The 134,163-nt window shown below is 39.7% G+C and overlaps 2 protein-coding genes across 2 annotated transcripts; one reads left to right on the forward strand and one right to left on the reverse strand.

Moving 5' to 3' along the window:
- Window positions 1–13,344: 13,344 nt before the first annotated feature.
- On the reverse strand, window positions 13,345–93,018 carry poln.L (polymerase (DNA directed) nu L homeolog). Its single transcript, XM_041583744.1, has 26 exons — window positions 92,886–93,018; window positions 91,568–91,628; window positions 87,977–88,131; window positions 87,147–87,208; window positions 85,937–86,323; window positions 85,153–85,319; window positions 83,644–83,756; window positions 83,195–83,337; window positions 80,157–80,225; window positions 73,754–73,814; window positions 72,014–72,078; window positions 70,465–70,548; window positions 67,800–67,895; window positions 67,100–67,156; window positions 66,199–66,252; window positions 63,913–63,987; window positions 61,391–61,448; window positions 58,659–58,736; window positions 54,879–54,993; window positions 41,644–41,726; window positions 36,825–36,953; window positions 31,653–31,763; window positions 28,765–28,843; window positions 22,141–22,208; window positions 14,369–14,427; window positions 13,345–13,549 (listed from the first exon to the last, which is right to left on the reverse strand). Exons 1-26 carry the CDS (start codon window positions 93,004–93,006, stop codon window positions 13,469–13,471), a joined length of 2,631 nt encoding a protein of 876 aa, XP_041439678.1. The 5' UTR covers window positions 93,007–93,018; the 3' UTR covers window positions 13,345–13,468.
- A 5,558-nt stretch (window positions 93,019–98,576) lies between these two features.
- On the forward strand, window positions 98,577–107,561 carry haus3.L (HAUS augmin like complex subunit 3 L homeolog). Its single transcript, NM_001093504.1, is given in 5 exon segments — window positions 98,577–98,625; window positions 100,399–101,315; window positions 102,635–103,077; window positions 104,366–104,591; window positions 106,787–107,561. Coding segments are annotated over 4 exon segments (1,794 nt in total). The 5' UTR covers window positions 98,577–98,625; window positions 100,399–100,415; the 3' UTR covers window positions 107,012–107,561.
- Window positions 107,562–134,163: the final 26,602 nt, after the last annotated feature.

The raw sequence follows: 134,163 nt of genomic DNA on the forward strand, positions 1-134,163 counted from the left end.
AGTGTTTGTACATGGTACTGTATCCTTCTTTTCATGGCACCCAAGGTGTTTTGATCACCATAATCTGCTCAGGGAAAATCACTGTGATCAAAAAGCCTTGAATTACTGGCAACCCCCATCCCAACATGCTTTAAAGGGATCCCAATGCCAGTAGTAGGCATGGAGCTAGTATGGCCAGAGTAGATGCTGATGCCATTGCATACTCTCAACTGGAGTCGGTGTGAAATAACTGCAAGTTTTTGGATTGCCACAGTCTTCCCAGAGACGATTGTTGTGATCAGATTATTTTGAGAGCCATTTCTCTTGATATCGTTCTCCTTGTTCTAATTTGAGTTGCTATAGACTCTTATCTAACCACTTCCTTCTGTATTGAGTTTAGTGACACACTCTAAGGATGCACCCAATCCATTATTTTCGACTAAAAACTCAGCTGGATACCAGAATCCAAACCATTTAGATATTTAAATACAAGCAAAATCCTGGATTCCGTGCATCCCTATGGCACACCAATGTAGCACGTATTGTATGACAGAAGGTTAAATTAGTGCATATATTTCCCCAGGGTGATCATAGTCAGTATTGCAAGCAGCCATCTTTGATCATACTAGATTGCAGTACCCCACCCTTGCCCCATGTTCCCATTGGTCAGCAATTTTCTGGAGTGAGAGTCTAAAGCTAGTGCCACAAGACACTATTATTCATGGGATACAATAATTTTATACTTGTATACAACATACGATTTTGTTTACAATAGGACATGGTTCTCTGTTACACAAATTGTTGTTTGGCGCAATGATGTAATCATGATGCAATACAGAGTGAAGACAATTTATGCAATACATTCTAGTTTACCTGCCCTGTCTCTGGAGCATATTGTGCGTGCGCTCCACCGTAAGAACAACTTCACTCTAGCCAGTGCTATGAATATGTTTCATGTTATTAATATGCCAAGACACGCCGCCTAAGACGGCGCCCTTTCACATTACAGCCACCAGGGGGCCTCCAATTGTATGAAGCCTTCTCCAACTGTATTTTTATTCTTCAGCTTTATAAATATATATTTATATGTAACACATAAAAACATAATTCTCTTTGCCACATAAACCTCCCAACTATGGCATCAAGGTTTTTTTTTTGTTTTTTTTTAAATTAAGTTGACTTTAACTGTTTGCTGCAAATTGCACGCTATGGGGGTTATTTATTACAATCCGAATGCCAAAAACTCGAAAAATTCAAGTTTTTTTTACTATAAAAGCTGAATTTTTAGTTGGAAAAACTCTGAAGTTTTTCAAGATTTATTATAACCCAAGGATGGAAAAAGTCAGAATCCGAAAATCCGGCATCTCAGACTTACCGAGGTTGTATATAAGTCAATAGGAGAGGTCTCTATCATATTTGGAGGTTTCTGTGGTCTGCGCTGGAAGTAGCCTGAAAATCTGACTATTTCGAACCAAAATCTGAAAAATTCTGGCTTTTCAGGAAAAAGCCTGAAAAAAATCAAGAGGTTCTGGAAAAAAATAATTATAAGATTCGGATTTTCGCTCGATTTTTTTAGTGGTTTGTCCCCGAGCTTTTTTAATAAAAAATAAGGTCCAATCGTGCATTCTAGTTTGGTCGGACGTTTTAAATTTAACCACTCAGAAAAATTCGGGTTTTGATAAATATGCCACTAAATGTAAGATTCATTTTTCATCTCTGTGCCTTTTCTTCTAACTCACGAAACCAAAATCAGTGTAAATCTGGGTGCCCACTATGTATCATTGCACCAGGGATCAATGCAGTGGAAAGGAAATATTGACAAGCTTTGCCGGAAAAATGATGGAATTCTCCTGGAGTGATCGTTCCTGTTGATGCGCGTTGCCTATGTGCACTACATTTGCTCTATTTATTGCTGAATTGTCATCCGCTGGATGTTAAAAATATTAGCCGTTATGTCTGTACCTTATTTCAAAGCAGTAATAATTATTACTATGCATATGGACTATGCAGTTTCTTCTATGTGTTTTTCTATAAAAGTAGTGCCATATGCCTAATAATATTTATCAGCACTTTGCATAAACAAGTCATCGCCTCCAAACACTGTTCTACACGGGCCTCTGTTGGCAGACCGTTGGGGCTTTGTATTCTGTTTCCTGTATGGGTGCTCGGGTGCTATTTTGCTGTTAGATATACTCAAAATATAAAAGCTCGGAGGGAAAGAGAAAGAAAGTGCACTACCAGGAATGTGACAAAATAAAATGTGATCTCAGTGAAAGTGTTGGTAATTGTTTTTATTGTTCAGTTTGGTTCTTAAAACAGAACATAGGCTTAGGTGCTTAGGCAAACCAGCACTTATTGGTTATTATAAATGTTCTTGCATTTGTTCTCAAAATAAGGCTCAGGCCTTTACATTTCACTGTTTTTAATGTATCTCAACAGGGCCTAAATGGACAGCCTCTCTGTATAGTCTAAACCAGGGGTCTCCAACCTTTTTTACCCGTGAGCCACATTATCCGGGAGCAACACCAGCATGAAAAAGTCCCTTGGGGTGCCAAATAAGGGCTGTGATTGGCTACTTGGCAGCCCCTATGTGGACTGCCAGTTTATAAGAGGCTCTACTTGGCACTATGCTTAGTTTTTATGCAATTAAAACTTGCTTTTAAGCAAGGAATTCAAAAATAAGCACCTGCTTTGAGGACCCTGAGAGCAACATCCAAGGGGTTGGAGAGCACCATGTTGCTCACGAGCTACTGGTTGGGAATCACTGGTCTAAACTATTGGCTCAAACCACAACAGATCACTTGAAAAATGTATTATAGTATAGCCAGCTTAGCAAGGCAAAAGTACACCCAGATGCCACCATGCTGGGCTTTGGGTTGGAGAAAAGTGCTGAGAGACTGGAGTCTCGTGTACACAGATTGGTGGGGGGTTCCAGCACCTACAAGGCTGGCATGATGGCTGCAGAAGCTGAAAAAGAAAAGGGTGATGGGTCCACTATTAAAGGGCATGATAAGCACACAATGATGATTGTGTTTGCAACACATTTCTAAATAAAATAGATGTGACACAGTATCACTTTTAGGCTATACTTTTGCCTTAGGGAAAAAAAATTGGAATGTGGTTGCATGGTTGGCAAACATAGCCAGGCCAAAGAAGACACGGATTGGAGCAATGTCCCAATACATGTAACCGCCACAAGTTCTCTACTAGAGGAGTAAAGTGAGAGAAATAAGGTTGCCGGAGAGTTTGCAGCCATGCTGACGTAGTCGGCATTTCATCCTGTGTTTAAGATACCCATAAGGTTAAAATAATTCTTTCAACTTTGTATAATTGTATCACAAGAAACAAGCAGCGGTTCATCTACTACGTACAAAAAATATATATTTTTACAAAGCAGAATTATCAGGAAAAAAAAAATACTATTTCTGGACAAGACCTAAGAATGTTTGTTATGAATGCTTCCCTTTTTTTGCTGCCCGAGCCTTGCATTAGCGATAATTATGCTGCGATGTATATTGTGAGATTTTATGTTCAATGTAATGCATGTTTTACTGTGAGTGTTGAGTATGAAAAGGTTTTCTATTTTTTAATGCAGGTCATTTGTTTGCATAGATCAGTTAATAAACTGTACAGTCATTTGCTCAACTAACTATACATGGCTGCTTTGTGCACTCTGTTAGCCTTGAACTTTATGGGGCAGATTTATTAAGGTTTCAATTTTTTTTTTATGTCCAAACTCACAAATTCGGATTTAAGAGCATCAACTGGAATGTAAATTCGTATGTAAGATTCATCACATCTCGAAACCCAACTGAAGAAAACTCGAACATCATGAAGGCTATTAACATCTTCAAATGGTTAAAGGAACCGCTGGCGTTGACTTCTACATCACCTTGATAGGTTTTAGCTCAAGTATTTTAGGATTCAAGCTATTTCCAAACTTCGGGGTTTAACAAACCTCGAAAAAATGTTAGTTTTTTTTTTACAAAAAGCCGAAAAATTTCGCTTTTTTTTTTAAAAACTGCCAAAAATCCGAGTTTTTTGTGAAAACACAACTTGACGTTTAATAGATAACCCCCAAAATGTTATAGTGTAACATGCATAGTGAGTATAGACCTGTTATTATGTTGTCCACACTCTTCTTATAGATATGTCAATATTTCACAGGCCTGTGTGCCACAGTTTTGGCATATCTATGGAACGCGGTACTTCTATTTAGTATTACAACTGGTCAGCTGATCCATTCAAATAGTGGTTATGGTTTCCCATGACTGTTGCCAAGTTAAATAAACAATAGATTGGGATGCCTGCTGATCTGTGGAAATATTCAGGAATGCAGCAGTGTGTGGTCAGCATAAAAATTGCCAGAGATCTGAACTAAGAAATCTGCCATAAATATAATTATATTGAAAATGTTCTGAATGGAATTTCTTTGGAGCACAGAAAGAGTTTTTTTATTAGCGACAACACCAGGGTATTTTCGTAAGTCCTAAAGACATGCCCTTTCCAGCTAAATTGGTTCCCTTTCTGTTGCTGGTATCTAGATGATTGAACAAATAACAGTTTGCAGGTATTATTACATAATTTTCAAGTGAACTCAAGTGTTTCCCATGCAATTCAGAAACCTCAAAAAGAAGGTAGGTCACATGAAGGTTGACTCACCGAGTATAGGAAGAGGTCCAGGTGCACTGCCCTGAACCTTCAGCTTAGGGAGCAGGTCCACACCCTACTACAGTTGAGCAGGAACTCAAGGAACAATCTTCCCAACTTACTTTATTGGGTACTTACAACATAGCCTTACACATTTAGTATCTTTACAGACATTTAGGGGGTTATTTATTAAAGTACGAATTCCACAAACTCAAACAATTTGTTTTTTTTTTAACTATAAAATCTGAATTTTTAGTGAAAAAAAACAAACAAATTTTTTCATGATTTATTATACCCCAAGGCTGCTAAAAGTCCAAATCTGAAAATACTCCATCTCCAAGCTGTCGGGGTCCTGTAGAAGTCAATGGCAAAGGACCCATTTCAAATTTGAAGATATCATGGTCTGCACTGAGTTTCAGAGAGGAGGGAGAGTCAGGCCAAGCACAAAGAAAGCCTTTTAACCAAAAGCAATAACACGAAAAATTCTTGCTTTTTGGGCATAAAACCCCCAAAAAAGTGTTGTTTCCAATGGCAGTATTCGCTCATAAGCTATACAATCATGTTTGTTCTAATGAGCTTAAAACAGAAATCAGAAACAATACTGTTAGAAGGAAATATATTTAGCATACGGTCAAGCAGTATTTTGGTTAGAGAAATCAATTTTGATTGATATATCTGACCCAAAGGCCGTTCTTAGAAGATCATGGAATCAATATGAAAGCCAGTGAGAGTTCAGTTTTGAGTGGTTTTCCCATTTGTCAGATATTCCTAAAACAATAGCACGGTGACTGGTTTTACGGGTCTGCAACCTTCTTATGAGCTAAAGTGGGTGCAGGCAAAATTTTGCACTGGAAAGTTAGTTTGTTGAGCCTAAAAACATTGGTTTCTAGTTAAAGACAGCGTAACTGGTAACTTATAAAAGCAGTTTTGAGGTGGTTTACAAGCTGACCAGACTTAATGGCTTGTACCTGCTGACAGCTATAGTCAGGCGATATGGTCCCAAAAGGAGAAAATATAAAAATGTACAATTCAGAGCTTAAATTCAATAAAATGTTTTAATATTTATTACAATTACAAGCTAATATGCAAATTGAATAATATAACTGCCATGGGTGGGAAGCTATAGCTATAGTTTGTTTAATAAAGTTTCTTTTCTTGCAACAATTGGGTTATTTACTAAACTCCGAATGCAAAAATCACGAATTTTTTTTTAAATAAAAACAGACTATTAAAAAAATCACGATTTTTTCGGAATTTATTAAACCCGGAGGTTGGAAAATTCAGAATTCGGGTGAAAAATCAGAACAAATTGTGAAAGTTATGTGAAAAAATCGTGAAAATCAGTTTTTTTTCCCGGCAAAACAAATTTTCGTGAAAATGTAATAATAAAGAAGCATAAAAAACCTGAGCGGATTTGATCCACCCGCCAGGATGGGATTTGGCATAGATTGGGACTATTATTGGGATGGGCGAGTGTGACCCGTTTCGCCAAAAATGAGCAAAATGGCAAAAATTAGCCAAAATGCATCTATGGGTGTCAAAATTATTTTGTTCATTATTTTCTCTGCAAATAATTTCGCTCATGACTAATGCACACCATTACGCCTTTGGCATACATTTCTAATTATCGCTGTGCAGTGGAACATAATCCTACAAAATGTAATAGAAGAAACTAGTTAGAGGCATTCTAAACGTAGGTCCTTCTTCTTTTTATGATAATGCATTCTATGGAATGTGATGTTGGTCTCATTACTATACCTTGTCAGTGTCGCACTGTTACAACAAGATTTCTAAGCTTGTACTATGGACGTAACTGGTTTTGCAGACAGCTAGGGGTGCAGGGTCACTGCATGGTAAGTCTCTCTGGCACTTGAAAAGTTACTGTACCTGTAACCGATTTACTGTGAATATCTGACTTGCTGCAACAATTTCATTTTGCCGCATAACGTTTCATGATTTATTTTCTATGTCAATTGAAAACATTTTTTTTTAAAGGATATGTATCTGGATGATGTAAATAAAGTAAATTCTAAATCAAATTACCTTGTTGTCATTGTGTCATAGCTGTTTTCCCTCGCATCAGCCCTTGTAATATGGGTACCAATGAACTGTACTCAATGGGGTCCCCCAATGGACTTCAGTCTAAATAGAGTTCCAGCAAGTTTGTAATTTCCTTCACACGATTTTAACACTGTTATGAAAAAACAATCACAAATTTGCACAATAATGAACAAGTGCCAACAATGTAGACTGTTTCCATTATTTTGTCCATCTTCTGTATAAACTCAGTGACTATGCTCAGGCTGGCCACTTGTCAAAGACTGGCGGAACTAGGGTACCATGGGCCCTGGTTCAAGTATTGAATTTGGACCCCCACCTATGGGCTCCATCGCTCTCCCTAGGGCCCTCCGTGGCCCTACTTTCTGCAGAAGCAAGCTTACCCTCTCAGATGCATACACATGTGAAACCTTTTTTTACTTCAATTCTCCAAGTCATGCAGTTCCTATGGTGGGCCTCAGTGCAGTCGCACCCCCTGCTCACCCGGTAGTTACTCCACTGGTTGAAGAGCTTGTCAAAATTAGAGGTGGAAAGGGGAAAACATTTTTACTTCCTACAAAAAGTAACGTGATTTCCCTCCCCATCCCATATGCAAATTAGGATTCGGATCAGCCAGCAGAAGGATTTGCCCGAATCAGAATCCTGCTGAAAAAGGCTGAATCCCGAACCGTATAGTGTATTTGGTGCATCCCTGCTAATTACTAACATTCAAATTTCTAGTTTTCTTTTACAAATCAAATTTGTTCTCTAAAGATTCATGTTTTTTTTTTATTTCTCTAAAACTGTAAACTGTCGAGATATCTGAAGTGTAAAAACCACAAAAAGCTCTAATGCAAACTTTGGCAAGCAAAAGCTGTCATGGTTCTATAGAAGTCAGCTGCGCTGATCCTGTTGGACTTTTTAGCCATTCAGATTTTTTTTCCACTAGTAATTGTCTGAAAAACTCATTTTTTTGGATTGTTTAGCTAGTTTTTTCATTAGTGATTTCTATATTTGATCTTTTAACAAATTACAAGGCAATTGAGATTTTAGAGAAATGGAAGCCAGTGTTGACCACTCCCTGTTTTAAAACCACATCCACTTTAAATCACACCCATGTTACCACCAGAACTTTTAAGACCATAGGGCAGGCAGAGTATGGCACACACAGGGAGCATAGGGCAGGCAGAGTATGGCACACACAGGCAGCATAGGGTAGGCAGATTATGACACACAGGGAGCATAGGGCAGACAGGGTATGGCACACACAGGCAGAGTATGGCACACACAGGGAGCATAGGGCAGGCAGAGTATAACACACTCAGGAAGCATAGGGCAGGCAGAGTATGAGACACACAGGGTTCATAGGGAAGGTAGAGTATGGCACACACAGGGAGCATAGGGCGGGTAGAGTATGGCACACACAGGGAGCATAGGGCAGGCAGAGTATGACACACACAGGGAGCATAGGGCAAGCAGAGTATGGCACACAAAGCATAGGGCAAGCAGAGTATGAGACACACAGGGTTCATAGGGAAGGTAGAGTATGGCACACACGGAGCATAGGGTGGGTAGAGTATGGCACACACAGGGAGCATAGGGCAGGCAGAGTATGACACACACAGGGAGCATAGGGCAGGCAGAATATGGCACACACAGGAAGCATAGGGCAAGCAGAGTATGAGACACACAGGGTTCATAGGGAAGGTAGAGTATGGCACACACAGGGAGCATAGGGCTGGCAGAGTTGGGCACACACAAGGAGCATAGGGAAGGCAGAATAAAGCAGGAGACAGGGAAACCTATCAGGACCACTCTAACTGTACTACATACAGTGACACAGTGCTAGTGACCCTCCAGCAGTTTGTATGTAGTGTGAACAGATGAACAATGTGGGCAGTTTCAGTTTCGGTCTGAGTTGTGAACATTACAGGTATGAGCAATACAGGAGTTTATTGTCTGATGCAGACACAGCAGGCAGACTTTTATGTGGGGGAACATTTTAATGACAACGTTACAGATGTTAGGTGGGACAAGAGTTGTTAATAGTTATGAAGGTCAGTTACTAATGATATTTGCTCTGCGTGGCAGTGGCATGCAATGATTGGGCAAGTGAGGTGAAAGCATGATTAAATATTTTTAAAACCCCCAATATATACTGTAATTCTATATTTAGTACTCAGAAACAATATGCCCGGGTCCCAAGAGTTGTGGTTATATTGTGTGTCCTTCTCCAATCACACAAGTGGAGCTCAACAATTTGAACATTGCTATGGCACCCTCACACTTCTATTGCATAGAGAGAAACCACCGGAACAGTTTCCTTTTTTTCTATAGGATTCTCTTTTTGTGGTTCGGCCAAGGATTATGCTTGACAACAAGTGCCCAACAATGAGTTCTTCTAAACTCTCACTGATCGGTGTCATACTCAGTTTTTAGGTTCATTAAGACTACAGTATTTATGGATATATACTATATTCCAGTGCAGTGATGAAATGTGACAGTATGATCATAACACTAGTGTTAAACAGCACAATAGGGAATACAATTTAACAAATGCTGACTCTAAGCATTCCCCGGTAATCGCTTTCCCTGATAATCCTGTAATTGCTTCACTTTGTCAGACCTGATTTCTTTCTGCCTATGTAGATTCTATATATTTCCACATATCATAGAAAGAAATATAATGTATTGCTGTCCTATATTAATAAAACTGGTGTGTTTGCTTCAGAAACACTATTATAGTTTATATAAACAAGCTGCTGTGTAGCAATGGGGCAGCCATTCAAGCACAGGATACACAGTAGATAACAGATAAGTACTACTATAGTTTATATAAACAAGCTGCTGTGTAGCCATGGGGGCAGCCATTCAAGCACAAGATACACAGTAGATAACAGATAAGTACTACTATAGTTTATATAAACAAGCTGCTGTGTAGCCATGGGGGCAGCCATTCAAGCACAGGATACACAGTAGATAACAGATAAGTACTATTATAGTTTATATAAACAAGCTGCAGTGTAGCCATGGGGGCAGCCATTCAAGCACAGGATACACAGTAGATAACAGATAAGTACTACTATAGTTTATATAAACAAGCTGCTGTGTAGCTATGGGGCAGCCATTCAAGCACAGGATACACAGTAGATAACATATAAGTACTACTATAGTTTATATAAACAAGCTGCTGTGTACCCATGGGGGCAGCCATTCAAGCACAGGATACAAAGTAGATAACAGATAATTACTACTATCGTTTATATAAACAAGCTGCCCATGGGGGCAGCCATCCAAGCACAGGATACACAGTAGATAACAGATATGTACTACTATAGTTTATATAAACAAGCTGCTGTGTACCCATGGGGGCAGCCATTCAAGCACAGGATACACAGTAGATAACAGATAAGTACTACTATAGTTTATATAAACAAACTGCTGTGTAGCCATGGGGGCAGCCATTCAAGCACAGGATACACAGTAGATAACAGATAAGTACTACTATAGTTTATATAAACAAACTGCTGTGTAGCCATGGGGGCAGCCATTCAAGCACAGGATACACAGTATCCCAGCCTAAAAAAGGCTGACATGCGGGTAAACCGGCGGGTCACATGAGTTTCGGACTGGACCGCACATCACTACTGCCTGGCCTGCACACAGCTCCGACCTCACAACACAACGCTAGTGGGATGAATTGAAATGCCATCTGCGAGCCAGGCCTGATCCCCAACATCAGTGCCCATCCTGTGGTTGAAAGGAAGCAAATCCTGGCAACAATATTCTACCATCTAATATAAATCCTTCTTAGAAGCAAAGAGAAGACCGGGCATGAGATGTAAATGCTGGTGCCCAGATACTATTGGCCCTAAAGTGTGTATCTCAAGCAGTAGCTTTCTTGTATAATGATCATGATAAATGGATAGATTCCCAAGTTGTCTGCTTACAGTATTTGGTCCCAGAAATGAATCTATAACATGTAACATGGTTTCTGTCATAACATAATATTTTTGCCTTTACCTTTTTGCAACATCATCAAATATTGATCTCATTGATTTGTATTCTAATCTTATAAACAGAAGAGGACTGTGCACGCTTTATATGTAGATTATATGTAGAATGGTTATGGATGCAGGTCAGGACTTCAAGCTCTGTGTGCCACATCCAGTGACTGCACTCCATTATGGAATTCAGGATTGTAGTGTAATTAAACCTACACATTCTTCTATTCCTCAAGAGTCCACAGGCCAGTCCTAGGACAAGTGAACAACAGTTTCAACGATAAACCACCCCTGTTGCTCCTGTAGTAAAGGTACTGTAATTGGTTGTAGGCATGGGGCAGCCAGTTAAATCAACCTTTGCCATCAGGGTACTGAATAATAAACTGCCTGCTACGTTTAGATACGGATGTAGGAGTTTAGAACACACATACATTATAAATGTAACCTCTTTTATGGGGAATTCTCTCCTAATATAAGCCCCAAGGCCCCTACAAGTCGACATAGGCATCCCACTCTTCCAAGGATGGTAACAGTCTGCTTTCATCATACCATTGCCAGGGTATATATAAACATAGCCTGTGGCAAGAACAGGCTACACTTCATTAAGAATCTTTGTTCACTGACAGCCATCGTGTGTTTGCTGTGAAGGTTGAAAAAAAACAAAAAACAAAAAACAACAACACACCACATGAATAACATCAAACCCTTCCTCATAAAACCTGCATATTTATATATATATATATATATATATATATATATATATATACTGTATATATATATATATATATATATATTTTTTTTTTTTTTTTTTTTTACAGGTCATGGAAGAGACTTTATTCCTATTCTAGGCAAGAGGAGTTTCTAAACAAGAGTGCACACATGAAATATTAACATTGACTTAAGCCTAATAACTTCCATGTAACATAAAAGGACCTGTTCAGTTACAGTCATTTCTATTGGCACACTTTAGTAGCCTGTACACTTATATATTATTCCAAGACAGGGCCGGCTCGGTGTGATGGCTGCTTTGAATTTAGTCACAAGGAAGAATTTCATCCAAACTCACCCATCACAACTCTATAAACTATAAACATTAAACTGTAAAACATAGACACAGTTGTGCCCGGCAGGGAATTCAGCTAAATACTGTTCTCCTACTGTTACCTGTAAAACATTAGTCTTACCATTAATGAATGGATTGGTTTAGCCCCATGCTGAAACCAATAATTGTATAATTCAGTTTCTTTTCCTATTTATTACTTACTCACGCACAAATAATTGGGATCCTTGGGCCTCCAGTGTGTGTAATGTTGTTGAGATTGTATTCTTTAGGCTGTACCCCATAGTGAAAGCATTGGGGGCTAAGTAGTCTTTAGCTGCTGCAAAACTGTGTAAATGGTTAATAACAAATTATATCACATCATGGAGTTGCTTTGGTTTCCACTTGGTTGGGGGTCAAAAGCTTATATTTTACTTAGCCCTTAGGGAGTATTTCAACCTTTATATATGAATTTAGGGGGTGTTTTTATATTTGCTCACATGTACTCTTCACTATATAGTGAATAAAGTACCCCCTCTTGTAATATATAAGGATATTATAAGTTACAGAGGAGTTTCATGACGAGTGTTTTTATACAGGTCATGGAACTCCAAGGTAACTTCTAATATCCTCATATTTTACAATTGGGGGTACTTTATTTATTATAATACACAAATTTCAGTTAGTCATGTGACAGAAATGACATCAGAACTCACCGTTTATAACTGATGACATCAGAACTCACCGTTTATAAGGATATTCATGGCTTTTTTGTATTTTATATATATATATATATATATATATATATATCTCACAACATACAAAGGTCTTTTAAGGGCAAGGAAACTTACATTCCTGGGGGGTTGCCAATTTATTGGGCTCTCCCCACTAAATAAAATCATAACCTTTTCCCCTGGGCTGGCTCTCTTCTTTAGTAAGAAATGCCCTGGCTCATGGTTCTTTCTATTTAGGGGTTGGCTTTTTCTTTATAAATAAACAATATTATTGTTATAAAATCTTGTTTCTCAACACTTTTAGATATCTTTTATATAGTACTTTTTGCATCCAGACAGTTAGGCGGGGATTATGGAATACATTACATCTGCTTACCTCTCTTTCTCTCTCTCTGATTCTCTCTCCATATACATATATATGTTTAAGAATAATTTCAAACCTTGACATCTAACACTACTTGCCTCACTGAGCTATACATGGTAAATAAATGACAGGCAAGAATGCAGATTCTCTATTGCTCTAGTGGAACACAGTTATATGTATTTTTTTTGTATTATGAATCAGATAATGTAGTAGGGGTGGACATCATGTACTATTTTATACACAGAATCAATGCCTGTAATTTCAAATAATAATAATATGACTCCTCTGTAAATGAGAGATACAAGAAAAATAAAAGGTGAGTAAAAAAGTGGAAGATAAACCTTTCGTGTGCTGTATGAATAGTGAGGGGAAAGTGTATAACCCACACACACGGCTGTAATTTTCCCCTTATTACAGGTGCTTGAGATTCCCATTAAGAAGAGCTCTGTTCTTGGCACGGTGACTAAAAAAAAAAGTCAAATAAACCGGAATGAACCAGTCTAATCCCCCTGCCGTTGCCAAGGGCTACTGACAGAATGAAGTAAAGGAAATTTATATGCTGAGAATTAGGTGCTGATGAAAGATCCAGCCGGGTGGTTGCTTGGAGATTTGTCAGGGAATCAGCGGAGGCCGGAGTTGGTGGAATGGCTGAATAACCCTTCTAAAGGCTCTTCTTCTTCTCGTCTATTTCTCTCATGCACCCCCAGGATTTGCCGGAGGTCAGAGCCACTTTCAAAGGGACCTAAGTGGCCAATGGGAAAGTGTCACCAAAACAGCTGGAGGATACTGCTGCTGAACTACAAGCCACAGCATGGTTGTAACTACAGAGGAAGCAGACCCTGTGGCTGCAGGGGGGCCAGGAGTTATAGGGGGGCCCATGAGGCACTAATTAAAGTGGACCTGTCACCCAGACATAAAAAGCTGTATAATAAAAGTCCTTTTCACATTAAACATGAAATCCAAATTCTTTTTTTTTTATTAAAGCATTCATAGCTGTTGAAAACTCATTTAAAAATCATCAAATATTGTCTGCCCCGCCTCTTTGTTTTAGGCAAATACTTTCACTTTCCATTCAGCACTTCCTACATGTCACTGCTCTCCCAACATTCCCCCATTCTCTTCACTATTTAATTGTGTAGCCAGGGCATGGGGATGGACATCAGGTCCCCCATTCTGGTGCACAAACAAGATTCTGAGATGATACAAGGCTTGTCTTAATAACAGTGTCCACAAAATGGCTCCTGCCTGCTTGTTATAATTATGAGCTCCCAGACTGATGGAAACAAGATTCAAATAATTTATATAGTGTAATTAAAGTTAATTTTGCTTGACTAACATGATAAAATAGGATTTCGAATTTTTTTTTTGGATGACAGGTCCCCCTTTAATCAGCAATTTCAACATATATTGTTAAAACAGGACGACCTCTGGATATGTTGGGGGCTCTAAAATTAATTTGCTGTGGGGCCCAGTAACATCTAGTTACACCACAGTATCCCAAAGCATCTGTGTGCTGTCACGGTGGCTGCAGTGTGGCAGCATCTTGTCAGATGATCCCTACCTTTAGCCGAAGAAGTCCTTTCATGTGCTGTACAGACTCCATGGTTTCTCTAACGACAGCTACAATATAATATAATAATATAATAATAAAAAAACACACATTTTGGACCAATAATAATATTGATACAGTAATAATACAAACAATAAAAAGCTTCAATTTCAAATTCATGTCAAGTGTGAAATAAAAAACAATTGCAGATTCTTAAACTTATCAGCTATTTTCCTCTATAAGGAGTTGTGCCCAACCCATCAGTTGTTAAACTGTACATGCCAGAATCCCTCTAGTGCTTGCTGTTGCAGGTTGGTCATCCTTGGTGTGTGCAGTTAGGACCATTCCCTGCCATTATTGCAATTGGGTCCCCACTTGTATTATCCCAGTCCTTGCATTAAAATTCAAAGACCTGAATAAAGATGGCCCTATTCTTAGGGCTCTTACACATGGGTGGATTTTCCTGCGCTCCCCCTGTATTACGATTTCTTCCATTCAGCTGCAGGGGAGTGCAGGAGTAAACACACTCAATTATGCATGTATGCACCAAACACAGGTTAAATGAAACATTCTGCGTCCCACCTTCGTTTGGCGCTTATATGTGTCTGTGTGAGTACAGCCCCCTTCGCAATAATTGAGTGCATCTACTCCTGCACTCCCCTGCGGCTGAATGGAAGAAAGCTCAATGCAGGGGAGCGCAGGAAAAACTGACCGTGTGTAAGAGCCCTTAGAGTCTAAAGCTACAGGGCCACCAGCACTGCAATTGATCGTGGAGTCCTGTGTTAGCCTCATGCATCTTCTATGTCTCTCCTGCTCAGCCCTCTTTCTCAAAGTCTAGGGCAATAATACCCTTGCTTCAGCTAATGGTTTGAATGTGAAGCCAGGGGTTGGAGAAGGAGGGCAGTACCAGAAAAATATAGAAGGTAAGTGTTTGTGTTACAAGGAGGTGTCTAACTTAAAGGGAAAATAGACTTTTTGACATGAGCTAATTTGTGGTTTAATAGAAAAGGTCCATAAATAAATACATTTCCAGAATGTAATTCTAAATTTCCAGAATTTTTTATTTTCACATAACTGATTCCACAGATTGTCTCTGTGCTCTATGGGACCAGCCCCCCCCCCCCTTACTCTCACAAGGCCATAAGGTCGCTCCCTTACCTTGTTCCATTATGGGACTTGAACTCCCTTTTCCTTCCATAGTGGGTATATGCCTTTTTTATATATAACCCTAACATCTAAAAAAGGGGGTATATTTTACCTTTGAATTAATATAAATTAAATCTTATAAAACTTCTGGCCATGGTAATTAGCACATCAGCCATATTACCAAACAAAAAATATAGGGGTGGTTTTATTCAGGGTTTAGGTGCCCTTTAAAGGGATTATTCCCTTTTAAATTATGATGTAGAGAGTGATATTCTGAGACAATTTGCAACTAGTTTTAATTTTTTAATTATTTGTGTTTTAGCTTTTTATTTAGCAGCTCTCTAGTATGCAATGTCAGCAATCTCTTATTCAAATCAATGCATGGTTGATACGGTAATTTGGAGCCTAGCAACCATGCATTGATTTGAATAAGAGACTGGAATATGAATAGGAGAGGCCTGAATATAAAGATGCGTAATAAAAAGTAGTAATAACAATAAATGTGTAATCTTACAGTGCATTTGTTGTAGATGGGGTCAGTGACCGTCATTTTTAAAATGAAAAGAGTCAGAAGAAAACTGCAATTAATTCAAAAACTATCAAAAAATAAAAATAAAATAATGAAGAGCAATTGAAAAGTAGGTTGGGATTGGCCATTCTATTACATATTAAAAACGAGCTTAAAGGTGAAGCACCCCATCAAGAAGTGTTGCATTCATTGGTTGGATTTGCATGGAAACCTCTGGAGGTTATTCCGCAACTTGCCTGCTTCCTAACTGTATAATTAGATCAGTAATCTCTTAATGATGCCTGTCACTGTAATTCTATTTCTCATGTGTTTGCAGATTCTGCATGGCTGGAGAGAAATCAAAGAACTGCTTTCACTGTGTTATTGTGGAAATAAATTGACTGTAATACACACACTAGCTTTCATTCAGTAACAATCCAATTCATTATTTCTTACTGGGAGATGGGATTTTAAATCTCAGTATCCAAAGAGGGTTGTGCATTTCAATCCCCGAGCTCATTTATCTCTGGTTTAATATAGAATATTGCCAATTTCATTGGAGTAAAATGAAAGTTGATGGACAGTGCGACTGAAACGAGGCCGATGATACGGAGTACAATGGACTAGTCACTAGGCAAATCTGAGAGGTGTAAGGATTATTCAGACAGACCTCATATTTGGGTGTTATATATTCAGCAGTTTCCATGTAATAGAATTTAAAGGAAGCAGTGTGCTGCATTGGCTTCTGCTGATTGCATGATGGGTCGAGAGCCAAATCAGCTACTTATTATGCAGACAATTTAGTGCTTCAGGAACAGATTATACGCTGTGCACTTCACTGATACATACAACTGTCAGTAATGGGAGGAAGTATGATCTATGGTGGCAGAAAATAGCCTGCAAAAAAATGACTACAAAGCAAAGTTTTAATTAAACCTATATAGGGCCTTAAAGGGTTTCTAACATGATTTTTATGATTTACTTAGGGCCTTAAAGGGATTCTGTCATGATTTTTATGATTTACACTGTTTACACTGCAAATAATCCACTCTACTATTTAAAATTGTATTCTTGAATCAAAACATTTTTTTTTTTGTAGCTGTAATATTGGTGTGGAGTGCATTGTGCCTGATCCTGAGCTTTGAGCCAGCACTTCAGGATGGAACTGCTTTGAGGCAGCTATTGTTTTTCCCCTTCCCATTGTATTAAACCACTACCTTAGGTTGTGAATACATTGCTAGTCCCACCTAGTGGTATACAAGCAGGAAAAAAAGCAGGGGGGGTTCCTGCTGTTGTGCTATTCTCATGTCTACCACTAGGAAACAATTTTAGCAGTGCAAACAAATCCTTCAGCAGAGACCCATTGTTCTGTTGATGGACTGCTGAGGAGGGAAAGGGAGGGTTGAAATCACTACAACTTGCAGTACAGCAGTAAAGAGTGACTGCATTTTTTCAGAGCACAAGTCAGATAACCTGAGGTCACCTGGGAAACTGACAACATTTCTAACCCCATGCCAAAATGAAATATAAAAAAAATCAGTTTGCGCCTGTAGGTGCCGAACGCAGGAAAAATGCAGCATGTTGCGTCTGAACCTGCGTTCAGCGCCTACACGCGCCTGAGTGAGTACAGCCCCATTTCAAATAATGACTTGCATCTATTCCTGCGCTCCCCTGCGGCTGAACGCCAAAAAACGGAACGCAGGGGAGCACAGGTCGGAACGCTCATGTGTAAGAGCCCTTATGCTACACATTATTAATTATTGCTAATTTATAATAAAGCCTGTGATCTTCACATATTTCTGAGGTTCAGACATGAGTATGGTGAGTCTACAGCATTTACACTGTCTAATGATAGAATATGTAGTTACGAATCAATAAGACCATTAATATTAGGGGAACAGCATAGGTCAATGGTATGGGTACATAGAGGTACATGCAGAACTAAGGGCATGTTTATAAAACTGTGTAAAAACTGGAAAGCACTTTTCAGTGCTGCTTTTTATATAGTAAAGAGTAGTGATGGGCGAATCTGTGCCGCAAAATGCATTGAAGTCAATTGACGCGCGTCAATTTTGAGGCAAATGACAATTTTTATATGTGCGACTATTTTGTCCAAATACATTAAATTCAATGGGCGTCAGGATAATTTTGACATGCGACAAATTTATGTGCGCCTATTCTGATGCACGATAATGTTTTTTGTCGCCGCAAATCTTTTGCTGGCGAATCGCCGTCGTTTTGCTAATTTATTTGTGCCTACAAATTTACATAGAAGCTTGCATAAGCTAAATATCAAGTAATGGAATTGCAGAGAAGCTTAACAGGAACAAACTCCTTACTCCACTGACCAACAATGAATTAAATATCAAGGTAAATTCCACTGACCCCAATGAAATTACAGATTTATTAGCACATTAATTAACTATTTTATTAACTTTTTATATCAACTGCTCATTATAGAGTATCAGCTGTTTTATTGGGATCTATTTACTGAACGACGAACTTTCCAGTAGTGGAATGAATAGTTCTTTGGTCCCACAGCAAGATCATTGGGCTCCACAGCAAGATTGTTGGGCTCCCTGGACTTACACAATTTAGATGACTTATGACTTATGTTACTTATGCAAAACTGTACTATGTGCGTATGAAACGTATGTATTAAGCAATGACTGCCCCCAAACTGACTGACTTCTGACTTATTATTTTGACTATTTATATGAACTACTACTGACTAGTTATTGGGCCCCACAGCAAAATCATTGGGCCCAAGACATTTTCTATGAACATGTAGTGCAGCTACTTATCAGGCCCACTGTAGCCCCTATAGATTCTGCCCCCCAGGCTGCTACACTCCTGTAGTTACACTGCTGCTTTTCAGTAAAATGATTGGTGGGTTTTTATCATAGTGACTGAAAATAAAAATACACCAAGTTCAACCTTTAGTCCTAGCAAAACCTACCTGCTTGTTGTTCATTTGATTAGGACACACAAGAGGCATGGCCAAAAATGTTGGTACTGTGTGCTTGTGTTCATGGTGGGCCTCATATAAATAACTTGCATGGGGCCCGAAATTTCTGATAGTGGCTCTGAGCAAATGTGTAAGTATAAAACTGATATTCTTCAGAAATTATTTGTTATTTACTGTGTATCCTGTGCTTGAATGGCTGCCCCCATGGCTACACAGCAGCTTGTTTATATAAACTATAGTAGTACTTATCTGTTATCTACTGTGTATCCTGTGCTTGAATGGCTGCCCCCATGGCTACACAGCAGCTTGTTTATATAAACTATAGTAGTACTTATCTGTTATCTACTGTGTATCCTGTGCTTGAATGGTTGCCCCCATGGCTACACAGCAGCTTGTTTATATAAACTATAGTAGTACTTATCTGTTATCTACTGTGAATCCTGTGCTTGAATGGCTGCCCCCATGGCTACACAGCAGCTTGTTTATATAAACTATAGTAGTACTTATCTGTTATCTACTGTGTATCATGTGCTTAAATGGCTGCCCCCATGGCTACACAGCAGCTTGTTTATATAAACTATAGTAGTACTTATCTGATATCTACTGTGTATCCTGTGCTTGAATGGCTGCCCCCATGTCTACACATCAGCTTGTTTATATAAACTATAGTAGTACTTATCTGTTATCTACTGTGTATCCTGTGCTTGAATGGCTGCCCCCATGGTTACACAGCAGCTTGTTTATATAAGCTATAGTAGTACTCATCTGTTATCTACTGTGTATCCTGTGCTTGAATGGCTACACAGCAGCTTGTTTATATAAACAACATTAGTGTTTCTGAAGCAAACACAACAAGGCACCCCCTTACCCTGCCTAACCCTAGTTTCAGCCCTGGGACCATCCACTGTCATCCCTAAAGTGGAGGCCAAAGAGGCCACTAGGGAATTTCTAACATTAGGGAAATAATTACACCCTAATTCTCTACACTACTCAACTCATACGGTTAAAATATGAAATATGTTGCAATTATGTTTCTTAGGGAGACAAATAGGAAACAGGAAAATTGGTGTGCATGTATATATATACTGTATAGTGTGACTGCTGCACTTAGAATCAATTTGTTATTGTCTGGCTTATAAATGTTTAGCGTTATCCTTTTTTAATGATATGGACACAATCCACCATGTATTTTGCACTTTGCAACCTGCACTTCTCTAAATGACCATTTTGATGCTCAAACTGGTTCACCCAGATGCACAGATTAAAGGGATACTGTCATGGGAAAAAAAATTTTTCAAAATGAATCAGTTAATAGTGCTACTTCAGCAGAATTCTGCACTGAAATCCATTTCTCAAAAGAGCAAACAGATTTTTTTATATTCAATTTTGAAATCTGACATGGGGCTAGACATATTGTCAATTTCCCAGTTGCCACAAGTCATGTGACTTGTGCTCTGATAAACTTCAATCGCTCTTCACTGCTGTACTGCAAGTTGGAGTGATATCACCCCCCTCCCTTTCCCCCAGCAGCCAAACAAAAGAACAATGGGAAGGTAACGAGATAACAGCTCCCTAACACAAGATAACAGCTGCCTGGTAGATCTAAGAACAACACTCAATAGTAAAAACCCATGTCCCACTATCACCACCCTCCCTTTTCCCCACCAGCAGCCAAACAAAAGAACAATGGGACGATAGCAGCTCCCTAACACAAGATAACAACTGCCTGGTAGATCTAAGAACAACACTCGATAGTAAAAACCCATGTCCCACTGAGACACATTCAGATACATTGAGAAGGAAAAACAGCAGCCTGGCAGAAAGCATTTCTCTCCTAAAGTGCAGGCACAAGTCACATGACCAGGGGCAGCTGGGAAATTGACAATATGTCTAGCCCCATGTCAGATTTCAAAATTGAATATAAAAAAATCTGTTTGCTCTTTTGAGAAATGGATTTTAGTGCAGAATTCTGCTGGAGTAGCACTATTAACTGATGCATTTTGAAAAAAACATGTTTTCCGATGACAGGATCCCTTTAAGAAGCACTGGCTAGCACAGATAGCAACTAGCCCTGTACTATTTACCTGTACTACTTATCTTCCCAATGACTGCTTTACAGCTGCCAGAGCTGCATCTTTCCAATTTGATGTTACAGTATGTGCAGGGCGAGGCCAGACCCTGGACTTAAGCACTTTTAGAATAAGGACTGATGGGCACACTTTTATGCCCCTTAATGTTCTAGCATTTGCTACAGGGGTCATAGTAAATGACCCTTATACAGTATATCCCTTTCCTAGTCTGGATTAAGGTTACTACATTATGGGGCAGCATCTAGCAATTAAAGGGCACCAATCATGACCAAAATCATTTACTAAGTAAATACACTGTGAAAGTTCAAGAAATCCGATTTTTAAAACAGTTAGAATTGTTTGTATAATGTAAATGATCAGCTCACTATTCCTTCTGCAAGATCTCCCCTATCTCCCCTGCAGTTCTAGCTGAGGCAGCCATCTTGGATTTCACTGGCTCCTCCTACCTATATCTTCCCAGCCAACTGTAGCTCTGAAATCTCGCACATGCTCAGTTCAAATTCCCTGTTTGCTTATCAACCCTTCTAAGCTATTTTCAAATCAGCCAAACCTGTGTGTTAGCTGCTGTACAGTAGTGCTGCCACCTGCTGGAAGTTAGCAGGTGGCAGCACTTCTAGTGGATACTTCTAGTGGAGGAGTTTACTAAAACAAGGCATTCTGGGTAGAATACTCAAAGCAGTGTTACAATCTGAGCATGCTCCTGAAATTTGCACATTAGAGTCTCTGTTAGAGTCTCAATATGGCCTCCCTCAGTGAAAGAATCCATTTGACAAAGTAAGGGATTTTTTTAAAACCTGCGGTGTTTTCAAAAAACTATATATGTAGTTTGATTAAACGTGTTTAGCTTGTACTGGTCAGATTGTTAATATGTGTTTGATTTTGGCTGTGATAGGTGCCCTTTAAGATAAAAGATTGATTGCCTTTAATTGTTCATTCATTTGCATTAGTTTTCATACGATCTGCAGGTTTCACTGCTTCTCCCCAGCTACATAAAATATGACTGTAGCACAAAGAATCTGAAGGCTATGGCTGCATCTGTATTGTGTAGAGATTTGGAGACATTTTCACCTACCTGCAAACTCATGCATTTGTGCATCCTCCACTTCAAACAGCAGCTCGTCATGGATCTGAGCAATAATCCTGAAGGAAAGATATCACATTTCTCAGCGTGACTTTGCTGTTAATCTTGTTTTCACACTGTTCACAATCTTCTCAGTAAGCAACACTCCAGAAATCATAAACAGCTAAAGCAAGGAACGTTTCATGTTGATGGTACTTAATGAACTTAAAAATATAGGGTTTATAACTGGCATGTGCTGGGAGTTAAATCTGTCTTTCTCAGTCTCTGTTTGGACTAACATTTAGGGGGTTATTTATCAAGGTCCGAATTTATCTGAGTATTTCTAAGTTCGAAATCCGAGCAACTCCGATTACCCGAATGGACCTTATTTATGAAGAAAAAAGCCCGCAAAAAAGGGTTGGGCAAACTTCGGAGCTTTCCCCGTAGTTTTCAGAGTTTTTTACGCAGAAACCACAAACTCATCGGATATCGGTACGGACATCAGCACAGACACTGGGACCTTCCCCATTGACTTATACAGGACCTCGAGAGCTTTTAGATGCCGGGGTTTCGGATTCTGAGTTTTTAGACCATCGGACTTTCATAAATCACGAAAAAATCTTAGTTTTTTTCCTCTGAAACCCACAAATTATTAGAGGTTCGGATATGCAAAAATAATAGTAAACAGGGGTGTAACTATAGTGGGCACAGGTGTTAGGATCTGATAGGCATCAATAAGTAGCACAAAGTTCTATACAAAGTAAGGCATTGGTTGTTATTTTAGGATTTAAAGGGATCCTGTCATCGGAAAACATGTTTTTTTCAAAACACATCAGTTAATAGTGCTACTCCAGCAGAATTCTGCACTGAAATCCACTCAAAAGAGCAAACAGATTTTTTTATATTCAATTTTGAAATCTGACATGGGGCTAGACATTTTGTCAATTTCCCAGCTGCCCCATGTCATGTGACTTGTGCCTGCACTTTCGGAGAGAAATGCTTTCTGGCAGGCTGCTGTTTTTCCTTCTCAATGTATCTGAATGTCTCAGTGGGACATGGGTTTTTACTATCGAGTGTTGTTCTTAGATCTACCAGGCAGTTGTTATCTTGTGTTAGGGAGCTGCTATCGTCCCATTGTTCTTTTGTTTGGCTGCTGGGGGGAAAAAGGGAGGGGGTGATATCACTCCAACTTGCAGTACAGCAGTAAAGAGTGATTGAAGTTTATCAGAGCACAAGTCACATGACTTGGGGCAGCTGGGAAATTGACAAAATGTCTAGCCCCATGTCAGATTTCAAAATTGAATATAAAAAAATCTGTTTGCTCTTTTGAGAAATGGATTCAGTGCAGAATTCTGCTGGAGCAGCACTATTATCTGATTCATTTTGAAAAAAATGTTTTTTCCCATGACAGTATCCCTGGAAACATTATTTTTGTAAACACAAAGTGTTTTTAATGCTGACCATTTTGGAAGATTGACCTGACAACCCTCAGCACATTGTGTTTATGTGTTTATTATCAAATCCTTAGTATTTAATTGTCAACACAGATGGCAGAGTGTCGATCAAATGTAAATATTATCAAAGGTCGAGTTTGTGAGGTTTTATACACCTTGAATAAACTCACAACTCGGATGTTGGCTTATTTATGTAAAAAACGCGAATCAGTGCAATCGGGGGGAAAAACTCGATTACCGTATATACTCGAGTATAAGCCGTCCCGAGTATAAGCCGAGGTACCTAATTTTACCTCCAAAAACTGGGAAAACTTATTGACTCGAGTATAAGCCAAGGGTGAGAAATGCAGCAGCTTCTGGTAAGTTTCAATCTCGTTTTTGGATGACTATTCTTAGGCGCCAGCTACTATTCTAAGGCGCCGGCGAATATTCTTAGGCGCGGGCGACCATTTTTGCGCTTGACCCGGGTATAAGCCGTGGTAGAGTTTTTCAGCATATTTTGGGGGCTGAAAAACTCGGCTTATACTCGAGTATATACGGTACTCTAATTGATCGAGTTATCGGCAGAAAAAAACCTTGAATCGCTCAAATTTATCGAGTATTAGAGATAACCACCAGAGAAAACCCAGAATATCATGAAGGCTACAAATATCTTCTTATGGTTCAAGGGACCTCTTCCATTGACTTCTACATGACCTCGACAGGTTTTGCAGTATTTTCAGATTTGAGCTTTTTGCAGCTTCGGGGCATCATACAGTAAATCTAGAAAAATTTGAATTTCTACTGAAAATACCCTAGAAAACTCGATTTTTTTTGGAAAAAACACAACTTGGCCTTTGATAACTAACCCCCTAAGGTTTGGACTTCATATAACCAACCAAATCGTTTTTATTTGTAATTCGTCCACTGGAAACATTTGGATTCGGTGCATCTCTAGTAAGTAAATGACAGACCCAAACACATTAATTAGCGAATTTATTGTTCCTGTGGTTGTTGATATTTTTCAAAGCCGAAAGTATGAAATGATACACACAAAAGCACACTGCAAACTGTGTGGCAGTTAATACTGTAACTCAAGGCTACTGACCTGTGAAACTGTCAAAGGCGCTCTAGCATGCGATTCCAACTGAGGCTCTGCAGATGCTTAGCGCAGTCATTGGCACTGAACTGATATATAGATTAAGTGTCCTGCTAACTGCACTGCAGTATTTTTCACACCTACATCATTTACTCGACCCATTGTAAAAAAAAAAAGCAAATCAACCCCCGTGATTGCAAGAGCTAACCTGCTACAGTTATCTAGCATATTCTCTCCTATTTACATTTCAGTTTCTATTAGATCAGCAGTCTCCCTCTCACCCAACAGCACAAATTCACGTTTCTTCTCTGAGACATCAATCACAAATCATTATTTATTAATACATTGATTCTGAGCGTGTGCATAAATATATCCTGCCAGATCAACTAAACTCATTTATTTTTATTATCTACCTAATAGCAAGGACAAGCACGAAGCACTAAAATTTACACCCATTAGCAGGAAGCACCTCCTACTCAAAGCAATTACAAGCTAGTGTGCTCATAGGCATACCTCCCAACATTTTGGAAATAAAAAGAGGGACAACATTGTTTTACCATGCCCATTGTGTGGCCACATCCCCTAATTTCCATGTTCATTTTAAAAAATTTGGCAGGTTATGAAAGTTTGACCATATATTTATTTCTGTGTTTTTTTTTTCAAGTTATTACAATTGTGCTAATGAAGGTGAATTGCCCTTTAAGATGTGAGTCTAACATCTCCCAAGGGACCTGTTATCTTATATTGTTACAATTACATATTTGCTTATCTCACAATCGTTACAAAAGTACCCTATCTGAGCCTCCTGGCTGTTTCTGGGCTCTCTGCCAAAAGCCAATTAAGTTAGAACCATTGTTTCTTTTTTTAGCTGTTCAGAGCAGAGAAAATCGGGACTTTCCAGTACAAACACGGGTCTGCGGGTTGAGCTGTCAAAAACAGGATTGTCCTGCTGAAAACGGGACAGTTGGGAGTTATGTCATAGGCACAAGCGAGGCCTGGAACCACCACCAGCCTGGATTTGCTGGTAGTACCAGGGTTCTACTAGTTGGTAGATAGATTTAAGGTGTTGGATGGTGTTTAGCAAGTGAGGGAATACAGGGTTATGGGAGATAGCTCATAGTACAAGTTGATTCAGGGACAAGTCTGATTGCCATTTTGGAGTCGGGAAGGTTTTTTCCTCCTTTGAGGCAAATTGGAGAGGCTTCAAATTGGGTTTTTTGCCTTCCTCTGGATCAACTGGCAGTTAGGCAGGTTTTAATTCGGCTCTCTTTACTAGCGATACCTAAGATGTTGGCCCAACAGCTGCAAGCTGTAGGAATTTTGCAAGAATTTTTGTTTTCGACTGTATGTATTTATAGACCAGGTTCTTTGGGAAGGATTCTCTTTATCAGATCTTTCTGAAGCTTCTAAATTGCGTAAAACACGTGAAGGAGTGAATTTCAGCTGCAGGAAGCAACCCTGGATAAACCAGCAATTCATAAACTTGTGTCTGTCCTGCCCTCTTCACAGATTAGTGGGATGTGCATGTGTATATGATTAATGATGGATTTCAGGGCCTGATTACACGCCTCCAGACATTCAAAAAATTAAAATGGAATGAAAATATATACATTTTACAACATTTGGCAGGTTATGAAAGTTTTAATACATTTCTGGGCGTTTGAGTGCAATGCTTTATGTGGTATGACAGTTTAAAAGTGAATTGCCATTTAAACTGCTAGTCTCAGTTCTCACAAGAGACCTGCTTATCTTAAATAGTTACAATTTACTTATCTTAAATTGTTATAACGTATCCAAGTGCAGCTGCTGAGTGTTCTGAGCTCTCTGCTAAAAGGGCTCTTATTTTAATTAAGTTTCAGAAACGTATCTTTTTCTCAAGTCAGTGCAGCAGATCAAATAGAAAGTTGGGACATTTCAATAAAAATCTGGGTCTGCGGGCTGAGCTGTCAAAATCAGCACTGTCCCACAGAAAACGGGACAGTTGGGAGGTATGGCAGGTTAAGAAAGGGAGGGTTAGTGTAGAGCCCAAGCCGACTTTTGGTCGATTCATGTATAACTAAGCTCTGTGTGATGAAAACTCACCCTGGTGGTCCAGTGGGGTGGCAGGGACGCCCGCCGCCTGGTGCTGCAGTGTCAGCCGGCTGAAGTCCTCTGTCTTAGGGTCGCGCGGCGCACACTTCCGGATTTATTGTGTGCACTGACGCTGGTGTGTTATGTCAGTGCGCAATGGTACAAAATTTTAATATATTTAAAGGGACCTTGCCCTGTATTTTTTGCCCGTTGGTTTGGTTCCTGGGTGAATTCCTGTTACTTAATCTGTTGTTTGAATCCTGTTTTGACCCCTGCCTGCCTGACTCTCCTTGACTTCTGCAATCCTGACCTTGGCCTGTTATCCGACCATTCTAAAATCCGTTATCTGACCCGTGCCTGGCTTGACTCTTCTGATCTGATCTTCTGGTTTTGACCCTTGCTTGTCCGACTTCTTCGCTTGTACTCTGTCCGCCCGACCCGGCCTGATTGACTTGAACTGAGACCTTCTGCCCAAAAAGACTTTGCTAACGATCATGTCCTTCTGCTTGTCCAGAACCCTTAGCTTGGCTTCTCTCTTAATAAGACCTGGCGGCATCCAATTAGCGGAGGGCTCCTCCCGAGATGAAAGGTGGCTGTTAAAGGCTGAAGCAAGAGCCGAGATCAGGGAGCCTAGCATTGGTTCTGGATTTTGGGTACCGATCATGACACTCTGCCCTTGACAGCCCTGTGCAGCAAGCAAAAAAAGCCAACACAGAGCTTTGCCTACAGAGGACAACATGGGCAGTGTTGAATTCTAACCCAACAGCAGAGAGAATAATGAAGAGGCTTACACTTCGCAAAAGGAGACACACTGCTGTATATTCATATACAAATTTATGTTCTCCAATGTGAAGCTTTTAGTTGGTAGCCTCCCTAAACAAAAGTTTCACCCTCCAGGGATTTGGAGAGTTTGTACACGGCTTTTCCTCATTCCCTTAGGATCCAAGTACCTATTAAAACTCAGCAGGGCACCTTTTTTCATTCTCCGATGAAATGTAATAAAAGGTGAACACATCGGACACATAGCCAAAGGGCTTTGATAGCAAAATCCCCCTCCATATAGAAACAACCCTTGTGCAAATGGTGCAGAGAGAAAGATGCTTTTAAAACTTGAAGAAAATTAAAGCAAACTGCACATTTCATTTTACGCGAGGGTATATATCCCACCTAACAAATTTGTAGCACACACTTTGAATTTCTGTCACACCTATTTAACTGGATATTTATACCGCCAGATATATAAATCCTTAAAACGTGTTTGCCTGGGAATCTGTACAGCACAAATACCCCTGGTATGCAGGACATCACACTGTGCTAAAATCCAATTACAGGGTTCCAGTGTCAGGATTGTCGATGGTCACAACTCAGCGCAGAGGATTGCATTTATTGGAGACGAAATCTCATACACAAAAAAGATCAGTTTACTTTAAATCCAGAAAAATGGCCATTGCTTTAAAATCATTCATAATTTTTTTTTTTTATATCGGTCAATATGTAATTTCTGTATCGATTCCGTCTTCAAGCCACCTGTTAAATTAGTTATGACTGCCACCCCACCCTGTGACCTATTGAGTCAGCTGCAACAAAACTATATTTGAAAGATGCTACTAGAGTTCAAAATAAAAAAGTTGGTGCACGGATTGTTTCATACATTCTGGCCATCCAAGGCTTCTGTAGCATTGACATACCATGATGTGATGGAGCTGCAGCTCCTTGTCATACCCATTCCAATACATTTACTGATGTCATTGCCAATACAAAAGGATGGATTTTGTCTGGCCAGATGGATAACTGTTTTGCCCATAGACTGAAGTCTGCCCAGTATGTTTCCCATTATGGAATTAACAAAACCACCTGTAAAAAGTTTAGTGACGCCTTAACTCCATACAAACAAATTTAAAACCAGTTCAAATGTGTAATGAATATACAACGGAAGGTTGCTTACAGTTACATTTTGTTTCATTGGGCAGCTTTATATATTTTGGGTTTACTTCCCCTTTAAAATAATTAGCATGTAATACGACATTCACCAACCTGGAGGCTGAAGCCGAAGCGGATGCTATTGATGCAGCGATTTTAATCATGGCCATTTTGCACAGATCGGCAGCGGACCCTGTAATAAGAATAGTTTGATTTATTATTTATCTGACCAAAGAGTAAAACTGAAACATGCATAAAGAATATTTAAATTAGGGTTGTCCTCAGAGGTTATACTAGGTATTAGTTGTGATCTTATTAAATTCAGAGTTGTGGCTAAGCTTCAAGGGATAGTCATGCTGCTGTTTCCACCTCTCGGGGTGGAAGTCCTCGTTTTATTGTCATGTGTTTGAAACTAATTATGATGAAATCAATTAATTGTATCTATTGTCTAAACAAAGCCCCACCTCCTGCATTGTGGTCATTTGAATCCTAGAGCAGATATATCCTATTTACAGAACTTTAAAAGGTTTCTTTCCAATGAATTTAGAAGGAAAGTGAATCGGATTTCAGTGTTAAAGGATGTTAAAGGAGAACTAAACACTTCAAATAAATATGGCTAAAAATACCATATTTTATATAGTGAACGCATTGCACCAGCCTAAAGTTTCAGCTTGTCAATAGCAGCAATGATCCAGGACTTCAAACTTGTCACAGGGGGTCACCATCTTGGAAAGTGTCTGTGACACTCACATGCTCAGTGGGCTCTGAGCAGCTGTTGAGAAGCTAAGCTTAGGGGTCGTCACTAATTATCCAGTAGAAAATGAGGTTGGTCTGTAATATAAGCTGATGCTACAGGGCTGATTATTAAATTCTGATGCAATTGGTTTCTGTGCTGCCATGTATTAATTATCTGTATTAATTATTAATCAGCCTTATATTGCGACATTTCTATTCTATGTGTACTGTATATTGTGAGTGGGTCCCTAAGCTCAGTAAGTGACAGCAGCACAGAGCATGTGCAGTGAATCAGCAGAAAAGAAGATGGGGAGCTACTGGGGCATCTTTGCAGAGACAGATCTTTACTGGGTTGTGGTTGCCTTGGGCTGGTACAGAAGCACAAAACATAATGCACAACATTTCTAGCTACGGTACTTCTTTAGTTAGGCTTTAGTTCTCCTTAAAAATTAGCATTTCCTTGAAATTTAAAATTTTCAGTATAAAAGTGTTGGAATCAATTGAATGGGTTTGCTATCCCTTTCCAGGAAAACGAATACATTAGTGATTACATTTCACTATGAGTAATAAACAAGGCAGGAATTCAACTGATATTAAATAAAAAAAAAATTCAATGCAGCATAATTTTATGTCCCTGAGGATTTCCTAAACAGTTTAAAGGTCTGTGACATCTTATTTCACTGATCACTTTTTACTGTTTCTAACTCCATCTGCAGGGACAAAGATCATGGAGACAGATTTAAACAGATAAACTGGGATTCTATTTGGAGGATTATTTTGCTGCAGCCACTGGTTCTACAGAGTCGGAGAAAGTTTGAATTAAACAATACAAAAACTATAAAATCCACATTAGATTACATGACAACACAGGACCCAGTGCAGTCTGTATATTCTGAATATTAATCTTCAGATGCTGTATCAGCTTCTGGCAGTTATTATTTGACTTATGCTGTTTTGATAATATATGGTGATCCCTAAGCAGCCCAGATCACACTGAGCATGTGCACAGTCTTGGTCACCCAACCTGCACCTGGCCCAACATGGCTCCTTTATTTAAAGACCCTCGCCCGCGGCAGTCGCAAATCTATAAATGGAGGAGCCGGAAGCCGACAGTGTTAGGTCGCGGGAGGGAAGAGCATAAGGAACTGCTCAACCGCGACCCGAAGATTTGATGCGGGTTTCTGGCTGGGAACCTCTGACCACTGACACAGTGATCCGTGTCATGTTAATTCTAGCCTTTGAGAAAAATGTTGCTACCTAATATGCAAAACATTTTTTACAATGGAAAACATAGACAGCCCAGCAAATTCAGAACACTCACACTTACTCACTAAAGTCATCCATTCAGGCATACAATTGGGATCATTTATTAACACTGGTCAGATCTTTACCTGGGTACTAACCCATGGCAACCAATTCAATTTTGCTTCCATTGTTATACCTGCAGCTGGTTAAGATAATGCTAATAATTCATTGAGTGCTATGGGATATTGAACAGGTGCAAATTTGCCCAGTAGTGGTAAATAGTGATGAGCGATTTTTTTTCTCCAGCCATGATTTTTTTTGCGATTTGCCGAGAAAAACGGACAAAAAAAAAAATAAGCCCACTGACTTTAATGCATTTGGATAAAAAAGTCGCCATAAGAAAAAAGTCCATTGACTTTAATGCATTTGGAGAGAGAGAAGTTATCTGGGACGAAAAAATTGTCATGCGCATAAAAATGGTGACTTCAATGCGTTTCGTAAATTTTTCGTCGTCTCGTGAATTTTTCTAGACAGATTCACTCGCTCATGTATGTATATTTTTATATACAGTATATATATATATATATATATATATATATATATATATATACACATATATATACATACATATATTTTATATACTATATATATATATATATATATATATATATATATATATATATATATATATATATATATATATATATATATATAAATATACTGTATATAAAATATACATACATACCGGTACCATTTTTAGAATGTGGAAAGAAATAACAACTGTTGTCATTAACATGAACACAGATTAATGGAGTATTTCACAGATCTGGAGTAAATGTTACTTTGAAGTTGTAAACCACAGCAGCTAATCAGCACATAGCTTTGTCTAGCAACAACAAAATGTCAAATGTAAAGAAACTGATCGCAGTAATTTTGAATAAACCAGTTTTGTGAATGCCCCCCTAGTTTGCACGACAGAAGAACTATTGTGTGTATTCTTTATTAGTGAATGTAAAATTTACCTTGAATGACAAAATTGACAGCTTGTCTTTCTGCCTGTGTTCTCAAAGTGAAGTCCTGTGCTGTGATGTGTGGAAGGGGCCTTTTGCGACCCATTAGTGATACCACAAATCCTACGGACACAGAGGGAAATTGCTAATCAGCACGCCCAGGAGATAAAGACAAAATACACTTCAACTCATGTTTTATAAGAAAATTTCCAGACACAAAAACATTGGTGTTATAGGCGGTTCACAAGAGTGACAGAAACATGGTCAAACTGCACTGGTTTTTGCAGTCACTGAAGAGGTGTCTGAAAAGATCCTTCATGCCTTTTATAACTCAATACAGATACTTTGTTTTACTTTTGATGCAGAAGAGTAGTGTAGAATTTTATGCAACCTACATCTCAGTTTCATTACAGCAGTGGTCCCCAACCAGTGGCTCATGAGCAACATGTAACTCACCAATCCCTTGGATGTTTGTAGTAGGGTAAAATTGAAAACTGTTTTAGTATAAAGTAGTTAATGCAGATATTTTCAGGTTAACCACCAAGGGGAGCTAGAGGGTAGCTGTTGCTATGTAGAATCCACGATGGGTAGAGGAAAGGAAGTGATAAAAGGGAAGGTTGCAGGTAGAATTATTGAAATGCATCATTGGAAGGAAAGAGAGCAGCAGTAGAGTCATTCCCTGGAAGAGATAGTGACTTTGTTAGTGAGGAAGCTTGTGGTAACTAGTATGCTTTAGTGGGCATAAGTGTCTGAAAGAGTGAGCTCCACTTGACAGTGTGCAGTCCAGTGAATGTTTAAGATAAAGGCCCAGGGGATAGAGCCCTGTCGGTGAACTGCTGTACTGATTTGTGCCCTAATGAATAAAGAAGGAACTGTTTGAAAGTGGTTTTAAAGGAGAAGGAAAGGCTAAAATTAAGTAAGCTTTATCAGAAAGGTCTATATAAATACACCAGTAAACCCTCAAAGTAATGCTGCTCTAAGTCCTCTGTCAAAAGAAACACAGCATTTATTTGCTTTTATTGTGTACTCATGGGCTTCTGTATCAGACTTCCTGTTTTCAGCATAAACCTCCAGGACAGGGCTTGAGCATGCTCAGTTTGCTCCTCTCCCCCTCCCTCCTACCATCCCTGCTGTAATCTGAGCTTTCCTTCTCCTTTAAAGCCAGAAGTGCAGTTGTAGTCCCCACCATTGCCCCGTATTCAGTTGTGCTTAAAGGAGAAGGAAAGCTCCAAGATGGTTTATTGCCAACAGATTAGCCACAATAGTGCAAGTTAGAATGCTATATTTATTCTGCAGTAGTCTTTACCATACCTGAGTAAACAGCTCTAGACACTCTCTCTGTTTGTTTAGGATAGAAGCTGCCATATAAACTTGGTGTGACATCACTTCCTGCCTGAGTCTCTCCCTGCTCACTTACAGCTCTGAGCTCAGATTACAGCAGCGAGGGTAGGAGGGAGGGGGAGAGGAGCAAACTGAGCATGCTCAAGCCCTGCCCTGGAGGTTTATGCTGAAAACAGGAAGTCTGATACAGAAGCCCATGAGTACACAATAGAAGCAAATAAATGCTGTGTTTCTTTTGACAGAGGACTTAGAGCAGAATTACTTTGAGGGTTTACTGGTGTATTTATATAGACCTTTCTGATAAAGCTTACTTAATTTTAGCCTTTCCTTCTCCTTTAAATGAGACATTTTCTCTCTTAATAGTTACCCTTCCACCAACCTCTGTGTCCCTCTCATGCATCTGTTCATAGACTATGTAGGATTAAAGACAGCAATATGGTGAATGAATAAAAGGACCGCAAAAATATTAGTTTGCTGTTTCAATAACAAAACTGTCAACAAAAAACACATGAAAAAAGTTGGTTCGGTGCCTTAATTGAGCTGCAGCTGAATTACATAATGCCATCCCTGTTATCCAATAAAAGTGGTTTTACCTCTAATAGAAAGCTATGGTGGAAGGAAAAATGATATAGCAAATCTCTCAGTCCCTAATAGAATCAAACTCATGTTGAAAGTTTTGTCTAAAATGCATCATCAGCCCAATGCAATGTCTACTGGGATATGGGTACACAAATGCATATATATACAGTATTTTACAAGGGTCATATTTATAGGTAATCTAAGTACCATCTCCTGAACTGGAACATGGCTAGGGGTCACAAACACACATTGAATACTAACACTAATCCCTGAGCTATATGTAGTCTAGGACTATATGCTAGTGTGGTGTGATGTCATTCTTAAATACACTTTTACATTGCCTGCATACAGCAACCATAATAAAGCAGTGAAGTAGAATGTTAGACCCCCCTACCACACTTCAGCTGAAAGAGCTCTACAACAAACCCATAATATCTGTTCTTTGTTCATTTTGATCTATTGGATCATATATATCTAAGGAATCTTTGTTACTATATTTTGTTTGCGGCTTCACATCTACATAACTAAGCACTGATAATTTCTTCATTCCCTTGTTTCACCTGCAGGAGGTTAGTTTTATCACAAATTTCTCTGGGCAGCAGGGGCCTACCGATGAAATTTTTGCCCTCAGCCTACCGGTACCTTAAACTGGCACTGATCACTGTTCTAAATAAAGTGAATATACTGTCTTTAAAAATTCTACTGGTTTCAATTGTTGTTACTGTCATGCCAGATTTAAAAATGCAAAGCCAAGTAACAACATTATCCTTAGAGTAGTCAGTCCTTGTCCTATGCTATGGCGGCACACATAAAGGTTCCCAAATTTAGGGGCATGAATTATTATGGGTCGAATAGTAAATTCGAATTCTCTTTTTGGTCAAAACTCTCAAATTTGAATTGTGAATTATCCAAACTCAATTAGAATTTTAATTAGAATTTCGAGATTCATCAAACCTATTTCCTGGGAATAATTCGAATTCGCCACCTAAAACCTGGCGAGTTCACGTATAAGTCAATGGGAGAGGTCCATTGACCCATATTAAGATGTTAACCGACTTCCTGACATTAGTGTCGGAGAAAAAACTCAATTCGAGATTAGTCGAATTCGATTTCAGTTTTCGGGTCGGTAATATTAGTTCAAGTTTTAGATATTCGATTTTTTTCCCAATCGAATTTCGAGTATATTAGAATTTATTAGAATTCAAAAAAACTGGAATTCCAAAATCGACCTTTGATAAATGGGCCTCTTAATAGGCACATTGACGTTGTTTAGCTTTTAGTAGGGGTATGTGTTCCATGTTCTTTTGTTGGGAACCTCTAGGGATATTTCAGTCATTATACCCCTACACTGTTGGTTTTATACTCTAGTAAATCATGGAAAATCTGTCAATTTAAAACTCAGTAAGCAATACAGGCCTTAAAAAATGTTCACTAAAGCCATAATAACCATTAAATATTCATAATGCCTTGTGATCAATAGGGACTGATTTAATTGGGTTCATGAATTTTGCAGTGTGTCACAAACATCCATTTTACTGCCTTCCCTACACCACAGATGCTTAACAGAACCTTATTTGGCTTGATTTCATTTATTGAGATATACAATCATTATCACCAAATTCAAGTGTGTCAGTAATATTGTAATTTTGCAAAGAGGAATTATTAGTACAGCTATGGGATCAGTTATCTGGAAACCCATTATCCAGAAAGCTCCGAATTATGGAAAGGATGTCTCCCATAGACCCCATTTTATCCAAATTTTTAAAAACAATTTCCTTTTTCTCTGTAATAATAAAACAGTATCTTGTACTTGATCCCAACTAAGATATAATTAATCCTTATTGGAAGCAAAACCAGCCTGTTGGGTATATTTTATGCTCACATGATTTTCTAGTAGACATATGGTATGAAGATCCAAATTACAGAAAGATCCGTTATCCAGAAATCACCAGGACCTGAGCATGTATAACCGGTCCCATACCTGTATTTTGTGACACATTGTGAGTTTGTAAATAACCTGAAACCTAACAAAAATTGAGTGGGTATGTAATGGACAACTAAAGCCAGTAAGAAACATAGGGGCAAATTCACTAAGATTCGTAGTTGCGCCAGGCGCAACTTCGCCACGCTTCGCCGCACTTCGCCAGGCATAGTTTCGACAGCGCTCCGCAAATTAACTAAAATCCGAAGTTGCGCACAGGGGTAGCGTAAGGTTGCGAAGTTGCGCTAGCGTTGATTCGCTAAGTGAAGCGAAGTTACGCTAGCGAAGGTTAATTTGCATACGGCGCCAAATTCAAATTTCAATGGAGGAATACGTATCAGCACTGCAAATGCCTAGAAAACCTTCAAAACATCAAATAAATGTGCCCACTGTATAGGTAAGTTGCCATGAGTCAGGAAATGTAGGGGGGAAGGAGGGGAGCCCTAAAAAATTTTTCGATCTTTTTCAGCCTATCACCCATGATGTAGAAAACACGCCAGCGTTTTTTGGGACTTAGAAAAATTTTTGACTTTTTTTGAAGCAATCCCTATCTACTCTATTGCGCTTCGCCTGGTCTGAGGTGGCGAAGGAAGTCTAGCGTAAAAGGTAGAGTTCAGTACATGGCGCGCATTAGTGAATTTGCGTAGTTACGTCCGTAGCGAAAATTCGCCAGGCGTAAGGGTGCGAAGTAACACTAGCGAATCTACGCCAGCGTTCGTTAGTGAATTTGCGAAGTAACGAAAATGCCCAACGATAGCGAATTGACGCTAGCGTTCGGCGCTTAGTGAATTTGCCCCATAGCTTGATTATTATTATTATGGCTTAGGGATGCTGTACCACTTTTTATTTCCTTCAGCCCCTATGTCATTTAAGACAGGGCTGTCCCAAGCAAATGCCTCTTAATTTCCAGGATCTTGTGGTACATCCCTCCTCTTCCTCGCCCAGGAGCTAGCACACATTTACTGCACTGCTTCAGGTTGCAGAGTGCACACCAGTTCCCTGCCTGCTGGCAGAATTCACCTCTGAAGAACAGAAGTTGGGGAAGCTGGAGTATCCTGAAAGGTAGCAATCTATTTCCTACTTACATTGTAGGGGGCTATAAGCTGTAGAAAGATTCAGGACAGCCCTACTCCACATAAATGTCACTTAGCAAGTTGCCCCACACTTGATAAATGAGCCCTTTTATGTTTCTATTTTCATGGGGGGCAAAGAGTTAAAGGGCTATTATTAGCTACTGGCTTTAGTTTCCCTTGAAGCAAGAAAAATGATAACGTGTCCCTTACCTGTTTTCTGGCACTGCTGTATAATTTGTTGAGCAAACTCCGACACTTTATATTTTTTGAGAAAGCTTTCGATAAATGTGTTGGCTTCACTTGGTGTGATACCCAGGTTTTGTGAAAGGCGTTCCTTACCTTTAATATAGAAACATAACAGTAACAATGTCGTAACTCACGTGAATTAACCCTGTATTATCCCTCCAAGCTGAACGATTACCCAACCGAAGGTATCACTGTGTAATGTACACATACAATTTATATAGATAACAAATAACCTGATAAATGTATTCATCGTGTATAATCATCTCCTGTGTTTCAGACACATGAATGTTGCAACCATACCACCTAGTTCTCAGTAAGCTATATTAGTTATATACAATTCTGATGTATAGTTCTAGGTAGAGTCAAGCAAGGCCTGGCCTGGAGGGAATGTCTCATTATGTGAAACAAAAATAACAAAATCAAGAGGCAGGGTCATAACAATGTATTGCTGCCCCCCAAATCACCTCATCACAGAGGCTGTTGTGTGGCCTTTGGATACAGTATTGCTATGGTAGGGGAGAAATTGAGTTGCAGGACCTCATCAGACCCCTCTTCCCTCAATCTTCTTGGTCTGCTCCTCCTATAATTCCTTCCATGTCCTAGGTGCTGGTAATGTCAGGGTTCTATGGCACTTAATGCAAGCTGCATGTTTGGACATGTGAATAACATCAATAGGTATTTGCCTCCATTTTTGCATACCTCCCAACATTTTGGAAGTAAAAAGAGGGAGAAAATTTTTTTTTCCACATGTAGCGGAGCAAATTTTTTGACCACACCCCTTTCTGTGGCCACACCCCCTAATTACCATGCTCGTTTTACAAAATTTGGCAGGTTATGAAAGTTTGAAAATATTTCTCCTTATCTAAACTGGTTTTTTGTGTCTCAAAATTGTTACAACGTATCTTATTTGCACCTGTTAGCTGTTCTGGGCTCTCTGCTAAAAGCCAATTAAGTGAGAAACTTTGTTTCTTTTTCTGGCTGTTCAGAGCAGAGAAAAGAGGGACTTTCCAGTACAAATGAGGGACTGCGGGTTGAGCTGTCAAAAGAGGGACTGTCCCTCCGAAAAAGGGACAGTTGGGAGGTATGTTTTTACATGCCGCATTTGCGGCCATAATTAAGGCTGGTTGACTGCAAGTTGTCCTGTTCATCCAGCTTAAAAATCATGCTGCCAGTTTGGAAAGAAAGTAAAATTGGTGTTTTACCTTATCGTTAAGTGTACTTGATGGGAACATCTACTTAATAACTGTAACTACTATGTAACCCTTCTATTTTATGGTCTGCAATGTCTCTATCATCTGCTCAATAGGAATCATAACAAAGCCTTTCATAAATCTATTTCAGCTGAATTTACTTGAGAGATCAATAAGTGTAATACTACATCGCATGTATAATTTAGAGCTAAACCATACTGCAGTGTTGGTTTCTAACATTACTATTTCTGGTACTGTAATCAAACTGGCAATTATGATCATAAAGCAAAATTAAAAATGATGATATAAAAACAAAATAATATGGCCCTAAACATGGTTTATTAGTCATGTCACCGTCATAAGCCAATGGACATATTATATCCATGGCTTATCTGAAAAGTCAGCATTGTGCAGCAAACGTAATTAAAATAGCAATAATATGCCATTTCATGTTTTTACTCTCTGTAGTCACCTTGGAGACCATGACTTGATCAGATCTATATGTCACCATGGATTCTATATGTGTTGATCATATGCATAATAAGCATTTAATCATATGTTGAGAATTATATTCAAGGCCAATAAACAATTTGTCTAACCTTGCTTTCCTAGGATAAAGCAAGTGTCAAAAGTAAAGAACATTTTATATATCTCATGGATTTCCGATTCTCCTACTGGCAAAACAATCAGATATGACATTATGCCAAATGCAAACTGCATTGATCCGTTAATCTTGACCAAAAGATCTCAGGGGAAGCTGCTGATGCCCCTTCAAAGTGCCGAGGTTAGGCATCAGCATGTAAGACCTACTTTGGATAGATCTGTGATCCAATAAAATCATAGAGAGGGCTGTCAAAACTAAAACCGAGGAGCCTGAGCAGGTATGGGAACTTTAAATCTCTAGACTCTGATTCAATTCCTGATGCTGACTCTTGTGTCAACTAAATGTAATCTTGTCCAAAAGCAAAGAGAGCTGCTGATGCCCCTTCCACATGCCAGGCATTAACCAGTAAGATACTAAGTTTGCATAGACTGTCTGTGATCCAATGCAGTCATAAAGTGTAAAGCCCTAAGTCTCATTCCTTTGTCAATTACCTGTGTCATTTTATCTTCCTATTGTAAGCTCTGTGAACTTTGGTTAAAGGGCACCTATCACAGCCAAAATCAAACACATATTAACAATCTGACCAGTACAAGCTAAACACGTTTAATCAAACTACATATATAGTTTTTTGAAAACACTGCAGGTTTTAAAAAAATCCCTTACTTTGTCAAATGGTTTCTTTCACTGAGGGAGGCCATATTGAGACTCTAACAGAGACTCTAATGTGCAAATTTCAGGAGCATGCTCAGATTGTAACACTGCTTTGAGTATTCTACCCAGAATGCCTTGTTTTAGTAAACTCCTCCACTAGAAGAATCCACTAGAAGTGCTGCCACCTGCTAACTTCCAGCAGGGGGCAGCACTACTGTACAGCAGCTAACACACAGGTTTGGCTGATTTGAAAATAGCTTAGAAGGGTTGATAAGCAAACAAGGAATTTGAACTGAGCATGTGCGAGATTTCAGAGCTACAGTTGGCTGGGAAGATATAGGTAGGAGGAGCCAGTGAAATCCAAGATGGCTGCCTCAGCTAGAACTGCAGTGGAGATAGGGGAGATCTTGCAGAAGGAATAGTGAGCTGATCATTTACATTATACAAACAATTCTAACTGTTTTAAAAATCGGATTTCTTGAACTTTCACATAGTGTATTTACTTAGTAAATGATTTTGGTCATGATTGGTGCCCTTTAAATCATCCTGAGTACCACCAGTAAGGCTTTATATAAAGACAATACATATTAATACAGACAATAAATAATAATCCTCATACAATTGCCTTTGCTGATTCCTATCTTGGAGTCAGGAAGGAATTTTTCCCCCTCTGAGGCAAATTGGAGAGGCTTCAAATGTTTTTTTTTTTGCCTTCCTCTGGATCAGCTGGCAGTTAGGCGGGTTATATATAGACTTAAAGGGATACTGTCATAGAAAAACATGTTTTTTACAAAACGCATCAGTTAATAGTGCTGCTCCAGCAGAATTCTGCACTGAAATCGATTTCTCAAAAGAGCAAACAGATTTTTTTATATTCAATTTTGAAATCTGACATGGGGCTAGACATTTTGTCAGTTTCCCAGCTGCCCCAGTCATGTGACTTGTGCCTGCACTTTAGGGTGGGATTACTTTCTGGCAGGCTATTTCTCCTACTTAAAGGGATACTGTCATGGGAAAAAAAATGTTCAAAATAAATCAGTTAATAGTGCTGCTCCAGCAGAATTCTGCACTGAAATCGATTTCTCAAAAGAGCAAACTGTTTTTTTTATATTCAATTTTGAAATCTGAAATGGGGCTAGACATATTGTCAATTTCCCAGCTGCCTCAAGTCATGTGACTTGTGCTCTGATAAACTTTAATCACTCTTTACTGCTGTACTTCAAGTTGGAGTGATATCACCCCCCTTCCTTTCCCCCCCCCCCAGCAGCCTAACAAAAGAACAATGGGAAGGTAACCAGATAACAGCTCCTTAACACAAGATATCAGCTGCCTGGTAGATCTAAGAACAACACTTAATAGTAAAAACTACACATCCAGTTACATTGAGAAGGAAAAACAGCAGCCTGCCAGAAAGCATTTCTTTCCTAAAGTGCTGGCACAAGTCACATGACCAGGGTCAGCTGGGAAATTGACAAAATGTCTAGCCCCATGTCAGATTTCAAAATTGAATATAAAAAAATCTGTTTGCTCTTTTAAGAAATCGATTTCAGTGCAGAATTCTACTGGAGCAGCACTATTAACTGATTAATTTTGAAAAAAATGTTTTTTCCCATGACAGTATTCCTTTAATGTAACTGAATGTGTCTCAGTGGGACATGGGTTTTTACTATTAAGTGCTGTTCTTAGATCTTCCAGGGAGCTGTTATCTTGTGTTAGGGAGCTGTTATCTGGTTACCTTCCCATTGTTCTGTTGTTTGGCTGCTGGGGGGGAGGGAGGGGGTGATATCACTCCAACTTTTAGTACAGCAGTAAAGAGTGATTAAAGTTTATCAGAGCACAAGTCACATGACTGGGGCAGCTGGGAATTTAACAATATGTCTAGCCTCATGTCAGATTTCAAAACTGAAAATAACAGAATCTGTTTGGTCTTTTGAAAAATGGATTTCAGTGCACAATTCTACTGGAGCAGCACTATTAACTGATGTGTTTTGAAAAAAACATGTTTTCCCATGACAGTATCCCTTTAAGGTTGAACTTGGACGTGTGTATTTTTTTCAACCTAACTAACTATGTTACTATGTACAACAGGCAGAATAATTTTCTCTTCCCTTAGTTATCTCCCACCTGCCACCTTAGCTACTTTAATGCACTTGTGTTCTGGACAAAAAAAACTGCTGCCTATAACTGTTGCGACAGAGGATTTAGGGGGAACTAGCAAATCATAAAGTGCAAATAGCAGGCTACTGAAAAATACCTTTGAACTGATAAATATACACAACGATCCTTACGATCTGCATAACTTCCGAGAACTCAAGAAAATTCGTAGTGAAATTGATACCTGCTCCATAGAGTACTGAGTAGACTATACGTTTTGCTTGTTCTCTGTCTAATTGCGTTACATTCTCAGGATCTACATCTCTCCTGTTTAAAAAAAAGAAAAGAGCAGGAGCAAATATATCGTAACAGAAATACAAACTAAATAACAGAAGAACAGAATTTTTAGCAATTTAGAAAAGATAAGGAACAGCTCTTTTCAAAGCAAAAAGAAACAATGGAAGAAATACTTAGGGTCAGATTTATCAAGGGTCGAATTTCGAGGGGTTAAAACCCTCGAAATTCGACCATCGAATTGAAATCCTTTGAATATCGAATTTGAAGGATTTAGCGCTAAAATAGCATTTGATTGATCGAATAAAAATCGTCCAATCGTTTCAAACGATTTTAGAGATCGATCGCAGGATTTTTATTCGATGCCAAAAACTTTAAAAAATGCACTGGAAGGTCCCCATAGGCTAATATAGCAATTCGGTAGCTTTAATTTGGCGAAGTATTGAAATCGAAGGATTTTTAAAGAAACAGTACTTCGACTATCGAAGTACTGTCTCTTTTTACTATCGATTTTTACTTTGAATCAAAGTCGAAGTAAGTTCGAAGTCATAGTATCCTATTTGATGGTCGAAGTATCCAAAAAATTACTTCGATATTCAAACTTTTTGGACTTCGAAAATTCACTCGAGCTTAGTAAATCTGCCCCTTAGCGTTTTCACAAGGATCAATGGGAGGCAGTCACAAATATGTTCATATAAAATGATTCATTGTATGAAAACAATACAATTCTGCAAAAGCAGGATTTATGCAATTTGTTATTTCTTGCAAATTTTATGTAAGGAATAAATGGTGCATGCAACTCTAAAACCTTGCATTCACTTAATAATTCATTTAGCACGTGCTCAAGAGCTTCTTGTGAGATATTGTTATTTTTCTGATCTTTCTATATGTATTTGGCCATAAGCATAAATCCCCTGTTCCAAGGCCACTGTTTGCCCATGCCTAATAGTGCTTTATGTACTCATTCCTGACCCCCCTTCATGCTGACTGGTGTTTGATTTGTGGTTTGTCTGTGTAGGTGTATGATTTGTGGCATAGGCCAGGTCACACATGAGTTATTGTAGGTATAAAACTCTTCTCATGCAGCTGCTCCAATTTAGATTTCAGTGTTTATTATGGGTCTATGCAGGCATTGCCCAAGTCTGGTTTTCTGAATAAGCTTGGTCTTTGTTTTGACTAAGTGTTTGTCCTTTAATCCTTCCTGGGGTTGGCATTTTATTGGACTTGCTTGTATGTCTACTTCATAAACCCTGGGCTAGGTCCAATTATTGCTCCAACTGACTTTAAATGAATTAATTCTCCCCAATCTCTGTCCATCTGTTGCCTCAGACCTCTGGGGTAATACTGGGTTAAAACTGCAATTTTAGTTGCTTGTTGGTGTTTTCCATTTTCTGGATCCACATTCTCTGCCTTTACCTCTTCACCCACTGACAGATGGGGAATGCAAAATTTGGAGTCACTTATGTCGATTCTCTCTTCCCGGTAACAAGAATATAAAATACAGTCTTTCTTGAAACAAACTGCTTGCATGTAGCCCTCCATTTCCATTTTACCCCATAAACATATGGTCATGTAAAATAGATTTATTTTACATTAATATATATAAAACATTTATCTCTAATTAAAATGATCTTTTCCTACTATTTTGTATGTTTTTCCTGTTGGCTGTGGATACAATATTTTTCCCCAAGACCTCTCAAAATCAAACTTTGTTTTCTTTTTTACTCTATTTTCTTATATGTTGCATGCTTATTATGCTTTCATGTGTTCATCTGTCTACTGGAGGTACATTTAGCCATTATATTCACTGAGAATATTGTTTTTATACTAAACATTGTTTTGTATTGTAAAAAAAATTTGCTGATATTTCCTGTACCAAGGATTTTTTTTTGTGCTGCAAATGCTTAGCTTCTTATAGACCATTCGTTGTAAGTTGCTTTTGGGAATTAAAACATGTTGAATTCTGTGTATACAGGTGGATATAAGGGATTATCCTGTACCCCAGAATTCTAGCATTCGTTTAAACATTTGAGTACTAGGATCACATAGGGCTATCCCTCAAAAGTCTGCCAGAACCCAAACCAATCACTGCAGGCAACATTATAGGCTAGAATGGAAATCCTCAACCTTTTTTACCCATGAGTCCCATTCAAAAGTAAAAAGAGTTGGGGAGCAACACAAGCATGAAAAAAGTTCCCAGGGAAACCAAATAGGGGCTGTGATTGGCTATTTGGTAGCTCTTATGTGGACTGGCAGCCTACAGGAGGCTTAGCTTGGTTTGTCTGTACACCTGGTTTCAATGGAACCAAAACTTGCCTCCAAGCCAGGAATTTAAAAAGAATCGCCTACTTTGAGGCCACTGGGAGCAACATCCAAGGGGTTGGTGAGCAACATGTTGCTTATGAGCCACTGGTTGGGGTCCACTTAGCTCAAGTGTTTTTGTTCTACAGCCTGATAATGTATCGTGTCATTCCCAAAACCAACTCTCCATGCCCTGTTAAATATAATTAAAGCCTTTTTAAAACCCTAAGTTCCCTACAAAGGCCTCCTGCCCCCTCCAAACTACAAGTTCGGAAATAGCTCACAGGACAATTATGGGAAGGTAGCAAACAACTGTGAGAATATATCATTATTTCAGATACAGATACAATTCTATGTTCTGTAAAGCACTTTTCCATCAGAAGCTCCCCATTAAAAATATCATCATACCTAACAGTCTGACATTTTTTTCTGTTAGCTTTCCGTGATTACTTCCATGCTCAACTATTTCCCGCTTGACATATCAGACAGCCTTCACTTCCAACCTCAAAAACCTCTTTCATCTATATTGAAGTTCAGTTCTTTCTGTCACAAAGTAGATGGTTGCTACATGGACAGCAAACACAAAACAAAACAACAGTAGGACAAATATGGTGTGAGCAGCCAAATAAGGTTCAGGGGTCCGAATGCCATTTCCGTCCAAGCAAAATTACATACTGCTTAATCGTAAATCACAACATGAAAAGGCAATTTCCTTGAAATTTAATGCCATCTGGTCTGTTTATATCACTAATGAAACTGGCAAAAGATAGAATTAATCATTGGAACCGCATAAGTCTTTGAATTGTTCTGACTAAAGTACATCATGTAAAATACGGGGTCAACTCAATGTTGCTGACAATTAAATTTTTTGTTTAGTTTATAGTTAACTTAATATCAATAGTGAAATCCAATTATGTATTCTGCAGTTGTTCATATTTTTTTTTTTTTTCAGTTTCAGTATTTGGCTATGAAAACCCACCTGTCTGTCTAGCCAAGGTCTACATACTGACAGAGTATAATGATGTCAACAGCATTACAACAGTACATCATCAACAGGGCCACCATCAGAAATCATGGGGCCCCATACAACAACATTTTGTGGGCCCCCTGGTCCCTGCCCAGCCCAGTCCCCAGATCCTGCCCACCCCACACCATAGTAAAAAAGGCCACACAGACATCAGTGCTAAAAACTGTAAAACCCCCTCACACACAGGCAGGGTCAGAGTGGAGCATTTGGGGCCCACCAGGTTCCAAACATCCGGGGGCCCAAGCGCATGAGAGAACGTAGGCGCACAGTACACATGAATAACCGCCGGCACACGCCATACACTGTTTTCTTTTGGCCTGGGGAGTGGTCCGATCCCGCACACAAGTTGTAAAAAGCCATTGGTGGTCAGGACCCCATTATACATTTTAAAAAATCATTGGCGGCCAGGGTCCCACATAAAAGTTTTTTTTAAAAATTGATGGTCAGGGCCCCCCTACAAGTTAAAAAAAATCATTGGTGGCCAGGCCCCCCCATAACTTAAAAAAAAAGCATTGACGTTAGTCTTTTTGCAGCTTCAGCTTCTTTCGTGGATTCGGTTCTTTTTGCGGCTTCAGGACTTCAACTTCGGGTATTTTAGTGGCTTGCGGCCTTTGCTCCGTTAGTGGTTTTGGTGCTTTGGGACTTTTCGCAGCTTCGGATCTTCGGCGCTTCAGGTCTTTGGGTCTTCCGATCTTCAACTCTTGGGAATTTGGAGATTCGGCTGCGCGGCACTGTCAAGGGGGGCACCTGGTGGCGGCCCTGATCATCAATATTGTTTTCCGCAACACACAGCTCTTTTGGTAGGCACTGACTTGCAATGTTCCTTGATGTTGTTAGTCTACCAGGTCCATCTCTGTCTCCTTGCTGGGCAAGGCATGACTCCTGCCTACCCTGTTCCTTGACTGTCCCCAAATTAATTGATAGGAGTATTTGTGAACCTAGTGTCCTCATGGTCTTAGCTTCCTCCAAAAAGAAATGGTAGTTATTCCTGCTCTGGAGAATTCACGGCTGGTGCTCCTGGATGTCTCAACTTGAAGGACAGCATGGGTTTTGCTGGCTGAAGAACATGGTTTATACATAATTATTAAACGTATTTCCTTGCAGTGGCATTATGTGATTTGATTTAAAGATTTGGTAATTTTCTTGCTCACTTAACATAACTTCCACGGTATAATTTTCTAACAACCGTCTCCAAAACTACAAATTTGAAAATGCAAAAACTTGTGGTTATTTATTAATAGTTGAGTTGTGTTTTTCCCAAACACTAAAAACTTTCACTAAAAATTTGAATTTTTCGGGATAAAAAACTAACATTTTTCATGATGTATTTTGCCCCGAAGCTGCTAAAAGTCCGAGAGATTTTGTATGGACGAATGGTCAACTATGTAAATATAAATACAGGATGTCCTCCATGGCTGAAAAACAGAGCTGTCTCACCTGAGAAAATTACAATTAAGTATTAGCACATTTTTCCAGAAACAATGTTGTGAAAATTCCCACACCAACATGCTGTTCATTTGAGCATCACCAAGGAATTACAGAAAATGACAGATAATTTGCAGATATGTGCTAACCCAATGTCTTCAGTGAGATTGTGTTCCACTTAGGACAGTTATCAGCTGACTGATTATATGAAGTTAACTAACAAGCAACCGTTACCTAATCTTGTAATGATAGTTTATTGATTTTCTGTTCCCCATATTACAAATATTCTGTACTGTGTGCTACTGATCTGTGCAGTCAACCCGAAGAGACGCAAGTGCAGTGCCATCTCTGATTAATATCAACCAATCCGATACAGAAAATGTACCTGCAAATTGCTATTTCTAGTCATTGCTCGGTTTTCAAAAAAGTCATAGAATTTTGGGGGGACTGATTTTATTGTGGGGCACACTCACGACAAGCCAAATAATACCTCATGGCAGATCCTGATATTCATTATGATCCTAGAAGACTTAAATAACGAATTTGACTTGTATGTCCCTCATATTCCTGTGTCAGGCCCGAGAATGTCCATAGAGATGAAATGCGCAACCAAAAATATTTTCCACTGATTCTTCATGCTGCAGCCATAGTGATCTATGGATCATGTTATGTCTCCTATAAATTATTTAGCATTTGCAGAGAAAGCACTGATAGTTGAATGCATATTGTGCTTCTGCAAGAGCAGTCTTTGCATAGGTTATTTTAAGAATTCATGTTTTAGCACAGATTTAAATACTTTGCAACTAACACTAATTGCACACGTTTTAAGTCACACTCTACAACTCCAATCGCTTATTTATAGAGAATTTTACTGTCTGATAAAAGATGGGCAGCTGTAGACTTGCTCCAGTAAGAAAAATGAGATAGCTTCAAAAAAATTTAGGACATGCTTTCTCCAAATACCTGCCCTCCACGAGCATATCAAACTGTTACCCAAGTGCCATTAGCACAGTTCATCATCTATTTTCTTCCCACCTCATATTCTCCATCATTTTTTCAGTGCTCCTCTCTACTAGTTTATTTCCATGTTAAGCTCTCCATCATCATGTCATCATTTTCCTCCTCCTTTATAGTCTAATGGCCCTCCTACATTGTATGTTGGCTCCAAGCTGGGAAACTGGAGTACCCAGAGGAAACTCACATACAATCTCCGTGCCCAAGCATACATCAAACTCAGAACCCCAGTGCTGCAAGGCAAAAATGCTTCCCACTGAGCCACCATGTAGCCAATTAGGTTCATAGCCTTCATCAGTATGAGAGTGGATGGAGAACATCAGGAGAAGAGAGATCAAACATAATGCATAATATTAAGCAGGGGTGAAACTTTCCCTTGCTTGTTACAATTTATACAGGAGCAGTGGCCAGCTCCATGTTGTTGCTCCCACCCTTTCCAGCTATAGTCAGGTGATCCCACTGGTGGCCAATAAAATGGCAACCTAGATTTGGAGTTTTACTTTGAAAGCAGCAAGTAAGTTCCGGGAAAAACGTAGCCCCTTTATTAAATGTATAATGAAGGCCTAGGGCAGCAGGATTTTAGGGGGTGGCATGCCGCTCAACCACATCCACATTGGTTTGGAACCTCTGGGGCTGCTCAGGAGATACAATAGTTTTTTTTAAATCTCCCATGTGCCAATTCCCAATGCTCCCGACCTGATGATAAAAATTTGTACATGTGCATAAATGAAGGGGGGCAGGGGTGACGAATGGCAGCTGGCCTAGGGGTGCCCACTATGTAAATCCTGCCCTGGCTCTTCTGCTGATCTTTCTGACTACTTTGCTGAGCTGGCTGACTACTGTTACTTTGTATCAACAGCCATCTGTCCTTAGCCTGTATCCTCCAAACCCCACAATTCCCTGCACACGTGATTTCAATAAGGAAAGGAACATCCCAGTGAAATGCATTGTGGGTTATGTAGTTCCTGCATGCTGTCTGTAAACTGTGGAGAAGTTGTTACAATTTGTAACATCAGTGTTTAGTCCCTCCTTCCCTTCCAGAATTTCAAATGATGCAGAAAGAAAAGAACTGTTTAACAGCTGGATTTCAGCATAGAAGATGGCATTTATTTATACTTTTTGAAGTAACAGGTAACTGTGATGGGTATATTAGGGGTTTCTGTGTTATGTGGGCCTATTTATCAAGTTTTGGCTTGGAAGCTGGAGTTCCACTTTAAAGAGTAAGGCATTTTTTAGTATTGTAAGGCACAAAATTTTTCAATGTGCTTAATATATTAATAATGGGTTGAGTGCAGAAGACCTCTTGTATAATGGATAATATGCATACCTATTGGTGCAGCCCACAGTTGAAACGTTGGAATTATCACCACTTTCAAGGTGATGGTAGCTCCAGTTTTCCCCTGTGTGAATAGGTATACTTGTGTTCCTTATAACAGACTGGATAAGTGTGAGTGTGATTGCTGATACTGCCTCATCTACTTTACCTTATTAGAAAGCAAACAGTTAAGGATTCTTCAGGTATTGTGATCCAAATTATGGAGAGATCCTTAATATGAAAACCCCCAGGTCCTGAGCATTCTAGATAATAGATCCTATATCTATACCAGAATGTTCTTCCAGATGCTCTGGGGGAACAGACTGAACAGAGTAAAAAGAGGGGGTGACATTCCTGCAGTGGAAAGAGGTAGGTCTAGGGATGCTTTGTCCAATCACCTTCTTTGGCACCATTTTCTTAAAATTTAATTTTGGGAATCTGAGTTTCCACGGCACATCACTTTGGGGTTAAAAATGGAATTTGAGTTTTAGGGAAATTTAAAATCTCTCTAGGAAAGAGTTGTATAGATTGGTGCTTGATTCCTTTTTTTGTTTCTGCATTAAGTTTAAAAGATTGCCCTACTATAAGTATGGGTGATTGTATTAAATTTTTACCAATGCATGGTTTGCATTTCTAGGGAAACCTTTTGTAACGGGGAATTTGAGTTACTTGAGTACTGTAAGTTTTTGCTACTTTTTTAAATTTCTTTAATAAAAATTCCTATACCTGTACCAGAATTCAAGCAAATACATTTTATTGCAACATATTCATACCATCACAGAACCTCCTTTAGGATTTCATCCTTCTGATGAGAAGATAAGCTTGATGCATGGTGTATATAACTTATATTATTGCCCTTTATTTAAATATGAAGGAAACACGTTACATACACTAGGGATGTAGCGAACGTCGGAAAAAAAGTTCGCGAACATATTCGCGAACTTGCGCAAAAACGCGAGCGGTTCGCGAACGGTTCGCGAACCCCATAGACTTCAATGGGAAGGCGAACTTTAACATCTAGAAAAGACATTTCTGGCCAGAAAAATGATTTTAAAGTTGTTTAAAGGGTGCAACGACCTGGACAGTGGCATGCCAGAGGGGGATCAAGGGCAAAAATGTATCTGAAAAATCTGCCTGTGTGTGCTTGGAAGAGATAGTGTAGGGGGAGAGCTGTTAGTGATTTCAGGGACAGATGATAGTAAGTTTGCTGGCTAGTAATCTGCTTGATACTGCTCTGTATTGGAGGGACAGAAGTCTGCAGGGATTTGAGGGACATTTTAGCTTAGGTAGCTTTGCTGGCTAGTAATCTGCTGTTCTCTTTAAACAACTGCCATACGTTGACCTTGTAGGCATTGTTTGCCCAGTTTTTTTGGACGCAGCCACTGAAGCACAGTTGCCAGAAAAAATATGCCATATAAATGCTGAAAATAGTCATTTTTCGCCATACGTTGACCTTGTAGACATTGTTTGCCCAGTTTTTTTGGACGCAGCCACTGAAGCACAGTTGCCAGAAAAATTATGCCATATAAATGCTGAAAATATAAATTTTTTTGGTTGCAGCCACTGAAGCACAGAGGCCAGAAAAATTATGCCATATAAATGCAGAAAATATGCATTTTTTTGGTCGCAGCCACTGAAGCACAGTTGACAGAAAAATTATGCCATATAAATGCTGAAAATATAAACTTTTTTGGTTGCAGCCACTGAAGCACAGAGGCCAGAAAAATTATGCCATATAAATGCAGAAAACATGCATTTTTTTGGTCGCAGCCACTGAAGCACAGTTGACAGAAAAATTATGCCATATAAATGCTGAAAATATAAATTTTTTTGGTTGCAGCCACTGAAGCACAGAGGCCAGAAAAATTATGCCATATAAATGCAGAAAATATGCATTTTTTTGGTCGCAGCCACTGAAGCACAGTTGCCAGAAAAAATATGCCATATAAATGCTGAAAATAGTCATTTTTTGCCATATACGTTGAGTCAACGTATGGCAAAAAATGACTATTTTCAGCATTTATATGGCATATTTTTTCTGGCCTCTGTGCTTCAGTGGCTGCGGCCAAAAAAACTGGGCAAACAATGCCTACAAGGTCAACGTATACACTACTACAGCGGTGGATACGGATTACGTAAAATATATTATGGCTGCTTGAAAAAAGTCACTCCGGTGTTTTTTCTGGAGACGGTAATATTATGGATATTTAGACAGAATGTGAACAAGGTCACACAGCTAGATGGCGGGTTGAAGAAAACACTGTGCAAATAATGCCTACAAGGTCAACGTATACACTACTACAGCGGTGGATACGGATTACGTAAAATATATTATGGCTGCTTGAAAAAAGTCACTCCGGTGTTTTTTCTGGAGACGGTAATATTATGGATATTTAGACAGAATGTGAACAAGGTCACACAGCTAGGTGGCGGGTTGAAGAAAACACTGTGCAAATAATGCCTACAAGGTCAACGTATACACTACTACAGCGGTGGATACGGATTACGTAAAATATATTATGGCTGCTTGAAAAAAGTCACTCCGGTGTTTTTTCTGGAGACGGTAATATTATGGATATTTAGACAGAATGTGAACAAGGTCACACAGCTAGATGGCGGGTTGAAGAAAACACTGTGCAAATAATGCCTACAGGGCAAATAATGCCTAAAAGGTCAACTTATACACTACTACAGCGGTAGTAAAATAAAAAAAAGTAAAATAAAAAAAAAATGAATATTAAAAAAAAAAAATTAAAGTTGGTGCTGCTGAACTACTAGGAGCAGCAGATTAGCACACCAGTCCCACTCCCCAACACTGCTAGACTAATAGCACTGGGCTCTTATAGTAGTAGTAGTAGTAGTAGTAGTAAAACAACAAAAAAATAAATAAAAGCAGTCCTTACAAGGACTACTGTTATTGCAGCAGTCAGCAGATGAGATCAGAAGCAGGACAGCTGCCCACTGCAGCTACATACAGAGCACTGCAGTAGAAGGTAGATTACTAGCCAGCAAAGCTACCTAAGCTTAAATGTCCCTCAAACCCCTGCAGACTTCTGTCCCTCCAATAACAGAGCAGTATCAAAACGATTACTAGCCAGCAAACTTTCAACTGTCCCTGAAATCACTAACAGGCAGCAGCTCTCTCCCTACACTATCTCTTCAGCACACACAGGCAGAGTGAAAAAACGCTGCAGGGCTTCGGTTTTTATAGGGAAGGGGAGTGGTCCAGGGGAGAGCTTCCTGATTGGCTGCCATGTACCTGCTGGTCTGGGGTGAGAGGGCAAAAAAAAGCGCCAACAATGGCGAACCCAAAATGGCGAACGTCGCGCGACGTTCGCGAACTTCCGGCGAGCGCGAACACCCGATGTTCGCGCGAACAAGTTCGCCGGCGAACAGTTCGCGACATCTCTAACATACACTAGTGTTGGGTGAAAGACTGGAATATTGTAATGAATATCTGTGAGATTTAGCCAGATAATACAGAAAGAAACGAGAAAATCCAATTCTTATTGTTTTTAAAATATACCTTTTAGCTTTTCTGCTAAATAATAATAATAGAGCGCAATAATGTAAAAAAAATGGTACCTAAAATGTAGAACAGGCTGATGAAATAATCTTCTCAAATCCTCAGTTATGCTATAAAGCTATGGACTGAGATCTGCACTGATTGTATGAGGTCTGGCACAAAGCGATAAGGCTGTGTATCAAGAAGCCAAAAGAAGCTAAAGGTTTATCCAAAAGAAAAGCAAGAATGTATTCTGGATCTAGAACCTGATGTACAACAGTTGAGAGAAAAAGGAGTAATAAGGCAAAGATAAGTTAAAGTGGAGAGTCATCTGTCATTCCATAGGCAATATCATAGTACAACAGTACTCTAGTTTTGCTGAATAGTACTCTGGTTTTGCTGAAAAATTCACAAAACTTTGTGAAAATCTGCAAAACAGCTATTTTTTACAGAAACGTGTTGGCGCCATTGGGAAGGTGAAAATACAGTGCAAGGAAGAAACTAGTAGACAAGAAAACAGTGAGCTGTTAAATTTCTCTCTGGTAAACTGCTGTAAAGTCTATTTTCGTCCTTTAATAATGCAGGGGACTGATAAATGTATTCCCAATGTACTTTGATTGGATTGGTCACCAAGGGGGCCCTTGGTTATAAAGGAGCTAAACTCCTCTTCCTGGGTCAAAGCCTGACCCCTAGCGTTTCCCAGTTTGGCCACTAGATGGCATAGTGTTAAAATATATAAAATGAACACACTTGCTCAAGCTCCATTTTGTTAATCCCCTTACCTGAGGAGGCAGGAAGGGCAAAGTGGAACCCAGACAAGGTCTGGGAAAGGCTACTCACTTTAATAGGCCACTCTAGGAGTGATAGATAGTTAGGGCTATTTATCCAAGCAGTACAGGCTCCACTTTGGAGTTTTGAGTGGGATTAGGACTGGGTGCTAATCACCCAGAGCAAGGACTAAGTGGAAGAGCAGGGTCCAGAGAGGTGCCCTTTGGAGCTCTACTAAGGGAAAAGGTTGAAAACTGGGAGTATTCCTATGTGTGCTGCATATTCTCTCTCAACTTAAAGGAAAACTAAACCCCCAAAATCAATACTTAAGCAACAGACTATATTATTATGTATAAGTATATTATTATGAAAATACTTTATTTACACGAAGCAGGGTTTTACATATGAGCTGTTTTATGCAATATATTTTTATATAGACCTACATTGTTTGGAGGTATATTTTTCCTTTAACCTGCGGGGTCTATACTGACGATTGATGTATCTGAGTATATGCCTATCCACTGTTGTTCTATGTTCCTGCTTATCTCTTATTGAACTGTGTTGTGGATAAATAAGTTATATGGTTTAGCTGTAAGAACCGCTGGCACCCAATTGTGCTCTGCATACCGTTACAGTTGAACTGAGAATCAAGGTCTCATCTGGTGCATTTATTTGGGGTAAAGCTACTAGTGTTGCTCGTTTTACTATAATCTTACAATAACTATTCCCAATATCTCAGCAAAGACAAGGATAGGGTCCTTCAGGGAATCTACAGCCTGACATTCTACATAAAGTGGCTGTAAGACGCACTGGGAGATCTCTTGGCGTCCTTACCTCCCGGCGCGTCTCTTCCACTGTGTCAGGGTTATCTATAAAACCAAAGTGCATTGAACCAATTAAATCCTATTAATAGTATTTTTTATTTTTGTCTAGTGATAATCAGGACCGTATTTATATATAGGCCCCCTAGGACGGGGTGCCTATTTTTTTTTTTTAAACCTTCCCCACCCTCTGCCACGGATTTCCATAGGAAATCCGGTGACGGAGCTGAGGTGTAGTGGGGCCAAGGAAGAATGCGGAAGTGACTTCACGTGCATGGCGTGCTGACGTCACTTCCTCTGAATACGTCATGTGATTTAAACACTCGTGACGTGAGCGCAGCGACGATTGATTTCAGCATGCACGACGTAGGGGCGTGTTTAGGTCCGATGCCTAGGGCCACATCGGACCTAAATACAGCCCTGGTGATCATTTTGAGAGGGGAATTTTACTTTGCTGAGAGACTTGTGTCGTGTATGGAGCAGCAAGTGATGGATGTGCCAGTGATCTGGGAGCATGGGTTGAATATATTGTAATGTGATTGGCCTCTGTTTAATGGGTTGTATACTGGGTGCCACTACAGGTATGGGATCTGGAAACCCGTTATCCAGAAAGCTCCAAATTACAGGAAGGCCTTCTTCCTTAGACTCCATTTTAATCAAATAATTCATATTTTTAAGAATTATTTCCTTTTTCACTACAATTTGAAAACAGTACATTGAACTTGATTCTAACTAAGGTGTAATGTATCTTTATCACAGACAAAACTATCCTATTGATTAATGTTTAAATGATTTTTTAGTAGGCTGAAGATATGGAGATCTAAATGACATAAAGACCCCCCTTATCTGGAAAGCCTCAGGTCCCAAGCATTATGGATAACCGGTTCCGTACCTTCTCTTTCCATACAGCAGTCATTCTTTACCTTTCTAGGAATTGTTTTTAACAGGAATTTGAACATCTTTACACCTTTTCATTGTAAACTTTATCAATATGAGATTCAATACGCACCACTGTGATGCCAGTTTTGTAAAAACGTCTATGGTTTCCGGCTTGTCAAATAATCTTAGGAGTTCAGGATCAGAAGAAAAGTGCGCCATTAAGCGTAGTTCTATTTGTGAAAAATCTGAAATGGGCAAAAAAAAATACACACAGCTATCATTTCTTTACTATCCAAACAGATATATATTTCATTTGCCACGATACAAGTTTAGAACTTTTACAAATTGTCAGAGGAACAAATGAAAAATAAAGTGCATGGAAACCCATTTGCAAATGTGCCTGGCAAGCAGCTGTGGCATTACATGCTTGGCTCAGTAAAACTGCCACTGAATCCAATTTGGGACTAGTAACGTAAAGGACCAGTATTTTAAAGGATAAGTGAACCTTTAAAATAAGTGAATGCAAAATTGACGAGAGTGCTATTCTAAGCACATGAACATTCATTATTTATTTTTTATCATTCTAAGATACTAAGGGATACATGAACTGTTACTATGAATTAATTTTGTTACTACAGCACCACCTGCTGATCAATTTCTGACCAGTCTGACCACCAAGAAGTCAAAGAAATTGTCAGGAGAAAGAAAGAGGCTGCTCTGGTGTTCTTCTGCTTAGGAAAACAATTAGAAACGTCCCTCAAATCTTTCCTAACCAGAAGAACATCAGAGCAGCCTTTTTCTTTCTCCTGACAACTTCCTTGACTACTTGGTGGTCAGTCTAGTCAGAAACTGACCAGCAGGTGGCGCTGTTGTAAGAACGTTTGTTCATAGTAACAGTACATGTATCCTTTAATATCTTGGAATTAAAACAAAATAAATAATGAATGTACATTACAAAATTGCATAGAATTGCCCTCTCAATATTTCCGGTGAACCATCTGAAAACAACTAGGTGTTTGAAGGTGAACAACCGCTTTAAATAATTTAGAACTCAGAAAATGTACAACTAAGAAAATGGTCTGTGTGCCCCTGATTTTAAAACATCTGTTCGTTTTTTGGAATTAGCAAAAGCTGGCAACCCTTGAAATACATGTGCTTTCTAACGTACCATTTACCTATTAAAATGGAATGTACAGAGAAAAGAACATTTCTGTACTAGAAGCTTAATATGAATTTGTTGATATTCTTGGAACTATGACTGAATGTCTGATACACCTATATTTTCCTATATCTGTACTCATTTCACAAGCTAAGGGGGGTCCTGACCAAAGCTCGGTCCTTCAAGTGAGGGGATTCAACTGAAAAAGTTTGTTTCTGTTATACTGGGTTTGAAAAGGTGCAGGAAAATGTCTCCCTCTTGTGGTCAACCATAATACCTGGTGTCATTTTTGTGAAACTTTGATTCTGTGATGTGAACAGCTTATACATATTATAGTATAATAATAATATCATATATCTGCTTTGTGACAAAATGCTGTGTACACATGCGGTCAATAATATTCCAGCTGGTTTATCAAAATAGAATGTACTATTTCCCTGCACTGGTAACACTAAGAAACACTACTATAGTTTATAAAAACAAGCTGCTGTGTAGCAATGGTGGCAGCCATTCAAGCACAGGATACTCAGTAGATAATAGATAAGTACTACTATAGTTTATATAAACAAGCTGCTGTGTAGCCATGGGGGCAGCCATTCAAGTACAGGATACACAGTAAATAACAGATAAGTACTACTATAGATTATATAAACAAGCTGCTGTGTAGCCATGGGGGCAGCCATTCAAGTACAGGATACACAGTAAATAACAGATAAGTACTACTATAGATTACATAAACAAGCTGCTGTGTAGCAATGGGGGCAGCCATTCAAGCACAGGATACACAGTAGATAACAGATAAGTACAACTATAGTTTATACAATCAAGTTGCTGTGTAGCCATGGGGGCAGCCATTCAAGCACAGGATACACAGTAGATAACAGATAAGTACTACTATAGTTTACATAAACAAGCTGCTGTGTAGCCATGGGGGCAGCCATTCAAGCAGAGGATACACAGTAGATAACAGATAAGTACTACTATAGTTTACATAAACAAGCTGCTGTGTAGCAATGGGGGCAGCCATTCAAGCACAGGATACACAGTAGATAACAGATAAGTACTACTATAGTTTATATAAACAAGCTGCTGTGTAGCCATGGGGGCAGCCATTCAAGCACAGGATACACAGTATATAACAGATAAGTACTACTATAGTTTATATAAACAAGCTGCTGTGTAGCCATGGGGGCAGCCATTCAAGCACAGGATACACAGTAGATAACAGATAAGTACTACTATAGTTTATATAAACAAGCTACTGTGTAGCACAGGATAGACAGTAGATAACTATTTATATAACCTATAGTAAAGTTTCTAAAGCAAACACATAACTTATACCAATGCAGGGCAACAGTGCACTATATTTTAATTACAGTGGAACTTCGATTTTACATCCCCTGATTTTAAATTTCCCCTCATTTTACAGAGTTGTTTTGTGGTCCCACCTACAGTATATATTATGCATAATACATTAACCTGATTTTAAATTTTCCTGGATTTACACCGTTTTTTTATGGTCCCCTGAAAAACGTAAAATGGGGGTTCTACTGTACTATGCTTTTATTTTTGCTGTTGCTGTTCTTTTAATTAATAGGCAAGCTTACTGCCCATGGTTTTCATAAACAAGGTGATGCTGCTGTAGGTATAAGTGTACACCTACCATGTACTTCCCCATGTACTTAAAAGCTTCATTATGGGTTTACAACATAAATCTATTTGCCAAGAAAGCAGAATACTAAAAAAAAAACAAAGCAGAAAAATTAAACTGGCCCTGAGTGTCTGTCACAGGGAATTTATATTGTAAGCTCCATAGTCAGGGACTGTATAATATACAGGTATGGGAATCGTTATCTGGAAGCCCATTATCCAGAAAGCTCTGAATTACCGAAGGCTGTCTCCCATAGACTCCATTTTATCCAAATAATCCAAATTTTTAAAAACAATTTCCTTTTTCTCTGTACTAATAAAACAGTGCCTTGTACTTGAAGATATAATTAATCCTTAAGCTGGCCATAGATGCAAAGATCCGATCGTACGAATCACCGTATGACCGGACTTTCCCATCTCCCGACCCGCCACTAACCATTCAGATCAAAGTCTTACCAGTCAGATTAGTTAAAGAACAGATCAGCAATGTTTTGCCCCTGACAGCAATCGTACGATATCTATGTCCAACCAAAGCTGGTGACAGTCTCCCACTGAAAATCGTACGATCGGCAATACACGCAGAGATATTATCGGCAGCCGACAGAAATTTTCTAACCTGTCCGATCGACCAAACGACCGATCTCCGCCGGGCGAAAAATGTCGGGACTCTCCACACACATTCCGAAAATCGTACGAATCCTCGATTCGTACGATCAGATCTTTGCGTCTATGGCCAGCTTTACTGGAAGCAAAACCAGCCTATTGGGTTTATTTAATGTTTACATAATTTTCTAGTAGACTTAAGGTATGGAGATCCAAATCACAGAAAGATCCGTTATCTGAAAACCCCCAGGTCCCGAGCATTCTGGACAACAGGTCCCATACCTGTAATGGATTATAAAAGGTGAATCCAATTGATATGGCCATGAAATAAAAACGACTTACATTTGCAAACCATTCACGTTGAGAGCTAAGCGTTTCTCCCTTGACTATATCATTGCTCTTTTACTAATGATTTTCATAAATAAGATTAAATGGTAATAAAGCTGCTACAGCAATTCAGCGGCAACTAGAGAAATAAATTAATTTAATAGAGCCTACCTGCTGCTAGGAAAGTAAAGCCTTTGGCTGCTATAAACATAGACCTTGGATTAATGGTGATCATTTCCTTGTCTTTGCCTGCAATACAGATTGCATATGCTCAAAAGTAAGATTGTTGCAATAACATTCTCATTATATACATTATATAGGTACAGTTTTGGTCTTCAGCACTAGTGATGAGTGAATTTATTAACCGGCCATGGATTTTCGGCAAAATGACAAATTATGGCACGTGCATTTTTTTCCACAAAACTGCGGCAAAAATTAGCACTGAAAATAGTTGCCGCGAAAAAACGCCCATAAGAAAAAACACCTATTGACTTTAACGAATTAGGACAAAAAAGTCGCCATAAGAAAAAATGTCCATTGACTTTAATGCATTAGGACAAAAAAGTCACCAGAAGAAAAAAACGCCCATTGACTTTAATGCATTTGGAGCAAGAAAAATTGTTGCGCAAATTTTTTTGCAGTTTCACAAATTTTGTCAGGACAGATTCGCTCATCACTATCCAACAATCAAACAGGACATGTATATATTAGAGAGGGTACAGAGAAGGGCAACTAAGCTGGTAAAAGGGATGGAAAATCTTAGCTATGAAGAAAGACTGGCCAAATTGGGGATGTTCATGCTGAAGAAGAGGCGTTTAAATGAACAGTTCAGTGTAAAAATAGAAAATGGATGAATAAGGCTGTGCAAAATAAATAAAGTTTCTAATATAGTTAGTTAGCCAAAAATGTAATGTATAAAGGCTGGAGTGACTGGATGTGTAACATAATAGCCAGAACACTACTTCCTGCTTTTCTAACACTGAGTTAGTCAGTGACTTTAAGGGGGGCCACATGGGACATAACTGTTCAGTGAGTTTGCAATTGATCCTCAGCATTCAGCTCAGATTCAAAAGCAACAGTTATGACCCTTGTGCCCCCCCCCCCTCAAGTCACTGATTGGCTAATAAAAAATAAAAATTGGATTTCATGTTTAATTTGAAAAGGACTTTTAATATACAGTTTTTTTGTGTAAGGGTGATTAGTCCACTTTAATTATTTGTATATTTTCTTTTAATAATTTGCCTTCTTATTCAGATTCCAGCTTTAAAATGGGGGTCATTGACCCTATCTAAAACTAATGCCCTTTAAGGGTAAGGCCAGACAAGGAGATTCGGGGATTTTGTCGCCTGGCGACTAATCGCCACGTCTTTTGCGCGACTACCTCCCCGAACTGCCTCAGCGTTTTTTCCCCATAGGCTACAGCGCAAAATCACCTGCGCTAATGCGCAGGCGATTTTTGAGGCAACTTTGGGCGACTATTGAAAACGCATCGCCACGGGTGCATTAGCGCAGGCGATTTTGCGATGTAGCCTATGGGGAAAAAACGCTGAGGCAGTTCGGGGAGATAGTCACGCAAAAGACGTGGCGATTAGTCGCCAGGCGACAAAACCTCCCCGAATCTCCTCGTCTGGCCTTACCCTAAGGCTACACATTTATTGTTACTGCTGTTTCTTAACTCTCATCTTTCTATTCAGGCCTCTCCTATTCATATTCCAGTCTCTTATTAAAATCAATACATTGTTGCTAGTGTAATTTGGACCCTAGCAACCAGATTGCTGAAATTGCAAACTGGAGAGCTGATGAATAAAAAGCTGAATAACTCAAAAACATACCTCCGAATATCTTGGCAATAGAAAGAGGGATAAAAGTTTTGCAAACGTTTTCTGACCATTCCCCTTTTTGTGGCCACACCCTCTAATTACCATGTTAATTTTACAAAATTTGGCAGGTTATGAAAGTATTTCTGTGGTTTTTATTACAGTTTTACTAATGAAGGTGAATTGCCCTATAAGCTGCAAGTGACAGTTTCCCCAAGAGATCTGCTTATCTTACAAAAGTATCTAAGTGCACCTGCCACATATTCTGGGCTCTCTGCCAAAAGCCAATTAAGTTTTAGAAACATTGTATATTTTTCAAGGCTGTTCAGTGCAGGAGATCAAAGAGAAAGTCGGGACATTTCAGTAACAGTCCAGGACTACGGGCTGAGCTGTCAAAATCAGAACTGTCCCGCAAAAAACGGACAGCTGGGAGGTATGCAAAAATCACAAATAAAAAATGAAAACCAATTGCAAATTCTCAAAATACCATGCTCTACGTCATACTAAAAGTTAATATGAAGGTGAACAACCCCTTTAAAGGTGTTTTCTGTCCTTACTGATAAAACTGGAAGACTCTGTAAGGATTGGTCACACACAAGCAAGGCAGGGAAAGGGAGTTCAGGGAAATTAGTCGCAGGTTCTATACAATTGCTAAAATCAGCATCAAATGAACATGCATTTAAAGGAAAACTAAACAATACCTTCTCACTTTTTACACAAAAGATAGCGATAAGAGAATATTCAGTTGGACTGAATACCTCATAGGACATTGCTAACAGGCTGTGGGTTTCGGCAATGTTACACTGCTTTAAATCTCAACTATTGCCAAGCTCTATTGTTCTTTTTGTCTGGCCATATAGTAAATCTGGTTCAATCCAATTCTCACTTTTGTTACTTTAAACCATTATGACAAGAAAAAGATACACAGATCATATAGTTAGGCTGCTTGATTAAGGCCGCCCATCATTCGCTAGCCAGAACCTTGGTCCACTAATGAGCTTCTCCAGGTATTCGGCTATAAAGTTTTGTGAGTTCTGTAGCTTCATGGTTTTTATATGTATCATAAATAAATGTTATGGTTCTGACCTTGGATATATTGCGGCTTTGCTATCTGAACTGCCAGCTTTGGAACACCCTGGATGTTCTGCAAGACACAAGCATCTGATTACACAAAAATGCTCAGTAATTGCATAAAAGGCATATTATATTAAGCAATTATATATATATATATATATATATATATATATATATATATATATATATATATATATATATATATATATATATATATATGAGACATCGTAACGCACTCAATGGGAACACTTGTAAAAAAAATCAAGATTTATTGAAAAAAATCCAACATTTTGAACACCATGGGGGTTATTTATCACAATCCGAATTTATCTCATTATTTTCTGAAATATACTCCGACCAAATCCGCACCGTTTTTTTCCTCGTATTATGAATAAAAATGCGTAATGATGTATATTTGGACATAATAAACTTTTTCTACTTGCTTTTATGCGCCTGGTGAAAGAATGCCTTTATTTTGAGTGCCTGCTCTACAAATTTTTCATCTTGCCTGCCTACCATTGTCTAATTTCCCCAACATTTCCGTGTGCAAGCAGCAAGCTTGTCACAAGGGTTATGCAGTTTGGTAGAAATAACAAATAAATGCGAGATATACACTAAGGGGCAGATTATTCAAGGATCGAATTGAAAATTTGAATTTTCGAATTCGAATTTATTTTAGTGTAATTCGACTAGTGAATAGACCAAATTTGATTCGAGTTTAAAAAAATAAAGAAATTCAAATTTCGAAATGTATCATGTACTGTCCCTTTAAGAATCCAAATTCGACTATTCGCCATCTAAAACCTGCTGAATTGATGTTTTAGCCTATGGGGGACCTCCTACAATCAATCTGGAGTCGTTTGGTAGACTTTTGAAAAAAAATAGATTCAAATTCGATTCGAGTTTGCAGGTCGATCCTATTCAACCGCATTTAAAAAAAATTAAATTTTTTAATAAATTTTGATTGGTTGTTTTTTTTCCCAATTTTGAGTTTATGGAAGTTTATGGGAGTTTTTAGAAACTCCCATAAACTCGAAATTCGACCATTGATAAATCTGCCCCTAAATGGTATGTTGGGGACCTCCGAATTTAATAAAAAAAAAAAATGTAATAAATTTTGATTCGCCTTTTTTTCGAATTTCGAGTTTATGGGAGTATATGTAGATTTTTAGAAACTCCCATAAACTCAAAATTCCACCCTTGATAAATCTGCCCCTAAATGGTGTGATGGGACCTCCTTAAAGGAGAAGGAAAGCTACAGAGGCATTTTATTGCCAATAGATTAGTTGCAATTGTGCAAGCTAGAATGCTATATTTATTCTGTAGAATGTTTTACCATACCGGAGTAAAAAGCTTTAGAAGCTCTCTGTTTGTTCAGGATAGCAGTTGCCATATTAGCTTGGTGTGACATCACTTCCTGCCTGAGTCTCTCCCAGCTCACTTGGGCTCAGATTAAAGTAGAGATGGGGGGGGGGGAGAGGAGCAAACTGAGCATGCTCACGCCTCGGGCAAGATGGTTTAAGCTGAAAACAGAAAGTCTGATACAGAAGCCCATGAGTACACAATAGAAGGAAAGAAATGCTGTGTTTCTTTTGACAGAGGACTCAGAGCAGCATTACTTTGAGGGTTTACTAGTATATTTAGGTGGACCTTTCTGATAAGGCTTACTTAGTTTTAGTCTTTCCTTCTCCTTTAACAGTGCTACGCAATATGTTGGCGCTATATAAATACATGTTAATAAAATAATAACTGAGAAGCATTTGGGGATTTTTATGGATATCAAGTTGTGTAAGGCATTTAAAACTGGAAAGAGGAATCTTTGCACGAATGTCAAGATCAGCAGTAACCACATGGGGTCCAGGTGCACATTCCAAACTATACTTTAGAGATGTAATACACACCAGCAACTTATTCTTGGGAGGCAGTTACAGATCCCATGAATAAACGTACACTAGGAGGGGTTATTTACTAATCTAATTTTTTTTTTAAAAAAGAAAGCTCCATCCAAGATATTACCTTAGTTATTAAAATAACTCCAAAATATCAGGTCAGGAAAAAATTTGTACAAATTTTAGTCTTGAATCATTGATTTTTTCCCCATAATTTTTTAGATTATTGGACACAGCGCAGACCACGATATCTTCAAATTGAGATAGGGACATCGCCATTGACTTATACATGACCTCAACTGGTTGGAGATGCCAGATTTTCGGATTCAGGCTTTTTGCAGCATCAGGGTATAATAAATCTCGAAAAAGTCATTTTTTTCGACAAAAATTTAGTTTTTGCCCCAAAAAGCCCAACCAAAAAAAAAATCTGAGTTTTAGAAATAACCACCTAAAAGGAAACTTCCCCATTGGCACCATTCACAGTTCAGGTAAGGTACTGCGCACTAATGGCAGGTCTGATTCAAATGAATAGATAAAAATAATGCAAAAAGACTCCTTCATGCTAACACCGTCTATTTGTAAATGAATGGGCTACAAAACCGATCATATATGAACAACTTTAATATTTTCATGGCAGAACCTTACAGGATGGTTTGCAGAAAGTCTGCCGCTCACTGTTCCTGTTTGATTCCAAGTTGGAGATACACAAGCTCCGCCACCCTAAATGAAAGTGAAAAACTGTCAATCTGAATGTAACGATATACATGTATATAATACAGGTATGGGACCTATTATCCAGAATGCTTGGGACCTTTTTCAGATAAGGGATTTTTTTGTAATTTGGATCGCCATTTTTTAAAGGCCATGCACTATGAGATCCACTTATTTATCTATCCCCCCAATATGCCCTTGTAAAGGGGACAATATCAGGCTATAATCTATTCGTTGGCCCTAGGGCCAAACACTTGAATTACAACAGCAAGAATATGAGCCGTCAGAGTGAGAATCACATCAATTAGCCAGTGCAGTCCCCACTGGCAGGTGGGCCCGTTAGAAGTCTCTATACACCAGCAGATAAACTGCAGTATCAAGGTGGCCATACACGGGCAGATAAAACTGCTGATATCGGCCGTTTAGACCAATTTGACAGCTTATCTGCCCATGGATGGGGGCTTCCGACAGGTCTTCCCGATCGATATCTGGCCACGATATCGATCGGGAAGGTTTGATTTTAACCCGACCGACCCGTCTGAGCCCCTTGGCGTATCGTAATCCGATTGTTCAACCATATGGCCGAACATTCGGATTACCCCCGATATAGCCATGCCATATTGGCATATCGAGGAAAGATCCGCTCGTTTGGCGATGTCGCCAAACGAGCGGATCTTTGAGTCTATGGCCATCTTTAGTCTAAAGGGCCCAAATCACCAGATTAAATCTGCCCGTGTATGGTCACCTAAGGCTACTAAAACAACCCAATAGGATTTTTTAGCCTGCAATAAGGATTAGTTGTATCTTAGGATCAAGTATAGTGTTCTATTTTATTATTGCACAAAAAAAGGAAATATTTTGTCTAATTATTTGAATAAAATGGAGTCTATGGTATGGTAGATAAGTGGCACATATAATTTGTCCCTTTCTATCTGTCATCCCTACACTTTATAGTATCTGTCCACTGCCAGCTTCAGCCTTGACTTAGCTTCCATGGGGGGCAAATTCACTACAGGGTAAGATTTTGCCAGTGAATGATCCGCCACACTTATTGACACTTCGTCAGGAAATTCACTAATTCACTAATATGAAAGTTGCGTTTGGGCAGCCGAATGCTGGCGAAGTTTTGCTAGCATTAATTTGGCAGCGCAAGCATTTCATTGCGATCTTTCGCTAGCATTCATTTCTGCCAAATGAAACTTCTTCAGTACTCTTACACTTAGATCAGTTTGAATAGGGCAGGTATATATAGGTCGTATAGACGTCTTTATTAGAGATTTTGGTGCAAATGCTTGAAGTGGCCATTTATTATAACAAATGTCCAAGGAAACAAAATAAAGACAAAAGATATCCTCTAATGCCCTAGACATGAGCCGACCCTAAAACAAATGTGGCACGCCCCTCAAATGTCTGGGAAAAAAAATGTTAATTCAAAAATCTTTAATAGTTAGGACTTTTGAAGGCAATCCCACTTTAAAAAATGAAAAAACTCCAGCTTTTTTTTTACTTTTATGACTTTTCGGCATACAGGATATGATGTCACTGACATAAGATTGAGGAGGATGAAGCTTTATCTTATCATTTCGACAAGTTAGGTGGCGAAGGAAACTCTGGCGAAAGAGGTAACGTTCTATAAAATTCGCACTTTAGTGAATTTGCAGAGTAACAATCGTTCGCCTGAGCGAAAATTCACCTGGCGATAGGGCGAAGAACTGTGCTAGTGACGGTCTCTTTCACTAGCAAATTGTTCTCTGCTCCTGTTAGTAAATTGGCAATGTCCCTGCGGATGGGATTTCTGGTGAATTTTCGCTAGTGACGGCCACTTTACCCTTTATAAATCTGCCCCATGGTGTTCTAGTGTTTGGCCTGCATGGAGTTTCACCAGAACAGGACCTGTGCCAAAGGAAAAGTCTCCCCTGCGTTGCCAAGTTTGCATTTTGGTATTTCTCCAAATGGTATGAAATCACACTGTACATTGGGCCAGTATCCCCCAAGTGTATAAGTGTGACAGTACATAGCTGTGACAGTTATTATGTATTCTCATAGCTTGTGCAGGACATGAATGGTATTCCTCTGTATTATGCACAAGGAAAGCCTGAGGGTATATTGTCATTTTACGTAAAGATATATTTGTTTTCTCTATATATTTACTACTTTTCAAGCACAAATGTTTTGATGGCACCAGCAAAAACACTAAAATATATGTTATATTTGACATACCGTGGTCATGCAAGATAGAAGCCCGTCTATATAAGTTGATTTAATTTTTCGTATCTAAAATGCAAAGTAAATAGCGTAACAATAAAAGCAAAAAAAAAAAAAAAATAACATAATTCAAAGCTAAGTGTAGTAACTATGAGTTTACTAAAGAAGCCATGTTCTATTCTTTTGTCTTTTTATTTCATGGCAAATCCTATATTATCTTCCTTTCGTATTTAATTAACTTAAATATAATTACTTTCCTTTGCCTGCTACCTGTGTATTACTGCAGCCATTCACTTGGTTTCAGAACTAAACTATCACATCTGCAGTAAAAAGTATCATTTTGTTCCAGGTTGGCCAGTGACCCATACACTAGTGATGTGCGGTTCGGGATTTTCCCAACCCGCACCCATTTGCAACCCGCCCTCTCTCCACCTGCGCCCGTCAGAGCCCATCTATCGGGTTCCTTTTATACTCGTCCCGCCCTGCCGATGACATCACAGAAGGGGCGGGGCACGCAGACGGGCATCTACATCTACTTGTAAGGCCTGAAAGAGGGGTGCGAGGTCGGCCCGAACCTGGCCGACCCGCGGTTCAACCCGTGGGTCCCACTGGTATCGGCCCAGCCTGCACATCACTATCATACACACAATGAAGGGGGGTCATTGTTTCGTCTGGTTTTTATGCAATAGATAATTCAAGTTTGTATAATGTTCAGCTAAACATGAATTCTTGTTCAGAAGCACCATACATGGACAGTCACAGATGAGCATACAGATCTGCTCTGGTCAAATCTAATTTGCTGTAAGGATTTTTTTTTAATAAGAATGAAGACCATAGTAACTAAACATATGAGCCACATTAAGACCAGCAGTAATGTGAGCTACAGTTTGTATTACCCAGAGGCAATTCCACATACCTGTCTATATTCTAACACAATTTTGGGCAGTGGATGCAGATCCTGAAGTTGAAGCAACTGAAAAATAAAAGTAAAGCATCAGACTTTATTGTGCTCTTTTTATGGCAAACAGATATGCTGTATAGAACTTTCCCATTGTACACAATTGTTTTATTATATTTAAAGAAGGGCTTTGTCATTTTTAGAGATATTTTATTCAAAGGTTATATAACAAAGAAGCATTAGGCTTTAGTCAGAAGCTGGTATTGTTCTACAGGTATCCGGAAACCCGAAAGTTGCAAATTACAGAATGGCTATCTCCCATAGACTCCATTTTCTCCAATTTTTAAAAAATATTTTCCTTTTTCTCTGTAGTAATAATATAGTACCTTGTACTTGATCCCAACTAAGCTATAATGAATCCTTATAGGAAGCAAAACCAGCCTATTGGGTTTGTTTAATGTTTGCATTATTTTCTAGAAGATTTAAGGTATGAAGATCCAAATTACAGAAAGATCTGTTATCCAGAAAACCCCAGGTCCTGAGCATTCTGGATAACAGGGCCTGAGCATTTTGGATACATGGTACTTCCGTCTATGGAAAAGAGTGATCATTGCTAAACCAAGAGGTAACAAGTGGTGTTTCACAGAAATAATCTCATGTCATGGAACCAGGAGATCGGATTCATTACTACTTCAGTAAATAAGGTGAAGATTCTTACCACGGTTTCGGCAGTGGACGGAAGGTGGCGCAGGTTGGTCCGAGGAAGTTTCTTAGTTGTACATTGAAGATGCAAGTGTAATTTATCAAAAAGCACCTAATGTATATATACATACATAAAAAAAAATTCTTCAGTTCAGATATACTTTATAAACAACTTCAAATGTTCATGATTCTGTAAGGATACCTGTCCAAATATTGTCTTAATGCTTGCTGAATGCAAGTTTTGGGGGTTATTTATTAATGGTCAAGTTGTGTTTTCCTGAAAACTTCAAGGTTTTTTTTTTTCACAAATTTTTTGGGATAAAAAAAAAACTCAAAGTCTTCAATATTTATTATGCCCCAAAGCTGCAAAAAGCCCAAATCCAAAAATACTCCAGCAAAAACCTGTCAAGGTCATGTAGACGTCAAATCCAGGATTCAGCCTTTTTCAAACTGAATCTGAATACTAATTTGCATATGCAAATTTCCCTCCCATCCCTAATTTTGCATATGCAACTTAGGGGCTGGAAGGGAAATCACTTAACTTTTTGTCTTGAAACAAGGAAGTAAAAAAGTTGTTTCCACTTTTTCCCTTCCGTGTCCCTAATTTGCATATGCAAATTCGGATTTGGTTCAGTATGCTGCCAAATCTTTCATGACGGATTCGAGGATTCAGTGTATTGCTAGAGTAGGAAAAAACCACACAAACTCGACCTCTGATAAATAACCCCCTTTGAGTCTATGGGAAACATATCATTGGTTCTCATTTAGGGTCTGGCCACACGGGCAGATTCGGGGAGATTAGTCGCCAGGAGACAAATCTCCTCTTTTTCGCGGTGACTAATCTCCCCGATCTGCCTTCCCCTGGCTAAAATGTAAATGGCCTGGGGGCAGTTACACGGAGGAAAATTCGGGCAACTTTGGAAAACGAAGTCGCCGCGAAGAAGAGGAGATTTGTCATCTGGCGACTAATCTCCCCGAATCTGCCCATGTGGCCAGACCCTAATGGGTAACCAGGTCTGTGCCCTCACAGGCTGCTTGCAGACATTACACCCCCCTTAAATGAAAGTTACTAACAAGAGGTTTTACCCTGAGACAGATATCCAGAGACCAGTGAGAGTACAATACAGGCTCTCACTGTAAGAATATAATAGAAAAGCACATTTGTAATGTCTGAAACATATAAGTTGAAATATAAAATGACATCATAAGTGTAGAAAGAGTCAAAGCTGAACCTTCCTGTGCCTTTAAGGGCTCTGTACTATATTTACCATATAGTTACCTAGTTAGAAAAAATCCTCCAAGTTCAACCCCTCCATATGAAGCCCAGCATCCATACACACACACTGACTCCTCCATATACTAAACGGCTGCTGCACCCCCCCCCCTTTTAAACCTGGAGCCCTCCAAGAAATTGTGCATTTGCCCGTTTCACAATGAGCGCTGCATGTTTTCGCAGAGGAGACAGGGATTTATCTGTGTAGAGGAGGTACAGTATTTGTAGTACAACATTAGTTGTATTGTACTTGGGGGAAGTGATGAGTGAATCTGTCCCGTTTTGCATTACTGAAAAATTCACGAAACGGCAAAAAATTCACAAAACTTGTATTACATTGGGGTAAATGGGAGGGCAAAATCACATGCATGTTTCACTCAGTATACTGCTACACACGTGCCCTACATTGTTGGAGGAGCTCCTATCAACTAGACTACAACTGATTTTTCAATGGGAAAAAAAGGTTCCCATGTTCCCAATTTCTTAAAAACATGTTTGTGATTTTTTCACCTCTGGTCCACTGGTAATGGTATGTACTGTACTACTACACTTGCAAAAAGTATTACCTGTATTATCTATTACTACTAGCTTACTGACACAGGCACAACTAATAATAAATCTGAACAGATAATATCTGGGTGCTTTGTATCCCACATATAAACCATATATTTATGTGTATGTCCTTATATAGACAGCTCAGATCCCATTGTGGAAGGAAAGGGATAAAATGACATGTGCAGTGTTGTGGCTATCAATAATTTAGTTGTATGAAATGGTCTTTATTAAAGGAGAAATCAACCTGTGGGGGAAAAAAACCCTACCCCCCACCCAAGGTAGCCCTCCCTCCCTCCTCCCCCCAGGTTAACTACCCCCCCCCCGGTTGATGCCCCATACGCCATACTTACCCCTCAGCGCAGATTCTTCCAGCGAAGTTCCATGCATCCATCTTCCGGCCCCTCTGTAAGCTGACTGAGAGATCGGCAATTTCCATGCAATTCCGCACATGCACAGTTGTCACAAACCGGCAAACTGCTCCAACTGCGCATGCTCAGAAATACCGATCTCTCAGTCAGCTTACAGAGGAGCCGGAAGATGGACTGGTGGAACTTCCCTGGAAGAATCTGCACCAAGGGGTAAGTATGGAGTATGGGGCTACAATACACCTTATTTCAGAGATCATCAAAACATGTATATGAATTTCTTCCATTTATCAAGTGATATCATTGAAATAAAGTTGTATTGCAAGAAAGAGTCCACTGGTCTGTACATAAGGTTTGGAATTCTGCTGCACATTGTTGCTAATTGCTTTGAATGCTTGATGAAGAAGATGTATTGCAGACTAGATAGTAATGACATTATGTATGTCACTATGGCAGATAAGTAGTATCAGCCTTATATACGCACCCACCTCTCTGATTTCATTGCTGCTGGTTATTCTGAACTTCTGCCCTGCCACATGGTGTGCGTCCCGTTCCAGTTGTTTAAGGTGAGCCTGCAGGATTAATTTTATATTGATGGATTAGACTTTATTAAAAAATATATATATATATAGTGAATAAAGTACCCCCTCTTGAAATAATAAGGATATTATAAGTTACCGAGGAGTTTCATGACCATATTTTTATACAGGTCATGGAACTCCGAGGTAACTTCTAATATCCTCATATTTTGCAACAGGGGGTATTTTATTTACTATAATACAATACACACGTTTCAGTGACATGTGACAGAAATGACATCAGAACTCACCGTTTATAACTGATGACATCAGAACTCACCGTTTATAAGGATATAATTTACAAGATATTCATGGCTTTTGTGTATTATATATATATATATATATATATATATATATATATATATATATATATATATATATATATATATATATATATACACACACACACACATGTGAGAGCCACAAGTTACAAAACATTTGGTGTCAATCATTCACCCATAGTTTCAAGAATACTTAGGGTAGCAAATTTTTCATCCCAAATCTCACCCCAAATGACCTTCAAACTTGGCATTCAGGTATATCTAGGAGAGCAGGTAGGTATTACAGCTTAATCTCTCCTTAACTGGCCATGGACAATAAACAGAATGTATTACAGGTATAGGATTTATTATCATGAATGCATAGGACCTGGGGTTTTCCAGATAAAGAATCTTTTGGTACAGGTATGGGATCCCTTATCCGGAAACAAATTATTCAGAAAGTACCAAATTACGGAAAGGCTGTCTCCCATAGTCTCCATGATAAACAAATAATCCAAATTTTTTAAAATAACTTCCTTTTTCTCTGTAATAATAAAACAGTAGCTTGTACTTGATCCCAACTAAGATATAATTAATCTTTATTGGAAGCAGAGACAGCCTATTGGGTTTATTTAATGTTTATATGATTTTCTAGTAGGTATTAAGGTATGTAGATCCAAATTACAGAAAGACCCGTTATCCGGAAAACCCCAGGTCCCGAGCATTCTGGATAATAGGTCCTATACCTGTACTTTGGATCGCTATACCTTACATCTGCTATAAATAATTGAAACATTAAATAAACCCCATAGGATGGGTTTGCCTACAATTTGGATTCATTTAAAGTTACCAAGTACAAATGCATTCATGTGCATCTAGGAGAGCAAGTATGCATTACAGCTTAATCTCTCCATGACTGGCCTTGCACAATAAACAGAATGTATTACAGGTATAGGATCTGTTATCCAGAATGCATAGGACCTGGGGTTTTCCAGATAAAGAATCTTTCCGTACTTTGGATCGGTATACCTTACATCTGCTAGAAATAATTGAAACATTAAATAAACCCAATAGGATGATTTTTCCAACAATTTGGATTCATATAAATTAGTTACCAAGTACAAAGTTCTGTTTTTTTTATTACAGAGGAAAATGAATCATTTGAAAGATTGGCAGTTCAAATAATTTTTAAAAATCACCCCTAGAAGGTCAGATGTCATCTTTAACTCCTCCTGATTAACTTGTATTCTGTTGACTTCCATTGCTGTACAAATTAAAAAACAAAACAAGAAAACTGTTTATTGGTCTCACTTAGAACGTAAGTTTATAAGAGGTTTTAAGCACATACTTAAGTGAGGTGAAACGTGTTATGTTTAAATTTCCCTTTTGGTCAGCAGGGGGCAGCAACCCCCTAAATTAGGACGTTGGTTAGGCTTCCCATAACAAATGCTTGTATCTTGGTTGGGTTCTCATTAATAAAAATAAACAACTCTGGATTTTACATCTAATAATATATTAAATGTAAAGTATATGTCTGTGTGAAACCAGATTAGGGAAATGATGGGGTGAGGGGACCAGATGGGCCCTCCAATGGGATCTATTGCCTGATTAAGATCTTGATGGACACCAGAAATAGTAAGTACTTCTTCCTTGGTAAGGCCTAAGGACTATCAACAAGGTCCACCTGCACCCATTTTACAGCTCTCTTTATAGGTGAGAGGCAGCTAGGTTACTTAAAGGAAAACTATACTTTATATATTTATACTATATATTGCATAAAACAGCTTGTGTAAAACCCTGCTTCATGTAAATAAACAATTTTCATAATAATATACTTTTTTTGCAGTATGTGCCATTGGGTAATCATAAATAGAAAATTGCCATTTTAAAAAAATAAAGGCTGCTCCCTGGGATCATAGGATGCAAGGTGCACACAAACAAACCAAACATGTTAGGTCACATGAGCCAATTAACAGACAGAGTTCTGTCTTTTGCTTCCAAGCTTCTTCCTGTTACAGTTAGAGCTGCAGTATTTCTGGTCAGGTGATCTCTGAGGCAACACACAGACCATCACAAAATGGTGGTTCAAGGCAATAGATGTAAAAGGGCGATATTTACTTAAATATATATTCCAGTTTGGTAAGATTCTTTAATATGTCACTTAATATGATATAGAAATCCAATATACTGCAGCACACTGTAATTTGTGTAAAAGTTTAAAGGTGTACTTTATTGGCTCAAATACGAGCAGACATGTGGCAACGTTTCGGGCCTCGCAGGACCCTTTCTCAAGGCTTGAGAAAGGGTCCTGCGAGGCCCGAAACGTTGCCACATTTCTGCTCGTATTTGAGCCAATAAAGTACACCTTTAAACTTTTACACAAATTACAGTGTGCTGCAGTATATTGGATTTCTACAATTGAGGTTTGGATCCGTGGCAGGTGTGATCGAATACTGCTAGAAGCACCTGATCCGAAAGGATATTGTCTGAGGTGAGCACTCCATTTTTGTGTGGACTTAATATGATATAGACTATCTGTTGCTTAAATATTCATTTTGGGGGTAAAGTTTTCCTTTAACAAGGGCAGCTGTTGCCCCAGCAAGGACGTTGGTGGGGTAATGACACCAGCAAACGTAGTCATTGCAGGCACGTGACAATTGTGAACAATTTTTACTTGTATGTTTAAATGACGTGTAAGTTAGGGAGTGAGATGGGGACACGTACCTGCCTCCCCAAGCCCATCCTTCATAAATACAGTGCTGCCAAGCACAGGACACCTGTACCTGCAGGTGTTCACCCATGGGTCAGGGTGCAAAGTGTGAAAAATGTTATGGCTTCTTTAATTTTTTCACTTTGCACCATGCCCACACCTAATAAACTACCATCCCCTGGCACAGTGCTAATATTTTTAAAGGACATCCCATTCTTAATTTTCTTACCTGCCAAAATTGCTGTCATCGGAAGTTCTATGGTACAATAGAGCTCCCATAACCCTTCCAACTGTAAAATTAAAACATAAGATCTGTTAAAAATGGGCTATGGCACAAATGCTTGTGTTTGTTAGAGAAAGCCAATGATAAGCTGGCCAGATATGGGATAATATTGTTAAAAGGAAACGGAACAAAATCCAGCCTTATCTGAGCTAAAGCAACATGGAGAACTAAGAACAAGTAGAACTTTAGCTTCACTCAAGAAGTAGCTAGAAATGTTGTACATTATGTTTTGGGTTTCTGTACCAGCCCAAGGCAACCACAGTCCTTTAGCAGTAAAGATCTGTCTCCAAAGATGCCCCAGTAGCTCCCCATCTTCTTTTCTGCTGATTCACTGCACATGCTCTGTGCTGCTGTCACTTACTGAGCTTAGGGACCCACTCACAATATACAGTACACATAGAATAGAAATGTCACAATATAAGGCTGATTAGTAATTAATACAGATAATTACTACATGGCAGCACAGAAACCAGTGCAATTAGCATCAGAATTTAATAATCAGCCCTGTAGCATCAGCTTATATTATAGGCCAACTCCATTTTCTGCTTGATAATTTGTGATGACCCCTAAGCTTAACTTCTCAACAGCTGCTCAGAGCCCAATGTGAGTGTCACAGACACTTTCCAAGATTGTGACCCCCTGTGAAGTCCTGGATCATTGCTGCTATTGACAAGCTGAAACTTTAGGCTGGTGCAATAAGGTCATTATATAAAACATGGCATTTTAAGCCATATTCATTTTAAGGGTTTAGTTCTACTTTAAAATCGAAACACTCAATGATCACATCTGCCAAGCTACTGTAAAGGTGGAAGAGAGAGGGTTTTTATACAGAGCTCATTATCGCTATTTAAACTAACTCAACTGTTTATAGGGTGAGGGAGGGGGTATTGGAATTGTAAAAACAAAACAATGATGTGCTTTATAAAGAAAAGAAAAACAAAGAAAAACAAAAAAATCTGTAGAATAGATAGAATGAATTCTCAGCATATTTTTTATATTTATTTTAGGGATGCACCGAATCCAGGATTCGGTTCGGGATTTGGCCTTTTTCAGCAGGATTTGGATTCGGCCCAATTCTTCCGCCCCGCCAAACCGAATCCGAAACCGAATTAGGGTTCAGATTCGGTTCGGTATTCGGCTGAATCCTTGTGAAGGATTTGCGGGTTCGGCCGAATCCAAAATAGTGGATTCGGTGCATCCCTAATTTATTTTGCTTATACTGGAAAAAAATATGAATAGTTACTGTGTATACTGTCCATTTAATTCACTTCCAACTATGCCCGGACTTAAGACATCAAATTTTGAATTCAGTGCCCAGAGGGTTATTTTTTTTTATTTATTTTTTTTTGTTATGAGGGTTTTGTATATTGCTTTGAGAGATGTAAAATGTGAATTTATTCTGAATAAAGGAAGGTAATGAAAGCAGTTTAGATGAATTTTGGAAAGCATCTGCTTCAAATGAGGATTAGGTCTGTAACAATAATGCTCAGTACGAGAACGGCAGCCACTGCAGTCACACAAGTACCTTGGCAGTAGATTGAGATCCATTATGAAAACAGATAGGTTTGACAGAGGCACTTTAGGATACAATGCAGACAAGAAGAGATGATAAATGGAATATAAATGGATGGAAGTTACAGTAATCAAAGCATGAAATAACAAGAGGCAGCATAAAGAAGTCCTGGCTGCCTGAGACTCGGATGATCTAATCTTGCCTTTGTTAGAGAACAGAAAGCAGAAGATTTAGAGTAATTTTGCGTCTGTGCAGTAGAGTATGATGAAAGATAGGGTTGAATTGAAAAATATTTCAATGCGCCAGTCTTTAAGCAGTGGATGAATCAAAGTGTTGTTGAGAGTAATGGAAATTGTGATAAGAAAGAAGAAAATGTCTGCACAGAGTTCATTTAGATGTAGAGACAGTCAGAGCCGGGCCAGGGCGGGCATGCGCCCTAGGCAACCTGGCCAGCTGTTGCGCCGAAGGGGGGCACGCATGGGCAAATAGACGCTGGCACGCATGCGCGAATCACTGCTGGTGCGCATGTGCGAATCACTGCTGGCCAATCGACGTGAGCGAACAGACGCGGACAGTCCAGACAGGAGAGAAGGGACCAGACTAGGGTGTAGGAGCCAGAGGAGGTACGTGCCTGGCGCCCCCTCAGCGTTGCGCCCTAGGCAGGTGCCTACTCTGCCTACCCCTAGTTCAGCCCTGGAGACAGTTGTAGGGCATTCATGTTGAGGCAACAGAGCAACCTGACTATTAGAACTAAGAGCACAAAGCCATGGAGAATGATACTTTAGGTTAAAAGTATTGCTGAAAGAGAGGACATAAAGGTCAAAGGCTTTTCGATGATGCTGACTTTGCATTTTCCAAATTCTGTTAATTAATTTGACTGAAATGTACCAAAACATCAATTAAAAGCATTGTCTTGATGGGCACTCATAGTGACATACTATGAAATGACTGTGTGTGAGGCAAGAAATGTAGAATCATTTAAACTAGGGATGCACTGAATCCACTATTTTGGATTCGGCCGAACCCCCGAATCCTTTGCGAAAGATTCGGCTGATACTGAACCAAATCCTAATTTGCATATGTGGGAAGGGGAAAACATTTTTTACTTTCTTGTTTTGTGACAAAAAGTCACGCAATTTCCCTCCCAGCCCCTAATTTGCATATGAAAATTTGGATTTGGTTCGGCCGGACAGAAGGGTTCGGCCGAATCCGAATCCTGCTGAAAAATGCCGAATCCTGGCCGAATCCCAAACCAAATCCTGGATTCAGTGCATCCCTTATTTAAACAACAGAAGACTGGAAATAATGACTTAACTGTTTTTTGATGCATTCTGGATATTTGGATTTGTTAAAACAGTAATTTTATTTTACTTGTGACTCATTTTGCAGTTTATTCTTTCCACTGTCTAAAAGGTACCCCAAAAAAGGAACACAATTTAACCATTATTTGGGGGCAAGCCCAATATATATGACAGAAATTGCCCACTTCCTTAGAATTTTGGACATACTATATACTTAAAGGGGTTGTTCACCTTTCAGTGAACTTTTGAGGACAGATTTATCAAGGGTCAAAGTGAAATCTAGGGAATTTTCAAAGTTAAAAAATTCGAAATTCAAAGGAATTTTTGGATACTTCGACCATCGAATTGGCTACTACGAACCTTCGATTCGAATATCGACTTGATATTCTGAGTAAATTTGCAATCAGTTTTCATTTTTCATTGTTTGTGTTTTTCGAGTTATTTAGCTTTTTATTCAGTTTGCAATTTCAGGTTGCTAGGGTCTAAATTACCCTAGCAACCAAGCAATAAGAGACTGGAATATGAAAAGGAGAGGGTCTGAATAGAAAGATGAGTAATAAAAAGTAGCAATAACAATAAATGTGTAGCCTTACAGAGTATTTGTTTTTAGATGGGGTCAGTGACTCCCATTTGAAAGCTGGAAAGAGTCAAAAGAAAAAGGCAAATAATTAAAACACTGTAAAAGATAAATAATGAAGGCCAATTGAAAAGTTGCTTAGAAATGGTCATTCTATAACATACTAACATTTAACTTAAAGGTGAACCACCCCTTTAACCCATCCGGAAATACTGTATCTAAGACACGTTGTTCCTGGAGCTTAGGTTAAATAAGTCCCTTTCTGGCACATATATGGTGAGTCCTGTGACCTGCTCAAGTACAATGTTGCATTTGTCTGCATCCGTGCTTACATATGGCATAGTCTAGGTGGTTGGCACTTGCACTCATGGGTCCCAGTTTTTTGGCTCTCTCACTTAGCCTGAGTTTTGGACATTTCTTGTTTGCTAACTCCCCTTTGCCTTTTCCAAGATTTCCTTGATTTTTGTATATCTCTTGAACTGCAGCCCATTATTTGACTCACAAACTCATGGTGCCCTAACTTTGGCCTTTCTTTTGGATTATGTCTTGGAACTCCACTCCTGCTACTCTGTCACTGTACTGAGATTCAGAATATTGTGTTTACGTGCCGAGGCAATGATACGGTTCTCTCTCCCACTGAGTAGAGATGCCAACTTTTATAGAAAACTATATTGGACTTCATATATGTTTATATTTTTTCCCCTATTAACAACATTGGCATCAAGTGTTATTTTTTCTGGCCAGGTGGGTAAAATACCAAAATACCAGATGGCAACCATAACACTGAGCCATCTTCTGAATTGCCCATGTATTTTTTACACTATCTACTAGGGATGCACTGAATCCACTATTTGGGATTAGGATTCAGATCCTTATTTGGCCGAATTTTTCATGAAGGATTCAGCCGAATAACGAACCAAATCCTAATTTGCAAGGCTGGAATTAGGGGTAGGAAGAGTAGGTGGCCGCCTAGTGCGCAATCATGGGGGGGACGCACTTTTAAGGGAATTTTTTTTAAACCATAGTTTGCTTGGCCTTTAATAGTTTTTCAATTTTATAAACCTCCTGTTCCAACCCCCTCTTGCCAGTGATTTGTACTGCGGGCAAAAGCACTCCCCACCTCCCTCTTGACAGCTGCTGGCACAGGTACATATTTGGGGACAAAGGCTTTTTGGCTCCTGTTGGCACAAGTACATATTTGGGGCAATTTTGTGGATTTTTTGGCTGCTGCTGACACAGGTACAGATTGGGGGGAATATAAAGGATTGGCTGCTGCTGGCACAGGTATATGGGGTAATATGGTGGCTGCTGGCACAGGTACACAGATGTTTGGGCAATATGATGGATATTTGGCTCCTGCTAGCACAGTTACAAATCAATGATGGATTTTTTTGGCTGCTGCTGGAATAGGTACAGATTGGGGGTAACAATATGATGGATGTTTTGGTTTATGCTGGCACAGGTACAGATTGGGGGCAATCTGAGTGGGTTTACTGCCGTTGGCACATGTACAAATGGGGGCAATATGATCTATGAACAAGGGGTAGGCAGAGTAGACAAATGCCTGGGGCGCAAAGGTGGAGGGGCGCCAGGCACGTACTTACTCCTACCCCTAGTCCGGTCCCTTCTCTGCCGACCGCCCACTGTCCCATCTGTGAGAGTATGCATGCGTCAATTTGCGCATGCGCAGAAGCGTTTTTCCGTGCATGCGTGGAAGCATTTTTCCACGCATGCGCGGAAGCGGTTTTCGCGCATGCGCAGAAGCATCTTTTCGCGCATGCGCAGAAGCGCTCAACCAGCCGGCGCAGCAGCCGGGCTGGCAAAGGTACATGGGGCAACATGATGGCTGCTGGCACAGGTACAGTGGGCAATATGAATGGTAAAATCTAGTGAAAAAGGCCAAATCCTGGCTGAATCCCAAACCAAATCCTGGATTCGGTGCATCCCTATTGCATACCATTGGTCCTGAATTCTGTTTCAGAGAACAGGACTGTGGCTGCCCTATGATTATAGCTCTGACTGTGTTTGACTGGACTATATTCATGAGGGGAGGTAGTGGAAGAAATATAGGCTTCCCATCTCTTGGCCTCTAACTTATGTGTAAGACATGCAATTTATTGAAAGTCAGACGACTTAGGCCACAATGCTATGGACAAGGCTGGTATACGTCCAATGACACTGTGTTCTGCACTTGTGCCCCTCAGTGCTCTTGCACTTCTTCATCTCGCCATTAGAAATTAACCCTCTTGTGTCAATGTTTTACTAGGGTGATGTTATACTTAAATATTCATGGTGTCTATATGTTCTAGTATTGAAGTATGGGTTTCTTTATTATAGTTTAAAGGAGAACTAAACCCTAAAAATGAATATGCCATATTTCATATACTGAACTTATTGCACCAGCCTAAAGAATCAGCTTCTCAATAGCGCAAAGGACTTCAAATTTGTCACAGGGGGTCACCATCTTGGAAAGTGTCTGTGACACTCACATGCTCAGTGGGCTCTGATTGGCTGTTGAGAAGCTAAGCTTAGGGCTCGTCACTACTTATCCAGCAGAAAATGAGCTTCCCCTGTAATATAAGATGATGCTACAGGGCTGTTTATTAAATTCTGATGCTAATTGCACTGGTTTCTGTGCTGCCATGTAGTAATTATCTGTATTAATTACTAATCAGCCTTATATTGTGACATTTCTATTCTATGTGTACTGTATATTGTGAGTGGGTCCCTAAGCTCAGTGAGTGACAGCAGCACAGAGCATGTGCAGTGAATCAGCAGAAAAGAAGATGGGGAGCTACTGGGGCATCTTGGGAGAAACAGATCTTTACTGCTCAAGGGCTGTGAATGCCTTGGGCTGGTACAGAAACCCAAAACATAATGTACAATATTTCTAGCCTACTTCTTTAGTGAAGCTAAAGTTCTCCTTTAAGGAAATTGTGCACACAGTTATTTTCTTACCTGAAGTTTAGTGCGTATGTTCATCATCAGAGTATACAGTACATTCATATTTGTGTAAGTGTTCTGATGCTAAAAGAGACAAAAATAATATATTTCACTTATCATTTTAGTACATCATGTTGATTTTCTTTACTTTTCTTTTAAAAACTACAAAATGAATATTAGCAGGGCTTCAATGATAAACTGTAAGATCTGTTGTCCGTTACATTCTAGATGTAAAAACAAAGGTATTACTTTTTTTCCAAGTTGTGATAACACACGCTTGTCTGTTTTTATCTTTTGTATGAGATATTTGGCAAGTATATCAGGTATAAGAGATTCACAGATTTTTTTAAAAATCATTTGGGGTGCCACTGTGCTCTGTATTATTTGGTTTCTCTTTTTGTCTTCTGAGATTTTAACTTAAGGAACCTGGATCTTGCTTTTTTATAAGAGAACCCAAAAGCTTTATAGCCTTGAGCCATTCTGTTGTTTTTATCTGTGGCCGGCTGCCCAATGCAAATGTTCACCCTCTAAGGGATTTTGTGGCCCCTATATTGCTCAAGAGACACACACATTACTTTGAATGAGCCAACAACTGGCCTACCACATGGAAAGCAATAGACAGCATATCATTTTTGTGGAATAATACTGCAAAATGATCTGCTCTATCTGTGCTTTAATTTCTTCATTAGAGTCCAATATAAGTTCATTATAACCACAAAGAAATACATCAGTTAAACGGTAAATTATAGAAGGTAGCATATAAGTGAAGTCCAACTAGCACATTAATGAGATTTTTTCCACTACAAGTGACAGAGATTTTAAATAATGCAACAGGTAAAGAACAAGTGACCCATAATGACCCTAAAAGTACTAAGATGTGACAATATCATATTCGTAATTGGCCAGTTAATTCAGATAATGAATTGACAACTCATCCATATAATCCTGCCCTTCAGAAGAGAAAAGATAAAAAGAGAATTCAACAGTTACCATATGGGGGTATAGAATGTAAGGGATGAGTTATGTCAGGAATGTCTTGAGCAAGTAAAATGAGCTTTTCATACGAGCACTTGGTCACTTACATCACATGAGCTTGCAATGGGGAAACTATTTGAACCAGACTCTACTTAAAAAAGATAGTTTGAAGAAATGACACTTGCTTTTAAGTGAAGAGAAGTAAATGTATTTACCTGCTAAATTCAGTACATCAAAGCAATAATTATTATATACATGTCTATTAAACTAACACAGGGCAAATGCACATGGGAAGGGATGGGGCATTTTAACAGCTGTTCTTTAACTTACCTAAAACAGAGGCAAAAAGCTTGGAATCCCCCTGCATTAGCCTCCAAAGACAATCTTGTCACATCATTTTCAAATTGCCCTTAGGTTTGTTTTTATGGGTTTTTCAAAAAATTGGGGACACTTTTAGAAAAATCAGCAACAGGGGCTGCTCTGACAATTATATTATAATTAATATGCACTCAGGTTTATAATCAGTGACCAACTTTAGGGATCATTATTGTTGAGTTTATTAGAAGTGTCCCTAATTTTTCAAGTGATCTAGTAAATGTGGCTGAATCTGAACCTTAATGTGCATATTCACACTTCATAAAAATGATACATTTGCACAATTTATTGATAAAAAATTGTTAATTTCCTAAAAGTCACATGACTGGTTTATTTAAACTCGAATTCAACCAAATCAACCAAACTCCCCTCCATGATTTGAACTCATTTATCTCGAAACAATCGGAGCAACAAAATGGCATGACAAATTTGAGAATCAATTCATACCGTACGAAATTCTTTTTTCGTTTTTCCTGCGAAAAATCAGATTCCGATTAGTAGACGAAAATCCCAAATTTTTCAGATTATTCATTTTAGATCAAGAAACAAATTGACTTCTATGTGACCTTGACAGGTTTGAGATGGTGTATTTCCAGATTCAGATTTTTAGCTGCTTTGGGGTATGATAAATCTCTAAAAATTCTAGGGGTTTTTTTCCATGAAAAATTTGAGTTTTCCCCCTAAAAACCTAAACCAGATAAAATCAAGGTTTAATAAATGGGCCTCTTAGGATTTAGATTTGGTTCAGCCAGGCACTAAGAATTTAGCTAAATTTAAATGCATCCCTCGTTCCTTGGGGCAAATTCCCTAACCAGCGAAAATTCGCCAGCGACAGCTTTGCAGCCATCGCAACACTTTGCCAGGTGTAAATTCTCTAGGATAACGCCAATTCACTAAAGTGCAACGTTGTGTCCAGGGCACCAAACGCTAGCGAATTTTCGGTAGCATTACTTTGGCAATCAAACCGAGGATGTGCTAGCGTTGCCTAATTTGCATATGCCAGGAAAAGAAGTATATGTTGCAGCAAATACATTACATTACACAAGTCCAGGGAACCTTAATAAAGAAAAAAGAGTTGTTATAATGCCCTACACATGAGCCCAGTGTATAGTTTATGTTCCATATGTTAGGAAATGTAGGGGGGAACACGGTTACCCAAAACAATTTTTACGGACCTTTGCAGGCTATCACTCTGAAAAAAGGAAAAGACGCCAGAGTTTTTGGGAGTTGGAAATTCTGCACTAAAAATTGAGGAAGATCTATGCACTGCAATGCACTTCACCTGGTCTGAGCTGGCGAAGGCAAGTCTGGCACAAGAGGTATCGTTCAGTAAAATCCGCATCTTAGTGAATTTGAGGCGTTACGTCCGTTCGCCAGAGGCGAAAATTCGGCGGCCGTTAGAGTGCGAAGCAATGCTAGCGTCTATATCCTTCGCTAGTGAAGTGACGCCTGTGCCCGTTAGGAAATAGCGAAGTTCCAAAATTACATCACGCTGGCGAATTTTCGCTAGCGTTAGTCACTTCGGCCTTTAGGGAATCTGCCCCCTCATGACTATGACTGGGTATGGTGTTACGATCAAGGAGCTGAGACATTTAGTTATTGCATCTGACACTTGAATACAATACAGGTATTCAACAAGAAAACCTTAGTCCAAACCTACATACTGTTTTACATCAGGCAACAGAAGAACAGTATTTACCTACCAAAGGATCTGAGATTTTGCTAGCAGTTTTTATGTCCACATTCTTGCAGTACTTGCAAACTAAATCTTCAAATGATGGGTTACAGTCCGCTGGATTTAAGAGCCATGCTGCTATTCTGGGGTCCAGCACAATGCCTTTTATACCTAGGTGGGGATGTGTATACAAATATAAACTCTGCGTTAATGACAGCATCTGATGAAAGCTAAACTTGTCAATAACTATCTATAAAATTCCATTTAAATGGAAATTCAAAAAGCCAAGACGTATTCAAAAACAGTGTTTTAAAATGGACACATTGGCTAAAAAATATACTGCTCTAAATCAATAATGTTTTTACTATAGTTTTTATGCTTTAACAACAAATTTGCTGCTGCATCTTTACTGATTATAAAAATAAAAATTAAATTAAAATATATAGTTGATTTCTGAATTTGATAGACCTGATCTACCTCTTTTCCAGCTTTCTTCCTTCCCATAAACAAGAAAGACTGTCCGTAGAAAGTCTTTGGCATTGAAGCAAATAACATTTGTATTCGTTTGCAGCATAAGTGAGAGCAAATCCCTACAAAATAGAATACCAAAGGATTTTTTTTACATTTGAGAAAACATTTTTTTCATCAAAAAGCCATTTATTCATGTCCTTAAGATGTCAAATTTTCTTTAATTTAGCATTTAAACAAACATAACTTTTTTTGTCTACATAGAAATTGAAGAATATATTTCTGAGCAGTCAGTTTGTATTGCATGACAGTGGTACTGTTTAAAAAAAAAAAAAAAAAACTTTATAAAGAATCCTGGTGTTTCCAATGGGATAAGCAAGAACCTTGTACTTAAAAGCAGAGAGGAACATCAGCTTATAGGAAGGAACAGGCTTGTTTTGTGCTCTAAGGCTGACCAAGGCAATGTTTGTCTTACTTCCTGGTCAAAATTACCCCAAGAAACACTAATTTGCTTTCATTTTGCCTATTTACTAAGCTAACTTTTTGCATTACATTTTTGTTATTCATTTTTTTATCCCATGTTAATTTTTTTCACATGGGGTTTATTTATAAAGTGCATAAATCAAGTGAACTAAAGGAGGAGACATTTACATAAGTAAGTAAGCCACATAAAGGATCATTTATCAAAGGCAGGATTTAAAGTGAAAAATACAGGTAACATTTACAAAAGTTGGGTGCACAAAGTGCAAAAAACAGGTGCAAGCCTCAATGTTTTTGTGGCACAGGTCCTCATGCTCCTAAATGTAGACCAAGGACATGCTCTTTATGGATGAATATAGTGCTCCACAAGTGCATTGTCAGGCACAAGTGATGTGTGTATTGCAAGCGGATGGGTGCATAGCTATTGTGGCTGTTGAATGTGACCACTATTTAGTGGCCACTTTAGTATTTATTTTTATCTAGTAAAACTGTACTACATGTGAAAGCTATAGTGGATAATGAATTACACCCTACAGATAATTGTAGGAATGGCTAGCTGACATGAAAATACAAACCAGTTACCTTTTATGATCTTACTGAATGTTCAGATGTAACTGGACAAACACACATCAATACAAAGGCCTTGGCTATTTAAAACACTATTATGATCCCTATTAGGGTTAATAGGGAGTGTGAATACAAAATGACTTCCCAAAAATACAATATTATACAGGGATAATAGGGAGTGTGAATACAAAATGACTGCCCAAAAATACAATATTATACAGGGATAATAGGGAGTGTGAATACAAAATGACTGCCCAAAAATACAATATTATACAGGGATAATAGGGAGTGTGAATACAAAATGACTGCCCAAAAATACAATATTATACAGGAAATTTAAAAAATAAGATACATTGAAAAATATATGCAGAGTAACTTTCATGTTTTCATATTATTCTTCAATTTCAGTATACAAATGCAAAAGTAAGAACTAAAAATTGTTATTAAACATATGATTTAAAACACCTTTACCAAACAAAATCTTTCGGGGCCTGTTTTTTCTTCAATAAAGTATCATCTGCTGTAGCTATATAAATATATTTCTCTTCACTGGCATCAGCTGCTTTCATCTCTAAGGACACATGTATTGGCTGCTTTTTAATTAATATAATAATCCCTTTAACTGGCGAGGCTGAAACCTGCAAGAAATATATATATATATATATATATATATATATACAACCAACAGAATATATATATTTAATAGTGACTAGTGACAAATATGTAGTTTTACAGTTATGGGAAACAACATTTCCAACATGTATTGCTTTACTGTGTTTATTAACAGAGAAGATATACTGTATGCTAAACATTATTTCTATGTATAAACTAAGTGCAAACGTTGGGGTTGTTCTTTATCACCTCTCGATATCTTTCACTCAATCTGAGTTAACATGCCCGTATCCAAGTTAACCCAAGAGCAAAGCCCCTAAAATAATTTCACACTATTTTCCAACTAAGCCCTACCAATGTCATTTCTATGGAAATTGCCAGAAAGAATTAACCTCAACTGGGTATGAAACTAAAATGACACCCTCCCTGATCAACATAAGACTGAAGCTTGTTCAGTTAACCAGGCATCATGAAAAATTCCATCAAAATCAAGTTGACATAACAAAATTAAAGCAGAAGTTTTGCAGGCAAGGCCCTCACTAATATTAATGCTGATATTGGGGGATGATTATTTATTTTAGCTTTGGCTATAACCTCTTATTCTATTTCTTTAATCGCTATAATTATGCTGCAGTATACAAACCGTTTTATTACTGAGCTGCGAGGATCCATCATGAAACTCCATTGTTACTACCAGGGCTCTGGCCTGTTTTATCTCTTCCAGTAAGTCATTCCGTTGTTCTTTCCTCATAGAACCAACATTGCATATCTGTAGCTTTTCAGTCTCCTTAACAGACTGAGGTTGAAATATTTTCACATCCCCATGTTCCGAAAAGGATTGTTGTTCAAAAAATGAATCCTGCTTTACTTTTCTGGTTGCACAGCCCAAGGTATGACTTATGTCTTCACTGACAGGGCTTTTCTGCAGAGGAAAGGCACATGCTGCTTGTTCTTGGTGTTCTCGGACATATTTCACTTTAGTTGAGTTGGTACAAACCGAAGGTGCAGCAAGAGATATGGCAGCTTTATCCTGAAACAAAGGTTTAAAAGATTATTGAAGGAATGCTACAATAAGACATTAATCTTATTGTAATTATTTTATGCTGCCTTGGCACACACAGCATAGCTGACATTGCCAATGATGGTGCAAACAGTGTCAGCACCTAGACTATACCTCGGCGTGAGCCTAATGACAAGACATATAAGATGAATGGATCTGAACCAGTACATCAAAGCAATTGGTGTTTGTTATATAATGCACAGTGGGGAAGATGTACCATTATAGCTGTAATTAAAAGGTGCAAAGCCTCAGTAAATCTCTTTATCTGCTTTGAACAACTGCAATGCAGCATAGGCTCTATTGTACATATCCCCTCTGCACAGAGAAATGTGCTGTTAAATAAATCCCTGCATACAGTGGTAACATTCTACACGAACCCTATACATTTACACATCTGCATGCCATCAAACCCAACTGTAATAAATATATATATATATATATATATATATATATATATATATATATATATATATATATATAGCTAAGGGATCAATTATTCAGAATACTTGGAAGCTGTTTCCCATCACCATGAATTTAAACCAGCATTGTTATCATGAAGTGCAAGTAATAGAGCCTTTCCCTGTTTTATATTTAAAGTCGCTGTTGAATATTATGACCTATAACTCATAGCCACTTTATATGATTACAAACTTTGAATATTATTATTATTATTATTAACATGTATTTATATAGCGCCAACATATTGCGTAGCACTGTTACGCAATATGTACAGCAGGGCCTTAATAAAAAGCCAAATCAAATGTAAGATTTATTTTAAACTATTGCAACTTGCCTTATTATTTTTCCCATACACTTTGGTAACAGCATTATCATGGCTGAACGTTTCAGGAATATCTACAAAAGAAAACAGAATTATAAACTCTCACAAGCAGAGGCCTCTGATTATTTTTTGTGTTTCATTGTATACACATTTATAAGTTAAATTGCTACTATGAGTACAGGGATCCCTTTAAACAGTATTTATTGATTCTTTGGGGGAATGTTTAGCGTCCTGAGAGTTCCTACCACAAGCAGGTAGCTTTCATGCTCTGCGTCCTGCTCAGAGAGACAGGACAGTTAAATATCTTTCCACAAGACAACCTTCCAATAGAAAGTCCAATATGTGAGCTGGACCAGTGAAACAGAGTGTCTGGCCTGCCCATTCCACCCCATAAAATTAGTATGTCAATGCAAGTGAATCATTTTAATTGTTGTGTGTGTATATGTGTTTGTGAGGAATAGATTGTGGCTAACACAAAATACTTAATCTCATACATAGATAAATCTAATATAGTAGAAAATCAAATCTGTAGGCTGCATCCATAGTTGTTCTTAGCAGCATAGAAAGAATGGGGGTGAAGTCACAGAAATGCCCAATACCTATTTCATTTTTATAAATCCGCATCCCCTATTTAGACTAACATCAATTAATATCTCTGGGAGTTACTGAATGGAGTTGCCTTGGGTTCAGCTAATTGCTATCGAGAAAATTAAATTTTATTGCATAATATGAATGATATTTAGGTTTGTGTGCCCTTTAGACTGTTTTTAGCTCAACACCAGACAAATCTAAACACAGGACCAGTAGAGTTGATTTTTATAAGTTCAGTTTTATTCACTTACCAGTAATAGCTTTCAAATTCCTCCCTATCAAATCAACAGGCCATTCCTTAAGATGGCACTGCCCCTGTAAAGAACATTGTACCATTTCCTGATCAACAGATGAACCCGATGGAGGCTGATTCTTTGGATGAAAGGTAACTGCATGAACATTCGCCCTGAAAAATGTATATAAAATAAATCATTACTGTGAACGAGAATGATGCCCAAAATCCAACATCTACTTTAGTAAGATACTGTATGAACTCTCCCAAATCTCAACCTTCCTCACTCGCTTCTCATGACTACAAAAAATGTAATTGAATACCAAACCTCCCAGCTGTCCCTATTTATATATAATATTGACGAGCATGTATGTGTTGAACCATGTTGATCATATTTGTTTAGGTGTCCAACTCTTTTAGGTCGTATAGTCCCAAATCACAGACATAAAAATTGGTAGGGCATACCTGAAGCATGGAAAGTTTCAGATGACTCAAGGGTTTGGCCAAAGGTGACAGGCGTGTGATGTTATGTGAAGATTATTGCTGTAGATCTTCATTGCCTCCATCCACTTCCAAGTTAAGTTGGCCATAGACGTAACAATTACGATCTTTCTTGGAAAAGATGTTTCCAAGAAAGATCCTTCGTTCCAATACACACATGTAGAGCAGAATCGTCAGATATACAGATAGAAACAATAGAATTCTACCTGTATCTGATGATTCAGCACTAACAATGGCCTTCAAAGGCACCCGATCAAAATTTTCTGTCTAGGCCGATCGACGAGCTGACTGATATCCAAGTCTTCTGCCGATATCGTCGGCTCTTTTCACACCATACACACTGAATATAGTAACATTAATTTTGTACGATGCTATCTGTGCATCTATGGCCACCTTTACACATACGCAGGATGATTTTGAAAACATCGATTAAGCCAACCCTGGTCAATTCATACTATGCAAAGTGAATGAAATAGTGAACTTTCCAGTGGTTTTGTCTTATTTTTAAAAATAAAACTACTTATGAGCAGTATGGCATTTCTTTCGGACATGATGCCTCTGTACTACAGAGCCTGACAAAGCCATCAAAAATGCAAAATACTATATTCCAAGTTTTTTTTTTTAAAGCGGGTGTTTCAAAATGAGTGAGGTATCATAGCAAACTATTTCTATCAATTCCTCCAAATTTTTATGCAAAGGATTTTTATCAGTTCCTCAATACTGGAACAAAATCGGGACTGTCAAGTACTACACATGGGAGGGATTTACTAAAGCTCAAATTCTTCTCATTGTTATTTTAAACTTTACGAATGTCAGTCATTTATCAAAAAGACCCGAACTGAAAAAGCACTAATGGGAAAAAGTTGCAGAAAAGTTGCGAAAACTGACTTTTTTGACTTGTCACACAATAACTATGACTTTTTGTATTGTTGCACAAAAGCCATCATCAAGATTACCTGAAAACCTCATTAGCCTTAAATGTTCTATGCAACAAAACTTATGAGAAAATAAGAGGGACCAGAGGTCACAGCTTTATTAAACATTGTAAATAATAAGTCCCCTCCACCAAATGCGGTCAAGTGGACATCACATGTAATTTTTTAAAAGAATATACCAAGGAGGAGCCCAGAGTACTTTGCCCTGCTCTCCCTGGTTTCTCTCTTCTCAGCTCATGCCGCACCCCATGTTTGTCTATACCCCAGGTTTCCTCAAAAACCTAACCGTACGATCACAGCCTGCTAGCCTGGGCATAGCCCCTACCCTCTGCGCTTTCTCTGTCCTGCCGCATTCCTCCATTAAAAAAGAGGGGACTCCTAACCTAAACAAGATTATGGTGCAGCCTCACACTCTTTTTTACCCCACTGTCAAACCATTGCCATTTGACCTCAAAGTTGTTATCTGGTCCCTCTCCTCCCCACCTCACTTTATAAGCTTTAACCTCCTCCCCTCTCATACCTGCCTTGAGCCAAGGGGAGGGGATTGAAACCAACCAACTAGAGAGATCCCACCCCCTCTCACTGGCAGTCAGCAACATCTAGCCTAGGGGTCAGCAATCTCTACTATCAAAAGAGCCATTTTGCCCCCGCTTCCACTAAAGAAAAATAGTCTGGAGCCACAAAATATAACACCGCTTATAAACTTTTAAAAGTTTTAACCTTTAGGTCTCATGGGTCTCCATTTAAAGAATCACAGCCTTCTGAAACTGCAAAGCAAAGAAAAATCTTCCAGTTATAATCTGCCATTGACTTCAAAATGATTTCGACAGGTTTTAGTTGGAGTATTTTCGGATTATGAATTGTCGCAGTTTTGTCGCATAATAATTCCCAAGTTGCACTTTTTTTCCCGCAACTTTTTCGGGGTTTTGGGTGACAGAAAGCTTAACCCAAAAAAGTTTTGGCTTAGTAAATCAGCCCCTTTGTTGTGTGCTGTCACAGCTGGTCTCAATGGGAGAGCATAAAATGATGTGGTTTGCAATCCTTGCCTGTTACCAACCTGATTTTCCATTTAAAGGAGAAGGAAACGTTAAAACTAAGTAAGCCTTATCAGAAAGGTCCATCTAAATATACCAGTAAACCCCCAAAGTAGTGTTGCTCTGAGTCCCCTGTCAAAAGAAACACTGCATTTCTTTCCTTCTATTGTGTACACATTGGCTTCTCTATCAGACTTCCTGCCCTCAGCTTAAACCTCACTGCCCTGGGCAAGAGCATGCTCAGTTTGCTCCTCTCCCCCCACCCCTCCCTTCTCTACTGTAATCTGAGCCCAGAGCAGGGAGAGACTCGGGCAGGAAGTGATGTCACACCACATTAATACTGCAGCTCCTATTCTAAACAAACAGAGAGTTTCTAGAGCTTTTTACATAAAACATTCTACAGAATAAATATAGCATTCTAGTTTGCACTATTGTAGCTAATCTATTGGCAATAAAATGCCTCCGTAGCTTTCCTTCTCCTTTAACTGATTATCGGGAAAACTGTGTCCGAGTCCCGTTCTCCCCACCGTAACTTACCTTGTGCCATCAGCTAGTTTACTGAGAAAGAATGGTCTTATTCATTTAGGGGGTTATTTATCAAGGTTCGAATTTATCTCAGTATTTCTAATATCCAACTCCAATCAACTCCGAATTCCCGAATGGACATTATTTATAGAGAAAAAAGCCTGAAAAAATAGGGTCGAGCAAAACTCTGAAAACTTCGGAGTTTTCCCCGAAAACTCAGGGTTTTCCGCAAAAAGTAAAAGTTTTTTGCTCCAAATCCTCCAAATCATCAGATATCGGTACGGACATCAGCGCAGACACTGAGCCCTTCTCCTGTTGAATTATACAGGACCTCGAGAGCTTTTAGATGCCGGGGTTTCGGATTCTGGTTTTTAGACCATCGGACTTTAATAAATCTCGAATAATTTGACGTATATTTTTTTTTGCTCTACAAACAAAAAATTATTCGAAGTTCGGATATTCGAAACTTGATAAATAACCCCCCGAAATCCTTTTTAGACATATCCTTCAAGATTTGTTAGGGATTGGATATAAGGAATGAAGAATAATTTGTCTCTTCCAAAGCAGAGAACATTCAATGATGAAAGGTATAGTAACTAGGAAAATAATTCTTACTTGTTTTTTGTGTCTGAATTAACATCCTGACAAAGCACTTTTTCCCAGATAACATCTTCATCTAGAATAAAGCATTGACACTGTATACAGGCGCTTTCTAGGTATACACATAAACATACGATATTAATAATACTACTATAATCTCAACCTCCCCATTTAGTCGCAGGGGCCACAATTATATACAATTAACTTAATGGAGTTTTCAAGGTTAGACTCTGGTGCTCATCTAGTGTACATGAATGGTGATGGGATCTGTTATCTAGAAACCTGTTATCCAGAAACCTCTGAATTAAAAGTAGGTCAGATCCTATAGACTCCATTTTAAACAAATTTAACGATTTCCTTTTTCTCTGTAATTCTAAAATAGTGCCTTGTACTTAATCCTAACTAAGATATCATTAATCCTTATTGATGGAAAAACAATCCTTTAAAATCCTGTTTAAATTATATTTTTAACAGACAAAGTATGGAGATTATGGTTGCCACCTTTTGGCCCAGTTGAATCCGTGTAGGTGGTGGGGCCGTGAGGCAATGGGAGCAGGGCTGTGACGTTATGAGGGGCGGGACGTGATGTCAGGGGGGCTATGACGTGCAATCGGCAATTTGCAGATCCCCATGTCAATCATAGGGAATCCTGCAGTAGGACAGGCAGTTTTGACCCAAGCAGCCCTTCAAAAAACCAGGCTGTCCTGTTCAAAACTGGACAGGTGGCAACCCTAATGGAGATCCAAATTACAGAAAGATCCCTTATCCAAAAACCCCCAGGTCTTAAACATGCTGGATAACAGGTCACATACCTGTATTCATAATACTCCATGTGACTCAAATATTGGTATTAATTTTATAGTGTACATAAAACAGTCCTTAGCAATTGTAATTAGGGATGTACCAAATTCAGGATTCAGTTCGGGATTCGGTCTTTTTCAGCAGGATTTGGATTCGGCCAAATCCTTCTGCCCAGTCGAACCAACTCTGAACTTGCATATGCAAATTAGGGACGGGGAGGGAAATTGTGTGACTTTTTGTCACAAAAAAAGGAAGTAACAAAATGTGCCCCTTTCCACCCCTAATTTGCATATGCAAATTAGAATTCGGTTCAGTATTCGGCCCAAATCTTTCGTGAAAGATTCGGGGGTTCGGCCGGATCCAAAATAGTGGATTCAGTGCATCCCTAATTGTAATATTACAATTTGCTAAAACCAAAGTCCACTATCACTGACCCAAAATTCCAGAATGGAGAATAGACTGAAATGGCAAACACAAAAATTTGATTCATATATACTTAACTTTCAGGCAACAAAATATTTACACTGCTCACCCCATACTGGATTCATGGTGTTTGGAGGATTATACTGTAGAGCGGTCATAATTTTTCCAGCAGCGTCTGACAATGGTTCTTTGTAACTGTAGAATCCAAAGTCTTGCCTGTATTTCTCCATTTTTGCCTTGTCCTTAAAACCAAAGTTGAGTACAAGTGTGTTTAAGTATTAGTGATAAAGTATGTATGGCAGTAATTAGTAAATAAGCACTATGCAGTAATTCTCCACCATTAGAAGTTTGGCTTGAGGCAGGCGGCCCTACCTATTACCAGTCTCAGAATGGAGCACTGGGTTTTTCAGTAGATTTGTTATGTAACAAATAAGCAAGCTTGACATATAGGGGTTTATGTTTAAATGTGTTGAGTTGTGTTTTCCACAAAATTTGAGTTTTCAAGTGTTTTTTGGTCAAAAGTCACATTTTCAGGTATAAAAAACTCTAATTATTCAAGTTTTTTCTAGAGTTGTTATACACCAACCCTGGAAATAGCTTGGATCCGAAAATACAACATCTAGAACCTGTTGAGGTCATGTAGGAGTCAATGGCAGAGACAGATCCTTGAACTATTTAAAGATTTTAATATCCTTAATGACGTTCGAGTTTTTTGGAGAGTTCTGCCTGAAAATTCGATTGAGTTTGTCCCTGCCGAAAACTCGATTAATTCAAGTTTTCAGGTTGTGAACTGATTCGAGTTTTTCTCATTCAAGTTTTGTTTTACACTGTAAACCATTCAAATTTTGAGTTCATTCGAGATATATAAAGCTCTAAAGTTTGACCTTTGATAAATAACCCCCATAATTAACCATGTCACACATATTAATCATTATATACAAGTCACAACGTTATGTTTACTGTATCACAAGAGTCTTTTCGCCTCTCAAGTATTGTTCATGGCATGTTAGGAGTGATTATAAGGCAAAACAACAAGATGCATTGTGACACGTAGGAATGGATGGCATACAGCCATTTTGGGAGAACAGAACACAGAATAAGAGCAATTCACTACAAGGATATGTAGTTAAATAAACAATGACACAAGTGGGAAGGCAAAATGAAAAGCAGGTCGCATTTATGTATGGTCACAAAGGGGGTTTTATAGTAAAACTGGCAGCAACCTACAGCAACCAATCAGCATGGCACATTTATGTCTAGTGAAGCTATAGGTTACTGAAGTGGGGTCATAAATACTAATATTATCTAATATTCATGTATAGAATACTTTAGAAAGATTGAACACACATTCTTATTAACTTTTTTTTGTATATCTGCAGACGTTCTTTCACCTCGAATGAATTCAAATGGCCTTGAAACTCGAATGGTTTCTTACAAAAATACGATTCTGCGAGTTCCAGTACCACAAGCCGAAAACTCAAACCGATCAAATTTTCAGTGTGGAAAAACGCGAATAGAGTTCTCGATTCGAGTTTTTGGCCAAAACCCTCAGAAAAAAACTCGCCCATGCAGGCTGTTAACCTCTTGAACCGGTTCAAGGGACCTCTGCCATTGACTTCTACAGAACCTCGACAGGGTATAGGTGGTGCATTTTCGGATTCAAGCTATTTTTAATAAATCTCTAATATTCAAATTTTTTTTTAACCCGAAAATTTGAGTTTTGACCAAAGAAAACAACTCGATTACTCAAATTTTTGTGGGAAAAACAACTCGAACCTTAATAAATCTGCCCCATAGTGTATATAGTGTGTATGTTTGTTTCTCTCCATTTGCCGCTATTGTTAACCAGACTGTTGGTAAAAATACAGCATATTAACAGCAACGTAGAGAGGTGTGCTAATACGCAAAGGAGCAAAAACAACTGGTAAATTATATGAGGGTTTCTTAGGGAATGCAAAATTAAAAATAAAATTTTTACCAATAGAAAATGTATTTTTTAGCGCCTCAGTTGCAAGTACGGATATGGGGTCTATTATTCAGAATTCTTAGGACCTGGGGTTTTCTGGATAAGGGATTTTTCAGTAATTTGGATCTCCATAGCTTAAGGGGGGTATTTACTAAAACTCCACTTTTTCTTACTCTTATAAAGAAAAAAAAACTTGATGAGAAACCTGAATCCCCTTGAAAATTGATAAGAAAAAGCATTGCGAACAAAATCCTATGTCAATTCAAATCGTGCAATTTTTTCAAAATGCCGCTCCAAAAACTCAACTTTATCAAATTGTCGCCGCAACAACAACATGATTTCAACAGGTTTTAGCTGGAGTATTTTCAGATTTAGCAGCTTTGGAGTCAGGGTCGGACTGGCCCGGTGGGAGACCGGGAAAAAACCTGGTGGGCCCCGGCCCAGACCCCTCTGCCAATCTCCTGGGCCTTCCTAAAAAAAATCAATATGCGGCGCTGCACAGCGCATTTCGGGCATGCGCGCTGGCGCGGCTCTGGCTGCGCTGCATTGGGACAACCGTGCCACCATTTTAGTGGGGCCAGGGGGTCCGGAGGGGGGCCCTGGACAGCAGTTCCAGTGGGCCCAGGGCCCCCCAGTCCGACCCTGTTGGGAGTATAATAAATCTCGAAAAATTCCAGTTTTTCAGGCCTAAATAAAATAATTTGGGATGTTGATAGTGTCATTTTAAAAAAAAGTGGAAAGCACTACACTGTACCCTATAGGCACCCTGGCTTGGTTACATATCTGAGAGGATTTCTTAGGGAATTCATCCCAATTCTTATGTGAATTTCACTTCATTCAGCTACAGCATTTTTAACACAACTTAAACAAAGAAAACTCAAGGTCTACCAAATTAAACAAAGGGCTAGCACATAGAAGGAACAATTGTTTATGCCTGCACACAATGGCATGATAAAGGTGTGTGGGGCTGAGGGAAACTGACTGACCTATTCTTGCATAACAAGATGGAGGAGCAAGGCCTAAATTAAGTATGAGGAGAAAACCAGGAAGTGGTATCATTGGTTACTGTAACACTATAGAAAGGAAAAGTAGCCAATCAGAAATGTATGATGTTATATGCCTGAGACTGGCAAAAACAAAGGCAGCACTGCTTTTGTCTATGTTCAGTTGGTGTGGGAAGTGGCCATGGGCAAATTACAATGTATATTTTTTATTCAGTACAGGTATGGGGTCTGTTATCCGGAAACCCATTATCACGAAAGTTCCGAATTACGCGGTCTCCTATAGATTCAATCAGGGTCGGACTGGGGGGCCCGGGGCCCACCGGGACTGCTGTCCAGGGGCCCCCCTCCGGCCCCCTGCACCCCTACTAAGATGCGTCGGGCCAGCAACACCGCCGCTTGGCGCGTATGAGCAAGAGCGCCGTTCGGCGCGCATGCGCAAGAGCGCCGTTCGGCGCGCATGCGCAACAGCGCCGTTCAGCGTGTATGCGCTGGCGGCGCTGCGCATCGCCGGAAAAAATTTTTTTCCCCACGATTGGAAATATCTAGAGAAGGGTTCTGGCCCGGCGGGGGCCCACGAGGGTCGGGGCCCACCGGGTTTTTTCCCGGTTTCCCGCCGGGCCAGTCCGACACTGGATTCAATTATAATCAAATAATCCAAATCTTTAAAAATGATTTCCTTTTTCTCTGTAATAATAAAACAGTTAATAAAACAGTTACATAGTTACATAGTTACATAGCTTGTACTTGATGCAAACTAAGTTATAATTAATCCTTATTGGAAGCAAAACCAGCCTATTGGGTTTATTTCATGTTTATATGAATTTCTAGCAGACTTATGGTATGAAGATCCAAATTACGGAAAGATCCATTATCTGGCAAACCCCATGTCCTGAGCATTCTGGATAACAGGTTCCATACATGTATATACATTAGGGATATCTGACCTGCAGCCTTCTGTTGCTTAATTGCAACTCTCCCAGCATCCTTACGTTCAGTATTAATTCAGAAGACTGATACACCTCCAGTGGTCTCACATGTATACTATCATGATTCACAGCATTTATTATTATTATCACCACGTATTCATAAAGCACTAATATATTCCATAGCACTGTACAATAACTCAACATAAATATTACATACAAAAAAAAAATAGAAATGTATTATCTCTCCATTTTATTACTCATATTTCAATTCAGGCCTCTCCTATTCATATTCCAGTATCTTATTCCAATCAATGCATGGTTGCTAGGGTAATTTGGCACCTAGCAACCAGATTGCTGAAATTGCAAATTGGAGAGCTGACAAAGCTAAATAACAAAAAACAAATAAAAATGAAAACCAACTGCAACTTGTCTCAGAATATCTCTCTCATATTAAACGTTAACTCAAAGGTCAGCAACCCCTTTAATAAGGTGTCGACAGTGATACTTTTTGTGTGTTTTTTTTTAAATTATTTAGCTTTTCTTAGCAGCTCTCTTGTCTGCAATCTCAGTATCCATCTCGCTGCTAGGATCCAGTTTACTCAAGCAACAAGTTAGGGACCGGAATACAAATAGAAGAGGGTCTGAACAAAAACATAAATAATAAAAAAATTAACAATATCAATAAAATTGTAGCCTCAGAGCAATCAGGTTTTTTTTTTGACTGAGGGGGTTACTGACCCCCATTTAAAAGCCGGGAAGAGGCAGAAGAGGAAGACTAATAATTCCAAAACTGTAATAAATAAATAAATAAAAATGAAGAGCCATGAAAGGGGTTGTTCACCTTTAGTTAATTTTTAGTATGATGTACAGAGTGATATTCTGAGACAATTTGCAAATTGGTTTTAGTTTTTTATTATTTTTATGGGTTTTTGAGTTATTTAGCTTTTTATTCAGCAACTCTCCAGTTTGCAGTTTCAGCAATAGTGATGTGGAGGCCGGCCTGATATCCGCGGCCCTCCTTACCCGCTGTTTGGGTGGGTTCGGGCCGACCTCGCACTCCTCTTTGCGGGTGGCGGGCTTCTGACTTCCGGCTTTATAGCCGTGCGACTGCTTGTCCTGCCCTTTTGTGACGTGGTTCTATAAAAGGAACCCGTAAGTCGAATTTGGGGGCGGGCGCCGGCTGAGGGAGGGCATGTTAGGGTCGGGTGCAACACGCACATTACTATTCAGCAAGCTGGTTGCTAGGGTCCCAATTAACCTAGCAACCATGCATTGATTTGTATAAGAAACTGGAATATGAATAGGAGAGGCCTGGATAGAAAGATGAGTAATAAAAAGTAGCAATAACAAAACATTTGTAGCTTTACAGAGCATTTGTTTTTAGATGGAGTCAGCAACCCCCTATATGTAAGCTGGAAAGAGTCAGAAGAACAAAGAAAATAAATAAAAAAAAACTATAAGAAAACTAAATAATAAAAACCAATTGAAAAGTTGCTTGGAATCGGCCATTCTATAATAAACTAAAAGTTACCTGAAATGTGACCCACCCCTGATGATTACCTGCAACACTGGCTGAACTGAGGTCACAAATAGATATTAAGGTGGGACAAATGAGGTCAGTTATGTTTATAATCACACGAATGGGGTTTATAATTAATACATAAAGCAAATGAAATGGGGAGCTCAGTGTGGCAGTCGAGGCAGAACACCGAACCATTTCAGACACAAGAACAGAAAGAAACACGTACAGCGATACCACTCGCTTCTATAAGTGCCAAATGTCACGTGTGGCAGGGAAAGAAGAACGAGCCGGCGCATATTGGCCTTTCTGAGCTTCCGTCAGAAGGGCGGAAGTTTCTTCAGTGCTATACGGGCGATAGCGGGAAAGACAAAAGCACACATCAGGAACTGAAGAGTAAGAAGGTTACGCCTCAGAGACAGCGCCTGGAGTTGGTGAGTTTAATTCTACACACATACAATTGATATCCCTTTCACTTGCTGTTATTTGCGCTGCCCACCCTGTGCCCTGCGATCAACAAATGCTTTATATAAAACAAACGAGGCGCTGCTCCTTTAATTACCTTTTAGTATGTTATAGAATGGCTAATTCTCAGAAACTTTACTATTGGACTTCATTATTTATTTTTTTATTTGTCTTCTTCTTCAGACTCTTTACAACTTTCAAATGGGGGGTCACTGACCCCATCTAAAAACAAATGCTCTGTAAGGCTACACATTTATTGCTATTGCTACATTTTATTACTCATCTTTCTGTTCAGGCCTCTCCTATTTATATTCCAGTCTCTAAAGGTCCCCATAGTTACATCGTCAGTATTGCACTGGGCCGGTGGTCCGTACCCATATCTGCCTGTTAATGCCGCAACCCCCTTTATTGGAGGTCAAGGCAAAAAAAATTCTTGTGTGCGCATACGTACAACCAAGGCGCCGGTCGCATGCGTATAAATGCAACATGCACAGACACACGGCGGAGAGACGCAGCCCCCAGTCCAACCCTGTACATAGTTAGATCAGGTTGAAAAAAGACAAAGTCCATCAAGTTCAACCCCTCCAAATGAAAACCCAGCATCCATACACACACCCCTCCCTTATATATACCCATATCTATACTAACTATAGAGTTTAGTATCACAATAGCCTTTGATATTATGTCTGTCCAAGAAATCATCCAAGCCATTCTTAAAGGCATTAACTGAATCAGCATCACAACATCACCCGGCAGTGCATTCCACAACCTCACTGTCCTGACTGTGAAGAACCCCCTACGTTGCTTCAAATGAAAGTTCTTTTCTTCTAGTCTAAAGGGGAGGCCTCTGGTACGGTGATCCACTTTATGGGTAAAAAGGTCCCCTGCTATCAGGGGAGCTTCGCCAATGAGGCAAGTTGAGGCTGTAGCCTCAGGCAGCAGAGCCCCACTAGGTACCAGGGGTGGCAAAAATGCTGCTCCTGGTATTTTAAGAGCAGAATTTCCGGTTTTCTGGCCTTAATTCGGCTCTTCTAGTGCAGAGAGCGCAGTTAAGCTCTTTTGCGCTAGTGTACAGTGACAGTCTCCCCTCATAATTTAAGTCTTCCATCCCTCTAACCAGTTTAGTTGCACTTAAGTCTCTGCACTCTCTCCAGCTCATTTATATCCCTCTTAAGGACTGGAGTCCAAAACTGCACTGCATACTCCAGATGAGGCCTCACCAGGGACCTATAAAGAGGCAGAATTATGTTTTCATCCCTTGAGTTAGATCCTTCTCAGTTAAGGAAACTCCCAACACACTGGCATTTAGTGTATTAGTATAGGCAGTGACAAGAATAGTCACGAAATGCGTCAAGCCATGCACCCCCTGTCCGCCATCATCATTATTCCATGATTTTAATCTGAATGTCTAATAAAATAGATTTTACGACTACAACAGCTTCATATATCCAGTAACATGGTAAGCCGCTAATGTGCTATTAAGGAACCGTATGTGTTACCACGTGACCAGAGTGAATCGGCTGCCACGTATCTGTACTGGATTAGCACCACGGCGTTTCCCCTTTCTCCTTCGGCGTGCTTGAATTTCCATTTAGTGTATAACTTGCATTTATATTATTTTTGCCAAAGTGCATAACCTGCATTTATCAACATTGAACCTCATTTTCCAGTTTCCCAACTGTATCTGTATTAGTATTGTCATGAGCCTAAATCCAGTTTCATTCTTTGTCATTCTGCTCTAGTTCCCAGATTCCTAATCATGAGCGGGGGGGACCGGTTTGTACAAACGCTGCAGAAGCTCAATTATCCTAAAGGCGCCCAGCTGGACGGGGAGGATTTTGATTGGCTCTTTGAAGCAGTCGATTTGAAACCTTTCCTAGACTGGTTTTGTTCTGCCGCAAGTGAACAGAATGTGGTGCCAGACGAGAAGCTACAAGCTTTTAATACACTCAAGGAGTCGGGGAAACCTGTACTGGATGAAAAGGCTTTGGATGAAGTACTAAAAACCTTCTCCATATCAAAAGTACCCGCCATAGAAGAAGTGGCAATTGAGAAACTGGAGGAAGAAGTTAAAGCTTTGCAGAAGCAGAAAAATCTACATATCAGGAGGCGGAATAAGCTGCAGATGGTGGAGTCTGGTAACCGCCAAATGTGCTTGAAATCTAAAGATAAGGAAGAAGAGACTGGCAGAGCTTTCCAAGAAGTTCTACATCTCCTCCGGGTCACCAACAAGAAGCTGAATCATGAGCTGCAGAGCATCGTTAATGGTGTCCAGACCCTAATGTCCTTCTTTTCCACTCCAGAAACAGCCTGCGAGCTGTCATCTCAGCCCATATTTCTGTCTCAGCTCCTCCGTGATAAGTACCTGTCCCTTGAAGAACAAAGCACAGCCGCTCTTACCTCCTTTACTAAGGAACATTTTTTTGAGGGCATGTCTAAATTTGTTGAAGGCTCTGACGAGAACTTTCAGCTTGTCCAGCTGAATGTGAACAGTTTCGGGGAAGATGGCACCACCGAGGACAAGTGCAAAGAGATGATGAGACTTCAGTTGGCGTATATTTGTGCCAAGCACAAGCTGATTCAAATGAAGGCTAAAAGTGCCAGTTTGAAAGTCGGCCTACAGTGGGCTGAAAATAATGCCAGTGTCGTGCAGGATAAGGTAAGGCAGTAATGGATACAATGGGACAGACCTTATTTATAAGCAGGGTCTCTGGTGACAGTTTTCTTTGCTACTGAGCAGAATATACTAGAAGCAAATGGAAATATGGTTTGCATGGACTTGGACTAATTGGAATATATGTCCAATAAAACATATGGCATAGGTTAGAATGGGCAACCTTTGTTTTTATTTTTTTAGTCATGCCAGTTGCTTGGATAAGTGTATCTGGTGCAAATTCACCCCAAACTCTCACCCCCATAAACCAACAGGCATTCAACAGGCATTCATAAACCTTCACTGCATTCACAGAAACAATGGCATCATTTGGTTAGTGCCCTCTTAAAGGACAAGTAGATTAAAAAAATTACTGGGGTTGGCAATTTGTTAGGCTAAAAGTTGCTATCCCTTTACCTGCATGGCCACCTATCATTTGCTCCCAGGGGTCCCATGGTGTGGGCATGGTTCATATGCAGTGTGGGTATGGGAACTGTTATCCAGAGTGCTCAGGTCTTGGAGTTTTCCTAAAAGGGATCTTTCCATAATTTCGGTCTCCATACCTTAGGACAATAAGCTTGTTTACCTCCATTTAGGATTAATTATATCTTAGTTGGGATCAAGTACAAGGTCCTGTTTTATTATTACAGAGAAATAGGAAGTCATTTAAAAAAAAAAATGTAATTATCTGATTAAAGTGGAATCTATGGGAGATGGCCTTTCTGTTATTGCGAGTTTTCTGGTTAACAGTGTCCAGTGAGCGCTCAGTTCAAAGCAAAAAAAAATAGGTGCCAGCCTGGAGTTAAATGTCCTAGGAGCACACTTAAAGGGGAAGGAAAGGCTAAAATTAAATGAGCTTTATCAGAAAGGTCTATATAAATATACCAGTAAACCCTCAAAGTAATGCTGCTCTGAGTCCTCTGTTAAAATAAAAACAGAATTTCTTTCCTTCTATTGTGTACTCATGGGCCTCTGTATCAGACTTCCTGTTTTCAGCTTAAACCTCCAGGGCTAGGGCTTGAGCATGCTCAGTTTGATCCTCTCACCCTCCCTCCTCCCCTCTCTGCTGTAATCTGAGCCCAGAGCTATGAGTGAGCAGGGAAAGACTCAGGCAGGAAGTGATGTCACACCAAGCTAATATGCAGCTGCTATCCTAAACAAACAGAGAGAGCTTTTAGAGCTGTTTAATCAGGTATGGTAAAGCATTCTGCAGAATAAATATAGTCTTATAGCTTGCACTATTGTGACTAATCTATTGGCAATAGACTGCTTTGATAGCTTTCCTTCTCCTTTAAGGTTTTAATGTTCATGTTTATTCTGTTTAGGCCTCTCAGAAAGAAGAAAATCTCAAAGTAAGAATCACAAGCTTAAAAAACGAGACTTTGCAAATTGAGAATCATACAAATAGCATTAGCAATGAGAAGCTCCCTGGCTTGGTGCGGGACAATGCCCAGCTATTAAATATGCCCATTGTGAAAGGAGACTATGACCTGCAGATGGCACATCAGACCTCGTGTTCCTCTAGACAAGACCTGGTGTGTGACCATCTCATGAAACAGAAAGCTTCCTTTGAACTCCTTCAGCTGGGCTACGAGCTGGAACTAAGGAAGCACAGAGATGTGTATCGGGAGCTGGGAAGCATCGTACAGGAACTGAAGGAAAGCGGTGATAAACTGGAGGAAAGGTTGACAATGTTATCCGATGTAAACTTGCTGTCAGCCTCCAAACCCAGGAGCAATATTGATTCTAAGGATTTGACTTCACACAGGTAGGATCTTTTTCTTCTATAAATTGCAATGCACTATTATTTATTTTTATATATATATATATATATATATATATATATATATATATATATATATTAGTCCGAGAAAGCTTCCTGTATGGGACCAAAACTTATGACTAATAAACCTGTTTTCTTTTTTAACCACATTTGCTTTGGTTGTGTAAATCCTAGGGATGCACCGAATCCAGGATTCGGTTCGAGATTCGGCCTTTTTCTGCAGGATTCGGCCGAATCCTTCTTCCTGGCCGAACCGAATCCTAATTTGCATATCGCGTGACTTTTTGTCACAAAGCAAGGAAGTAAAAAACGTTTTCCCCTTGCCACCTCTAATTTGCATATGCAAATTAGAATTCGGAATTGCTTCGCTATTCGCGCCAAATCTTTTGCGGAGGATTCTGGGTTTGGCCAAATTCAAAATAGTGGATTTGCTGCATCCCTAGTAAATCCTGTGAGTGCCATTACTACAGACATTCTTTTTATCAATTTTTGCATGAGCACCCAGGGTTCATTTAATGTCTAGGTTTTTACCCTGTGGTCCATTCAGTGTAATCATGGGTAAATGTGGCCTATTGTAGTTTATATAAGGTGCAAGGTATTCTTGTACAGGGCCTTATTTTCTATATAGGCATCCAAAGGCCCTGTGCCTAAGGAAGCTGCTTCAAGGGTGTGTCCCTTTAGTGTCTAGAAGACAAATACCTAGTTATATTGTAATGTCCCAGTCCACCAATGGACTACAATGTACAGTGATTGGACCTGTTATACAGAATGCTCGGGACCCAGGATTTTCTGGATAAGTGATCTTTCTGTATTTTGGATCTCCATACCTTAGACCTTAAGTTAAAAAAATCATGAAAACATTAAATAAATCCAATATATTGGTTTTGCCCCCGATAAAGATTAATTATATCTTAGTTGGGATCAAGTACAAGCTACTGTTTTATGATTACAGAGAAACAGAAAATGTTTTCTGACTAGGGGCAGCTGGGAAACTGACAATATGTCTAGCCCCATGTCCGATATCAAAATTGAATATAAAAAAAAATCTGTTTGCTCTTTTGAGAAATGGATTTCAGTGCAGAATTCTGTTGGAGCAGCACTATTAACTGATGCTTTTTGAAAAATATATGTTTACCTTTAAAATGACTGTATGCTCTACGCACAAGTTAACTCCTTTCTTGCCCAGTCATTTGTCAGGCTACAAAGGCACATTTTAAGATGAACAGGTTATTTTCATTGTCTTACCTAACGGCACTGATTGTAAACACTGCAGATTATACCAGCTGCTGGATGGAGACAACACCCAGAAACTGTTCAGAACATATGACGGTTTGGAATCGGTGGCCCAGAAGTTAAGCCAAGACATTGCTTCCATGAGAGATCAGCTGGAGGTTTCTGAGCAAGAGCATTCCCTTCTCTTGTCCAAACTGGACTCTCATCTGAAGGAGCTCCGTGACTTTATGTATCCTGAAGGAAACACTCTTATGTTAACCACCCCGGTAAGGGACTGAGCTCACAGTTTATTCAGTGACACCCAATCACACTTACACAGCACAAACTTGCTTAGATTATCACACACGCCTATTGCTGTACTTTTTAGTAAACCATTGTGACGTGGCCCAGCACTTCACTGTTCTCCCAATAGTTAACGTTGCCTTTCATTCCTTAATGGAGAAGGAAAGTCATTTGGAACTTGGGGGTGCCAAATGTTAGGCACCCCCAAGTGATTGTGTTTACTTACCTGAAACCCCGGGCCGGCGCTCCTATCAGCAGAAAACTGCACCGGCCTGGGGTTATTCCAGCGAGCACCACGGAGAGATCCTCTTCCTACTTCCTCACTCTTAAAATTTCCTTGGGCAAATGCATGCGCAGTAGACCAAAATAGCTTTTCACTGTACTGCGCATGTGCAGCCGGGAGGATAAAGAAGAAGCCGGAACAAGATGGCTCCGTGGTGCTCACTGGTATAACCCCCGGGACGGTGCAGTTTTCTGCTGATAGGAGCACCAGCCCGGGGTGTCAGGTAGGTAAATATGTTATAAGGCAACCCTTTTGAAATAAAAATAACGAAAGTAGTATAAAGGTGATGCCTTTATTGGCTAACTAATATAATCATAGCAAGATTTCAGAACATTTTAGTTCCTTAAGTAAGTAAATACAATCACTTTGGGGTGCCTAACATTTGGCACCACCAAGTGCCAAATAACTTTCAACCCTTAATGAAAAAAACCCTACCCCCCAACCCTACATACACATCCCTCCCTGTTACCCTGGGTAAATGCCCCTAACTCTTTACTTACACCTCGGTGCAGATTCAGGGCATCAGAGTTCACCAGCGCCATCTTCTTCTCTTCGGTAATCTTCGGAATGAGAGTAGTGTATCAGCGCATGCGCAGTTAGAGCAGTCTTCCGTTTCGCAACAACTGCGCATGCGTCGAAAGTGACAGAAATTGCCGAAGTGAAGGAAGAAGACCTGAAGATTACCGAAGTGCTGAAAGATGGCGCCCGTGAACTCCCAATGCCCTGAATCTGCACCGAGGGGTAAGTAAAAAGTTAGGGGCATTTACCCAGGGTAGCAGCTAGGATGGGGGGGGGAGTTGGGAGGGGGGTCTATGTAAGATTTTTTTGTCATTAAGGGTTTAGTTCTCCTTTAAGCTCTGATCATAATATGTGTCTTTATGACAGCAAAGAACCATATTGAAATTCCTTGTTATTACATCTTAAAGGGAACTTTTAAATAAGGGTGTATTTTGCCTTTTTGGTAATAGAACATCAGCCCTGTGCCTGCTAAATTACAACCCCTATTGAGGTCAAACTTATGGATTTCAGTGGTGAACCCTCCCACCCCCCCTACAAACACACACACTCCTTTGCTGCTGGAATGAAGTGCAGTGAGTCACCCTGGGGCTCATGTTGCACACACACAATACATTGTTATCCCTAATAGCAGGGAGAAATCAGATTCTAGCATTGTTAACATGTCATAGGGATATTTATGGGCCAGAGATGCAGATTATGCCCTGGCAAATACATATCATATAAACTTCACCATCTGTGATACGCAACCAATGTGACATGAACCAGATGTACATTTCTTACACTAAATTCTCATTTAATCGTTTTTTTGTGATTTCAGAGAAATAAGCAGTTTTAGACTGCTAATATTTAAGTAGGCTTTTAGTTCAGTGTCAGCCACCCTGGCTGTCTTGCACTTGATTTTTCACTTTATTATATAGTCACTAACCCTAGAGTAGCTAATTATTGGCTGTTGAGCCAAAATCCTGGCTTTATATAGTGAATAAAGTACCCCCTATTGTAAATTATAAGGATATGATAAGTCACTGAGGAGTTCCATGGCCAAGTGCTTTTATACAGGTCATGGAACTCCGAGGTGACTTCTAATATCCTCGTTATTATTATAATACACAAGTTTTAGTGAGTCATGTGACAAAAATGACATCACTAATAATAACTGATGACATCACTAGCCACTGTTTATAAGGATATTTACAGGATATTCATGGCTTTTGTGTATTCTAGCACTCTAAACCCCTACAAATAATTAGGTTTCCATTTATAGTTTAGATATTTAAATCCCCTTTCATTTACCTTGTAATTAAAAGCTGCAGGAGAGCAGTGACATTTGAATATTCTAAAATAGTCTTTCTTTTACTTTTTTTTTTTTGTTCTTTTTAGGAGCTTTCAGGTGAGTTCCATCAGTTAGGGTCCCAGCTGGAGAAACTAAACCACATTACAGTGGAAATCCTGGGAGATCTGCAGCTGAAGAGGAAGATGCTGGAGTCCAATAAGTTGCAGCAGATAGAGAAGCAGTTGTACGTCTATTTCTTCCAAAACGAAGAGCAACTAAAAAGCATTGTAGGAAAACTGGAGGCCCAGACAGGCGGCGGTTCTTCTGCGTGAAGTCCTCAAACTGCCGCCTTAACCCTATGAACTCTTATCAGGTCTTAAATTGATTTCAGATGATTTTTTTTAGCCCACATATTTATTGATGTAAATAGGATTGCCTTGTTATACTGTTAATGAGATATTAGAAGCTCAGTGACCTATTTTATAGCATTTTCATGTTCATTTTAATTCGGACACTGCTTTGGCTTCAATTAACAGGGAAAAAGCCATTTTTAAACTTTTTAGTTTGGTATTCTGGAGAAATTAGATGAGCAGATTAAACATCACCCAGCTGCTGTGTTTCTATATCCCAATGTGTTTATCTGTTTATAATATCAGTATTACAGATGAGCCCTGCTCCCAAATCACATCTATTAGCAGTGGGGGGGTTAATGTACATCTCTGCTTCGATGCCCAGTATAAAGGAAGGGAAACTGTATCTCCCCCCCCCCCATATAACTTAAAGGGATACTGTCATGATTTTATGGTTTATTTTTATTTCTAAATGACACTGTTTACATTGCAAATAATTCACTCGGCCATTTAAAATTATTTTATTCTTGAATCAGCAAGTGTATTTTTTTTTTTTTTTTACTGTATTATTGGTGTGGAGGCGGCCATCTTAGTACATTGTGCTTGATTCTGAGGTTTGAGACGGAGCCGGGTTGGAACTAATTTGAGACCGCTATAGTTTCTCCCCTTTTCATTTTATTTTTATTTTACCACAACCCTAGGTCGTGTTTGCATTGTTAAAGGATCAGTAACATCAAAAAAATGTTTAAAAAATTGGTTAGTATACTAATAAAAAAAACACCAACACAAATTAAACTTTAAAACCGCAAAGTCTTTATTTATAAATAGCTTACCGAAAGCCTGCTTGTGCTCCTCTTCAGAAAAGGCGATCAGGTGATCCATCGTGAGGCGCTCGATATCTCTTCCCTGCCTTCTATATAGGAGATAGCCAGGGAGGAGAAATCAAGCACCGCACGCTGAATCGTTGCACTGTCGCCTTTTCTGAAAAGTAGCGGAAGCAGAGTTTCGGTAAGTTATTTCTTAATAAAGACTTTGTGATTTTAAAGTTTAATATGTGTTGGTGTTTTTTTTTTTGTAGTATACTAACACATTTTTTTAAAAAAAATTTGATGGTCCAACGCCCAATCAGGAAAGACTTAGGGGCATTTGCCCGGGGTAACACTTAGGCTGGGGGGAGGAGGGAGGGGTGGTCTATGAAGGGTAGGGGTTTTTAACTTTAGGGTTTAGTTCTCCTTTAAGAAACCCAACAACTAGTTGTGATTGGTTACTGCCCAAGTGCAAATCTGCCCAGTGTAGGTACATGGGTCTAATCCTGCAAAACATTGCACCCGAGTTGGATCAGGTCTGTGCCACATTTGATATTCGGCGCTATGGAGAGTACAATTAATCTGTCTTTACTGCTTGCAGGTGGCATGTACAGGTCTCTGTTGTGGTGCCACTGACACTCCCCAACTTGCCCATCTAAATGGCACATAAACTGGGGGAACCTACATTCCTCCCCCTGCCCGTCCCTTATGAATACAGCTCCACTGAATGCAGGCAGTGCTATATTCATTGGGTGTATGTCACACACACTCACACTATCACACACACTCACACTATCACACACACTCACACTATCACACACACTCACACTGTCACACACACTCACACTGTCACACACACTCACACTGTCACTCACACTATCACACACACTCACACTGTCACACACACTCACACTGTCACTCACACTCACACTGTCACACACACTCACACTGTCACACACACTCACACTGTCACACACACTCACACTGTCACTCACACTATCACACACACTCACACTATCACACACACTCACACTGTCACACACACTCACACTGTCACACACACTCACACTGTCACACACACTCACACTGTCACTCACACTGTCACACACACTCACACTGTCACACACACTCACACTGTCACACACACTCACACTGTCACACACACTCACACTGTCACTCACACTGTCACACACACTCACACTATCACTCACACTGTCACACACACTCACACTGTCACACACACTCACACTGTCACACACACTCACACTGTCACACACACTCACACTGTCACACACACTCACACTGTCACACACTCACACTGTCACACACACTCACACTGTCACTCACACTGTCACACACACACACTCACACTGTCACACACACTCACACTGTCACACACACACTCACACTGTCACACACACTCACACTGTCACACACACTCACACTGTCACTCACACTATCACACACACTCACACTATCACACACACTCACACTATCACACACACTCACACTATCACTCACACTGTCACACACACTCACACTGTCACACACACTCACACTGTCACTCACACTGTCACACACACTCACACTGTCACACACACTCACACTGTCACACACACTCACACTGTCACACACACTCACACTGTCACTCACACTGTCACACACACTCACACTATCACTCACACTGTCACACACACTCACACTGTCACACTATCACTCACACTGTCACACACACTCACACTGTCACACACACTCACACTGTCACACACACTCACACTGTCACACACACTCACACTGTCACACACACTCACACTGTCACACACTCACACTGTCACACACACTCACACTGTCACTCACACTGTCACACACACTCACACTGTCACACACACTCACACTGTCACACACACTCACACTGTCACACACACTCACACTGTCACACACACTCACACTGTCACACACACTCACACTATCACTCACACTGTCACACACACTCACACTATCACACACACTCACACTATCACACACACTCTCACTCACACTATCACACACACACACACACAACCTGTTATCGGGGTTTTCCAGATAATGAATCTTTCCGTAATTTGGATCTTCATACCTTAAGTCTACTAGAAAATCATGTAAACATTAAATAAACCCAATAGGCTGGTGTTGCTTCCCATAAGGAATAATTATATCCAAAGGTGGCCATAGATACACAGATAATATCATATAAAACAAATTTTCGTCCGATATTCAGTGCGTGTATGGTGGGAAAAGAGCAGACCAATGTCGCCAGCTGACTTGGATATCGGTCGGCTCGTCGATCGAACTGGATGTAAAATTTTTATCGGGCGCCTTTGAAGGAACCCAAACATCGGCCATTGTTAGTGCTGAATCGTCAGATACAGGTAGAATTCTATTGTTTCTATCTGTATATCTGACCATTCAGCTCTACACGTGTGTATTGAAACGAACGATCTTTCTTGGAAACATTTTTTCCAAGAAAGATTGTAATTGTTACGTCTATGGCCGCCTTTAATTTGAATCAAGTACAAGCTACTGTTATATTATTACAGAGAAAAAGGAAATCATTTAAAAAAAAATTGGAAAAAATGGAGTCTATGGAGCTTTCCAGATAATGGGTTGGTTTATATATATATATATATATATATATATATATATATATATTAGTTTAATTCCAGATGCCACCAAAGAAGGCTGAGCACATAGTTGCTAATAAAAGTAAATTCCAGTTGAAACTTGGATTTTCAGGTGCCAGGATCCAGTCCTGACGTTATTACATTTCCAAGCAATTAATGAGAACCCAATGGAGGGCGACCTCCAGCGTTTCTGTGAAATCTTCCAGTACGTGGAACTGTCTCTTGCACAGTCGGATTGGTTTCTTGTAAAAACAGGGTTTCTGTGCTTAAAGGCTTCTTGTAAACCTTACTCAGCTCATAAAGTGTGATCCGCATGGTGAGGGGGGTTCCTAAATGTGCAGGGAGAGCAGAATGTAGAAACAAGCATCGAATGGAAAAATTCTAGGGTAATTGTCAGGCTTATTCTAATGGGAGCTCCCCGAGGCACAGTTTAACTGCAGCTCCGTCCAATAAATCTTATTATCCTGAAATTGTTTCATCATTTATTGTTTCTCTAACCAAAGGGCGACTGACTAAAATAGAATCCACTTGATTATAATGGAGACTTTTTTCGAATCCTTTTTCGTTTCCCCTTCAGTCGTTAATTAGCCTGCACTGTGGGGCAGATCTACTAAAGGGCGAAGTAAGGGTGACGATTCGCCAGCGTCCCCATTTTTAGGTATTTTGCAGATTTACTAATGGGCACAGGCGTAACCGCTATCGAAGGAGACAGATGCTAGAGGTCATTCGCACTCTTATTGCTCTGGCGAATGGACGTTACTCCGCAAACTCAGTAAGATGCGGATTTTACTGAACGTTACCTCTTGCGCCAGACTTAACTTCGCCAGCTCAGACCAGTTGAAGTGCATTGGAGTGCATAGATCTTCCTCAATCTTCATATTTTTTAGTGAAAAAGGTTTCTAAGTCTAAAAAACGCTGGCGTCTTTTCCTTTAGCCTGCAAAAGTCCTTAAAAAAAATGTTTGGGTAACCGGGTTCTCCCCTACATTTTCTAACATATGGAACTAAGGTTGCACTGAATCCACTATTTTGGATTCGGCCGAACCCCCGAATCGTTTGTGAAAGATTTGGCCGAATACCGAACTTTGCATTTTATTAAATTAGCACTGTCTAAACTAATTTTCGCTGCTTAGTAAATTTACCCCTGTATATTACGATATGGTGAGAAGGTGTCCATTGATTTGTTACCAATAGGGTTGCCACCTTTTCTAAAAAAAAATTACCAGCCGGGGGGGGCAAAAGGGGTGGAGCCACATACAGTGGTGCAAAAGGGGGCGGAGCAACACACATGATGGCCAGAAGCCTGAAAAAAAAGGTAAATTCTGAGCTAATTGGTGGCGGGCCAAGGGCTTTTTTTTAATGGTATTACAAATTACCGGCAACTACAACTAAATTTGTAATACCAACCCCGGCCTTGGCAGGTGTTTTACCAGCTAGGCCAGTAAAATACCGGCCGGGTGGCAACCCTAGTTACTAACCAGGATGCAGACAGAGGCATCTTTTTGGATGGCAGGGCTGTGGTCAAATCACACATTAAGATCTCTAATACTTCTATAAAATAAAAATTTTGGCCTACGGCACTGTGGAACAAGAACTCCCTTCAGCCTTTGATGACTTGTCCCACAGAAAAAACCTGCGGAGCGTTACAGAGTAAAGGGAAAAAAATACAAGACATAACTGTTCCATATACAGACAAACATTTCCCCAGAATACATGAACAGTTACTATTGGATATCGTTAAAGGGCATGTAAAGACTAAAATAGAATGCTGTATTTTGTATACTAAATATAAACATGAACTTACTGCACCACAAGCCTAATCAAACAAATCATTTATGCTTTCAAAGTTGGCTACAGGGGGCTGTCATCTTGTAACTTTGTTATACATCTTTGCAAGACTAAAGGTGGCCATACATGGAGAGATCCGCTCGTTTGGCGATGTCGCTAAACAAGTGGATCTCCCTTCGATATGCCCACTTTGAGGTGGGCAATATCGGGCTGATCCGATCATGGGCCCTAGGGCCCAACAATCGGATCCTAGCGAACGGGCGGTCAGATTGCAGGACTGCATCAACGAACTGATGCGGCCACGATCCAACGGGATTTTTAGACTCTGTCTGTCGGCAGCTTTTATCGGCCTGTGTATGGCCACCTTAAGACTGTGCACATGCTCAGTGTGGTCTGGGCTGCTTAGGGATCCTCAAGCTGCTTGAGTTCTGCATGGCTGGGAAGTAAGGCGGGGGCTCCCCCTGCTGTTCATAAGTATGATTGTTTCCCTGCAGAGCAGTTAGGGATCATCTGACAATTCCTATCCACAGCAGTAAATGAAGGGAGAATTTCACTGCATACAGTCAGGTTTCTTATAAAACAGTACACATGTTTTGATTAAAGTTTATTGGAGATAGGTTTCTTCTTCATTAAAGAAAGTAAAAATGGATTTTATTTTTTTTCCTTTACATGCCCTTTAAGGTATGAAGATCCAAATTATGGAAAGATCCATTCTTCAGAAAAATCCAGGTCCCGAGCATTCTGGATAACAGGTCCCATACCCGTAATACTCAGTAGTCTGCAACAGGTCTGGACTGGGATTCAAAATTGGCCCTGGCATTTCAGGCACACAGTGGCCCAAACAGGCCCCCAACAGCCCAATAAATTGTCAATGGTATTTACCAGCTAGATGGGACCTGGTTGGCAAGTTGGATTGTCTGTCTTTTTCTCTTAATGACAGACAATCCAGGGTCAGTTTGCTCATCGAGGACCTCCATCCATACTTGCTCTTATGTGGTTATACAACACCTTGTTTAACTTTAGAGAGTGGGGGTCCAGTCTCCACTAAATGAAGCAGAGTCGGGGTGTATCATCTCTGCTTGTGCTCAGAACTCGGGATAATATCAGAATGAAATAAGTCTGCTCTTGCAGATGATCAGTTGTTTAATCACGTCGGTGACATTACAGACAATCTCAGCTCTTTACAGACCAGCTCCGAGGCTGCGTTTTCTGTTCACTTACCATAAAATCCTTTAAGCTGTAAGAGCCTTTAAGAAGCCTGATGGAGCAAAGATTAAAAGACGCGTGGAATGTCTGATTGGTAAAAAGGCTCGATATCCAACGATTATGGCTGATAAGTACAAGAGATGTTAACTGGTCCCTATTATAGTCTAGACTCCAGACTGTAGACTAATGGATGTGACGGAATATAATCAGCCCCTGGCATCACTCTGAAGGGCCGGTTTGTCATCTTTTAATTTAAAGTCCAGATTATAATCTTTACACACACTCAGCACGCGGAGGTTTACGTGAATCTTATTTACAGACACATGTGGGGCATTGTTGTCTGCCGGTGTATTTATTATCACAATTGTTAGATTGAGAGGATATAGGGAGTAAAGGTGACCATAGACGCCCCGATGATAATATTGTATGAAACTAATTTTCGTAGGATAGTCGGTGCGTGTATGGTGGGAGACGAGCCAACCGATATCGGTAGAAGACTTGGATATTGGCTGGACGGAGAATTTCAATCGGGCGCCTTTGAAGGAACCCAAACATCTGCCATTGTTAGTGCTGAATCGTCAGATACAGATTGAATTCTATTGTTTCTATCTGTATATCTGACCATTAAAGGAGTTTCGGTAAGTTATTTTTTAATAAAGACTTTGCAATTTGAAAAGTTAAATTTGTCTTTTTTTTGATGTTCTAAAGAATTTTTTAAAACATTTTTTTTGATGTTACTGGTCCTTTAATGGCACAACAAGTAGTCATTTGGCCCTAGAAACACGGAAAGGAGTTTATAGGTGGCCGTACATGGGCAGATTTAAGATGCTGATTTGGGTTCTTTAGACTGATTCGGCAGCTTATTGTCACGTTCAGCACCCTATATCCAGCTAAGCTCCCTGGTCTCCGCTCTCGATCGTCTCACCAGGATACTGGAAGGAAGAACACCACCAGGAACAGGCAGGCCAGGCCAGCACAAGCAGAGAATCGTCCGACGGGCCGGAATCAGGATTGGAGAATGTAGAATAGTCAGTGGACAGGCAAAGGTTGGATTGGAGAGGTCAGAGTAGTCACAAGCAGGCAGGATCAGGATCGGAGAGGTCGGCGTAATCAGGCAGGCAAAGCAAGGGTCAAACAAGAAATATCAGATAGAATACACAAAGGCAAGGCACCTAGGAACCTTACAAATAGAACCTAACAATAGGCAGATTGCAGAACACTGATTTCCCCTTTATACTATTTGAATCTCGCGCCAATATGTGATGATGTCATCACGCCAGCGCATAAACCCGGAAGCGCGTCAGAAGCGCCATAGGGGAACCGGACAGAGAAGAGAAAGGAGCAGCGCAGCAGGCGTCCACGCCGAAGGAGCGTCAGTGGACCCCACTAGACCACCAGGGTTAGTCCTTACACTTATCTGCCAGTTTATGTGGCCTTTCGACGGCTTCCCCAACTGATATCTGGCTAAAAATTGGGCAGATAGCAATCGGGCGGGTTTGATTTCCTCCTGCAATCGAGGACCTCATTGGCTAGTTGATGCTGTCCTCGTTCCTTCAGCGCCTATTCCCATCGTTGTAATCGGATTGTTCAGCCCTACGGCTGAATGTTCAGATTAGCCTGATATCACCCTGCCTTTAGTGGGCATATAGTGTATGGCCACCTTAAATATGATAAGTCATGTCATATGAAATATTTTCTTTTATTATTTCTATACATTGTAGATACACATCATGTACATTGTTATTCAGCTAAAATGATGTAAATGCTCTTTTTCCTTTCCCTAATGCAGTTATGAGCCTGAGTGGAAGAAATTCCAGCTTGGAGATCATATGACAAAGCCGGTGTTCTCTGCAGACATTGTAGCAAGACTTCCGAATTCCTCCCGGTGGGTCTCCTAATTTGGGGACTCCAACCGCCTGCCATCTGGACTCTGGTGCTGTAATTCAGTTCTCCTTAACAGGGGATTAAAGGATTAAAATACTTTATTCTTTAGGGGCCATAAATCATTAATGCGGTTGAATGGGGGGACCCTGAAAACCAACCGCCACTTGAATATTAAGCAAATAAAAGAGTTGCAGTTATTTTATGAGATCTACATTTTGGGAGAAATCAGGAGAAACCGTTTGCATTAGTTAATTATGAAAAATTGAAATCATGTGTAGAATGGGGATGAATTGGTAATAAATAGATGTAGGGCTAATAGGGAGCTGAGATTCCAGCGGCTGCATAAACTGAACTGGTTTGTTTTTTTCAGTGTTTAGGGCCCATCAGATTGTAAACGAATTAAGTGGAGGGAGAGGCATCACAAAATGTGTCTAAATCCTTTCTACAGCGTTGTGTGCAAGTGTAATAGAATTTAGGGAGTTTTCCTTTCCCCAGAGCCAACAATCGGATCAGCTGAATTTAGTCCATAGAAGGCCAAGTCAGGCCCAGATCTGCTCACATAGTTACTTGCACTAGGTCCAACCTTGGTTGGACTTGGTTTGGACTTGGACAAACCCAAACATATTGCCAGTTAGGCACATAGGCTCCTTGGAGACAATGAAGAAGTGGATACATGTTTAGCCTTAACTGAGCTCACTTATGAGGCATGAAGAAGAACTTGATACAAGATATTGTACAAGGTGCAGCTCATGTGGGACACCAGAGGAGGTCTACACGGGACCCCTCAAAAAAAGGAGTGCCCAAAACAGCTCCATGCGCCATTTCCCTTCAAGCTAAACACACAGGGGCAAATTCACTAAGATTCGTAGTTGCGCCAGCGTCCGCTTCGCCGCACTTCGCCGGGGGAATTTTCACCAGCGCTACGCAAATTCACTAAAATCCGAAGTTGCGCTCAGGGGAAACGAAAGGTTGCAAAGTTGCACTAGCGTTAATTCGGCAGGCAAAGCGAAGTTACGCTAGCGATGGTTAATTTGCATATAGCGCCAAATTGAATTTACAATGGAGGTATATGTAGCATCACTACACAAGCTGGGAAACCTTCAAAACATCAAATAAAATTTTTATTTTGCCCTACACATGTGCCCACTGTATAGTTAAGGTGCCATGAGTTAGGAAATGTAGGGGGGAAGGAGGGGAGCCCCAAAAAAAATTTCGATCTTTTTCAGCCTATCACCCATAAAAAAAGAAAAAACGCCAGCGTTTTTTGGGACTTTGAAAAAATTTCAACTTTTTTTGAAGCAATCCCTATCTACTCTCAGGGGAGTAACTACAGAGAAAGCAGACCCAGCGGCTGCAGGGGGGCCCAGGAGGTATAGGGGCCCTGTGAGGTCCTATTCATATATAATTTCAATAAATATTGGTAAAATAGAACAATCTTTAGACATTTTGGGGGCCTGGAAAAAAATTTACTGTGGGGCCCAGCTATATCTAGTTACACCAATGTGTACTCTATTGCACTTCACCTGGTCTGAGGTGGCGAAGGAAGTCTGGCGTAAAAGGTAGCGTTCAGAAAAATGCGCGCGTCAGTGAATTTGCGTAGTTGCGTCCATTGCGCAAATTCGCCAGGCGTAAGGGTGCGAAGTAACACTAGCAAATTTACGCCAGTGTCCGTTAGTGAATCGGCGAATTAACGAAAATGCGCTACACTAGTGAATTAATGCTAGCGTTAGGCACTTCGTCCTTTAGTGAATTTGCCCCACAGTGTCTATAATGGATCAGAAGTGGATGAGAAATTATCCAGCACTCAAATGTAGCAAATGTATCAGCGGTGGGAATGGAGGCAGATATAAAAAAACATAGGGCAGAGCTGCTGATCCAAGTGTAAAGAGTTCCATGAAGCCGTAGAGCCTCAATGTCTGTCCTGGCAAACCATCTCGGGGAAAGCCATCTGCTGCTGCCGGCTGAAGATCTACTTGGAGAAATGCTCTCGTCCCTTTCTATAATCCCACAAATCCTTAACATGGGCAGAAAGCCGTGAAACCTGCTGATGCTCAGAAAAGAATCCAACACAAGGCTCCTCACACAGACGCCATAAACGCTGGCAGTGCCCCAACTGGGCACAGAACTATCTCTCACTGGGCGATGCTGTTCACGTACACCGTTCTTTATATCAACACATAATACACTCATGCAAGGCCGGTGTTTGGGCTGCTACAGGCTGATCATCCTACTCAGTACAGGAGAGAGCCGGCACTAGCAGTAAGCAGCACGGATATTATAAAATTTATATGTTCATCAAAATGGAATTATTGAAGGGTGCAAAATGCCAAAAAACAGACCAGTGGTGTAACTAGATGTTACTGGGCCCCATAGCAATTACATTTTAGGGCCCCCAACATATCCAGAGGTTGTACTGGTTTACTGATAGATGTTGAATTGAGCATTATGGGCCCCCCCTATACTTTTTGGGAACCCCTGCAGCCTCAGGGTCTGCTTCCTCTGTATCTTCGGCCATGAAACAGACCCCGCCCATTCAGTCGCACAAGTTAGTGAGTGGCAGGGGCACAGGCTGCAGTGAGGGGAGAAGTGTTTGCTGTATAAGGGACAGACTCCTGTACTTTTGGAGTAAATTAACGCATTGTTATTTAACTATATAAAATATTATTGGAGAAAATTTTTTTTTTTGTTTTGAAAAAAATTACTTATTACAATCTCCTTATTTTCTTGTAAATCTAGGTCTGTCTTTTACCAGATTGCCGCAAAACATGGGCAGAAGAGGCAAATGCCTAGGGTGCAACATTGGGGCACCGGATACTTACCTGTTCTGCCTGCACTCCCCTAGTTCATGCACTGGAGAGTCTCAGTTGCCAATGAAATGATTGTTTCCAGGTACTTTCCTAGTCCTGCACCTTGCGACCATCCTCTGGCATGTGCACGTGCATGCTCCTGTACACAGGGTCGGACTGGCCCAGCGGGACACCCGGAAAAAACCCGGTGGGCCCCTGCCGTGCCAGACCCCCTCTCCCGATCTCCCGGCTCCTTTTGTGCATGCGCTGCGTCGCAGTAGGGGGTCCGGAGTCCGTCCCTGCATGTACAGGTGGTACGGGACACGCATGGCCAAAGACAGGTTTCCTGGGGCGCCCGTCTCATTAAGCCCTGCCCCATATATCATGAGGTAGAATGAATTCCAGGTATTTTAATAGCAGTATGATTCCCAATATGCCTAGGATTGTTCTGAATCACAAGCAAGTGCCAATTGGTGCACGAGAACCCTGGAGCTACTGCCACTTTGAAGATGACAGTAATTACAGGGTTCCAACTGGCAGTTGTGTCAACAGGTGCCGCAGACTTGCTCCTAGAGAATCCCACACAGATGTCATTTTATTGCCAAGCTCTGGAAATATTAATACAGAATAATTGTGGAGATCCATCCAAATGCGTCAGATGCAATTTTACTAAACACTAGGGATGTACCAAATCCACTATTTTGGAATCGGCCCAACCCCCGAATCATTCGCGAAAGATTCGGCCAAATAGATGCCCTATAGTTCCGTAATCTTTATTTGTGTATATATTTGTGTATATAAGGATACATTGGAGATGCTGTAAAATTCAGGCTATGTTGGTTCTCTGAAATGCCATAAAAATGGCTGATCTCAGCAGTTTTGTAGTTTTGCCAATTTTGAATTAATTTGATTTTGTACAAATATATCCTAATGTGGGGTCTATTTACTCTTAGGCACTCCTTTGAGTCATAATGGTTTCATTAAGAAGGCAAGTGAAGTGTGCAAAGTGCTGTTTCAGCCACAAATTTGGCAGAATGTTTTTTTCTAATAATTCCATCACCGTGTACAGCCGTGGGATGCACCGAATACAGGATTTGGTTCAAATCCTTCTGGCCAGGCCAAACCAAATCCAAATTTGCATATGCAAATTAGGGGCGGGGAGGGAAATCGCGTGACTTCCAGTTACGTTACTGCTCATACGAGTGCCTAAGATTAAATAGACCCCACATTAGGATACAGGTATAGGACCTGTTATGCAGAATGCTTGGGACCTGGGGGTTTCCAGATAATGGATCTTTCCGTAATTTGGATCTTCACATCTTCAGTCTACTAGAAAATCATGTAAACATTAAATAAACCCAATAGACTGGTTCTGCTTCCAATAAGGATTAATTATATCTTAATTTGGACCAAGTACGAGGTACAGTTTTATTAATATAGAGAAAAAGTAAATAATTTTTAAAAATGTTGAATATTTGGATAAAATGGAGTCTATGGGAGACGGCCTTTCCATAATTCAGAGCTGGATAACGGGTTTCCAGATACTGTACCTGTACTAGATCCAAACTAAGAAATAATTTATCCTTATTGGGGGCAAAACAATTCTATTGGGTTTAATTCATGTTTAAATTATTTTCTTAGACTTAAGATATGGAGACTCAAATTATGAAAAGATCCCTTATCTGACAAAACCCCAGGTCCTGAGAATTCTGGATAACAGGTCCTATTCCTGCATTATATGTTTCTTTTCCAATGATGTCTATTGCTATTTGCAAAATAAACAGTAAGAGCAAAATCAACAAAATATTGACTTACATTAAAGTCTGTCAGTTTACAAAATAAAAAATAGATAATTAGTGACGAGCCCTAAGCTTAGCTTCTCAACAGCCAATCAGAGGCCACTGAGCATGTGAGTGTCACAGACACTTTCCAAGATGGTGACCCCCTGTGACAAGTTTGAAGTCCTGGATCATTGCTGATATTGACAAGCTGAAACTTTAGCCTCGTGCAATAAGTTCACTATATAAAATATGCCATTTTTAGCCACATTCATTTTTAGGGTTTGGTTCTCCTTTAAGAGCCAGTTCTCTGCTCCCCAACCCTAAAGAATGTAGAAACTATAATCGTTCCCTTTTTCCACAGATCTTACATTCTACAAATGGTGGCAAGTAAAGAAGTGTTGTACAGAACATCACATAATAAACATGAAACCCTGAAGATTTCAAATACAAAGTCTATTTCCTCCTCTAATGAGCATTAAGAATTCACTGATCCATTTCAGTTTGGCAGCGGAACGTTGTTGTCCTTGATGAAGAACAATCAGTCCCCTCTATGAATACAGACTGTACCGTTCTTATTATACTGATCCAGGGTACAATGTACCTGACCTGCTCTTATTCTCATCTCTAGTTCCCTGAGTTCAGACAAGATCTACTAGAGCAGCAAGAAAAGACAACTAACAGACCCAAGGCAGAAATAAACGAAGTATGGGCCCATTTCTGTATAAAATACATTTTTAGTTGTGTATTGTTTCTAAAATAAACACCTTACTCTCAGAAATCGCCCTACTTACATGCAGGCTTTCTGTCTGAGTCCGTTTTCTCAAAAGACATTATTCATAAAACATCAACCTGTGCTCCTTTTGCTCAAATAATAGATTTGAGTTAAAGGGGTGGTTCACTTTCAAGCTAACGTTTAGGGGGGTATTTATCAAAGTTCGATTTTATCTCAAAATTTATTTTCTGCTACAAACTCCGATCAAATACGCTTATTTATTATTAAATTTTCCAGAAAATTTGCTTTGCAGGAAAAAATCAGATTTTCCAGATTTTTTGCAGGTTTATCACCCAAAAACTCAATGCTTTTTTCCCGAAAACTTCAGGGTATTGCACGAAACTTAGCGCACATCAAAAAAATCTTTGGGACTTCTCCCATTGATTTATATGCAACCTCGACAGGTCTGAGATGCCGGATTTTCTGATTCAGACTTTTTCTTCCTCACGGTTAAATAAATTCCGGAAAATTCGTGATTTTTTGAAAAGTCAGATTCTATAAATCACAATATTTTTGGGATTTTTGCATTTGGATTTTAGTAAATATCCCCCTTAGTATGTTATAGAATGGTTAATTCTAAGCAACTTTTCAATTGGTCTTATTTTTTTTTTTATCGTTTTTGAATTATTTGTGTTCTTCTTCTGACTCTTTCCAGCTTTCAAATGAGGGTCACTGACCCCATCTAAAAAGAAATACTGTGTAAGGCTGCAAATTAGGGATGCACCGAATCCACTATTTTGGATTCGGCCGAACCCCCGAATCCTTCGTGAAAGATTCGGCCGAATACCGAAACAAATCCTAATTTGCATATGCAAATTAGGGATGGGAAGGGGGAAAATGTTTTACTTCCTTGTTTTCTGACAAAAAGTCAAGTGATTTCCGTCCCCGCCCCTAATTTGCATATGCAAATTAGGGGTCGGATTTGGTTCGACCTGGCAGAAGGATTCGGCCGAATCCGAATCCTGCTGAAAAAGGCCGAATCCTGGCCGAATCCCGAACCGAATCCTGGATTCGGTGCATCCCTACTACAAATTTATTGTTATTGCTACTTTTTATTACTCACCTTTCTATTCAGGCCTCTCCTATTCATATTCTCTCATTCAAATCAATGCATGGTTGCATCAACTGCTTAAGTTGCAAACTGGAGAGCTGCTGAATAAAAAGCAAAATAACTCAAAAACCACAAATAATAAAAAATGAAAACCAACTGCGAATTGTCTCAAAATATCACTTTCGACATCATACTAAAAGTTAATTTTAAGGAGAACAACCTCTTGATTGAATCTTTCCCACAGGATTCGGCTGAATCCCAAACCAAATCCTTTCACGTGGGCAAAAATCAGTTTTCTGCACCCAAAGAATTGAAGCGAATGTGTATGTACTGGTGTGTACAAATCAAAAATGTTAACACTTTGTAGGGTTCGGATTCAGTTCTCCCAGGCTCTTGGATTCGGATAAATCAGAATCCTGCTAAATAAGACTCGGATTTGCATCCCAAACCGAATTTGGTGTATCCCATGGGGGTCATGGGTTTCTGGATTGGTGCAGGTCTCTAAAATTTGTTTTCTGTAACACAGATAAAAATTGTGGATCCTTAAAACATAACATTTTGTTGAACACGACCATCAACTCAACTAAAGGGCATTACATGTGTGCTGTATACTATAGGCCGGATACATATGAACGTCTTGTGTGTTTCTCAGCAAAGAGAAGATATTGTATAATGCAGTAATAGTTGTTGTAGTTGTACATAGACCCCCCTCCCTGCTCCCTCCCCCAGCTTAGCTGTTACCTTTGGTAAATGTCCCTAAAGGTGGCCATACACGGGCCGATAAAAGCTGCCGACAGACCAAGTCGGCAGCTTATTGGCCCGTGTATGGGGGCCCCCGACGGGCTTCCCCGATCGAGATCTGGCCGAAAGTCGGCCAGATCTCGATCGGATGGGGTTAAAAATCCCGTCAGATCGCGGCCGCATCTGTTCGTTGATGCGGTCCCGCGATCCGACCGCCCGTTTGGCGAACGCTAGGATCCGATCGTTGGGCCCTAGGGCCCACGATCGGATCAGCCCGATATTGCCCACCTCAAGGTGGGCATATCGGAGGGAGATCCGCTCGTTTGGCGACATCGCCAAACGAGCGGATCTATCCGTGTATGGCCACCTTTAGTCTTTACTTACCTCTCTTTGCAGATTCAGCTCAGCGGAGCTCACAGGCGTCATCTTCCGGCTCTTCGGTAATCTTTAGGTTTTCTTCTGGCAATTCTGCAATTTCCGCCCGAATCCCAAATCCTTTGTGAAAGTTCAGCCAAGTACCGAACCAAATCAGACCCCTAATTTACATATGCAAATTAAGGCTAGGAAGGGTGATAAGAGAACCTTGTTTGTGTGACAAAAAGTCACGTGATTTTAAGGATTCTGTTCAGCCGAATCCACATCCCGCAGAAAAAGGCAGAATTCTGTCCGAAAGCCGAAATGAATCCTGGTTGATATGCCTTCTATGCTACAGGAATCCTAAAATTATCGAGATACACTATTGCCATTGTATGTGGACACCTGTCCAACATCTCATTCCAAAATCAAGGGTATTAATATGACGTTGGTCCTCCCTTTGCTGCTAAAACAGCCTTTAGCCTCTACTTTTCTGGAAGGCTTTCCTGTATGTCTTCCGCCATTGTTGGTGGGATTTGCTTCCAAGAGATTGAGCAATGAACTTCAGGCTCAGGCCTGGCTCCCAGTTGGCATTCCAAATCATCCCACTGGTAAGTTTAGTTGGGTCAGGGCTTTGTGCCAACCAGTCCCATCTCTGCAAACCAATTCTCTATGGAGTTATTATCCTGCTTGAAACAGGGAAGGCCCTTCCCCGAGCTCATGCCATAAAGTAGGAACCACGGAATGGTCAGAAATATGAAATACCACAGAAGTCAAGTTGGATATAAAAATTTATATTTATATTACAATGTAAGGATGTTACAGCACAATGCCTTTAGCGCGCTACACGCTGTAGCAAGCACCATGTACGTGTGCTCAAAATGAAACTTTACAATATTATACATCTTACAAGCTATAAAGAATTTTGTTTGCAGATATCCAATTCTATGTGGCACAGAACCCCCCCAGTGCAGGTCTACAATTTCACTAGCCACAAGGGCCATCATTCCTGGTCAGAATGAGCACCGACGATGTGTAGGACGTGTGTGTTCCGACACTAGCGCAGAGTAACAGTAAAGCAGTTGTATAAAGCGAACGCCTTTACCTTACACAACTATATGGATGCGGACTTGTCTTCATTATACATTCATTTAGGACATGGTGGCGTGTACAAAGCTCAGTTTCAGTGGTTGCAAAAAACAGTGCTATAATCAATATCCAGACACCTCGTTCCACATTAACATCAAACTAATGTTATGCCCTTCCTGTCCCGGGTTATTTGGGGCTGCGACGTCTCTCCTGATGTTTCTCTTTCGGGGTGTATACATCACACTTGAGGTTATTAGTGCAAAGTAGCAATTTTGTCTTGTAATGTATGGTGCAAGATTGGAATGACAACTTCTAGTAGTCTATAAAGACTCAGTTTCCAAGTGATCGCTGTTGCCAAACATGCATGAATTCCGCAATGCCAACTTTATATCTGCTTGCCAGCAGCCCAACTGGTGATCAACTGGCCCAACTGTGCAGATAGTCTTTATGTTTGGGGAGATGGAGGGGAGGAAACACACAAGGGTAGGCAGTTTTGTTCAGTTTTATTCTTTTAGATTCTTTTAGTACCACTGCAGTTGCAAAAATGGATGCAATTGGTGCACAAATTGCTTGACAACAATGCGCCTGCCCTAGCTCCTGTTCTGAATCGCAAGCAATTGCACGCTGGAGCTGCCACCTTAAGCCGGTGGTAATTCCATGGTTCCCTTTGTGAGCTGCGCCTGTAGACGCAGTAAACTTGCCTCTAAAGAACACGCCATTTTAATGGCCAGCAGCGGAAAATATGCAGTCCCGACTCCCGACATTTTTAGCACATTTGTTCCGAATTGTAAAACCAAGTTGCTTCGGATGCAACTCCTTCTGGGACCCACAATTATGCTGGACTTATGACGAGAACTTTAGATTTTGGGTAAAAAACACACGCTTTTGCTTAAGTTAATTATCCCTTGTGGTTAGGGATGCACTGAATCCACTGAATACGGAACTAAAATCCCAATTTGCATATGCAAATTAAAAAGAAAGGAAAAAGTGGATTTTTTTTTTTTAACTTCCTTGTTTTGTGACGAAAAGTTTCCCTTTTTGCTCCTAATTTACATATTCTAATTAGGATTCGGTTCTGCCAGGCGCAAGGATTCAAACGAATCCGAATCCTGCTGTGAAAGGCCGAATAATGAAGCAAACCCTGGATTTGGTGCATCCCTACACAAAAAGTCCAGTAAGACCCATCCGGGTAGAATTACGGGAGAAACATCTGAATGGAGCCATTAAAGGCTGTAATGTGCATAATAAGACATTGATAAGGCAAAGCACTGCATGATGAATTCCTGTTCCACAAATCAAGGTCCGCTTATCCTCACTATATTCCATTACACAACACAACATACTGCAATCTTCTCCAGCACTACTCTTGTCAAGGGTTATATTAAAATATATATATATCGACTCTGTACACGGAAGACTAATATCATTGGCTCTTTGAAATACAAATATAGATTTTTTACTCTGACAATCGTAACACGGATACGGGAAATGTTGGGTACGTTTCTCGTTTCAGTCGCACGTCTATATTAATCTAGCAAGATACAAAAGCTGTATTTAATATAAAAAAAATATACGGTCGCTATGCAACGCAGTCCGGTGCAGACACATTTGGCAATGGATAGCTTTACACAAAAACAAACGCATCGATAATGGCTACAGGCTCAGCAAGTCATGGGACAAGCCTTATATACAGTAAGTGTCAGGTGGTAGCATTCAGCATTATCTGTCAGTTGTAACTATTGCTGATGGATCTTGGAACCAATGGTAAAGTGTAGCTAGAAGGACCCATTTACTGCAACGTTGCACACACTGAGTGGTCGAGTCCTTGGCGAACAACTGACTTGGTGACTTCAGTTATAATAATTTCTTAATAACAGCCTATATATAATTATACTCTTCATACAAGTCATCCCCAAACGAATCACATATTTCCACCCTCCCCTGACCACATTACTGGGCTTACTCATTTGGTTGAGTCTCTGGCTGCTGATGAGTGACCAAAAACAATTGTAATGACTAGGGAGAGTAAAGTACTTTAAGTAGTAGTTTAAGCACTGATATCTCAAGTATTGCACTTTGTACTAGTTTTGTCTAAGGCCAGAAGGCTGATTAACATATAAATCTGCCTCCCTTCCCCCAATGCGTCCAAATGATCACCATTAGCACTCACTAGGGGTAACGCAGAGCTGCGTATCTCTGTTGCAGGGCATAGTTCAGCGAGACTGCATGGAGGGAAAGGCTTTCCTGCATTATTTTGGGTGCGGCCTATCACATTCACTAGGACATGTGCTGGTGCTTCTCAAGGCCTTGCCCGCTTGTGTCCTCACCACTTCTGCAGCTCCATCCACTGCTAATAATGTATCTACTACGTTGCTCATAGCCAAAAGGAACCCAACTAGATTTCTTAAAAGTACATAAAGATGTTCTTGGACTGCTAAATGGTTTATTAAACATTTAACAAAGGTAAAAGTCTTCATATTATATTCCAATGCCCATACACATGTATGAGCTAAACACACACATTTGTGAACCTAAGAACCCTGGAGAAACATTGCTAAGGGCCAGTTTCTTCCAGTTTGGCAGTTTCCTTTCCCCATGAGACAAACAGTTGTAGTATGTTTAATTCTTTAAAAAATTTAAATCTGACTGTCCGTTAGATCAGGTGCACTGGTCTGTGCTTCACTGAGCAATCCAAATTATTGTGATTATGCTAAGAATGTTTGATTTTATACATTTATAACAGGCACATCCAACCCAACTCCTGTCCATAGCAAGCCATTTTCTCAATAAAAGGTGCCAGGTGTCAGGGAGTAACCGAGGAGTTACAGACAGGGGCGTAACTACAGAGGAAGCAGACCCTGCGGCTGCAGGGGGGCCCAGGAGGTATAGGGGCCCCATGAGGCCCTAATTCATATACAATATTAATAAATATTGTTAAAACAGGTCAAACTCTAGACATTTGGGGGCCTGAAAAATAATTTGCTGTGGGGCCCAGTAATATCTAGTTACGCCACTGGTTACAGACTTATTATTTTTATAAAGTAGGAGTCTTTACCAATTACCCTTTGGCTACTGATGGAACATGGATGTTGCACATACAAAACAGCAGTGCTGACAATAAAAGCTATTGTCTCATCCCTGACCTGATATATAGACAGAAAACAAAACTCTAGGATCTTATGAATTGGTCACAAGTAAGTGTAACGTAACTTTTGTATTACATACTTATGTCCAAGCACCATTTAACTGACAGCTGGTAGCGTCTGCCAGCAAAATTGTAGTTATAGCTATAGGCCTTGTGCACACCAGGGACACATCACATAATTCAGAAAGACAGCAGTTGCAAATATTGCAAGTAGTTCTTCCCCTGCCATTATAATGTGATCTGCAATTACCTTTTGTGAATAACAATGAATAATAATCACTTAAACTTGTTTTAAAATCGTATGCAAGCAACATAATGCTATCTTCCTGGACTGATCAATTTTGTCCTTGAATCCATATTGTGAAGGATTACTAAACAGCTGGCCATTCACATTGAAGCTGGCCCATGCAGGCAGACTTAAGTTGCTTCCGATTCAGTTTATCTGGCCATGTATGGGCCTTCTCCGAAAAAATCAGGCGTGTTGATGCGGCCCTCCCTATGGGTCTGCATAGGAGCCAATTGTTGACCCAGGGTCCAAATGATTGGATTAGCTCAACTTGGCTTAAAGGGATACTGTCATGGGAAAACATGTTTTTTTTAAAAACGCATCAGATAATAGTGCTGCTCCAGCAGACTTGGGGCAGCTAGGAAATTGACAATATGTCTAGACCCATGTCGGATTTCAAAATTGAATATAAAGAAATCTGTTTGCTCTTTTGAGAAATGGATTTCAGTGCAGAATTCTGCTAGAGCAGCACTATTAACTGATTCATTTTGAAAAAATTTTTTTTCCCATGACAGTATCCCTTGAATGTGTATGTATGTGGCCCATTTACCTAAATTTCTTGGGCCTATGAGCAGATCACTTGGGGAAGCTGTACAGTGTGATTGGCTGCAGACCATGTACTCCAAGAATCAAATAGCAATACCTAACTAAAAATAAAATAGATTCCAATTTTTGGTCCAAAAAAAATCAGTCAATTCTCCCATAACCCCTATAGAATTGCATGTAGCTGCCACGTAAGGTGAACGAGATTAGTCACCAGTGTACACCAGGCCTTAAAATGGCATTTGCTCATTCAGTGATGATTGGTGGTAGCGATATGATTGACATAAACTCAAAATAACTTGCATAGTAATATGTGACAATAAGGGGCACATTTATTAAGGTTCGAATGGTAAATTAAATTTGAATTTAAAAGCACCAACTCGAAAGTGAGATTTATCATACCTCGACCATAGATAGAACCAGTTCTAATTCTAATATTCGCGACCTAAAACCCGCCGAATTCATTTACAAGTCAATGGCAGAGGCCCGGTGACCCGTTTGAAGCTGTTAATAGCCTTCCCGTTGGAGGAAAAACTCGAATAGGGTTTCATTTGAATTCGATTCGAGTTTTCGGGTCAGTAACGTATATTCGAATTTTAGACGTTTAAGTTTTTTCTTAAATAAGATAACATTCGAGTTTTGAGTACATTCGAATTTATTGGAGTGAAAAAAAATTCACCTAAATTCGACCTTTGATAAATCTGCCCCTAAAACAATGCTAGCAGAATGCCTTGCTATGATGAGCTTTAGCTCTGTACAAAATTCTCCTCTTTAGTCTACGTATGTAACTAAAGTCTTGCACACTCTTAGTGCCTGGGCATTCCTGGTTTAACATCAGAAAAGATACATTTTCACTTGCAGCAGTGCATTTTTATTCGTGAAACATTTGATCTCCTGGTAAATCTACAGATCATTTTCAGCTGAAGGAAACCCAAACCCCCAAATATAAGCTCCTGCTCACAAAAGAATTGTGCTTTTTTTGTTTTCACCTTGCACTTCTACTGATAGTCTCCAAGTAAACAGAACTGTTCGATGATCTGGAAAGAAAAGATATCACATGAACCCAAAGAAATAGCGATCGCTGCTTTAAATATTGCTATATGCCCTGACGAGAGGGCGACTTTCGTAATAATTTAACATAACACCAGGACCTGTATCAAAGACGTTAACCAACCCCATTAGCACAGCCACTAACGAGGTTGTTGTTCAGCTGCCAAATGTAATGAGCAGGCACCTCGGTTACATAGCTGAGAGGTGAACCCGAAATTAGGACATGAGACTATGGAAGGAAAAAACAAAGTAATTTCCTTGTTGGCAAGTTCCATGTCAAGGTAAGTGCAAACAAGGTCCTAAAGCTGCCACAGAATGTACACATGGTTCTAACGTTGGCAAGCACCAGCAAGTTGGTAGAGTAAAAACTACCTTGGGCTAAACATGGCACTCAAGTAGATACAAAAAATGCCCTATCAGAATCCAGGCGGCATGAGACAAAGACCCAAGAGTAGATACCAGCTGTTGGCGAATGGAGATACTTGCAGAGAAGGAAGTGATCGTTGAGCCAAATATTTTGGAATTGGCAGAGACAATAATAAGGAACTCCAAGAGAGCCCTTCAACATTAATGTTTACTGTTGGCTGCTGAGTGATATATAATATATATATATTTATAAAATGGTCTCTGCATTGATCCCGTAAATAGCAAGATGAGGAAAGCTTGCCAATCAGCAAATGTTTTGCATGGTGGGGTTGACATGAAGCTAAATGAACAGATTTTAAATTGCAAGCTCTCAGGACAATTGTTCTTGGCTTCTTCATTGGACATGGTTATCAGACAGGCAACTATTAATGGTTCCTCTCGCACAAAGTAGTAAGAAACAGATGGAAAGCCGACCTGAGGAACACAGGAATGCCATTTAGTGAGAGTAACTGTCAACTGCTCTATATCAATCAAAGCCAACTGCTTATTGATTGACATGGAGCTAATATTGAAAATAGGGATGCACCAAATTCAGTTTGGGATTCGGCCTTCTTCAGCAGGATTCCCATTCGGCGGAATCCTTCTGCCCAGCCGAACTGAATCCGAATTTGCATATGCAAATTAGGGGCGGGGAGGGAAATCCAGTGACTTTTTGTCACAAAACAAGGAAGTAAAAAATGTTTTCCCCTTCCCATCACTAATTTGCATATGCGGGGGTTCAGCCGAATTCAAAATAGTGGATTCCGTGCATCCCTAACTGAAAATGTATTGATTAACCAGCAAAAGGAAAAGCCTGACTCCAGTGTTGCATTTATTATCGACCATTGTGAACACCAATAAATGGAAGAGCCAATGACTACTCTCAGGGGTATATTTATCAAAGAGTGAAGTTCCGCCACTAGAGTGAAATGTCGCCACTTAACATTCATTTCTATGGGATTTTTAAAGGCGTATTCATCAAAGGGTGAACTTTCACTTAATAAATACGCCTTTCAAAATCCCATAGAAATGAATTGAGAGCTGTGGAATTTCACTCTAGTGGCGGAACTTCACTCTTTGATAAATTTACCCCTCAGCCTTCCATCAGAGTATGGTCACTAACAAAGAATGGCAGAGTCAAATCAAGTAAAGAACTAGAATTATTACTCAAGACCTTTGCTGGAGCTGGTTGGATCATGTACCAATCTTTGGACAAAAGAAGCCAAATCAAGTTTTCTGCATGTGGCTATTGATACTAAGCAGCAACATAATATTGGAAGGACTCTCCTGGGATTCCATTTTAGAACCTACACTGGAAAACAACTGCTAACATGACACAAAAATCGAGGGTGTGACGGAAAAACAAAAAAACCCAAAAAGAAGCCATTTGGGAAGGCGTATGAGAATGCTACCAAGGCACAATATATGATAAAATAAGAGAGTCCTTGAGACTCTGATTTGGATCTGTTCCACGCGTGTCCCATCCCTCCTAGTCCCAAGAAAATGAGAACATTTAGGAAAATATAATACAAAATCTTTTACAGGAAATATACACTACACTTGCTAAAATCACTTGTCAGAAAGGTGTTAGTAACTTCCTCCGCCTTTTTAACCTTCCTTCGCAAGAGTGGCCTGATGCAGGCTTCCCTAATGAACAAGCCCTAAGCGTTTGAAGGTCACTGCTCTACTGAACCAGCCTGGCCAAGGAATCTGAAGGTTATTCTCCTAAAGAACCAGCCTTACTGAAGCGTCTCAAGGTCATTTTCCCTAAAACAATGAGCCTGACTTGAAAGACATGAAGGGTATTCCTTTAGAAATGCGCCTGACAAAAGCATCGGAAAGCCATTCTCCTTCAAAAGTGAGCCTAACCAAAGTGTTTGAAGGTCATTATGACACATACGTTACTCCTCATCCTCATCAAGCCTTGCTCTAGCAGACTTCACAAGAGAAATGAGTTATACAAAGACTAAACTACGACTACATAGTATTGCTACATAGATACACATATTTAAAGTATACATAAACAGTGCCGTTTCACAGCATTTTTTTTTTTTTTTTTCGTTTTCAAAAGTTAAAACGTAGTTTCTAGTGTGCAGAGGAAACACAATGAAATATGCTGTAAAAACCGCTGCAAGTTGCAAGCCATGCCTTCGGGGAAGATGCAGCGGGGAAAAAAGAAACGAAGCATAAAAATGAATTCTACTTGTAGTCAAGGATCTGAGAGATTTTTCTGTTTTTGCAATTACATCCGATCTTTCTGAACAATCGACCTTAGGGTGGTGGAAGAGCATCTCATGTTTTGGAACGGAGTCTGGGCGGGGGGGAGGTTATGGCAAAAATTAAGACATTATGACAGGGTGGTTTGAATTGGAAACGAAAGTGAAAAAAGATCAGTTATGTTACGAACGAGTTCCTCTGTTTTAAGCAAAAAACTGAACTTGGTTTATAGAGGTAAAAGAAAAGAGATTATTGCTGTTGTAAAGACTCCGGCTGGGCTCATATACAAACGTAGGTGCTCAATAGAACTGAAACAGTAGCCTATACAGATCCTTGCTGCCATTAGCACTACAACAATCAAGAAGCTTTGCTTATTTTTTCTTTGTTTTGTTTCCTAGTTTTTGTTCTACCAATGTTTGTATAAAAGCCTGGAGGTTTCCACTTGAACAACTTATTACCTTTGCCAGTACAAAAGTAGACATTTATGCAGTAGATCACTACTGTTACGCTGCCCATACACCAATAGTTTAAAGCCATCAAAGTTCTTCCAGTTGCCAGCTTATAAGCCTGTATATGGTGCCCACCAATTGGCCTGCCAACTGATATCTGGTCAAAAATTGGGCAGATATCTACCTAGCAGGTTTTAAAATCCCAGCAAATCTCAACAACCCCACCCATGTGATCTGATTGTTGGCCCAAAGGTTGAATCTAGGGATGCACCGAATCTACTATTTGGGATTCGGCCGAAGCCTTTGTGAAAGATTCGGCCGAATACCGAACCCTAATTTGCATATGCAAATTAGAGGCGGTAAAGGAAAAAGCGGGGAAGCATTTTTTTGCCTCCCTTCCTGCCCCTAATTTACATATGCAAATTAGGATTCGGTTCGGCCAGGCACAAGGATTAGGCAGAATCCGAATCCTGATGAAAAAGGCTGAATCCTGGCCAAATCCCGAACCGAATCCTAGATTTGATGCATCCCTACTTGAATCAGACGATTCGTTAGATTCCTCAACTCACACGTCGAGCCAAAGAGCCGTTAATCTGGCAACCTCAACAAATGAGCAGATCTATTCGTGTATGGGCATCTTAACAAAAAGAGAGCACTTTTTAACAATAGTAAATCCCTATCATGGAATGAAACGCTATAAAGTGCTCTCTTGCTTATGTTCAAATAGGCAGAATGACATCAAACCATAAAAATAATTTTAGATAACATTCCATTTTATGAATGTTTGATCGTTTTCCCCCTTTTCATCCTAGGGGTGCCTCTTTAAAGGGGAAAATGAACCTACATTTTGAGTGTATTTTCTCTTTATTTTCCCTTAAAAAGGCATGGAGTCCTTTGCGTACAGAATGCACGGCACATTGTGTCATTTCTGCACATTTGCATTTATATATATATATATATATATATATATATATATATATATATATATATATATATATGGCAGTTTCATAACTTGCTTAAAACATTCTCCCTGGACAGCAGTAATGCTAGTCTATTTATGAGCACTAGAAGTGCTATTATTGCTGTGTATGAATTCTAAGCAAGCATGGGGCCAGTAACACCTGTAGGTATAAATGCAAATTGGGAATGAAGATTTAGAGTGCACAGTAAGCTACAAGAACCTTAATGGAGTGTGGTTGGAGCGATGCCGTATAGTGACACTCTCAGGGGCTGATTCACTAAGGGTCGAATATCGAGGGTTAATTAACCCTCGATATTCGACTGGGAATTGAAATCCTTCGACTTCGAATATCGAAGTCGAAGGATTTAGCGCAGATAGTACGATCGTACGATCGAAGGATTATTCGTACGATTCGAAGGATTTGAATCCAACGATCTAAGGAATATCCTTCGATCAAAAAAAGTTAGGCAAGCCTATGGGGACCTTCCCCATAGGCTAACATTGACTTCGGTAGCTTTTAGATGGCGAACTAGGGGGTCGAAGTTTTTTTTAAAGAGACAGTACTTCGACTATCGAATGGTCGAACGATTTTTACTTCGAATCCTTCGATTCAAAGTCGTAGTCGCAGTCGAAGGTTGAAGTAGCCCATTCGATGGGCGAAGTAGCCCAAAAAAAACTTCGAAATTCGAAGTTTTTTTACTTCGAATCCTTCACTCGAAATTAGTGAATCGGCCCCTCAGTGTATTTGGCTCAGAACAATATGGGTGCTCTGCAAAATGAAAACTCCACTAAAGGTCCCTCCATTTGTACGGATGAGGCCTTGACCAGCAATACATAATGTTATATTTAAGGTTGATGCTTGATAAAGGGGCGTGACCCCGAAACGTTGCACTCTGCATTAAACAGGCAAGGCAATCTTGCTTGCATCAATCCTGTGTGCCTTTGGATTACTTCCTATGGAACATTTAAGGGGACACCATCTCCAAACATGAAATGCATATTCGCTTTCCTTGAACATAAATGCACAATATAAAATTTCATCCATTTTGTAATAACTCTAATGGAACAGAATAATATCCCATGAAGTCTTAGAGCAAACACTATTTTTTTTTTACAGTAAAGCGTCTGAAAAATAAAATCTCCTATCAAAGATCACCTTGAC

The sequence above is a fragment of the Xenopus laevis genome, chromosome 1L (assembly GCF_017654675.1).
Source record: "Xenopus laevis strain J_2021 chromosome 1L, Xenopus_laevis_v10.1, whole genome shotgun sequence".
Classification (NCBI taxonomy): Eukaryota; Metazoa; Chordata; class Amphibia; order Anura; family Pipidae; genus Xenopus; species Xenopus laevis.

What these genes read in the sequence shown, in the direction of transcription:
- poln.L (XM_041583744.1), bottom strand. Translation starts at nt 93,006, where the DNA reads ATGGAGAAATACAGGCAAGACTTTGGATTCTACAGTTACAAAGAACCA. An exon ending in ACATACGCACTAAACTTCAG is followed by an intron (nt 73,815 to 80,156) that starts GTAAGAAAATAA and finishes TTAATTTTACAG; the next exon opens with TTGGAAGGGTTATGGGAGCT. An exon ending in CTCAGTACTCTATGGAGCAG is followed by an intron (nt 36,954 to 41,643) that starts GTATCAATTTCA and finishes TCTATATTAAAG; the next exon opens with GTAAGGAACGCCTTTCACAA.